Source organism: Oncorhynchus masou, chromosome 15, assembly GCF_036934945.1.
Source record: "Oncorhynchus masou masou isolate Uvic2021 chromosome 15, UVic_Omas_1.1, whole genome shotgun sequence".
NCBI classification, from domain to species: Eukaryota; Metazoa; Chordata; class Actinopteri; order Salmoniformes; family Salmonidae; genus Oncorhynchus; species Oncorhynchus masou.
Genome location: NC_088226.1, coordinates 33741141 through 33885319, shown reverse-complemented (window position 1 = coordinate 33885319; position 144179 = coordinate 33741141). Strand labels below are relative to the sequence as shown.

General features: G+C 43.7%; 7 protein-coding genes across 12 annotated transcripts in view; 4 read left to right on the top strand and 3 right to left on the bottom strand.

The window, feature by feature from the left end:
- Positions 1–25090: 25090 nt before the first annotated feature.
- cfap144 (cilia and flagella associated protein 144) lies at positions 25091–29032 on the top strand. The gene is made up of 4 exons (XM_064989151.1): positions 25091–25368; positions 26115–26174; positions 26246–26349; positions 26485–29032. The coding sequence occupies exons 1-4, from the start codon at positions 25230–25232 to the stop codon at positions 26596–26598; spliced, it is 417 nt and encodes a 138-aa protein (XP_064845223.1). The 5' UTR covers positions 25091–25229; the 3' UTR covers positions 26599–29032.
- Positions 29033–29119: 87 nt separating this feature from the next.
- On the bottom strand, positions 29120–36509 carry LOC135556167 (probable rRNA-processing protein EBP2). Its single transcript, XM_064989150.1, has 9 exons — positions 36320–36509; positions 36087–36170; positions 32041–32216; positions 31559–31682; positions 30613–30702; positions 30418–30493; positions 30150–30279; positions 29809–30013; positions 29120–29663 (listed from the first exon to the last, which is right to left on the bottom strand). Exons 1-9 carry the CDS (start codon positions 36413–36415, stop codon positions 29619–29621), a joined length of 1026 nt encoding a protein of 341 aa, XP_064845222.1. The 5' UTR covers positions 36416–36509; the 3' UTR covers positions 29120–29618.
- Positions 36510–37042: 533 nt separating this feature from the next.
- On the top strand, positions 37043–63425 carry LOC135556843 (cilia- and flagella-associated protein 57-like). The gene is made up of 21 exons (XM_064990276.1): positions 37043–37340; positions 37564–37877; positions 38507–38769; positions 39065–39242; positions 39456–39748; positions 40477–40642; positions 40768–40881; positions 41227–41439; positions 43159–43332; positions 45167–45328; positions 45624–45779; positions 53236–53329; positions 53560–53750; positions 57136–57309; positions 58077–58235; positions 59682–59825; positions 60437–60553; positions 60823–60957; positions 61045–61188; positions 61435–61561; positions 63232–63425. Exons 1-21 carry the CDS (start codon positions 37184–37186, stop codon positions 63423–63425), a joined length of 3669 nt encoding a protein of 1222 aa, XP_064846348.1. The 5' UTR covers positions 37043–37183.
- A 3026-nt stretch (positions 63426–66451) lies between these two features.
- Positions 66452–77754, top strand: LOC135556166 (transmembrane protein 125-like). 3 transcript variants are annotated; one of them, XM_064989149.1, is made up of 3 exons: positions 66452–66910; positions 73201–73356; positions 73648–77754. In XM_064989149.1, exon 3 carries the CDS (start codon positions 73944–73946, stop codon positions 74622–74624), a length of 681 nt encoding a protein of 226 aa, XP_064845221.1. In that variant the 5' UTR covers positions 66452–66910; positions 73201–73356; positions 73648–73943; the 3' UTR covers positions 74625–77754. The 3 variants fall into 3 exon arrangements, with proteins under 3 accessions (XP_064845221.1, XP_064845219.1, XP_064845220.1); XM_064989147.1 differs by lacking the exon at positions 73201–73356 and adding an exon at positions 71193–72457; XM_064989148.1 differs by lacking the exon at positions 73201–73356.
- Positions 77755–79755: 2001 nt separating this feature from the next.
- Positions 79756–113550, bottom strand: LOC135556165 (AP-1 complex subunit mu-1-like). Its single transcript, XM_064989146.1, has 12 exons — positions 113370–113550; positions 104845–105001; positions 103997–104064; positions 103767–103897; positions 93186–93333; positions 88375–88501; positions 85308–85450; positions 85133–85204; positions 84569–84727; positions 82165–82290; positions 81931–82006; positions 79756–81174 (listed from the first exon to the last, which is right to left on the bottom strand). The coding sequence occupies exons 1-12, from the start codon at positions 113409–113411 to the stop codon at positions 81152–81154; spliced, it is 1272 nt and encodes a 423-aa protein (XP_064845218.1). The 5' UTR covers positions 113412–113550; the 3' UTR covers positions 79756–81151.
- A 262-nt stretch (positions 113551–113812) lies between these two features.
- On the bottom strand, positions 113813–124119 carry LOC135556164 (leucine-rich repeat-containing protein 19-like). Of its 3 annotated transcripts, none has more exons than XM_064989144.1 (4): positions 123903–124119; positions 118313–118436; positions 116277–116778; positions 113813–116107 (listed from the first exon to the last, which is right to left on the bottom strand). In XM_064989144.1, the coding sequence occupies exons 2-4, from the start codon at positions 118421–118423 to the stop codon at positions 115695–115697; spliced, it is 1026 nt and encodes a 341-aa protein (XP_064845216.1). In that variant the 5' UTR covers positions 118424–118436; positions 123903–124119; the 3' UTR covers positions 113813–115694. The 3 variants fall into 3 exon arrangements, with proteins under 3 accessions (XP_064845216.1, XP_064845214.1, XP_064845217.1); XM_064989142.1 differs by having other exon boundaries at positions 123879–124118; XM_064989145.1 differs by lacking the exon at positions 123903–124119 and adding an exon at positions 123369–123566.
- Positions 124120–138835: 14716 nt separating this feature from the next.
- The window catches only part of LOC135556162 (tyrosine-protein kinase receptor Tie-1-like), a 26638-nt gene continuing 21294 nt past the window's right edge, over positions 138836–144179 (top strand). For both annotated transcript variants that reach the window (XM_064989140.1, XM_064989139.1), the window contains exons 1-6: positions 138836–139125; positions 139952–140260; positions 140465–140575; positions 140813–140968; positions 141315–141446; positions 141690–141830. In XM_064989140.1, the coding sequence (XP_064845212.1) occupies positions 139083–139125; positions 139952–140260; positions 140465–140575; positions 140813–140968; positions 141315–141446; positions 141690–141830 (892 nt within the window). In that variant the 5' untranslated portion in view covers positions 138836–139082. The remainder of the gene's footprint in view (positions 139126–139951; positions 140261–140464; positions 140576–140812; positions 140969–141314; positions 141447–141689; positions 141831–144179) is intronic.

Below are 144179 nucleotides of genomic sequence, written 5' to 3'. Positions count from 1 at the left end.
GTTACGCCATCCCACCTAGTTTGTCCTTAGTGGGACTATCATTTGTTTTTCAACAGAACAATGACCCAACACACCTCCAGGCTGTATAAGGGCTATTTGACCAAGAAGGAGAGTGATGGAGTGCTGCATTATATGACCTGGCCTCCACAATCACCTGACCTCAACCCAACTCTTTCAAGACTGTCGGAAAAGCATTCCCGTTGAAACTGGTTGAGAGAATGCCAAGAATGTGCAAAGCTGTCATCGAGGCAAAGGGTGGCTACTTTAACACCTTTTGATTCCATATGTTTTATTTCATAGTTTTGATGACTTCACTATTATTCTACATTGTAGAAAATAGTTTAAAAAAATAAAGAAAAACGCTTGAATGAGTAGGTGTGTCCAAACCTTTGACTGGTACTGTATGTAAATGTCATATTTCCATTTTTAATTTGTTATACATTTGCAAAAAAATTCTAAAACTTGGTTTTGCTTTGTCATTATTTGGTATTGTGTGTGGATTGATGAGGAACAAAAACGATTTAACCAATTTTAAAATAAAGTTGTAACGTAACAAGATGTGGGAAATGTAGAAAGATAACAAAAGCTCCCTTTTTAAAGTTGGAATCTGTATTTGCGATATTCCAATAATAAGACGTTACTTCAAACACTGTTTTCTTTTGTTGGACACCATTGCACGAGTGATATAACAGTAGAGTATGTACTACAAAAATGTGTTACCACAACGCTGGAGCTCCTCTCCTCCGTTTAATAAACAAATCAAAAACAAATATATCTGGGGCAGCAAGTGGCGTTATTTCTACTAATACAGATTTCAGCTTTAACAACAACAAAAAACTCTATCACTAGCTATGTTTCCATGAACTTGTCCAGTGATTTTTTTTGTTGACATTTACAAAGTTTGCATGGAAAGTACAATTGCCTGCTTTTCTATTGAACTATCTTGTGTCACTGAAAACAGCTGGACGTAGTGACGTCACACGTTAAAATATTGTATAAAATAAGAATGTGAAATGTCTGAATAATAGTAGAGAGAATGATTTATTTCAGCTTTTATTTCTTTCATCACATTCCCAGTGGGTCAGAGGTTTACATACACTCAATTAGTATTTGGTAGCATTGCATTGCCACGTCGCAGTTGTAAATGAGAACTTGTTTTCAACTAGCCTACCTGGTTAAATAAAGGTGAAATAAAAATAATAATAATAAAGTAGTCCTCCTTGCTCACACACGCTTTTTCAGTTCTGCCCACAATTTTTCTATGGGATTGAGGTCGGGGCTTTGTGATGGCCACTCCAATAAGTTGACATTGTTGTCCTTAAGCCATTTTGCCACAACTTTGGAAGTATGCATGGGGTCATTGTTCATTTGGAAGACCCATTTATGACCAAGCTTTAACTTCCTGACTGATGTCTTTAGATGTTGCTTCAATATATCCACATAATTTTCCTCCCTCATGATGCCATCTATTTTGTGAAGTGCACCAGTCCCTCCTGCAGCAAAGCACCCCCACAACATGATGCTGCCACCCCTGTGCTTCACGGTTGGGATGGTGTTCTTTGGCTTGCAAGCCTCCCCCTTTTTCCTCCAAACATAACGATGGTCATTGTGGCCAAACAGTTCTATTTTTGTTTCATCAGACCAGAGGACATTTCTCCAAAAAGTACGATCTTTGTCCCCATGTGCAGTTGCAAACCGTAGTCTGGCATTTTTATGTGGTTTCTTCCTTTCTTCTTCATTGCTGAGCGGCCTTTCAGGTTATGTAGATATAGGACTTGTTTTACTGTGGATATAGATACTTTTGTACCTGTTTCCTCCAGCATCTTCACAAGGTCCCTTGCTGTTGTTCTGGGATTGATTTGCACTTTTCGCACCAAAGTGCATTCATCTCTCGGAGACAGAACACATCTACTTCCTGTGCGGTATGACGGCTGCGTGGTCCCATGGTGTTTATACTTGCGAACTATTGTTTGTACAGATGAACGTAGTACCTTCAGGCATATGGAAATTGCTCCCAAGGATGAACCAGCCTTGTGGAGGTCTACAAAAACTATTTCTGAGGTCTTGGCTGATTTCTTTTGATTTTCCCATGATGACAAGCAAAGAGGCATTGATTTTGAAGGTAGGCCTTGAAAAGCATCCACAGGTACACCTCCAATTGACTCAAATGATGTCAGTTAGCTTATCAGAAGCTTCATGACATAATTTTCCTGGAATTTTCCAAGCTGTTTAAAGGCACAGTCAACTTAGTGTATGTAAACTTTTGACCCACTGGAATTGTGATACAGTGGATTATAAGTGTAATAATCTGTTTGTAAACAATTGTTGTAAAAAATGACTTGTGTCATGCACAAAGTAGATGTCCTAACCAACTTTCCAAGACCATGTTAACAAGGAATTTGTGGAGTGGTTGAAAAACTAGTTTTATAGACTCCAGCCTAAGGGTATGTAAACTTCCAACTTCAGCTGTATCTGTTTCATGTCTCAGGTAGCCTTCAAGCGCTAGCATGGATGAAATGCAAGAATTGACAAATATTTGTCATAGGCCTATTGTAATTTTCATGTGCCTAAGCCTACTTATCGTCAGAGTCCGTTTCATGGTGAACCTTGCACTCATGGAATAAATCTGAAACCCTTTTTCAAATTGCGGACATTCTTGAAAGTCAAGACAATCCTTGCCCTGCAAAGAAACATTATTTTATTGGTGAGTAAATAGATTTTCCAAGCAGTAGGCATTTTCGTGATGACATCACGGGCCCGCAACTTCAAAATGATTCGACAATCACCATTTATTTGAAAAGCACTGTTTCCATCATACATTTTCTCAATAAAGGAAGTTTGACAAAAAGTACACCCCTGTCTAACGGATAAAATGATAGTCGATATTTCAAAAAATGTCTCCTACATCTGACGTGTCCGTTACATGGCTTATTGAGTCGAATAAACCTGGTTCAATGGAAACCTGCCTTCTCAGGATTGAAAGGCCAATTCACTGACACTGAATATAGTGTTGTGAATATTGACTGAGTAGCAATCAGAGGCAGTGGAAGGTTTTACTCACTGAAGTCTTTAACTCCACTCTCTCCTCACCATGTCCCCATCATTAACACACCGAGTGAAGAGTACCGACTCGAGACTATTATTTATCAATCATTATCGTGTGTGTGGAGGGAGGAAAGCCATTCCCTTCCCTGCTAGTTTCCACTGAGTATAGTACTCAATCACTGCCCTCCTAGTCACGGACACCAGAGAAAGGATCTCAAATCGCATCCTTTTCCCTATGTGGTGCACTACTTTTGACCAGCGCCAATAGGGTTCTGGTCAAAAGTAGTGCACTATGTAGAGAATAGGGTGCCATTTGGGGTGCAAGCCCAAATTATCAGCAGGAATTAAATTGGCTGCTGAACTACCACCACTCTGAACCATGAGAAAATACAGCTCCATCAGCTGACAAATGGGGATAGTTTTTCCCCCAAAATGACCGAGTATTATGAGGTTGTGGATGGATGGCTGACAAAAATAGGTCTGACATTAACAAGTTCTGTTTAACTTAAGGGGTTCATGCACCGATGAGAGGAGCTGCTCTGTCGATTTTGGATATTGTGTTCCACTTAAGCGGCCTGGGCTTTTCCTGAGTGGAGCACGGCACGCAGAACAGACTGAAACACTGAATCTACTTTCAGCTTTCAGGGGATTTCACGTTTTCTCGTGATTTATTAAATGAGAATATTGACTTGCATTGCACAATGATACAGTACATGCATTAAACTTTTTCACCTACTGTGAAGTCACAGGAACTTATGAACATATGGTACAAGCTGAGGAGCCTCGTTAAGACAAACAGAGTGTGGATTCTCTCTGTTTGTTTGTCATCACCTTCTCCTCTCTGTCTAGTAATGTTACACCTAACAGGGTCACAATCTGGGAGAATGTAGGTCAATATGTATGGGTCACACACACACACATGGGACATCTCTCTGTGCTGGGAGAGAGTGGAGAGAATGGAGATACTGGGACTTATTGTAACGCCTGTCGTAGGTGGAAGAAGGAGAGGACCAAGGTGCAGCGTGGTAAGTGTCCATGTTCATATTTATTATGACTCAGAACACTAAGACCAAAATAACAAAAATAGAACAACACGAAACAGTTCTGTCTGGTGCAGACACAGAGACAGAAAACAACTACCCACACCCATAGTGGGAAAACAGGCTGCCTAAGTATGGTTTCAATCAGAGACAACGATTGCCAACTGCCTCTGATTGGGAACCATACCAGGCCAAACACATAGAAATACAAAACCTAGACTACAAAACCTAGAATGCCCACCCCAACTCACGCCCTGACCAAACTAAAACAGAGACATAAAAAAGGAACTAAGGTCAGGACGTGACAGTACCCCCAAAGGTGCGGACTCTGGCCGCAAAACCTAAACCCATAGGGGAGGGTCTGGGTGGGCATCTGTCCGCGGTGGCGGCTCTGGAGCGGGACGTGGACCCCACTCCACCATAGTCTTGGCCCACTTAAGCGGCGCCTTTGGAGCGGCCTCGGACTGGGGACCCTTGCAGCAGGCCCCGAATAGGCGGCAGACTCCAGCAGTACCGGACAGGCGGGCGACTCTGGCAGCGCCGGAGTGAAGGGCGACTCTGGCAGGGCCGGAGTGAAGGGCGACTCTGGCAGGGCCGGAGTGAAGGGCGACTCTGGCAGGGCCGGAGTGAAGGGCGGCTCTGGCAGCGCCGGGGGGAAGGGCGGCTCTGGCAGCGCCGGAGTGAAGGGCGGCTCTGGCAGCGCCGGAGTGAAGGGCGGCTCTGGCAGCGCCGGAGTGACAGGAGGCTCTGGCAGCGCCGGAGTGAAGGGTGGCTCTGGCAGCTCCTGACTGACGGGCGGCTCTGGCAGCTCCTGACTGACGGGCGGCTCTGGCAGCCTCTGACTGTGGGGCGGCTCTGGCAGCTCCTGACTGACGGGCGGCTCTGGCAGCTCCTGACTGACGGGCGGCTCTGGCAGCCTCTGACAGGAGGGAGACTCTGGAAGTGCTGGACAGGAGGGAACCTCTGGAAGTGCTGGATAGGCAGGGGCACCTGGAGGGAGGAGACAGAGAGACAGCCTGGTGCGTGGGGCTGCCACAGGAGACCTGGTGCGTGGAGGAGGCACCGGATGGACCGGACCGTGGAGGCGCACTGGAGGTCTTGAGCACCGAGCCTGCACAACCTGTCCTGGCTGGATACCCCCGGTAGCCCGGCAAGTGCGGCGGGGTGGAACAGACCACACTGGGCTGTGCTGGCGAACCGGGGACACAATGCGTAGTGCTGGTGCCATATAACCCGGGTCGAGGAGACGCACTGGAGACCAGATGCGCTGAGCCGGCTTCATTCCTCCTGGCTTGATGCCCACTCTAGCACGGTCGATACGAGGAGCTGCCATGTAGCGCACCGGGCTATGCCTGCGCACTGGAGACACCGTGCGCCTCACGGCATAACACGGTGCCTGCCCGGTCAACCTCTCTCCACGGTAAGCCCTGGGAGTTGGCTCAGGTTTCCTACCTGACTTAGCCACAACCCCCGTGTGCCCCCCTCAAGGCATTTTTGGGGCTGCCTCTCGTCCCTGTTGCGCTGCCGTGCTAACTCCTCATATCTCCGACGCTCAGCTTTAGCTGCCTCCAGCTCTTCCCTGGGGCGTTGATATTCCCCAGCCTGTGCCCAGGGTCCCTTACCGTCCAAAATCTCCTCCCATGTACAGGAGTCCAGAACCCTTTGCTCCTGGTTACCACGCTGCTTGGTCCGGTTGTGTTGGGTAGTTCTGTAATGCCTGTCGGAGGTGGAAGAAGGAGAGGACCAAGGTGCAGCGTGGTAAGTGTTCATGTTCATATTTATTATAACACAGAACACTAAGACCAAAATAACAAAAATAGACCAACACGAAACAGTTCTGTCTGGTGCAGACACAGACACAGAGACAGAAAACAACTACCCACACCCATAGTGGGAAAACAGGCTGCCTAAGTATGGTTCTCAATCAGAGACAACGATTGCCAGCTGCCTCTGATTGGGAACCATACCAGGCCAAACACATAGAAATACAAAACCTAGACTACAAAACCTAGAATGCCCACCCCAACACACGTCCTGAGCAAACTAAAACAGAGACATAAAAAAGGAACTAAGGTCAGGACGTGACACTTATAGGATTGTCAGACTGGGTGTCAGCCCTGATGCCTCCACTTCTCCTTCTCCTATCCTATTCTCCCATCTCCCATCACTTCATCTCCCTCCAGCCATCTCAATCTATCTCAGCCCTATCACTGACATGGTTCTGCACTGCTCTGATCTACCTGTCTTTGTCTTGTTTGGATGGGGCTGATGCTATCCTAGCTCTGTGGGTAAAACTACACTGCGTCTGTCTGTCTCCAGAATCACAGTATAATAAGTGCCACAGTCTCACCCAGTAATTGTACAGAGAAAACACAGAGAAAATAACTAGTACTGTTTTAAATCATTTTCATTCACCCAAACGAACTAAACATAATAAAACATCCCCATAAAAATGTATACGTTTAAGCAAGAGAGATGTTTGTTTTGCACGGGCTGTGTCACAATCCACCTATGTCCACCTTCCGTATCTGTAGTAGAAAGTGGCAGAGCTACAGCCGCTGTTTGTCAGACCAGGCAACATCCCAGAAATCAGTTCTCGCGAAAACGTCTTTAGTTTTCAGAAGGATTTGGCCTAATAACTATTATAACCCAACTTTTGGAAAGGGGAGACGCTTACGAACGCGATAGTGTTTTCTGTTGTGTCACAGGACTTGTCTGAAAGTAACCCGGTACGGAGGTAGTTTTGTGGCCCCTTAAAAGGGGGTTAAATACAGTGAACGCCGAAAGTATTGGGACAGTGACAATTTTGTTTTTGTTTTGACTGTGTACTCCAGCACTTTGGATTTGAAATGATACAATGAAAGTGTAGACTGTCAGCTTCAATTTGAGGGTATTTTGACCCATATTGGATACCATACCCCCAAGACATGCTAACCTCTCACCAGTACATTAACAGGAGAGCTAAGCTTTTTCTTGTGGGTTTATTATATTTATGCCTCTGTAACTTTCTCACTTACCATTATTCATGATTCATTCAGGATTATCTGTAATCATGGTAGCATCCACATTCATGTAGAAGTGTTAAGAAACATATTTTATTCTTATTTGCAATAAAAGTGACTCCAAAATGACACAAGACATTTTCTACCATTCATTTCTATCGGGCACAAAATGATTTAAAACGCAACCAAACAAACAGCAAATGCATCCAAAAAGTTTGTGGAGTCACAAGCTTGATGTAAGCATTGTGTGTAAAAGGAATATGGGACCAAATGCTACACGTTTTACTACTTTAATACACATCTAAGTGAATTTGTCCCAATACCTTTGTTCCCCTAAAATGGGGTGTGACTATGGACAAAAAGTGCTGTAATTTCTAAACGGTTCACCCGATATGGATGAAAAGTTTACATTTTGCCCCTGAACCCCAGTCATTGGGTGAGTTCAAATCAAACGGGCTGGAGTACAGAACCAACAACAACAACAAAAAGCAAGAGAAAGACAGCAAGAGAACCAGTAATACCACAGAGAGAGAAACATTGAGGAGAGATGACATGAATGATAGTGGGATGATATAATAAGATGGCCTATAAGGTTGATATAGTTGTTATCAATGTGGACCAGCCTTGGTGTTATATTGTACCATCCTCTAGTCATCACAGGTACTTAACCCGGTCGTTACCGAACAACTCTCAGCCCTCCACTAAGAGATGTCATCTACCCAGCTCACCTAATGCCAAGAAACCCAATCAGATATCTGGGTTAACAAAACTCCACAAAGCTTCTACATTATGCTTACAGCGGCCTGGTATAACTCGATTACCCCCCAGTACAACATTTAAACCAGCCTAACCCTATCACCGTCCTGTCAGAGTCTGGCAGAGTAGCGGTGACACCCCACAGACAGAGGTAGTCCTAAGAGGCAGAACAGATGCCTGAACAAAGGAGGCCACTTGAGTTGAGTGTGTCTCTAAGTGGGAGGGGGATATTGCTATAACGCGATCCTCCAAATAGAGTCAGACGTGACAGGTAGTGAGTCACCATCTTCCTTCCCTCCCAGGTAGAATCCAACTCCCAAGGATGGAGGGAGGGGGAGGAATGGGCCTCGATCTCTGTTCTTACCTGTCCGTTCCTGCAGTCGACCACCTCGGTTTGGGATCAGCTTCAACGGTCTCTCATCTCCCCTCTATCTGTCAGGCTCCAGCATACGGTCTATGGGCTCCAGACATCACTACTCAGTTCAGCTCTGAACAAACAAATCGGACTTCGACCGACAGTTAACATGACAACGCATCTCTTGCTGATAGCAAGTCAGTGAAGCTCTGACTGGTTGGCTGAATTGTTTGCATATTTCTACTCTGTGGTCTGGTGACGGTTGAAAATATAAGAAAAAAAAGCATATGCCACCATAATCTCCTTTTTGAGTTCAGTTTTTTTGACCAATGTAGCTGTCTGCAGGGGTAGACCATCAATGATGACATTTGTCATGTTGGCCATGATTGTCAGTCCCATTTATTGTATGATAGAGCACCCAAAAACAACAGGAGAAAAACCAGAGAGAAACTGGACACTTGAAAAGAGATAAAAGTCGGAGTTTCCCTGCAGCTCGCCATCTCTTTGAGAGCACGACAGCCATTGCTGCCAAAGCAGTTGATCCCTGCCCAAACTGGACGGATACACAACACATGTACAGAGCATATGGAGGGAGATGCATGGAGCCATTATGTACTGATAGGCTAGCGATCACATGAAAAAAAAACAAAGATCTTAGATGAAGCCTATTACCGTACTTTATGGACCTTGAATAGGGCTTAGCAGACAACCAGCTGGCAATGTATGGCTTGTGTGTGTGTGTGTGTGTGTGTGTGTGTGTGTGTGTGTGTGTGTGTGTGTGTGTGTGTGTGTGTGTGTGTACCTCGGAGAAACAAAAACTTTTGATGCCTGCATCACAGCTCACTTTATGGACTGAGTTCATTGTCAGCTAGTCATTTTCTGACACTTTAACAGGAGAGTTGTAAGATGATGCACTGCCAAGCCACTGCCAGGTGAAAAGTGTGACGATTGGTTGTTGGCAGTCGCCTCGGCATCACAAAAGCTGGCCGCAGACCAGAGCTCCATGTGAAGCCATTCCTCATGAGGTGTGTGTGTGTGTGTGTGTGTGTGTGTGTGTGTGTGTGTGTGTGTGTGTGTGTGTGTGTGTGTGTGTGTGTGTGTGTGTGTGTGTGTGTGTGTGTGTGTGTGTGTGTGTGTGTGTGTGTGTGTGTGTGTGTGTGTGTGTGTGTGTGTATACGCATGCATGCGTGTCCATGCATGTGTGGGTGTTCATGGATGTTTTCCAATATACTGTTCTGAACTTCCTTCCCGGTAGGAGTGTGATCTGAAAGCTGAACTAACAGTATGGTAGTCCTCCACTCCATCCAACCCATACTAACACATACCCACCTACACACACAGAGCTACAACTGTGTTGCAAACATCGATTAAATCCCAAACATCGACTAAATCCCAAACATTGACTAAATGGAAATTTCAACAAGTTGGTGTTACATAAATAAACCCGTATGTTTGAATTAGATTGAAGATGAGTGTGTGTCTCCACAACATGTTTCTGACATTTGAAGAGGAATGTTGCCTGGTACTACAAAGTGAGGTGTCACCCAGAGATATTGCTTCAGATCACAGAGGACTGACAGAGGGAGAGCAACCTACAATCTGTCCTAGATATTCATCCGCTCAGGTTAACAGGGCTCAGTGTGTTCTTGCTTTGAGATGCACAGGAATCAGCGAAGCAAACAAAACCCTGCCAACATGAAGCACCAGACAAATAGCCTGTTAACCCATTTATCTCTGTAGAAGGCTACATTGGAGAGAGGTTGAGATATCAAAATATTTTGAAATTGGAGTTCTCAGTTATTCTATAGATACACAACACGACCGAAGGTATGTGGAAATCTGCTTGTCGAACATCTCCTTCCAAAATCATGAGCATTGATATGGAGTTGGTCCCCCCTTTGCTGCTATAACAGCCTCCACTCTTCTGGGAAGGCTTTCCGCTAAATGTTGGAACATTGTGAGCGGGCTTGATTCCTTTCAGCCACAAGAGCATTAGTGAAGTTGGGCACTGATGTTGGGCGATTAGGCCTAGCTCGGCATTCCAATTCATCCTAAAGGTGTTCAATGGGGTTGAGGTCAAAGCTCTCAAGCCAGTCAAGTTCTTCCACACTGGTCTCAACAAACCATCTGTATGGACTTTGCTTTGTGCACAGGGGCATTGTCATGCTTAAACAGGAAAGGGCCTGCACCAAACTGTTGCCACAAAGTTGGAAGCACAGAATCATCTAGAATAGCATTGCTTGCTGTAACGTTAAGATTTCCCTTCACTGGAACTAAGGGACCTAGCCCGAATCATGAAAAACAGCCCCAGACCATTATTCGTCCTCCACCAAACTTTACAGTCGGCACTATGCATTCGGACAGGTAGCGTTCTCCTAGCATACGCCAAACCCAGATTCGTCCGTTGGCCTGCCAGATGGTGAAGCGTGATTCATCACTCCAGAGAAAGCTTTTCCACTCAGTCCAATGGGGGCGAGCTTTTCACCACTCCAACCGACGGTTGGCATTGCACATGGTGATCTCGGCCATGGAAACCCATTTCACGAAGCACCCGACAAACAGTTCTGGTGTTGCCGTTAATTCCAGGGGCAGTTTGGAACGCTTAGAGTTGACCGGGGCAGCTCTACCAGGGCAGAAATTTGACAAACTAGCATGTTGGAAAGGTGGCACTCTATGACAGTTGAAAGTCACTTCAGCAATGCCATTCTACTGGCAATGTTTGTCTATGGAGATTGCATGGCCGCGTGCTCAGTTTTACACTCCTGTCAGCAACAGGTGTGGTTGACATAGCTGAATCCACTCATTTGTAGGGCTGTCCACATACTTTTGTATGTCTAGTGTGATTGTATGATGGACACGGTCCATTTTAATGTTCTGCGCTTGGTCTTCTAACACAAACAGAGAGGACTGTGTGTAGTTCTAATGAGCTGTCTGGGAGTCTATTTTCCGTTAACAATTACACCAATCTCCATTTAATCTGCTTAGAGAGCAACCAAATCAAACAATAGGGGTGCTCTACCGAGACCTTTTTATCGATTGAGTTTCAATTGTAAGTTTCAAGTTACATTTGTCACATGCACAAGTACAGTGAAATGCTTAACTTGGAAGCCCTAACCAACAGTTCAGTATTCAATATCGAATAGTATTACTAATATTTGCATTGTTGAAAAAAAATAGGATAAATAAGAAATGAGAGAATACGCTAAACACAGAGTCAGTACCACATGTACAATGTGCAAGGATACTGAGGTAGGTATGTACACGTAGGCAGGGATTAGGAGAAAGTGACTGGTAGCAGGATAAATAATATTACAAATAGAAAACAGTATGGCAGCAGCGTAGGTGGTGGGTGAGTGTGTGTGTGTGTAAGTGTGTCAGTGTAGGCGGATATACAGTGCATTTGGAAAGTACTCCGACCCCTTCAATTTTTCCACATTTTGTTAAGTTACAGCCTTGTTCTAAAATAGATTCAATTGATGAGGAAAACAATGAAATCTACACACAATACCCCATAATGACAATGTGACAATTTTTTGAAAGAAATACCTTATTTACATAAGTATTCAGACCATTTGTTATGAGACTCGAAATTGATCTCAGTTGCATCCTGTTTCCATTGATCATTCTTGAGATGTTTCCACAACTTAACTGGAGCCTACCTGTGGTAAATTCAACTGATTGGACATGATTTGGAAAGGCACACATTTGACGCCCGGCAAAACTGAGCAATCGGGGGAGAAGGGCCTTGTCAGGGAGGTGACCAAGAACCTGATGGTCACTCTGACAGAGTTCTTCTGTGGAGATGGGAGAACCTTCCAGATGGACAACCATCTCTACAGCACTCCGCCAATCAGGCCTTTATGGTAGAGTGGCCAGAAGGAAGCCACTCTTCAGTAAAAGGCACATGAAAGCCCACTTGGAGATTACCAAAAGGCACCTAAAAGACTCTCAGACCATGAGAAACAAGATTCTCTGATATGATGAAACCAAGATTAAACTCTTTGACCTGAATGCCAAACGTCACGTCTGGAGGAAACCAGACATCCCTATTGTGAAGCATGGTGGTGGCAGCAGCATCATGCTGTGAACAGATGAGCAGAGAAAAGTACAGAGAGATCCTTGATGAAGCATGGTGAAGCATCACCTGCTCCATAGCGCTCAGGACCTCAGACTGGGGGCGAAGGTTCACCTTTCAACAGGACAACGATCCCAAGCACACAGCCAAGACAACGCAGGAGTGGCTTCGGGACAAGTCTCCGAATGTCCATGAGTGGCCCAGCCAGAGCCCGGACTTGAACCCAATCAAACATCTTTTTAATTTTTTTATTTTACCTTTAGATTTTCTGGATTTTTGTTTTAGATTCCGTCTCTCACAGTTGAAGTGTACCTATGATAAAAATGACAGACCTCTACATGCTTTGTAAGTAGGAAAACCTGCAAAATCGGCAGTGTATCAAATACTTGTTCTCTCCAATGTAGATACTAATAGTAATGGCAATCAATAGTCAATGAACAGCAGCGTAATGGTAAGCATTTCAGTGTTAGTCTACACCTGTTATTTACAAATCGTGACAAATACAATTTGATTTGGTAATAATGAACCTAATCAATAATCATTTTAGCAGCAGCGTAGGTGTGAGGGGGAGCAGTAGTTGTTAACCATTTACTAGTCTTATAGCCAGGGGATAGAAGCTGTTTAGGGGTCTGTTGGTCTGAGCCTTGATGCACCGGTACCATCTGCCAGACTGGAGCATGGAGAACATGTCTCAGGAGGCTGGATCCTTCGGCAATTTTTCGGTCCTTTTCTCAGACACCGCCAGGCATGTATGGGGCGACAGGTAATAATAACACATTTTAGTACGCCTTCCAGGGTACTCAAGGACATCTTGCATTAAAAGATGGCCTATATAAAAGCAAGTGCAGCACATAAGATCATAAAATCAATTGCATCAATCAAAGTAACATTTCAATCAAAGAACAAGATGAAACAGGACAGATAAAAGGAGGATGGAGGGGTTGGGTAGAGTAGAGTATACAAACCTGGTTTAAGGTAAGGTTGTGGGTTCACATAGGTATACTGAGAATGCACAGAAGGGGGGGGGGTAGGACAGAGTCAATTATAGAACAAGGACTATAGGTTTTCGGCATCCTTGAAGAAGTCTGTTTTTAGGAGGTTTTTGAAAGTGTCTGCATGTTGTATGTGTGGGTGAGTGCATTCCAGAGCCTGGCTGGGCACCCATGGTGGAGAGGCGTAATGGGGGGGGACAAGGAGACCATCGGAGGAGGAGCGGAGGGAGAGGGAAGCTGCTTAGACAGGGAGAAGGTCTGAGAGGTAGGAGGGTGCCAGGTTGTGAACGGCTTTGTAGGTGAGGAGTGTCTTAAAGTGAATAAGGGATTGCACATGGAGCTATTGTAGATTGATGAGGATTAGTGTGATGTGTACCGTGGATTTGGTGTGGGTGAAGATTGTGGCAGTTGAAGTCTGTCGGTGAGTTTGGTGGGGATACCAGTGAGCAGTGTTGCAATAGTCCAAACAGGAAGTGACGAGGGCATGGATGAGGGTTTAGGTGCTGGAGTGTGAAGGTGAGGGGCGGAGCCTGGAGATATTGCAGAGGTGAAAGAACGCTGTCCTGGTGATGGTTTCTATGTGGGGTTCGAATGAGAGGGAACTGCACAGGAAGAAACAGCGGCTTGTGTTGACAGAGAGACTGGAAACTATCTATGGTGATGTTGAGCTGTTTGTAGAGAGGGGTAGCCTAGCGGTTAAGAGTGTAGGGCCGGTAACCAAAAGGTCGCTGGATTGAATCCCAAAGCTGACAAGGTGGGAAATCTGTTGACGTGATCGTAGTCCTTTACACTCGCGCGTGGCAGATTTTGGTAATAATAAGCGCCTAAATTGGAACGTCGTGGCTGTACAGTGACATGCTATACATCAGAGCGCTGCGCTTCACAGCGCTGTATGGGTTTTGACTGACAGCCATTCTGAACTTCAGTACCACGCACCACAAGAAGTTGCCTCTACCCCTCCCGATAATTGGGCAACCTTTCTAAATGTTTTGTTGTCTGAGTGAGGGAAATGCTACAGATTAAGATTACTATGCATTTTTAAAGAGGAGACGTCGAGGAATATAATAACCAAGCCAAACACCCCGCGAGTCCAAATGTGCACTTCACATTTCCAAATCATAAAACTCAAGTCGGCTTTGACAGAGCCAACGTTTATGATCACTATGTTTGATAAACCCTGGATTGTTCTGAACAGAACGAGGCTGTTTGTTTATTGTGAAAAAAATGTGCACCTGACTGCACTCATGACTCCTTTTGGTTCCGAACCCAAAATCTCTCTGAAATGCCTTGTGAAAGCCTAACAATGTAGGATCGTATTTTATAACTTAACTAGTCATGTTGGCAATAGAACAAGCTTTCAAATGATGCCCGCCTGACCCAGTTTGCGATTTATAATAGACCGTTTTTGGATTGAGTAAACAACAACCGTAATTGTTCCAAACGACACAACTACAAGTGGTGTGCTTGCTGTAGTTCCTCAACGGCACAGCTAGGAGAGCTCAAAAAAGTACTGTATTAGTTGAATACTCTTCTTTGAGTCATTAAAGCGCATTGAAATTGCTTAGGAACTGTGCACACTTTGGAGAGGTGTGTGGCACACTTGAGACCAGTTAGTCCCTCTCACTCAAACGCTTGTAATTTTTGTTGTCTTAAGTTGCACCTACCCCACATTTTCCAGGAATAGTCTTATCATGTTGCTGAATGTATGCAGAGTATTTTCAGATTACGTTATCAAAATATGAGGCAAAAAGTACAGTGAATGTAAAATGCACATAAAATCAACAGTTGAAATGTTTTTGGATTCAGTCTTGTGTCCAGGTGAACTGTTGTGTCTTCACCATTGGTCTGATCCTTTCTCCATCATCTCCAAACTGTTCCTTTTCACTTGCTACCTTATAGGCCAATTCCCGAGTGTAAAGGGTTAGGCAAGGTACTTATAACACTAATTGCTGCTGCGAGTCGCTCTGTCGATACCCATACAGGAAAAAGCACATTAATTACACATGTGGTCACGTGATCTTGCGTCAAGGTAACATGTTACAACCTGTAAAAGCAACGTGACAACATGAAACAGCGCATGTGAAAACATGAACTGGTGAAATACATGTGTCAAAAATGGGGGTGCAACATTTTAACGTGATAACATGAAGCTACATGTGACAACATTTCAACGTTTTTCACATATAAAACTGCTAATTCAATTTTCACATGCAAATGTTTTTCAATTGAAAATACAATTCCACATGTGAGAGTTAGATTTTTACTGAAAAGTTTTTCACAAGTGCAAATTAGATTTCAACATGTCACATATGAACGTTTTTTTTTTTTGGGGGGGGTGAGAAGATAGTGTTAACATAACAACTGACCTCACATGTGTCTCTTTTGTTTTCACATTTCAGCTCAAGATGTGAAAACAGCTATTTCACAGGTTCTTAAGGATCTGAGGGGCCATGCCAGATCATTTTAGCCTCCTGAGGGAGAAGAGGCACTGCCGTGCCTTCTTCATGATTGTTCTGGTGTGAGAGGAGCATGTTGCTTCCTCAGGTGATGTGGACATCGAGGAACTTAAAGTTCTTGACCCTCTCCACAGAGGCCCCGACGTTGTGGATGGGAGTGTGCAACCGCCCCTGTTGAAGTCCAAATGGTGTTTGTTGTTACTATTATTTTTTATCTTTCTTGTTTTTTTCTTCTTTTCAGTGTAGTCTGAAAACCCTTAAGGTTTTTCTTCTTTTGGTCTTTTTGTTAGGCTTGATTGGTCCACCTGTCTGAAGAGCAGAGGAGACTCAAGACAGACCATTTTAGAGAGGTGCACATAGAGAGAGAGGAGATGGAGGTATGAGAAGAGATGGAGGGATGGGAAAAGGTGGAGGGTGCAGAGCTTCAATTTGGAATTTTCATTAGAGCTAATCTGATAAATGAATAATCTAGACATCAATGGGAAGCTATGGAGAACATGCCCACTCCTTGTATCGCCGCCTAACCTCGACACAACCTCACCACTTTAACTCACCCTTTGTCTTACCACCCTTCATACCCCTACTCTCTCACCTAACTCCCTCCCCCCCTCTTTACTCCCTGGTCTATCCTCACATCCACCTCCTCAGAGACAGAGAGAGACATGGAGACAGGGTCAGGCCCCTCCCTCTCTAAGGAAATCCCAATCCCTTTTTTTTTGGCCCGCTGTAAGTGGGTAGCTGCCGACTGACAAACATGACGTCTAGCTGGCCTGTCACTGCGAGTGTGTGTGTGTATTTGCGTGTGATTTCTGACATGAATTACACTGTTAATATAAACATGGCTGCTTTCTAGTCGCCAGCGAAAGGAGGGCAAGCTTTTAAGAGATTACACGCCAGGTGCTGAACAGGAGGACAAGACAGAGCCAGTTACAGAGCTCTCCTGTCAGTGTTGAAGTTAGTTAAAGTGGATGTAACTGTTATATGAGATGAAAATATAAGGACATGTCTCATGTCTGGATGAGTCCCATTTCACGAGTCAGTTGTCATACAATGTTAGCCTACCATGTTAGCCTACGGATTAGCTTGGCAAATGAGATATGCTCACTAACAGGGATGTAAACAAGTTTGTGAACATGAACATTTTAGAGCAATAAGCTTTTTATGTGTATGGAAAATGTTTGGGATTTTTTTTTTTTATAGCTCATGACACATGGGATCGACACGTTACATGTTGCGTTTATATTTTTTTTCAGTGTATATAATATAGATTGAATTAATCATATCCCCATGAACATCAATCTCCAGCTTCCTTTCAAAGTCTGCTATCCAGAGCCTGTTTTCAGCCTTTCACTAAGAGCAGTGTATTGAGTCATGAAGTGTCCTCTTCACTCCAGTGATGTGACCTTTGGGTCATTTTATGATCTGCCTTTGCTCTCTCGTTCTCTCTCTCTCTGCCCTGTCCCTCTCCTTTATTCCTGCAGTGACCTGTGACCTCTGGGATGAGTTCTGCTGTCATGACTTCCTGTCACCTGTGAGGTATGCCAGGGGACGTGGTCAGGTTAGGGCATGGCCCCACAGGTGGATCCCCTTCCTGAACAAAGATCACTCTGCTCTTGTCAGGAATGTGACATGGAGGACGACCCGGTCTCTTCTGCCATCCCTCTCTCAACAGCAGTACCATTCAGAAGAGGTGAGGCATGGTGAGCCGTGGACGCTGCGCTGGTGTCATTAGCCCTGAGCTAAACGCAGGTTGGCATTTATTGTCATGAATCATGCCCTGAAGGCATCTCTGCAGAGTGGTCACTAGCTAGCACAGCCACAAAGTCGTAACATTTGATTTTAAACCTTACCACACCGCTAACCCTAATGCCGAACCCTAAATTCTTTTTTTGTTTTCATGAATTTTTACAACATAACCAACTTTTTCTTTGCAGCCTCCAGGGCAAGATTTGTGACAACAAATGTCAACCTGCGCGCTAAGCTGTCCTGCTATGACAACAAAAATATGAAATTGGTTTGCTCCCTCAGGCAGGCTTTATTGGATATCAATTATGTGGTTAATGTTACGTCAAACATATTTAATAAGGTAGGATATGCCTCCAACCCATTTCCACTCGTTGAATTTAAGACTTCAAGGCATCGGCGTAGTTAGGGGTGGGCTAGCGTAGTTAGGGGTGGGCTTCTAGGGCTGCAGCCCTGAGTGTTTTCAGTCCAGCCCCTAACCTTTTGATGGTCAAATAATTGTGAAATTGCGGCCTGTAAAAAATACCATGCAAACGCCTCGGAACAGGCAGGCAGGATGTTTGACTCTGCACACAGCAGTTTCTAAAGCCAGCATGGCATGTTGTATCTGTTTTCTTCCTATAAATTTGGCTCTAGCGTGTGAACGGCTTAGGCTATTAGCTATTATGACCCCAAAAATGAAAGCTAAGACCCCTAGGAACATACAGTATGTGTGCCTTCTGTTTCCCTCCACAACGTTCACAAGCCGTGCATAAGTCGTTAGAAGGGACTAAATTCATTAAATTGTGATAATCTTCCTATAAATTTGGCTCCAGCCTTGGAGCGGATCGGGCTACTAGCAATTATGACTCCATTCCTGAAAGTTAAGACATATCTTGTGTTCTAAGAAAGATGAACTACACAATGATTACCTGATGATCTTCCTTCTGCTTTCCTGAATATTCCAATACTTGTACGATGCATGTGAATCACTGCAAGGCATACTTAATTCAGACTTAAATTTGGCATGACCTGATATGACATATCTTTGTGTTCTTTATAAGGCCAGATTCAAAAGCGTCATAATTTTTCCTTCACAGCTTTGTTCCAGGGTCCTAAAATTGAAAATTGAAAAAATAAAATAAAAAGTTTGATGGTCCATTCTATCACTATTTGAAAAACAAATATGTGTTAACAGGGCAGAAAATATAGTACAGAACATGCACATATTAAGAGGGATGGACTGTACTTTCGGCATTGCAAAGGTCCGCCACATCTCTCCTTTGAAAGAAAACCGAGATTGGATTAATGATGATTTGTCTGACAACAATCGTATGCATGCTATTTTATTTTACTGAACTGTACACTCACCATACAGTTTATTAGGTACACCACTCCATTCACATTAACTGGATCACTTGAGTTGCGTGGCCTGGCTTGCTATATAAAGCAGGCAAGACAGGTATCCAGTTACCCTTTGATTAAACGCGAGACTGGGCAACATGAGTGACCTAAGCAACTGAGTGTGGTAGGATTGTCAGATCCAGTATCTCAGAAACAGCCACCCTCCTGGGGCTTTTCACGAATGGTAGTGTCTCGGGTTTACCGAGAACGGTGAGACAAACAAAGACACATCCAGCCAGTGGCAGTCCTGTGGGAGAAAACAGCTTATTGATGAGAGAGAGGTCGAAGGAGAATGGCAAGAATCATGCAAGCTAACAGGCGGGTCACAGACAGACACATAACGGCGCCGTGGGTGTGCAGAATGGCATCTTGAAACGCACACAAATCATGAATCCTTGACACGGATGGGCTATTGCAGCACACGACCACTCCAGGGTCCACTCCTATCAACTAAAAACAAGAAGAAGGCGGCTCCAGAGGGAACAACATCACCAACAACGGACAATCGAGGAGTGGAAAACAGCCTGGTCCAACGAATCAAGGTTCCGGTTGCATCATGCTGATGGCAGAGTAAGGATTTGGAGTAAATAGCATGAGTCCATGGACCCATCCTGCCTGGTGTCTAAGGTACAGGCTTGTGGTGGTGGCGTACTGCTGTCCAATCTGCAGCAACTGTGTGATGCCATTGCGTCAGCAAGGACCAATATCCCTGTGGAACGTTTCTGACTTGTAGAATCAATGCCCCTGAGAATTCAAGCTGTTCTGGGGGAAAAGGGGGTCCGACCCAGTACAAGTGGGTGGGGTTATATCCTTCCTGTTTTGCCCTGTCCGGGGATGTCCTCGGATGGGGCCACAGTGTCTCCTGACCCCTCCTGTCTCAGCCTCCTGTATTTATGCTGCAGTAGTTTATGTGTCGGGGGGCTGGGGTCAGTTTGTTATATCTGGAGTACTTCTCCTGTCCAATTCGGTGTCATGTGTGAATCTAAGTGTGCGTTCTCTAATTCTCTCCTTCTCTCTCTCTCTCTCGGAGGACCTGAGCCCTAGGACCATGCCCCAGGACTACCTGACATGATGACTCCTTGCTGTCCCCAGTCCACCTGGCCGTGCTGCTGCTCCAGTTTCAACTGACCTGAGCCCTAGGACCATGCCCCAGGACTACCTGACATGATGACTCCTTGCTGTCCCCAGTCCACCTGGCCGTGCTGCTGCTCCAGTTTCAACTGTTCTGCCTTATTATTATTCGACCATGCTGGTCATTTATGAACATTTGAACATCTTGGCCATGTTCTGTTATAATCTCTACCCGGCACAGCCAGAAGAGGACTGGCCACCCCACATAGCCTGGTTCCTCTCTAGGTTTATTCCTAGGTTTTGGCCTTTCTAGGGAGTTTTTCCTAACCACCATGCTTCTACACCTGCATTGCTTGCTGTTTGGGGTTTGAGGCTGGGCTTCTGTACAGCACTTTGAGATATCAGCTGATGTACGAAGGGCTATAAAAAAATAAATTTGATTTGATTTAGATGGGTGTACCTAATAAACTGGCCGGTGATTGTATATGAGAGAGAGAGAAGGCGAGCTTGGGTAAGAGTGTGATTCTTGAAGCAGTTTGTCTCATTGGACATGTCAGAAGCCCCGTTTATACCTGGTTCTAACATGTGTCCGTTGTCCTAATCTTGTCCCATTCTGATTGTGCTCAATTTTTTTGACATGTGTAGATGATTAAAAGACACATTGTGATTTGATTGTGATCAGACCTTCCTGACCACCTCCGGACGTAGTCAGTCACACATTGTTCCTGGATCTGCACAGTGAATCCATTTAAATCACAATTATCCTGTCCTCTACAATCATTGACAGGTTACGCCATTGATTTATGGCATCAATATGTGTCTTAAAATAAATAAATATGATTAAAATAAATAAATATGATGACTATCTGCATTTAGGATGTTGAAATTCCTTTTTTTCTGGGTGAAACCCCCAGACCCCCCTGTTAGGTTCCCCATCTTTGTGCTAAGCCCCCAATTACCTCAAATCCTAGCAATGCCGTTAACCGAATCAATGGGGTGTTCAGCAGACACACACACGCACCCGAGGGTGCCCCGTCTCTCCGCCTCTCTCCTCTAATGCCTCTAGCTAATCAGCTCTGTTAGCAAACAAGGCAGAGAGAGAATCACCAGCCTCTACGCTCCCTGTCTCACTCCAGGCCAGTGATATTAATGAAGATGAGCTAGTGTAGTGAGGAGGGCAAATAGGAGGACAAATTAGATTACAACACGACTACATAGCGGAGGGCAGAGGAGCGCCATAGATGAGTGAGCTCACATCACCCACTACTGCAACCTGGTGGAGAAACTATGCAACTGCCTGAGACAAGAAGAGAGCAGAAAGCATACAACACTTATGAATGTGCCTCTTGCCTTTGTGGCCAAAAAAAAGATACCACAGTCTGCAGGGAAGGGTAGACTATAAAGTAACTTTGGTCAGATATCTATTCTACAACAAGGTGTATTCTAATCGGTTGCGCTCAATCAGTGAGAAAGTCTACTGAGAAAGTCTACTACTGGAGGCACAACAGGGAGATTTGAGAAAGGAGTAATGGTGACATAACAGTGAGATCTGATCTGAGGATGGCTTTCCCGCAACTGGGGTGTCTCCACTGCACCTCACATAAACAAATCACAAGCATCAGCTCTCTGTCCCTCTGTCTCTCTCTCTGTGTGTGTGTGTGTGTGTGTGTGTGTGTGTGTCCAGATAAACGTTCCCCTGCTATCACCTGTCCTGCTGGCTCCATTGTGAGTGTAGTATGTATACATGGCTCGACTGCATGGCACTGAATGTGTGGGCAGTGGTGCCTGCCCTGCTCCACCAAACACAAGCGGAGAGGGGAGAGACTGGAAAAACACCATCTCACTCAGCAGCTACACACACACACACAGTCAGCCAGTCCCTTCCTTGATGTCGTACCACAGTAGTGTACAGTATGTGTAGCTGTGTGTGGGCATGATCTTAATGTGTGCGGAGACAATAGGCCATAAGAGGAGGGCTGTGTTGAGAGTTGTGTTCCAAATTGAGTAGTGGATGCCTGGCAGTCACAGACTGCACTAGGGCTCAGGGGCTCCAGGTACAAACCCCCAGAGAAATAATTTTCTCACGGTCTTAGGTCTTCACAAGTCTATGTAGAACACTGTCTTCTATGGGCTCTCTTCTGTAGTGGCTGATGAGCAGGGTTAGTTGGGATTCATCACTACCTTAACATCATCTCTAAGGTAGTCTTGCTTTCTTCTTCATGTGATACAAATATAGCCATGTATTTTTTCTATCGCTATTTGATTTGATTAGAATAAATTCCAAAGAACATTTTTTTAAATGTCAAATTCCTTTTCTGGAGTCTTTAAAAAATAATGTAATCTCCCCACCGATTCCATTAATCCCTAAGGAGTCTGGTGCACAACACGCTCCCTATTTCATAAAAACATCCGTTTATGAAGAATAAAATAAATGTACAGTTTCAAAGTGCTATTTGATCAGACATTTCCACGGTTCCCTTTGATTCTCATACACAACCACTCATGTTCCAAAGGTCATGTTCAGTAAATGAAAAGCTACACAGGAAGTTCATTAAAATTACAGTTCTAAATTCCAAATTCCACCACCAATGTGTTGTTCTTTCCCCTTAGTAAGTAAATATCAGTGGAGTTCATTAGTGGTCATGACTAAGTGGATTAGAGAGTGTGAAGGAATAAACACAGGCTCTTGTTAGTTCTGTGTTGGATTAATCAGGGAGAAAATGGCTGTATTATACTGCACATTACATAATGTTTAATTAGCAGGCTAGTTGGAGGGCAATTTGTAATTAGAACATGGCCTCGTCAGGAAAGGTCAAAAGCTGTTTGCCATGGCGCAGAGTTGGACTGTCTACTATGGAAAGGGTTGTGAATATTGAGCCGTTATTGGCTTTGATACTGAGCCATGTTCTGGGGCACAAACTCTCGATCTCTCTCTACTTTGCACACACATTAGTTCTAAAAAACACTATATGGAGTATACAGTTGCCATAAAATATAATGTTCTTTTCCATGGCCTTTCTAAATAATAGGTCTATTCAAACAAGGGGAAATAGTTACAAATTCTCCATTATGGCCTGGGGATGTGAACTACATCAAAATGCCAACCTGACAATCTAAAAATTGCCCTCTCTCTGTTCTCTGATCCAGAATGCAAAGGGAGAGAAAGTGACTGACTTGACATTAACATGGATGGACATTGTGACAGGGGACAGAGGGATGTGCTTGACATGACACACCCCGAGTCCCTCACACACACAGAGAAATATCACAAACACGAGACACAAACTCTCTCTCTCTCTCTCTCTCTCACACACACACACACACACACACACACACACACACACACACACACACACACACACACACACACACACACACACACACACACACACACACACACACACACACACACACACACACACACACACACACACACACACACACACACACACACACACACACACTAATTTGCCTCAAGATCTCCCCAATAACAAAGCTGCACTCTAACACAAGCTGATTCTCCAACTCCCTGGGAAGCTAGTCCATTTTTCCTGTTATTACTTACTATATTTTTCATTATTTTCCAGAGACAACAATAACCCTTAAATCAGGTTACGGCAATGGAAGGGAGAACAGCAGAGGATCTCTGACTTTATTAACCTGTCTCTTTCCATGAGGGAAGCAGTGACACAGAACCAACCAGCAGAGACTCACACTGCTCAGAGGGGGGGGGGGGGACAATAATGATTGTCTCAGAACAGGAGGAAGGAATGAGGAAGGGACTAAGGAAGACTGGAGGAAGGGAAATGAAAGGGAAATGAAATAAAAGGCCTTATGTGATGGGACAAGTGCAGGCGCTTCAAAGCCGTGAGATTGTCATCACTGCTTTGCAAATATACCAGTGATCCTGAGGGACCCATCCAACCAAATGCTCCATTTACAAGAGGAAGTGTGTGTGCCTTTGTAAATGTGCATGTGTGTGTGAGAAGCCCTGATCGTGACACTACAGATGGTAGACTAACTCAAGCGTAGTTCTGCACAATCTGAAAACCTCAATTTGGTTTCCAAGCATTGTGCAGTCAGTCACTAGACTGTACTTTCTCCCATTACTGTTAAATATTCATAACGGTTAACCCAGTAGGCTACGTACAGTACATCAGCAACACAGAGACGTTAACAGATGGAGATGGGGAAAGAGCAGCTGAACACTAAAGTGCTCCAAGTATCTTCTGCCAGTGTCTGCATGACAAAGACTATGTCCCAAATTGCACCCTTTTCCCTAAATAGTGGACTACTTTTGTCCAGGGCCCATAGGGCTCTGGTCAAAAGAAGTGTGCCATGTAGCGAATAAGATGCCATTTGGGACAGTGTACATCTAAAACATTCTGATTGGTGAGATTGTGGAAGGGGGGGGGGGGGGGGAGAGAAAAAAATCAAGATATGAAGACAAAAAAAAAGTAAGATTGATAGCCACTCGCAAAACCTAGTAAGCTTACAACATAAACCAAAGACAAGACAAATGGGTCTCTGTGAAAACTCGGAATCAATATCAAACACAACTGTCTTTGAAATTAAATCAACTGCAGTCTGAAAAACAAAAACTCAAAGACTGACCAAGCAATAATCTCAGGCTATATATATATATTATATAATTCGTCGAGCCTATCTGATATAAATATAGCCTTCGAGAAGAGGTCGGCCGAGGACAACCAAGGTCTTGTATTGGAACTGGACACCACCTCTGGCAGGGTTATATAGAGGGAGACCGGGGATCCTCATGTCAATACAGCTATGACCTTGTCATCACATTCTACTCATGCAGTCAGGCCTAAATATATATATTTTTAAAACACGTACTGAACGGAGAAGCTCAAGGAAAGGTTTAAAGCACCTAGCGTTTGATATAGCATCTCTAGATATCAAACAAGCAAACTTGGCATGCATTTTCTTTTATGTTTTTCAATTGCCAACGTTGAAGTAAATTGATTTAATGGTGGCCTACAAGACAGAATGTACTCTCTTCACTAGCAGGGCAAGAGCACAGTAGACTAAAGCCCCTGTAGCTCTGAACAGAAATACATTTTTAATTTCATCCACTGCTGACTGAAATAAAATGTGTACTGTGCGCCCTCGTGTGGCCACTAAAATACCTGCACATTCTGAGATTCTGTTTACTGTTGCGAGGCAACGAGAGAACGAAAGAAGACTTGTAAGCGATTGAATATTAGTTTGTATTTCGAAGGCTGGCTTGCTACGAAGTTGCACACTTACGTGGTGTCTCCCGTGTTCTCTCGAATTTACACGAACCAGGATGGCAGCGGCTAAGCAACCAAAAGAAAAGCACCCTGTGGATATTGTTCATCAGAACGCAATTCACGTCGAGACCATAAAGAAGGAGAATAGGAGCCAACGATTGTACACGCTATTTAGCATAAACCCGTACAAAAGACGTAAGCACATTCGACCGCCGTAGAAAGGTTTGTGTATTAATGTGAACGATGAGGAATTTCATGATGAATAACTACTGTAATTGATTTTGTGCAATATCTCCTACTGTGTCATAAACTGGTCACAAACTAGTATCATAGGAATGAAACCACTTCGAAAGCTTTAGCTATATACAAACTAAAAAAAAAAAAGACACCTAGCTATCACCACACTCCAATTACGAAATACAACCTCCTGAGTTGACAGCCTTTTATGCTTTGCCGACACCTCTCTGCTGTTTAAGATCACTCAGTTAGTAACATACTGCAAGGACAATACCAGGACGACAAGAGCTTCAACCAGAGGAGTCTGATCAACTCAGTTTAGGGCCACCCAACTTGTCCTGAAAACTTTTTCAGTCAGAGCGTCTGGATTATGGAACACCCTGCCAACCAGTGAGAGTATTTTTGCTAGCTTCAAGGTAGACCTGGAAAAGTGTCTAGTGTAAAAACCAGTCATGTGAAGATTAAGGCATTATGTTACTTAAAATGTCAGATACTGTAGGACCAAAGGAATTTAAACTCTGAACTGGTATCGTTATATTGTATATTTTTGCCTGTTTTGATTTGTTTTACATATAGAGATATCTTCAGCGTTATATTGTAATGATGTATTGAAGTATATAGTTTTCTGTCCAGAACTACATATATCAGCTATCTAGCTAAATCTCTGACAAATAAACCAATAGTCATCTTCTTTTATTTCTCAGTTCATGTTTTGACTGACAAGCCTATGGCCAGCCCCACCCACGACAACATAGAGGAGGATCGTAAGTATAATGGCTAGCTTTTCAATATTATCAGATGTTGGCCGGTCTCTTAGATTATATTCCCCCCCCAGCTGCTTTCCTGAAGATCATCCACAGGGCTTGTTTGGAACCAACCAAGAAATACACTCACCCCCAAACTGAGAGCCAAGAGATAGGCTGGACATCCAGACCTCTGGTAAGAACTCCCACTCTGTGAGTGATTATGAGAATAGGTTTCAAAGTTGTGTCCCCTTCTTTAGTGTCCTTAGCCTGCTCTGGCATTCCTACAATCACATTTTTCCTAAAATAGCTTTTTTTTTGCCCTGTCAAGATTGTTTCAGATCGCAGTGATAGGAGACTGAACTGGCCACGGCAGAACTCTGAGATCACCAAGTACATGGATGCAGCATGGCGTCTGAAAGAACAGACACAGAACCTGGGCTAGATCTCCGGCCTACTACAAGCCTCAATTTGGATAAACTACTGGATCATTGGCCTCTTTGCTGGATATCAATTGAGAAATATTAAATGGAGAATATTGCTTTACTGTCCCAAGCAAACAACTGGTTGCAGACAGACCTACTGTATAATGTCAAACACCATAACGTCTTTCAGAAAATAAATATTGAACTAGTACAAATCATTTGTCAAAAAGAAACAGGAGCAGGTATAGCCTGGTCCCAGGTCTGTTTGTGCCCTTGCCATCTCCATTGTGGTCATTATTGTCAAGCCAAAAATGACACCGCATGACAATGAGTTTGTATAATACCACAGAAAGGCACTCAAATCCGATTTTATTTGTCAAATGCATTGAATACAACAGGTGTAGGTAGAACTTCCCATGAAATGCTTACTTACAAGCCCTTTACCAACAATGCAGTTCAAGAAAGCTTTAAGAAAATATTTACTAAATAAACTAAAGTAAAACAATATATATAATCAAGAAACTTACATAATAGCAAGGCTATATACAGGGGGTATGCATCGTTAATAGACAGTGAGTAGCAACAGTGTAAAAACAAATATAAATAGTCTGGGTAGTATTTGATTTTTTTGTTCAGCAATCGTATGGCTTGGGGGTAGAAGCTGTTAAGGAACTTTTTGGTCCTAGACTTGGCACACTGTTACTGCTTGCTATGCAGTAGCAGAGAGAACAGTCTATGACTGGAGTCTGACAATTTTTGGGGATTTCCTCTGACACCGCCTAGTATATAGGTCCTGGATGTCAGGAAGCTTGGGCCCAGTGATGTTCTGGGCCTTACGGTCAGATGCCGAGCAGTTGCCATATCAGGCGGTGATGCAACCGGTCAGGATGCTCTCGCTGTAGCCGTAGAACGTCTTGAGGATCTGGGGACCCATGCCAAATCTTTTCAGTCTCCTGAGGGGAAAAAGTTGTTGCCGTGCCCTCTTCACAACTGTCTTAGTGTGTTTGGACCATGATAGTTTGTTTGTGATATGGACACCAAAAAAACTTGAACTCTCCACCTGCTCCACTTCAGCCCTGTCGATGTTAACGAGGCCCTGTTCGGACCTCCTTTTCCTATTGTCCACGATCATCTCCTTGGTCTTACTGCCAGTGAGGGAGGGTCTGTTGTCCTGGCATCACACTGCCAGATCTCTGACCTGTTGGTGATCAGGCCTACCACTGTTGTGTCGTCAGCAAACTTAATGTCTTGGAGTCGTGCTTGGCCACACAGTCGTGGGTGAACAAGGAGTACAGAAGGGGCCCCTGTGTTCAGGATCAGCGTGGGGGCTATCCGTCAGGAAGTCCAGGATCTAGTTGCAGAGGGAGGTGTTTAGTCCCAGGGTCCTTAATTTAGTGACAAGCTTTGTGGGTACTATGGTATTGAACACTGAGCTGTAGTCAATGAACAGCATTCTCACATAGGTGTTCCTTTTGTCCAGGTGGGAAAGGGCAGTGTGGAGTGCGATTGCATCATCTGTGGATCTGTTGTGGCGGTATGCGAATTGGGTCTAAGGTTTCCGGCATGATGGTGTTGATGTGAGCCATGACCAGCCTTTCAAAGCACTTCATGGCTACCGACGTGAGTGCTACGGGGCGGTAATCATTTAGGCAGGTTATCTTCGCTTTCTGGGGTACAGGGAATATGGTGGTCTGTGTGAAACATGTAGGTATTACAGACAGTCAGGGGAGGCTGAAAATGGCAGAGAAGACACTTGCCTGCCAGTTGGTCAGCGCATTATTTGAGTAATCCGCCTGGCACCGTGACTTTGTGAATGCCGACCTGTTTATAAGGGCCGGACCCTTTTTCCCAATTTTCACCTAAAAAATGACAACACACACCGATCCCATAGAGGTTGAATGTCTTCCTCACATTGGCTACGGAGAGCGTGATCACACAGTCATTCGGGACAGCTGGTGCTCTCATGCATGCTTCAGTGTAGGATTCAATCTTAGTCCTGTATTGACGCTTTGCCTGTTTGAGGGCACAGTGGGATTTATTATAAGCGTCCAGATTAGTGTCCCCCTCCTTGAAAGCGGCAGCTCTAGCCTTTAGCTCGGTGCGGATGTTGCTTCTAATCCATGGCTTCTGGTCAGGATATGTACATACGGTCACGGTGGGGACGACGTCGTCGCTGCACTTATTGATGAAGCCAGTGACTGAGGTTGTATACTCCTCAGGCTAAACCAGGGGTTATTCTTGTGCCAAATAAAAAAAAGTTCAGATTTAACATTTACCCAGATCTATAGAAAGTAACACATTGGCCCATCACATATTAATACTATTGATAGATGTTAAAGGCCAAACATGACAGCTGTTCAATATTACAAAATGTCATGTCATTAGGGGTAGTGAATCAGTGTCAATTCGCAGACTTGAAAAATTGCAGATTTTGCTAAGTAATATAAGTATTAACAAAAACTAAATGACAGCATACATTTATTGAAGTGGCTTGATCATTGTAATCACTATCAGAAAATAGCATCACAAACTTACACGAGATACAACAATGTATAAAGATTTATTTTAAAATAAACTTCTTTTTTTTTACATGCAGTAATAAAATAAACAAAATGTATTTGTCTTTTCATGTCCAAATTCATGTTTGGGGCTTTAAACCACCCCTCTGCAGAGGGAGTGTAGGAGGGCAGCTATTGAATTTGGTGTATATGGTACGGTTCCGCTCAGTCAGGTTGTGCACAAGGTGACATTCCAAAGCTCACATGCAGCCAAGTCCACATCTAGCCTCAGCTATATTCTAGGAAAGATGCAAGTGGACATCTTGGGTCATGGTGACACAAATTCCTTCATATCAGTCCACTGCCCCAAGGGCTCAATAACAGTTGGTGTGTGTAATTAAGTATAGAAAGAGAGCACTTCTCTTTAATATATGCGCTGGGATGCAATGTGTGTAACCCAAGACTGATGACGAGGTGCAAACCTGTCTGATGTCATAGACCGAGGGACCAATCAAACTGCAGGACCTTCAGCACTCAACTCATTAGGAGCGACCCTTCATCTTGCGTGCATTCTTGCCCGGTCGTTTCTGAAGAATCACAAAACATATTAGAAAAGGAGCAAAATTACAAAACAACTACAATTTCAAATAACATAACAGGGAAACATGTAATTAAACAATTATTTATTACTTTATTTCAAAATGTGATCAATGACGTCCGTCAGTCACTTACAGTCCCTCCTTTGGAGGGGCCCCTTCCTCCTTTTCCTCCAGGTCCCGCTTTGCCTCCTTTCCCTCCCTTTCCTCCTTTCCCATGAGCCACCTTGGCACGAAACCCTGACACATCATTATGACTGTCCTTGGTGTTCCACTTGGTTCCACTCTTCTTTCCGCCAAAGCCAAACCTCTGGTCCTTATACTTCCTCTTAGCATTGGGGCTGTCAAGTCAGAGGTTTGAGTCAAGGTACAGTACACACAAATGGGTTGTAAAAAGCACTGAATACAAATGAGTATCGGTAGGTAGTGGAGAATAAGCACTGTGCACAACATTCACATCTGTGTGTGGCGTCTTACCCTTTTTTGTTCATGGCTTTTTTATCAGGTGTTTGGCCTCCTGCTGTTTTCCCTGATCCCCCTTTAGCTGGAGCTCCTCCTTTAGCCGTCTTCTGATCTCCTTCCAGGAAGTCCAGTTTGTCAGTCATGCCTACGAGAGAGGAGGGTGTTTAAACGTCATGAATCACATTGGGCAGTTTTAGCAGATGCTGTCAACCAGAGCCACTTACCAACAACAAGTGTGAACAAGTTGGGTTGTAGGCCACAACACGTAGAACTGAGGACCTACCTTTTTGATACTTCTTCACAGCATACATCATGGCCTTCTTCTCCTTCTGTCTCTTCTGAATAACCTCCACTTGCACCTACAGGACAGATTTCATATGACCACTTGTACCAAGATGACATAATAAAAAGTTACATGCCAGTGAGACCACCACTGCTGTCCTTTAAGGAAAAAGAGATGGGAGGAGAGGATACAGACCTTCTTGCCATACTTCCTCTGTTCTCTTAGTTTCTTGGCTTTTTCTGACTTCTCCATCATTGTCTGCTTCATGATGAGTTTCTTCCTGATCTGTGGGAAAAGACAACGGATCGCATTATTCATGACCACACCAGTGTTTCAGTACCAGTAAAATGCCAGAATTTGCTGGACAAATGTGAGATTCAACAGCCATACCAATAGAAATCCATTTGAATGCCTCCACGTGTAAGATAATGTTTTATTAGGAGTTCCCGCTGGTGATTTATTGACACGACACCACTATGGAAGTGATTGCACTAATAATGCAAGAATGATAGCCCACCATGGGTACGTTAGCACCTTGCATAAAGCACATCTCCCTCTGTCCATCTGGCTAGTCAATATCCGCTGTTTCAGTGTCAATTTATTTTTTCAACTTGTGCCTTTATCCTTGTGAAAGTAGCTAGTTAGCTAGCTTGATTTGCATTTCTTACATTTTTTCTTCTTCTTTTAAACGGCCAACTACTCGACCAGACATTAGATTAGTGGTGGTGGACTTGTATGACACGTCTCACCTGTATGCATAAAGTTATGTCCGTCATAGTCTCACTGGTGCAGGAAACTTTGTGGGCCAGTACCATGATACAATGCTGCTAGTTGGCAAGCGAGAGCTCAAGACAGACTGGCAGATTAGAGATTATGCGATAACAAGACAACCTGAACCAACCTCCATGCATAGCCAATGTGATTTAAAGAGGCTATTGATTTTTGTCAGGATACTTTGTCAAATAATGTTTATAAGCATTAAAACAATTATATATCTGCCATAAACAAGCAATCACGGAAAAGTAAAACAACTCTTTTTATAACAGTTTTGGTGTCAGAGATCTACCCATACCCAATGCAATTAAGTCACATAGACATGGCAAGATATCTCTGGGTCTAAGGCTTCGTCAGGGCATCCTACCTTCTGCATTTGCTGGTCTGACTTGGCCATCTCTGCAAAGTAGTCCTCAGGTCTCTTGGTGGCTATCTTAAGCGTCAGGAGCCGGGGCATCGCCTCCAGAACAGCGGCTTGAGCTTGGCGGTAGCTGGAGGACATCACCGTAAGAGAGGATGTGTTACAATTGCCATAGCTTAAAGAGCATAATATTACAAGAAAGTCTCTCTTCAGTATGATACGAATGGATTTTTTTATTTATTTAACTTGGCAAGTCAGTTAAGAACAAATTCTTAATTACAATGACTGCCTACACTCGCCAAACCCTAACCAGGACGACGCTGGGCCAATTGTGCACCGCCCTATGGGACTCCCGATCACGGCTGGTTGTGATACAGCCCGGGATCGTACCAGGGTCTGTAGTGACGGCTCTAGCACTGTGATGCTGCGTCACTCGGGAGCCCCACACCCATGTATTCAACACCCATGTATCGGGGCAATACACTCACAAGAACATCTCTCTCTGGAAGTCGTCATCCGGGTTGAGGTCTCCGCTAGCCTTGTTGTCAAGTCTGCCCTCGGACTTGGCAACGATGTCATCAGCTGGGAGATTGACCATGTCCAGCCTCTCTACCCAGGGTAGTGTGTTCTTACGGAAGTCGGCGAGGCACTGTTTCAAACCCTCCTGTACACAACCATGAAGAAAATAAATATTAGAAAAGCCACCTGTGATTCACATACTAGACAGGGCAACACCAATTTGGTAACTTCTGGTAGATTAACAAAAATCGCAGCACATTTTTGGACTCATTCAGCAGTTTTAACTGATTAAGTACAATACCATTGGAAACAAATGTTGAAAGTTACTTATATTCCTAAAACTTACAACAATACTAATCACGTTTTTTTTTAAAGACGGTGCTGCAGTTTGATTATAGTGGGTCGCCAACGCAGTAAGTGTAACACTTGTTAATCACTAGGGTTTCTGTTAGCCAGTAATTGCCGGCTTTGGGCAACAACAACAAAAAAGCCCCTAAACAAAATAAGAACTGTCGCAGGTCAATTGTCAGGGAGAAAAAATCCCATTGCAAAATAAAGCTTTTTGGCCTATTCATTGAAGGAAATACCAGTTGATTAGGACTGTAACGGTACATACAGTGGGGCAAAAAAGTATTTAGTCAGCCACCAATTGTGCAAGTTCTCCCACTTAAAAAGATGAAAGAGGCCTGTAATTTTCATCATAGGTACACTTCAACTATGACACTCAAAATGAGAAAAGAAATCCAGAAAATCACACTGTAGAATTTTTTATGAATTTATTTGCAAATTGAGACAGCTGCACCACTTGGGAGCCCCAAAACTAACCATAATCTCTATGGGGGTGCCACAGGGTTCAATTCTCGGGACGACTCTTCTCTCTGTATATATCAATGATGTCGCTCTTGCTGTGGGTTTCTTTGATTTACTTCTACACAGACGACACCATTCTGTATACATCTGGCCCTTCTTTGGACACTTATCAAACCTCCAAATGAGCTTCAATGCCATACAACTCTCCTTCCGTGGCCTCGCAACTGCTCTTAAATGCTAGTAAAACGAATGCATGCTCTTCAACCGATTGCTGCCTGCACCCACCCGTCACTACTCTGGACGGTTCTGACTTAGAATATGTGGACAAATATAAATACCTAACTCTCCTTCCAGACTCACATTAAACCTGTTTGGGATAGGGGGAATTTTCACATTTGGATGAAAAGTGTGCCCAGAGTAAACTGCATGCTACTCAGTCCCAGTTGCTACTATATGCATATTATTAGTAGATTTGGACAGAAAACACTCTGAAGTTTCTAAAACTGTTTGAATGATGTATGTGAGTAAAACAGAACTCATATGTCAGGCGAAAACCGGAGAAATATCCAACCAGGAAGTGGGGAATCTGAGGTTTGTTGTTTTTCAAAGCTTGGCCTATCAAAAACAGTGTCTATGGGGTCAAATTGCACTTCATAAGGCTTGCACTAGATGTCAAACGTCTTTAGAAACTTGTTTGAGGCTTCTACTGTAAAGGAGGGGCTCATAAGGGCTCATTGAGTCAGTGGTCTGGCAGAGTGCCGCATACTCGTGATGCTCGTTCACGTGAGAGGTAGCCCTCGTTCCAATGCTTTTCTACAGACAAAGGAATTCTCCGGTTGGAACATTATTGAAAATGTATGTTAAAAACATCCTAAAGATTGATTCTATACATCGTTTGACATGTTTCTACGGACTCAAACGGAACTTTTGGACTTTGTCTGGACCTAGGGCTCGCGTCTCATGAAAATGGATTACTGGGCTGAACGCGCTAACAACAAGGAGGAATTTGGATATAAATGATGAATTTTATTGAACAAATCAAGCATTTATTGTGGAACTGGGATTCCTGGGAGTGCATCACGATGAATATCAGAGTTAAGTGAATATTTATAATGCTATTTCTGACTAATGTTGACTCCAACATGGCGGATATTTTTTGGGCTGATTTGGTCTCTGAGCGCCGTACTCAGATTATTGAATGGTGTGGTTTTTCCGTAAAGTTTTTTTTGAAATCTGACAGTGGTTGCAATTAAGGAGAAGTATATCTTTAATTCCGCGAATAACACTTGTATCTTTTATTAATGTTTCATGAGTATTTCTGGAAATTGATGTGGCTCGCTGCAAAATCACAGGATGTTTTGGAAGCAAAACATTACTGAACGTAACATGCCAATGTAAACTGAGATTTGTGGATATAAATATGCACTTTATCGAACAAAACATACATGTATTGTGTAACATTATGTCCTACGAGTGTCATCTGATGAAGATCATCAAAGGTCAGTGATTCATTTTATCTATATTTCTGCTTTTTGTGACTCCTATCTTTGGCTGGAAAAATGGCTGTGTGTGTTTGTGACTTGGCTCTGACCTAACATAATCATATGCTGTGCTTTCGCTGTAAAGCCTTTTTGAAATAGGACACGATGGGTAGATTAACAATAAGTTTCTTTCATTTGGTGTATTGCACTTGTTAAGCATCTCCAATCCCAAATTAAATCTAGAATCGTCTTCCTATTTCCCAACAAAGCCTCCTTCACCCATGCTGCCAAACATACCCTCGTAAAACTGCCTATCCTACCGATCCTTGACTTGGGCAATGTCATTTACAAAATAGCCTCCAACACTCTACACAGCAAACTGGGTGAAGTGTATCACAGTGCCATCCGTTTTGTCACCAAAGCCCCATATACTACCCACCACTGCGACCTGTATGCTCTTGTTGGCTGGCCCTCGCTACAAATCCGTCGCCAAACCCACTGGCTCCAGGTCATCTATAAGTCTTTGCTAGGTAAAGCTCCGCCTTATCTCAGCTCACCATGGCAACACACACCCGAAGCACACGCTCCAGCAGGTATATCTCACTGGTCATCTCCAAAGCCAAAACCTAATTTGGCCACATTTCCTTACAGTTCTCTGCTGCCAATGACGAACGAATTGCAAAAAATAAATAAACATACATATATATATATACATACACACATATATGTTTTTTTTTAAATCACTGAAGTTGGGGACTTGTATCTCCATCACTAACTTTAAGCGTCAGCTATCAGAGCAGCCAACCGATCACTGCAGCTGTACACAGCCATCATCCAACCAACTACCTACCTCATCCCCATATTTGTTCTTGTTTTTCTGCTCTTTTGCACACCAGTATTTCTACTTGCACATCCTCATCTGCACATATATCACTCCAGTGTAAATGGCTAAATTGTGATTACTTCACCACTTCACCATTACTTCACCACTATTGGCCTATTTATTGCCTTACCTTCTTACTTAATCTCCTCACACTGTATACATGCTTTTCTATTGTGTTATTGACTGTATGTTTGTGTAACTCCGTTGTTTTTGTCGCACTGTTTTGCTTTATCTTGGCCAAGTCGCAATTGTAAATGAGAATTTGTTCTCAACTGGCCTACCTGGTTAAAATAATAGTGAAATAAAAAAAATAGAATACAAACAGTGACAACGGTTGGCTGTTATCAAAGTGATACATTTGACAGTCAAATTTGTGTATTGGTGTGTGGCAAATTTTATGGAGACCTACCCGAATTATTCGCGCCATATGAAAAAGAAAATTATAGCTGCATTCTAAGTCCTGCAACCCCAAGAGTGTATGACACAAATCAAAGACATTTATCCGTTTAAGCAATTGATAGTGTAATGTTGACAATAAACCTCTATAATAACAGTATGTAATCCCCCCCCCCAATCAGCGTGTGTAATGTAGTAACTGACACACTGTCCACATCATGGGGTAACGTAATATAAATGAGAGTAAAACAGTTCAATAGCTTAATGTAGGATGATAGTAAAAATGAAGCAAACTCAGACATTTCCAATAATCATATATCTCACCCGTTTAACCATTTAGAGAGTTTAAAATGATGCTGAACAGTTTAACCAGGCTTAACGATTATAGCCTACATAGGACGTCAGTCTTTGGAAACAATGGTGGGTTGCGCATGTCAACACTCACCACATTGTTGACAATCTTCTTCGGTTCATGTGTTGTAAAGTTCAGTCCAGGCTTTAACAAACCTTTTGCAAATGCATCTTGAAGCTAATGAAAAAGAAACACAGCAAATGAAAGCTTTTTATAACCTAGCTAAAGTAAAGTTAGCAAAGACATCGCTAACTAACGTTAACTAATATTTAACTTCGCTAATGTTAGCTAGCTACCAAGCACCACGCTATAGAATATCCAGTTACCTCTCCGTCAGATAATTCGCTGTCATCCTCCTCAGACGTCTCACCTAACTGCTCGTCATCTTCGTTAATAGCCATGGTATTGTTAACGAGAATCATTGGATACAGTTATTTGATGTAAAAGCGGTGCTCACATGGAGCGGTTCACGTGGGAAGGAAGTGGCGGCTTTAACAGTCCTCCGGAAATATCTTCCGGGGAAACACTCAGCCCGAATAGATCAAAGGTTCCTACACGCGACGTTTCTTTTTGCAGTATTTACAGTTTTCCTGGATTACAACTCATGGAGAAAAAAAAGACCAGAAGAGTCAGGACAAAACAAACATATTCAATTTATATTGATATGGGTGTATGCTTTAATCATTTATATTCTTTGTTTATTATGTAATTACGCATTGTATGAATGCTTTTCCATAGTGATAGAATGTAACAATAACATTCTATTCATATTATATTATATTCCACGCCTCGGAAAAAACAAAGCATGTTAGTCTCTGAATGTATCAATGATTAAAAAATAAATAATGAATAAGGAGTTGTGAGGAATCAACCATTTTTTCCCCAATAAAGGTAAGTAGCTTAGTTAAATAAGAATAATTACTTTTCAAAGTTGAATGTATGGTTCCAGGTAAGGCTATAAAAATGTGCCTATTGTAGATCAGGAGTTGTAGATGTAAATGTACAGGTCCAATAGCGCAATTTCAGATCAAAGTGAAAAGGATCAATATGGTCTTCAATAATTTAATTAGTGTCCTTAAGAGTTTTGCTTGCCCTATTTTAAAGATCAAAACCCTTCTGAATTAGTTTTTTCTTCTTCTGTCCTTTCACTGACAGATTTTAGTCTGCAGCTTTGATTTGACAACACTCTGATGTCTGCAGTGGTGGCCCAGTGCCACTACAGCTTTGGTTTGCAGAGGGGCGTGGCCAATAACCTGTTCTACTTTGATGAGCAGACTGTCATCTTCCCATCCGGGAACAACTGTGTTCGTTATAACATTGATCAGAAATGGCAGAGGTTCATCCCAGGTATCTGCATGCTCACATTTCAGGAGTACAACAATATGGCTAGGGTCAGGGTGTGTTATAGTTGTTTAGTGTCTCTGACACTATATCACTTTCTCTGAAATCTATTCATAGACTAATTTAAACCTGGCATACTTTTTGTTGTTGTTGCTGTTAACAACCTGTTAAAGATATCCAACTTCCAGTTATGTTGTCTTTGTGATTCATCTTTGATTTTGCTCCTTAGGTTTGGAGAGGAGTCAGGGAATGTATGCCCTGGCCATCAGCTCAAACCGCCGCTACCTGGCGGTGTCGGAGCGTGGAGAGAGGGCCACCATTACGGTGTACGACCTGCAGCACGAGCAGAGCCGGAAGAGGAAGGTGCTGAATGGAGGGGACATCCATGTCCAGGAGTTTGTCTCCATGGCCTTCTCCACCGACTCCAAGTACTTCATTGGCCAATCAGGAGCGCCAGACTACACCCTCTTCTACTGGATGTGGGAGAAGCAGAAGGTCATGGCCATGGTGAAGACCACTGTGGCCACTAATCCAGTCAACCAGGTGATGTCGGACTGCTCTCTTGTTATTGGGGCCAGGGAAGAGTCCTTGGCAAGGAAATGGTGATGTGGAATGGTCCGCGTGTTCATTCAAAATTGCAGTGTTATTTTTCCATAGATAAGGCAGGGTTTCCCAACATGCAACCCCCCCCCCCCTCCCCCCAGTGCATGTTGTAATTTTCCCCCTAGCACTGCACAGCTGATTCAAATAACAAACTCATCGTCAAGCTTTGATTATTTGAATCAGATGTGTAGTGCTAGGGCAAAAAAACAAAACGTGCACCCAGGGAAGGCCCCAGCACCGACATTGGGAAACCCTAAGGTAAGGCTCCAAATCGCATTCCGGATCCTTGCTCCTTACTCTGTTATAGTATTCACTCTGTAGCTGATCTCACACATACTTATTTACTTTCAAAAGCTATATTATGATGGCACTGTCTCACACTCAACACTCTTAGAAATGAGGGTGAAGGTGCTATGGAAACATAATACACTCTTTGGAAAAAGGGTTCCTAAAGGGGTCCTACCTGGAACCAAAACGGGTTCTACCTGGAGCCAAAAAGGGTTCTCCCATGGGGGCAGCCGATGAACCCTTTTGGAACCCTTTTTTCAAAGAGTGTATTGTGTTTCCAGGTCAGCTTGAACCCATACGACAACACCCAGATCTGTGTGAGTGGGAATGGGGTCTTCAAGCTGTTCCGCTATGCAGAGGGGGTTCTGAAGCAGTCCACCTCCCATAAGCAAGAGACCCATAACTTCCTATCCCATGCCTGGATGTCTGAGGAGAGGGTGATTGCAGGGACAGAAGCTGGGAGGCTGATGGTGTTTGAGTCTGGAGACCTCCGATGGGACATGAGTGTGACCACCAAGACCACCATGTCACAGGACCCAGACAGGTGGGCATAAGGAGAGAGGCTTGTGCTGACACAGTAATAACCTACCTATCTACCATGAAATAAAATGTTACCAAATTAGCTGTTTTGGAAAGTTAGACCAATCTAAAGTGCTCTTGGATATCATACCACAGAGGCAGTTAGAGTCCAGGTTGGGCAACTTCTTTCATTGCACAGGGCACAGAACAGATGTCACACAATTTCCATGCCTGCTGTGTTTCTTTTTACCTGCACACCTAAGAAGGTGAAAGCTGAAACGTCTGTGTATGTTACCCTCCTAATGCCGTAATAATAATAGTACAAATAAAATGTTTTACAGTGCAGAGGGAAATGATGAAGAGACCCCTCGGTTGCCACGGGTTACGGTCATCACAGCTTACTCGAAAGGCTTTGCCTGCTCGGCCGGTCCTGGGACTGTGTATCTGTTTGAGAGAACCGATGACAAGGACAACTACAGGAAGACCAGGGAGATCAGGGTGACAGAATTTATTTCACCAAACTATAAAAATCACTCAAGCGAACTGTATACTGCAAATCTACACACCTTCTGTACAAATAGACTATTTGTAAAGAGGTTTCTGATAAGGTCTCTGCCTTTGTATTTATGCTTGTGTGTTTTGTATTAATGTAACTGTGTTGGGTGTGCATGTATATGTGTGTGTGTGTGTTCATGTATGTGTTCCATTCAGATCCCCCCAGACCAGTGCAGTCATGAGCCCAGCCATGCAGAGCAGCAGCAGATCGTCTCTCTGGTCATCAGTCCATCAGAGGAGACAGTAGTGACCAGCACAGATCGTGGTCAGCTCTACAGTATCACCCTGTCCTCTGCTGAGATGAGCAAGGGGGAGCAGGTCCAGTTTGAGTTCCTGTCCCACTCTTTCCACTCTGGGCCTATCACCGGCCTGTCCGTCTGCATCCGCAAGCCCATCATCGCCACCTGCTCCCTGGACCAGTCTGTACGCATTTGGAACGTTGAGACCAAGTAAGAGCTGCGGGATTCACAATCCCTTTTAATACAGATTTCCTGGAGTTAATGTCAAGTCTATACAGTTTCCCAGCCTGTGATGATTAACTCAGCTCCTTTGTTGTTTTAGACACTGAATGGTAGTTACAGTATATCTGAGGGAAAAAAAATATTGGCTGGCTGTTAAGTTGTCTATAGCCTATATTCGGTGTGTTTTTAGAGCCTATATTAGGTATGTTTTTAGAGCCTATATTAGGTCTGTTTTTAAAGCCTATATTAGCTCTGTTTTTAAAGCCTATATTAGATCTGTTTTTAGAGCCTATATGAGCTCTGTTTTTAAAGCCTATATTAGATCTGTTTTCAGAGCCTATATTAGATCTGTTTTTAGAGCCTATATTAGATCTGTTTTTAGAGCCTATATTAGATCTGTTTTTAGAGCCTATATGAGCTCTGTTTTTAAAGCCTATATTAGATCTGTTTTCAGAGCCTATATTAGATCTGTTTTTAGAGCCTATATTAGATCTGTTTTTAGAGCCTATATTAGATCTGTTTTTAGAGCCTATATTGGATCTGTTTTTTAAAGCCTATATTAGGTCTGTTTTTTAAAGCCTATATTAAGTTTTTTTTTTAAAGTCTATATTAGGTCTGTTTTTTTAAAGCCTATATTAAGTATTTTTTTTAAAGCCTATATTAGGTCTGTTTTTTAAAGCCTTTGTTAGGTCTGTCTCCTTTCCGTTCCCCCCCAGCACCCTCGAGCTGTATAAGGAGTTCCAGGAGGAGGCGTTCAGCATCGCCCTCCACCCGTTTGGCCTGTTTGTCATGGTGGGCTTCTCTGACAAGCTGCGACTCATGAACCTGCTCATAGACGACGTCAGGACCTTCAAGGAGTTCACCGTGCGAGCCTGTCGAGAGGTCAGAACGAAGAGTTCTCAGTGCCAACAGTGCCTCATTGTCGATAGCTGAACATCACTGGTACTCAAACATTGATTTCGAGCTATTCCAGCTCTTGCAGTGTACTGTATGCTTTTTCCTTTTAGTGTGCCTTCAGTCACGGAGGACACCTGTTTGCTGCGGTCAATGGAAACATCATCCACATCTACTCCACCACCACGTTCGAGAACGTCCTCAACCTCAAAGGACACAATGGGAAGGTTAGGAATGGTACACTGGGGGAGGGCACTGATGGTTTACCGTGTGATTCATCATCAGAGAGTAAGACCCTAGCTAGCAAGCTCCAACTAGCCCACTAGCAGCCCGCCTCCGGCATATTTTCTCGCCCACATCTGTCAGCCGCTTGACCAACCACAGTTCCAGTAGGCCTCACCTCAGGCCAACAGTTCCTGGTCATGTGACCTGACCATGAAGAACATTTTGGCCCTAGTTATAGTTTTAGGTTTTTCCTGGTCAGGTCACATGGCTCGAAACACTCAGGGTCGCAGAGATAACGTGACAGCAAGTGGGTATTTTGTTTGAGGCTCGCCTGTCTCCATCTACAGGTGCGCTCCATAGCCTGGAGTGGTGATGACAGCAGGCTGGTGTCGTGTGGTATGGAGGGGGCTGTGTACGAGTGGAACACCCTGACCAGCAAGCGGGAGTCGGAGAGCATCCTCAAGTCCTGCAGCTACACCAGCGTCACCATCTCCCCTGACGCCAAGACGATCTTCGCCGTGGGGACTGACTGTACCCTGAAAGAGATCCAGGCCTGTCAAGTGAGACCCCAAAAATGTTACATGCTTCTCCCCTCTAGGGAGTTTTTCCTGTACGTTGCTTCTGCTTTGCTTGCTCTTTGTGGTCTAGGCTGGGTTACTGTAAAGCTTCTCTTGACAACTGCTGATGTAAAACATTAGATTTAAATTGATTTGAAATGTCAGATACTCTGACAACTGCGTATTAGTTTTGAGATATAGTCAGTTATAATGATGCTATAAAATTATATCAGGCTTGTCTTGTAATCAAATCAACAACAAAAAACATCACATGCGCCGAATACGACAGGTGTAGTAGACCTTACAGTGAAATGCTTTACATACAAGCCCTTATCCAACAATGCAGTTCAAGAAATAGAGTTAAGAAAATATTTATTAAATAACCTAAAGTAAAAAAATCCCAAAAAATCAAGAAGTAACACAAGAAAATTACATAACAATAACAAGGCTATATACAGGGGGTACTGGTACAGAGTCAATGTGCAGGGGTACAGGTTAGTCGAGGTCATTTGTAAAGTGACTGTGTAGATAATAAACAGTGAGTAGCAGCAGTGTAAAAACAAAGGTGTGTGTGTGTGGGGGGGGGGGTGTCAATGTAAATAGTCCAGGTGGCCATTTGATAAAATTTTCAGCAGTCTAATGGCTTGGGGGTAGAAGCTGTTAAGGAGCCTTTTGCTCCTAGACTTGGCGCTCCGGAACCGCTTGCCGGGACTAGAGTCTTTGACATTTTTTGGGGCCTTTCTCTGACACCATCTGGTATATAGGTCTGTAGCGCCTTACGGTCAGATGCCAAGCAGTTGCCATACCAGGCGGTCATGCAACCAGTCAGGATTCTCTCGATGGTGCAGCTGTAGAACATTTTGAGGATCTGGCTATAATAATAGCTATAAGATGGTTTTAATAATTGAGGGGTGCAGTTAGAACTTATTAGCCAGTTCTAAAGTATCTTCTTATTCTTAGTATGCAGAAGTTTCCTTCGAGAGCGGTACTATGCTGACTGTTTTGAGTTAATATTTTATTTCCCTTAACTCTTCATTACATTTTTTGATGGTGTCAGTTTCCAGCTGTGTGAAGTGAAGTTCTGAAAGGGAAATAAATAGTGTTTCCCTCTCCGTCATAATGACTGGGGCCAGAGAGTTGACGGCCGTCTTTCTGACAGCCTGTGAAAATAATCAGGAAAGAGGATACAGTCCATCAGATAGAGGCCCTTTGAGTTATTCTGGGCTGCTGGAGCTTGGAGAGAAGAACCCACAACAATCATAAACATCTCAATTTGGAAGAGTTTTATCCAGTCCTGAATAGATCAGTGGTTTTGTTGGATGTTGGATGCCTTCATCCTTCCCCAGCAGGCTATTTGCATTCCAAGTGTTGGTGAAGTAAACAACTTTCACTGACAGAATATCCACTTCAATAAATGAGTCCCTCGGGGTAACTTAGTTCTACTTAAAAATGTACATGTACACTCCTGGGTGAGGCTGGCATAATAACGCTAATGTTATGCGTGAATGTTAACAACACTTTACCTCTGCTGCATTTGTTTCTTGCCATCCCTTGATAGTACCCTTTATATGGTAGTCTTTATATGGTAGCCTTTATATGGTAGCCTTTATATGGGCTTTTCCTGGTTAAATAAAGGTTAAATAAAAAATAAAAATTGGTAGCCTTTATATGCACATCCACTGTGTCCTCATCCCCGGGCTGTCCCTTCTCTCTCTCTGTCAGATCCTACGTGAAGTGCCCGCTGAAGATGTGGCTTACACCACCATCACTATGTCCCGTTCTGGGCGGACGCTCTTCACTGGGACCTCCATCGGAACCATCAGGGCCATCAAGTACCCCCTGTCCACCCAGAAGGACTGGATCGAGTACCAGGCCCACTCTTCACCTGTCACCAAGGTAAGACTTGTAATACCTTGACAAAACAGTAAAATACTGTGCATTGCAATGGAATACTACACAACGCATCACAATTTGAGCGATTACTGTGTAATGAACCACAACAACACAAAAACCGACACAACCTGTTTTACAAGCATTTCGCTACACCCGCAATATCATCTGCTAAATAGGTGTATGTGACCGATAAAATGTGACTTGATTTGATTTTTGATGGCGCGCTGAATTCAAGATTGATGGCAAAGGCCATTGATTTGAGTGCATTCGGGAAAGTATTCAGACGCCTCGACTTTGTCCACATTTTGTGACGTTACAGCCTTATTCTAAAATTGATTTAAATAGTTTTTCCCTCATCAATCTACACACAATACCCCATAATGACAAAGCAAAAACTGTTTTTTTGAATTTTTTGCAAGTGTATAAAAAATTTAACACTGAAATATCACAGTTACGTAAGTATTCAGACCCTTTCCTCAGTACTTTGTTGAAACACCTTTAGCAGCGATTCCAGCCTTGAGTCTTCTTGGGTATGACCCTACAAGCTTGGCACACCTGTATTTGGCGAGTTTCTCCCATTCTTCTCTGTATATCCTCTCAAGCTCTGTCAGGTTGGATGGGGCGCATAGCGACACAGCTATTTTTAGGTCTTTCCAGAAATGTTAGAACGGGTTCAAGTCCGGGCTCTAGCTGGGCCATTCAAGGACATTCCGAGACTTGTCCCGAAGCCACTGTCTTGGCTGTGTGCTTAGGGTCTTTGTCCTGTTGGAAGGTGAACCTTCATTCCAGTCTGAGGTCCTGAGCGCTCTGGAGAAGGTTTTCATCAAAGATCTCTGTGTACTTAGCTCTGTTCATCTTTCCCTCGATCCTGATTAGTCTCCCAGTCCCTGCCACTGAAAAACATCCCCACAGCATGATGCTGCCACCACCATGCTTCACCCTAGGGATGGTGCCAGGTTTCCTCCAGATGTGACGCTTGGCATTCAGTTCAAAGAGTTCAGTCTTGGTTTCATCAGACCAGAGAATCTTGTTTCTCACGGTCTGAAAGTCTTTAGTTGCCTTTTGGCAAACTCTAAGCGGGCCGTCATGTACATTTTCCTGAGGAGTGGCTTCCGTCTGGCTACTCTACCATAAAGACCTGATTGGTGGAGTGCTGCAGAGATGGTTGTCCTTCTGGAAGGTTCTCCCATCTTCACAGAGCAACTCTGGAGCTCTGTCAGAGTGACCATCTGGTTCTTGGTCACCTACCTGACCAAGTCCCTTCTCCTCTTGATTGCTCAGTTTGGCCGGGCGGCCAGCTCTAGGATGAGTCTTGGTGGTTCCAAACTTCTTCCATTTAAGAATGATGGAGGCCACTGTGTTCTTGGGGACCTTCAATGCTGTAAAAATGTTTTGGTACCCTTCCCCAGATCTGTGCCTCGAAACAATCCTGTCTCGGAGCTCTATGGACAATTACTTCAACCTCATGGCTAGGTTTTTGCTCTGACATGCACTGTCAACTGTGGGACCTTATATAGACAGATGTGTGCCTTTTCCAAATATTGTCAAATCAATTGAATTTACTACAGGTGGACTTCAATCAAGTTGTAGAAACATCTTAAGGATGATCAATGGAAACAAGATGCACCTGAGCTCAATTTCAGTTTTTTATTATTTCTAATTGCCTTTTGCTTTGTCATAATGAGGTATTGTGTGTAGATTGATGAGGAAAAGTTTTATTTAGTCCATTTAAGAATAAGGCTGTAACGTAACATAATGTGGAAAAGGTCAAGGTGTCTGAATACTTTCCGAATGGACTTAATGGAGGTGTTGAAGTGTGTGTCCTCTCTGTTTTCAGATGGTGATCACTTTTGATGACCAGTACCTACTGACGGTTTCTGAGGATGGCTGTCTGCTCATCTGGAAGGTCATAGACAAGGAGGGCCGCGGCCTGAAGAGAGACAAGGAGATCACCTACGCTGAGGAGATCCTCATCACCAAGTCAGAGCTGGAGGAGAAGGTAGCCCAACATGGGGATTTTTGGAGCATTACACTGACTTGATAAATGGGTTTGGTGTGTTCCATTATTGTAGGTTTGCAAGGGCCATGGTCACTCCTACTCTAACCTGATTAATCACATTATCCCTGTCCTCCTGTCCTCTCGTCCTCTCCTCTTCCTCCCCCTCTCCTCCCCTGCTCTCATGCCTCCTTTTCTCTCTTCTCCCACTCACTTCACTGCTACTACTCTTCTTCTCTCTCTCTACCTTCTCCCTCACTCATTCTCTCCCTCACTACCTCCTCTCCTCCTATAACAGAACCAGGTGATGTTAGAGCTGAAGACACGTGTGGAGGAGCTGAAGATGGAGAATGAGTACCAGCTCCGTCTGAAGGACATGAACTACAATGAAAAGACCAAGGAGCTGTCAACTACGTTTGTTCGGCAGATGGAGTCGCTCAAGACCAACATACAGGTGAGACAGACAGGGCTTCAAACATAATCAGTTACCTACCTCAAACAACTTAACTAAATAAAGTACTTAATTTTAATAAAAAACCGACATGAACCAAACAAGGACAGCGTCTGGACAGGGGAAACATAACAAAAGTAATGCTGACACATCGATCAAACTGAGAAACATACAGATATAGGAGGTGGCATTCAACAAAGTGATGGCGTACAGATGAGTCCAAAGAAGTGCTGATGCGCATAACGATGGTGACAGGTGTGCGTAATGATGAGCAGCCTGGTGCCCTCGAGCGCCAGGGAGGGAGAGCAGGCATGATAGTACTCAACAATTTGATTCAATTAATTTAGTAAATTAGAGTGATGAAGCTACATTTAGATAGTAAATAGGCTCCGAGATAAACACAAATATGGTATGAACTAGTACGGGAGACCGGGGGCAATTGTAAAAGGGACCTTGAATTTCTCCAAACAGAAACAAGCTAGAGTGATGGAACTCTCTCAGCACATGCCCATTTAGGTTCTCTCCCTCATTATTTGCAGGTGAAAGTAGTTTTTACGACGGCTGCATTTTTCTTATACTGTCTTGAGCATTAATGTTCAATAATTCAAATTATTGTCATTTTCATCACTATATGTTGGCTAAACATTGACATTGAAATGTTTGACATGTCGCTATTGTTGTCCCTTGCTAGGCACATGAGATTTTGTCATTGCTACTTGGTTGGTGGCAATTGTAATGCAGTGCTAAAATAAACCCTAGTCAAGCAGCCAATGATGAAAAAAAGTTATATTAACTTTAGGATTGTACGAATTACACATTAATTATATGTGCCGATCGTCTGAAGAAGTAGACCAAGGTGCAGCGTGGTAAGTGTTCATGATCTTCAATACTCAGAACACCAAACAAAAACATGGCGGCTCCGTGCCATGGATTCTTACTGCAGGCTCCGGGCCATGGATCATCACTGGAGGCTTCGTGCCATGGATCATGACTGGAGGCTTCGTGCCATGGATCATCACTGGAGGCTTTTGTGCCATGGATCATAACTGGAGGCTTCGTGCCATGGATCATCACTGGAGGCGTCGGGCCATGGATCATCACTGGAGGCGTCGGGCCATGGATCATCACTGGAGGCGTCGGGCGATGGATCATCACTGGAGGCTTCGGGCCATGGATCATCATTGGAGGCTTTGTGCCTTAGATCATCACTGGAGGTTGGGTTCGTGGAGCCTGCACAGGATATACTGGGCCGTGGAGCCGCACTGGAGGTCTGGAGCGCAGAGCTGGCACAACCCGTCCTGACTGGATGCTCACCCTAGCCCCGCAACTGTGGGGTGTTGGCACAGGACGCACTGGGCTGTGGAGACGCACCGGAAACACAGTGTGCAGAGCCGGCGCAGGATATCCTGGACCGAAGAGATGCACTGGAGGCCAGATGTGCTGAGCCGGCACATCTGTCCTGGCTGAATGCCCACTCTAGCTCGACAAATGTGAGGAGTTGGCACAGAGCGCACCGGGCTGTGCATGCAAACCTGTGACACACGGCGCAGAGACGCATAACATGGTGCTTGTCTAGTCACTCTCTCCCCACGGCAATCATGATGAGTTGGCTCAGGTCTATAACCTAATTCCGCCAATCTCCCCGTGTGATTCCCCCAAAAGATTGCCTTTGCCTCTCGTGCATGCTTCATCGTGCCAACTTCTCATTTCTTCGGCGTTCCACCTTTGCTGCTTCTAGCTCCTCCTTAGGATGGCGATATTCTCCAGCCTGTGCCCAGGGTCCCTTGCCTTCCAGTATCTCCTCCCATGTCCATTCCTCCAGAAAACACTGCTTGGTCCTTTTGTGGTGGGATCTTCTGTGACGATTGTCTGAAGAAGTAGACCAAGGTGCAGCGTGTTAAGTGTTCATGATCTTTAATACTCAGAACACCAAACAAAAACAACAAACGGAATGACGAACGTCACGTTCTGCCGGCTTCACAGAGCTAACAAAAAACAAGATCCCACAACATAGGTGGGAAAACAGGCTACCTAAGTATTATTCCCAATCAGAGACAACGATAGACAGCTGCCTCTGATTGGGAACCACACTTGGCCAAAACCAAAGAAATACAAAACATAGAATGCCCACCCCACATCACACCCTCACCAAATAGAGAAATAAAACATCTCTCTAAGGTCAGGGCGTGACATTAAATAAAAAAATAACTTTAAATAGCCTTGGAGTACTATAGATTGCCAAAGAGGTGATAGACATATATTTCCATTTAACCAGGCAAGTCAGTTATGAACAAATTCTTATTTTCATTGACAGTCTACAGCAGCCAAACCTGGGCCAATTGTGCACCGCCCTATGGGACTCCCTCTCACAGCCGGATGTGATACAGCCTGGATTTGAACCAGGGCATCTGTAGTGACACCTCTAGCACTGACATGCAGTGCCTTAGACTGCTGTGCCACTTGGGAGCCCAATATGATTTGGGCACCATCAGACTATTCAAATGTTTTGAGAGGAACAGAATGACCATGCGGAAATAAGGATGTTACTGTAAATATTGGTTACACCCACATGAAAAAAATACTATAGTATTCACTGTTTTTATAGTCCCGTGCCTCAACCTCCAGCTGCGTACCCCCTCTAGCACCAGGGTCAGCGCACTCTCAAATTTTGTTTTTTGCCATCACTGTAAGCCTGCCACACACACACACACTATACGATACATGTATTAAATTTTAGAATGAGTGTGAGTTTCTCCTCAAGGAGAAAGCCTCCACTTCTATGTCGAAGATAATATAACAAAAATACTATTGTAAATACTACAGTAATGTCTGCAAAAACGCTACAGTAAATAGTTCAGTAAATTACAGTCCGCAAAAACCCTATAGTAAATACTACAAAATACTACAGGCCGCAAAAACCCTATAGTAAATACTACAAAATACTACAGTCCGCAAAAACCCTATAGTAAATACAAAAGAGCTCTTATAGGACCAAGGCACAAATAATAATAAATAATTTTGCTCTTTATTTAGCCATCTTACATATAAAACCATATTTGTTAATCAAAAATTGTGAATAACTCACCACAGGTTAATGAGAGGGGTGTGCTTGAGAGGATGCACATAACTCTGTAATGTTGGGTTGTATTGGAGAGAGTCTCAGTTGTAAGGGGTGCGTAACTGGTGGCAGGGAAGTCAGATGCAGGAGAGCAGAACTAGGTAATAGCCGGAGCAGTTCAGTTCCAAAACAAACAGCATCAAGAAAATAACAGCTTGGGTACAAAACCCGACGCGCACCAGTCAACATGTGCACAAGTACTTACAAACAAACAATACCACACAAAGACATGGGGGGAACAGAGGGTTAAATACACAACATGTAATGTGGGAAATGAAAACCAGGTGTGTGGGGAAACAAGACAAAACAAATGGAAAAGTGGATCGGCGATGGCTAGAAGACCGGTGACATCTACCGCTGAACACTGCCCAGACAAGGAGAGGAACTGACTTTGGTAGAAGTCGTGACAGTACCCCCCCCCCCCCCTGACGCGCGGCTCCAGCAGCGCGCTGACATCGGCCTCGTGAACGACCCGGAGGGCGAGGCGCAGGGGTGATCCGGACAGAGACGGGGGAACTCCCGCAGCATTGAAGGGTCCAACACGTCCTCCACAGGAACCCAGCATCTCTCCTCCGGACCATACTCCTCCCAGTCCAAAAGGTACTGAAGTCCCCTCGCCCGACGCCGCAAATCCAGTAACGGAACGTACGGAGTACCCCCGGGGCCCCCTCGGAGGAACCTCCCGCACCTCAGACTCCTGGAGCGGGCCTGCCACCACCGGCCTGAGGAGAGACACATGGAACAAGGGGTTAATACGGTAATCGGGGGAAAGCTGTAACCTGTAACTCACCTCGTTCAGTCTCCTCAGGACTTTAAATGGCCACATAAACCGCAGACCCAGTTTCCAGCAGGGCAAGCGGAGGGGCAGGTTTCGGGTCGAGAGCCAGACCCGGTCCCCCGGCCTCACTGCGGTGACGGTCTGGCGCAGCATGGCACGCTGAAGGTGAACATGGGCGGCGGCGTCCACCGCAGGAGCCTCGGTCTGACTCTGATGCCAAGGAGCCAGAACCGGCTGATACCCCAGTATGCACTGAAAGGGGGAGAGGTTAGTGGAGGAGTGGCGGAGTGGCGGAGCGAGTTCTGGGCCATCTCTGCCCAGGGCACGAACGCTGCCCACTCCCCTGGCCGGTCCTGACAATAAGACCTCCGAAACCTACCCACATCCTGGTTTACTCTCTCCACCTGCCCGCTACTCTCGGGGTGAAAACCCAATGTAAGGCTGATCGAGACCCCCAGACGTTCCATGAATGCCCTCCAGACCCTCGAAGTGAACTGGGGTCCCCGATCAGACACTATGTCCTCAGGCACCCCGTAGTCTGTAGGGCCGGAGGGAGACCAGGCAGCGGGAGGAGACAGCAGGACTACACAACAACCAGAATCGTGGTGTTTCCCTGTGATGGGGGAGATTGTCAGGAAATCGATCGAGAGGTGTGACCATGGCTGCTGTGGAACAGGTAAAGGGTGTAGCTTACCTCTGGGCAGGTGCCTAGGAGCCTTACACTGGGCGTGCACTGAGCAGGAGGAAACATAAACCCTCACATCCTTAGCCAAAGTGAGCCACCAGTACTTCCCACTCAGACGAAGGTGAGGGTGGTATCCCTGTAGGCCAACTCCCGACAGACATCCTCGCGCAGACTGCAACGGCAGTGGTCGATAAGGGCCCTGTCGTTCCATCCCGCTCCGGCAGCCAGGGTTCGAAATTCCAGGGCGAACTCCTGTGTGCTCCTCGTCCCCTGCCTCAGGTAGAAAATAAGTTCACGGCGGGTGGTCGAAGACTGCCCGGAAGCGGTGGGTGAACTCTGTGAAGTCGTCCAACACCGCATCTCCTTCTCCCCACACGACGTTAGCCCACTCCAACAGAAAAGAGCTCCAACTTCTCAATCATAGCCTCAATTTTGAAAATAGTTGCGGAGAGTCCCTGTCACATTGAATATAGTTGCGGAGAGTCCCTGTAATCCTAGATTCAGATCATTCAGGTGAGAAAAAACATCACTCAGATAGGTCAGTCGTGTGAGAAACTCGTCATCATGCAAGCAGTCAGACAAGTGAAAATTATAGTAAGTAAAGAAAACTTTAATCTCATCTCTCAATAAAAAAAAACATGTCAATACTTTGCCCCTTGATAACCAGCGCACTTCTGTATGTTGTAAAAGCGTTACATGGTTGCTGCCCATATCATTGCATAATGCAGAAAATGCAGAGTTCAGGTGCCTTGCTTTAACAAAGTTAACCATTTTCAATGTAGTGTCCAAAACATCTTTGAAGCTGTCAGGCATTCCCTTGGCAGCAAGAGCCTCTCAGTGGATGCTGCCGCGTCGTGAGCAACTGCTTGCACGTGCGTTACCACTCCACTATGTCTCCCTGTGATGGCTTTTGCGCCATCAGTACAGATGCCAACACATCTTGACCACCAATGTCCATTTGATGTCACAAAGGTGTCCAGTACTTTAAAAATATCCTATCATGTTGTCCTGATTTCCAGAAGAGGATGTCTTCCTTAATTGAGCCCCCATGAATGCAACGAACATATACCAGGAGCTGTACCAGGCCCGCCACGTCTGTTGACTTATCCAGCTGTAACGCATATAATTCACTGGCTCGTATACGAAGCAGTAATTGTTTCAAAACATCTCCTGCCATATCACTGATGCATTGTGAAACAGTGTTGTTTGATGAAGGCATTGTCTGTATAGTTTTTCGGGGCCTTTTTCCCCCAGCATTGTCCCAGCTATATCCGCGGTAGCAGGAAGAATTAAGTTCTCCACAATAGTATGGGGCTTGCCTGTCCTAGCCACTCGGTAGCTCACCATATAAGACGCTTCTAACCCCTTCTTATTAATGGTATCTGTTGCTTTTATACATGTCTTACTATTCAAAAAACTCCTGTGGCTTATTTTTCAAATTTCGGTTCTAAATTTTTGCGAGAGAGTAACGGTTAATGTGATTGGATTTTAATTATTTGACTTGCCTTCCTCTTATTTGACATTGTGTTGTTATTTTGCTGAACACTTGATGGTTTCATTTTATTTTTGGCAGTGAAACGAGGCTACTCTGGCAAGAAAAAGAACTCACCCAAATGTATAGCCCTGTTGGAAAATATAAATGTACTCCCCAGTTTGGGAATACCTGCTCTACAGTATACTACAACATTCTGTTGTTAGTACTTACATATAATCCACAGGAGGTTGGTGGTAACTTAATTGGGGAGAACGGGCTCGTGGTAACGACTGGAGAGTTATCAGTGGAATGGTATCAAATACTGTACATCAAACACATGGTTTCCAGGTGTTTGATGCCATTCCATTTGCTCAGTTCCGGACATTATTATGAGCTGTTGTCCACTCAACACCCTCCACTGACATGATTGAGGGATATTGCAGGGTGTAGTATAGTAATTCTACAGTTTACTAAAGATTTCTATTGTAAGTATTGTAGTATTCTATAGTAAACTGTAGTATTTTTGTGGGCGTATATATAAATAATAATATTTATTTCAAAAGCATTACTTATGTCTATGATAATTCATAAACATTAGTGCTTTTTTAAGTTAAGTGAATGTATTTGGTTTATTTTTTAGGAGTTACATTTGACCCCAGCTACTGTTACTGAAACAGATGTATTGTACGTTCCTTATATTTAAAAAAAAAAAAAGAAAGTGATTGGCCTAGTTCAAATGGTCTCAATTGCCCCTGGTCTTCCCAACATTTGATTTACCTTGTACCAAATAACTCTGAGTCTATTTACTGTACTCTACTGTCTTCAAAAAAAAGGGTCCCAAAGGGTTCTTTGATGTGGGATAGGGTTCTACCTAGAACCTTTAACATCCTAAGGGACCGTTTTTGGAGGATAATTCTTTGTCAGGCAAGAAGGGTTCTACATAGAACCATATATCATATTTCACAGCATGCGCTAATGAAGGGTGATTTTCAGAATAGTTTGTTTAAGAATCTATGTTTTTCCATGTACAATGATTGGTTGATTATAAAGAACATTCCAGGTAGAACCTTCTGCAAATGGTTCTACCTAGCACCAAAAAGGAACAAAACGAAGAACCCTTTATGGTTCTACTTAGCACCTTTTTTTCTAAGCGTGTAGCACAGTATAATACTTTTAACACGGTTTAACTTTCAAAAGTGTTCAGCTCTCATTATGGTATGCACTGAGTGTATTTTGCCTTGTAAGAGTCAGCCTTGATAAGAGCTACTGCTAGATCGATACATGGAAATGAGAATTGAAAGTGGCTCTGGCTGGGCTGGCATAAGGTGAACACCTCAGTGAGGTGCATGTGCAGAGATATCCCTCTCCACCTTTCTTCATCCCTCTCTCCATCTCTCCCGTCAGATCCTGAAGACGGAGAGAGACAATATGGAGGTAGCTAATCAGGAGACCATGTCCGAGGTCATGGAGAAACACTCCAAAGAGCTGCAGGATATGGGTAAGTTCTGTTCTATTCTGTTCTGTTCTATTCTATGCTATTCTCAGTTCTTGTCCATCTTTCAGAAGAAAACAATAGTGACCTTTAAGTTTGTAGTTAAGAGACTTGAATGAGACTTGAATGACTCCCATTGCAGTGTGTACATTGACAGCAGCACATGATAGCGTTGACTGTGTTTGATCCAGGGTCCTCATTGGATATCCTCTCTGTCTCTCTCTGCGTTCCCCTAGAATCGGCCAACAGTCAGAAGCTGATGCTGGAATATGAGAAGTACCAGGAGCTGCAGTTCAAGTCTCAGCAGATGCAGCAGGACTACGAAAAGCAGCTGCAGCAGATGGACGAGAGCAAGACTGCTGCCCTGGAGGAGCTCACCCTCTACTACGAGGGAAAGATGCAGGAGAAACTACTGGTGCTGGAGCAGGTAGTGGATACTAGGATGTCAAGGGGTTGTATGGGGACGTTTGGAGGTGGGATTTGCGGCTTTATATAGAGTCCTCACAGATAGGGTCCTGTTTTTTCCCCTCACCAGGAATAACCTGGGGTTAGCGCCCAGAGTTCTCCCTGGTCAGATCATGTGGTCCGGAAAAACTCCTGGCTTTACTTCAAGGCGATGTAGTCTAGTCAGGCATTTAGCGGCAACCTTCACCCTCCCTTCTGTCCTCCCTTTCTCCTCTCCTCCCTGCTGTGACACTGATTGGAAGCGAAGAGACAAATGAATATCGGAGCACCAGGTTCTCCAATCGAGGATGTCTGCGGAATCTTTAAGGAAATACGACGTCAACTCCCATCATTGCTAATGGGGGTGTGAGTGGCGGGGTATGTGGGGGGCACAACACTGGGCCTGCATAACCACCTCATTATTTCATTCTGAGAGAGAGAGAGAGAGAGAGAGAGAGAGAGAGAGAGAGAGAGAGAGAGAGAGAGAGAGAGAGAGAGAGAGAGAGAGAGAGAGAGAGAGAGAGAGAGAGAGAGAGAGAGAGAGAGAGAGAGAGAGAGAGAGAGAGAGAGAGAGAGAGAGAGAGAGAGAGAGAGAGAGAGAGAGAGAGAGAGAGAGAGAGAGAGAGAGAGAGAGAGAATTTTAAGATCCCTTTTATTGGGTAAAGACTACAATACATCACATTACCATTTAGCCCTCAGATGTCGTAGTCAAGAAATAACCACAAAAGCACAGCAAGTTGACAAGACACTGGAAGAGAACCCTCCTGGAAGGATTCACAGAATACTTCATTCCCCCCCACCCAATACATTCCCAGAAACGTTTGTAAAAAGTCTGATGGCAAACCATGAATACCAGGGAGGACAGAGGAGATCTGTATAACTGCAGTGGACAGTTCCTGCAGAGTAATGTCTGAGTCCAAAGCAGCTCTCTGCTCAGGGCCCAGTTTAGGAAGTCCTTGAAGGAACTGTGCAGTGCACACAGAATCACAGTCTTCCGCCCTGTAGAGAGCAGAATAGAAATCCCCGGCATGGATTTGCGCTGAGATACCGACCACTCTAGATTAAAAAAGAAAGTGCAAAGAGCAGCCATATCCCCGAGAGAGAGTAGCAAAACGAGACTTCTCATGTAAGAATGACCCCAGTTCATGTATTTCCCCCAGTAAAGTTATGTCGAGAACAGAGCCATTCTGAGTGAGCAGTTTCAGTTCAATAGTTTATATTCTGCTCAAGTACTCTTGGCAGTTTCGTCCATCATCCCTTGTGGCTCAGTTGGTAGAGCACGGTGCTTGCAACGCCAGGGTTGTGGGTTCAATTCCCACGGGGGGCCAGTATAGAAATGTATGGCCTCACTCTTTACTGTAAGTCACTCTGGATAAGAGCATCTGCTGAAATTAACAAAAAAATATTACAAAAAAAGAATCTCAATAGTAGATGGAGAACTATACTGTTGACAAAACACACATATTTGGGCCTTCCCAACCTTCCACCATTGACTCTAAATTCCCCTTTGTAGCTCTCCACAGGGCCTGCATAATCACCTTAATATTTAACTCTGTAGAGAGAGAGAGAGAGAGAGGCACACATGGAATGCAGAGCATCTCAGTAGCCTTGTCCTGACTGGGGTAATTGAGGATGTACTAAAGGTGCATAAACAAACACCCAACAATGGGATTATCCATCTTCACAGATGCCATGCTAGGATGGCCTAACCTCTGTCTGTGTTGTGAGGCAGAGCTCCCGTTCATACCGTCTTTATCGCTCTCTCCTTCTGCCCTTCGATCTCGTGCCCCCTCGGTCTCTTTTTCTTATCCTCACTCTCTATCCTTTCACCTCTCTCTTTCTCTGTGTCTCATTCCTTCTCTTCCACTTAACTCTTCCCATTATACCTTGCCTTGTTATTTGCTACCTCTTTTGCCTTCCCTTTTTCTTTCTCGATCACATTTATTTATTTAAATACAGAGCGACTAACTGTTAGTGCGTTCATCTTAAGATACGCCACATGGACAAAAACAAAAGTATGTGGACACCTGCTCGTCAAAACATCTCTTTCCAAAATCATGGGCATTAATATGGAGTTGGTCCCCCCGTTTGCTGCTATAACAGCCTTCACTCTTCTGGGAAGCATTTCAACTAGATGTTGGAACATTGCAGCTGGGGCTTGCTTCCATTCAGCTACAAGAGCATTAGTGAGATCGGGCACTGATTGTTGGGCGATTAGGCCTGGCTCGCAGTCGGCGTTCCAATTCATCCCAAAGGTGTTCGATGGGGTTGTGTTCAGGGCTCTGTGCAGGCCAGTCTTCCACACCGATCTCTTCAAACCATTTCTGTATGGACCTCGCTTTGTGCATGGGGGCATTGTCATGTTTAAACAGAAAAGGGCCTTTTCCAAACTGTTGCCACATAGTTGGAAGCACAGAACCGTTGAATGTCATTGTATGCTGTAGCGTTAAGATTTCCATTCACTGGAACTAAAGTGCCTAGCCTGAACCATAAAAACAGCCACAGACCATTATTCCTCCTCCACCAAACTTTACATTTGGCACTATGCATTAGGGCAGTTAGCGTTCTCCTGGCATCCGCCAAACCCAGATTCGCCTGTCGGACTGCCAGAAGGTTCATCACTGCAGATTCATCACTGCAGAGTATGTGTCTCCACTGCTCCAGAGTCTAATGGAGGTGAGCTTTACACCACTCCAGCCGACGCTTGAGATTGCGCATGGTGATCTTAGGGTTGTGTACACGCTACACGCTACACGCTTCAGCACTCAGCGGTCCCATCCTGTGAGCTTGTGTTACCACTTCGCTTCGTTTCTCCTAGATGATTCCTCTTCACAATAACAGCACTTACAGTTGACGGGGGCAGCTCTAGCAGGGCAGAAATTTGACAAACTGACTTGTTGGAAAGGTGGCATCCTATGACGGTGCCACGTTGAAATTCACTGAGCTCTTCAGTAAGACCATTCTACTGCCACTGTTTGTCTATGGAGATTGCATGGCTGTGTGCTCAATTTTATACACCTATCAGCAGCGGGTGTGGCTGAAATAGCCAAATTCACTCATTTGAAGGGGTGTCTACATGCGTGTATATATACTGTATAGTGTAGCTAGGTGAGACATCCACGTCTCAGTATTTTTTTAAATAAAGTAGCTATCAACAAAACCAGTACTGGTAGAACAAAGTTAAGTATTAGTACACAAAAGGTGGGGGTGAGGGGTGGTTGCTGTGGGAAGATTTAAGTTACTCTTTGAAGAGGGTAGGGTTTCAGATGTTTTCGAAAGATGGACAGGGACTCTGCTGTCCTCGTGTCAGAGGGAAGCTTGTTCTACCATCTCCCACTTATTTCTCGCTCCCTCCCTACCCTCCGTAGTGCCAGGAGGAGTCTCGTATCCAGGCGAGGGAGTTTGAGGAGAGCAGGAAGCAGATGGAGGAGGATGGAGACAGGGAGATCCAGGACATCAGAGTCCGCTACGAGAGGTGGCTGAGGGACGAGAGGGAGACCAACATGCGCATGAAGAGAGACACCGGCATCATGAAGAAGAAGGTAGAGACATGATCTTCTCGCTCCCACTCCTCCAATCTCTCTCAAAAGTTTCCTTGATTCCTTTTGTACTTTTGTCCTCTTGCCTTCTTCTCAGAACATCAGAGGGATAAGAGGAGAGCAATTGGAGGAGAAGATCAGAGGCTCCTCTCCAATGCTCACCTCGCTTTCCTCTGATAATTTGAGAAGGAAGTGGGGAGAGAACGGGAGGATGCAAGATTCACCCCTACTTTGCTTCCAAGTCCCATCCCATCCTACACACCCCACTCAACCCTCTCCCACCTAGCCCCTGCCTGCCTTTTCATCACACCTCCCAGTCAGCTCTTCTCTCCCAGCCTGCAGTGTGGTAGATCATAATTACAGCCAATCAGACTGCAAGCAGTGCATGTCCGTCTGTCCACAGTTAGGCTCTAATGCGCTCCCTCTGCATGCTCACTCAATATCACAGGGATCACTTTAATGGAAAGGAATGACGTTGAATCAGATCCTCTGCACATTCAGCCGTCCTATACACCCGGTCCCATTCTGTCTATATGTTGTCTTTTCTCGTCTTCTCTCTGTCTTTTTTTGTCTCCTTCCCTTTCTTCCTAGATCAAGTCTGGCCATTTTTACTATCCAATATGGTTTTGGATGTGGAGGCCTTGTTATGGGTTATGGAAGCTAAAAAGAATATGACCGTTGTGTAAGGGACAATGAGTTATGAGGACTGGTGACTGATGACATTTTCCTCTTCTACCCCTCCCTCCCTCACACACACACACACACTGCAGTTCAGCAGCCTCCAGAAGGATATAGACAACAGCAACGTGGAGATGGAGAGGATGAAGTTGGAGCAACAGAAGCTACAGGCCATCGTCAAGTCCTTGGAAAAGGACATCCTGGCTCTGAAGAAAGCGATCCAGGAGAGGGACGAGACCATCCAAGACAAGGTGAGTGAGTGGCTGGGGTGAGGGGTTCAAGAGGTGCAGGGGGTACAGCAAGATGCCGAGGAAAGGAGAGGGTTAGTTTTGTTCCAAAAGCAGCGAGGCAGAAATGATTGGTTTGCCACCAAGGTATGCAGAAACATGGAAGGTATAGGTGACTGGACGTCACTGAAACTGTCAAAACACTTTGTATAATGGAGATCTACTCGTATGATTGTGTTCCAGTTCAATTTGTTCTAATGCCCCTCTCTCAGAATCAAAAACAGTCAACTCATACGCTGCTATAGATTGTCCATCAAAAAGTTTCCTCTCCCCCAGCCAGCCATTCATCCTGACTGAGTCCCAGTGCCATGCATCACACCAGGCGAGGTGACTGTAAGACTCCCCCCCCTCCGGGCGCAAACAGCACTGAGCCTTGAGAAGTGAAGGTCCACTAATGACTAATCCCACTCAGACACCTGCTCTGTGAGCACGAACTCACATACGCACACACGCGTACATGCATAGGTGCACACACGTGCATGCAGGCATGCACGCAGGCATGCACAACATGTGCCAGCGTGTAGAACCTCCTTGACAACACGCATGCTGCTGTTAGCGCTATTGATGTGTGAGACACTGTAGGGTGTTATTTCCCTTAAAGAGCATGTACATATTTTACCATCAGTGTTATGAGGGGTAGACAGGGGAGAAAGGCATTTGCATCTCTCTCTGTTGGCTCTTTGTGCATACAGGGGAACTTAATTAGTGTGTAAATGTCACAGATGCTGTCCTATGAAAAGATCACCCCCCCTACACACACGCACGCACACACACACACACACACACACACACACACACACACACACACACACACACACACACACACACACACACACACACACACACACACACAAGATTAAACGGTTTCAAACAGCTAATTGGACAGGGAGTAAATTCAAACAAAATGGTTCTGCATCAAAAGAGGATCCCCTCAATTCATTTGAAACACCTTCCTCTTCATGAATAAAGATTCACACTCAGCAGCAATAACCTTGGCATCTGTTGTTCCTATGCTCTCTTGTCTGGTTTGCTCGCTTGTCTCTAACGATAATACATTTGAACATTAAGAGGAGCTGCCCAGAAGTTAAGCCGAACATTTAGATCTGGATCACCAAAGGGCTTTTATTGTTGAACTACCTATACAAAATTACATTTCCTATCAATTTCATGGGATCAAAGTTTGGAAGAGGACCATGAACATAATTGAACTTGAAAAAAGTGACTATAAAAATCTCATGGCTGTTAAATGTGTAGTCTGTTAGTGTGAATACAAACTTAACTTTATACAGAGATCTGAAGTCTATGCTTTCTTACCAACTCCTACTGTTGTTGTGTGACAATGAGTTGGCAAGACAGCACAAACAGATCTGGGACCAGGCTAAAGTCTTGTCCTGTTCCTGTGTACTGTAGGAGAAACGCATCTATGATCTGAAGAAGAAGAACCAGGAGCTGGAGAAGTTTAAATTTGTCCTGGACTACAAGATCAAAGAGCTGAAGAAACAAATAGAGCCCAGGGAGAATGATATCAAGGAGATGAAGGAGCAGATCCACGAGGTGAAACAAGATGGCTTCTCTTCTTCCTCCTTTATCAGCTCTTTAACGGGATAACTGCCATTTTTGAAATTGTTGAAAACCATCACTGAAATGTCCCTTGAATACATGCATTCTATCAGCGGTTGTCCACAGTAGGTTAACTGAAATGACTCTTTGATTAGAATGAGAATTCAATATTCACAGGAAAAAAAAATTGGTTCCTACTTTTGTACTTGTCACCATTGATATTTTTTGAAAGCGCCTGCCAACTTTAGGCCCTTTCCATCAACATGGAAATGAGCACTGGGGTTCATATCGATTTAGGGTTGATCAGGGTTTAGATGAGTCCTATAGATCAGTTGTGTGAGATAGAGGGAGGTGGGAGAGAGTGGAGAATATGGAGATCAAAGCTATGCCCCCCCACACACACACACACTCTAACTACACTGACTTCACACATAACTACTTAATGCGAGAGAAAAAAAATACTTTACCATGACTGTGATAATGTGGCTGTCTCACCTAGCTGTCATTAGATGACTGCACTAACTGAGTTGCTCTGGATAAGAGTGTCTGCTAAATGTATTTTTAAAAACGATGTAAAAAGGCTATTGGCTTCCGGTGAGTTGTAGATGGAGGAGGAGCTGGATACCTTCCACAAGAAAAACACTCAGGGGGAGCTGGACATCGCTGAGCTGAAGCTCAAACTCAACACCACTGACAAGGAAATGCACAAGGGCCTGCAGAAGGTGTGTACTGTATACGTAGCAAGAGAGAGAGAGAGCGAGAGGCCCATACGTTTATATTTGTCTGAATATCAGTGTCACCCAATGTGTCTGACAAGTTCACGATCTTCACCCACAGTCTCACCTCCATCCCTCACTTTTCCTCTCTTCTCCACAATCTTCACCCACAGTCTCACAGTCTCACCTCCATCCCTCACTTTTCCTCTCTTCACCACAATCTTCACCCACAGTCTCACCTCCATCCCTCACTTTTCCTTTCTTCTCCTTCTCAGGTGAGAGATGTGGAGGCCCTGGTACGCAGGTTCAAGACGGACCTCCATAACTGTGTGGGGTTCATCCAAGAGCCCAAGAGGCTGAAGGAGAGCATCAGAGACTTGTACGACCGCTATGCACAGCAGAGTGACGTGGTGAGACAGCGTTGGCTACTGTGTGTTCCTGTTAAGAAGTAGTGAATGAATACACATCTTTAAATGGCTGCTCTTCATGTCTCTCAGCTGGATAAAGTTAGTGTGGACCCAAACGTCCAGAGGGAGTACGCTAGGCAAAGGGACCACCTGGAGAGGAACGTGGCGTCCCTGAAGAGGAAGCTGGCCCAAGACAGCGTGGTCCACCATGCTGACAACATCAAAATCATGCAGGTGACAGAGACGAGACTTCTCAGAAAGGACTATAGGGTTAGGTGGATAAGTGTGTCTGTGTGCTCAAAACTATTTTCATATGATTTGTGGATTTGGTTTCATTCCCATTTATAATGATACCCTAAAGCTTGGCTTGTCGTTTTAATGTCTTAGTCCTTGACTGGCTGTCAGACAGACGGACGGACGGACTAATTGACTGACTGGATTACTTGATTGCTTAATTGGATAATTGATTGGTTGCTACAGGAGAACGTGACTCTGATCAGTGAGGTCAACGACCTGCGGCGGCAGCTGCATCTGGTGCGCTCCCAGGTCCATGACGACAAGAGTCTGATGGGAAAGAAGGGCCTGAAGCAGACCAACACACTCAAAGGTGACCTCTTTCTCTCTCATCTCTCTGATTTACAGGAAAGAGAATAGAGTGCAGCTTTCTACTCATTGGAAAGATTGGTTGAGTTAAGTTCCCTGAACTGTTCTTTGAAGTAGAGCGTTCATATTTCTAGCCACTGGGTGTCACTGTGTGTATAGTCTGTATAATAACTTTTATATTCATATACAGTTGAATCCAGAAGTTTACATACACTTATGTTGGAGTCACTCCACAAATTTCTTGTTAACAAACTATAGTTTTGTCAACTTGGTTGGACATCTACTTTGTGCATGATACAAGTCATTTTTCCAACAATTGTTTACAGACAGATTATTTCACTTATAATTCACTGTATCACAATTCCAGTGGGTCAGAAGTTCACATACACTAAGTTGACTGTGCCTTTAAACAGCTTGGAAAATTCCAGATAATTATGTCATGGCTTTAGAAGCTTCTGATAGGCTAATTGACATAATTGAGTCAATTGGAGGTGTACCTGTGGATGTATTCCAAGGCCTACCTTCAAACTCAGTGCCTCTTTGCTTGACATCATGGGAAAATCAAAAGAAATCAGCCAACACCTCAGAAAGACAATTGTAGACCTCCACAAGTCTGGTTCATCCTTGGGAGCAATTTCCAAACACCTGAAAGTACCACATTCATCTGTACAAACAATAGTTTGCAAGTATAAACACCATGGGAACACGCAGCCGTCATACCGCTCAGGAAGGAGACGCGTTCTGTCTCTTAGAGATTAATGTACTTTGGTGCGAAAAGTGCAAATCAATCCCAGAACAACAGCAAAGGACCTTGTGAAGATGCTGGAGGAAAGGGGTACAAAAGTATCTATATCCACAGTAAAACGAGTCCTATACTGACATAACCTGAAAGGCTGCTCAGCAAGGAAGAAGCCACTGCTCCAAAACCGCCATAAACAAAAGCCAGACTATGGTTTGCAACTGCACGTGAGGACAAAGATCGTACTTTTTAGAGAAATGTCCTCTGGTCTGATGAAACAAAAATAGAACTGTTTGGCCATAATGACCATTGTTATGTTTGGAGGAAAAAGGGGGAGGCTTGCAAGCTGAAGAACACCATCACAACCGTGAAGCACGGGGGTGGCAGCATCATGTTGTGGGGGTGCTTTGCTGCAGGAGCGACATGTGCACTTCACAAAATAGAAGGCATCATGAGGTATTATTGTGGGAAGCTTGTGGAAGTCCACCTGAAACTTTTGACCCAAGTTAAACAATTTAAAGACAATGCTACCAAATACTAATTGAGTGTATGTAAACTTCTGACCCACTGGGAATGTGATGAAAGAAATAAAAGCTGAAATAAATCATTCTCTCTACTATTATTCTGACATTTCACATTGTTAAAATAAAGTAGTGATCCTAACTGACCTAAACAGGGATTGTCAGGAATTGTGAAAAACTGAGTTTAAATGTATTTGGCTAAAGTGTATGTAAACTTCCGACTTGGGTGTATGTAAACTTCCAACTGTAAGTGCTTATTAAGAAGTGGGTGTCTGGTCACTGTTTCATTCCAAGAAGGCATACGTTGTTTGGGGTCAATCCTAAGAATTTAGGGTAAGGTCTTATTGGTCTACTTCTACTTCCCAATAAAGCAACTCCTGCATGATCTCACTCTGTATTTGGTCCCTATACCAGCCCTGCTGTCTCCCAGGGCCAACCCCAGTAACATGGTGGTCCGTCTGAATGAGGAGGACGAAGGGGACCGCATCATCCAGCTGCAGCGCCTAGAGATCCAGAGACTGAGAGAGGAGATACAGGTCCTGATGAAGATACACCCCTACAGACCCCCCTCCACCGCCAAGCTACCCTCCCTCCAAACCAACACATAACCACCACCACCACCACCACTCCTACAGACCCCCCTCCACCGCCAAGCTACCCTCCCTCCAAACCAACACATAACCACCACCACCACCCCTACAGACCCCCCTCCACCGCCAAGCTACCCTCCCTTCAAACCAACACATAACCACCACCACCACCACCCCTACAGACCCCCCTCCACCGCCAAGCTACCCTCCCTCCAAACCAACACATAACCACCACCACCACCCCTACAGACCCCCTCCACCGCCAAGCTACCCTCCCTCCAAACCAACACATAACCACCACCTCTGCAGACCCCCCTCCACCGCCAAGCTACCCTCCCTCCAAACCAACACATAACCACCACCAACACCACCACCCCTACAGACCCCACTCCACTGCCAAGCTACCCTCCCTCCAAACCAACACATAACTACCATCACCACCCCTACAGACCCCATCCACCGCCAAGCTACCCTCCCTCCAAACCGATACATAACCACCACCACCACCACCACCCTCTCTCCAAACCAATACATAACCACCACCACCACCCTCTCTCCAAACCAATACATAACCACCACCACCACCCTCTCTCCAAACCAATACATAACCACCACCACCACCCTCTCTCCAAACCAATACATAACCACCACCACCACCCTCTCTCCAAACCAATACATAACTACCACCACCACCCTCTCTCCAAACCAATACATAACCACCACCACCACCACCCTCTCTCCAAACCAATACATAACCTCACCACCACCACTCCCCCAACACACAGACCCATGCAGTATAAGACCTCCACATCATAGTAAAATTAATTTAAAGAAAATGTTTACATATTTAAAGTGCCTTTTAGCAGAAGTGATCATTAATGGCATTTTTTTAAGCAACTGAAAACTGCTGTTCACAAATGCTCTCCATCCAACCTCACTGAGCTCGAGCTGTTTTGCAAGGAGGAATGGGAAAAAATGTCAGTCTCTCGATGTTTAAAACTGATAGAGACATACCCCAAGCGACTTACAGCTGTAATCGCAGCAAAAGGTGGCACTACAAAGTATTAACTTAAGGGGGCGGAATAATTTTGCACGCCCAATTTTTCAGTTTTTGATTTGTTAAAAAAGTTGGAAATATCCAATAAATGTCGTTCCACTTCATGATTGTGTCCCACTTGTTGTTGATTCTTCACAAAAAAATACAGTTTTATATCTTTATGTTTGAAGCCTGAAATGTGGCAAAAGGTCGCAAAGTTCAAGGGGACCGAATACTTTCGCAAGGCACTGTATATATTTTTTTTAATGAGATGGGGCCCATTGGAATTTTCAAAAGTGAATGGAGGCTTTTCTTGTCCGGGTGGATCAAATCAATAAGCCATTGTGTCTGACTGGAAATGATGAACGTTTTATGACAAGCTATTCATTAACAAGAGCATTGACATGGTTGGGTATTGTTCATCAAAAACCGTTTTCACCATATTGATTACATATTTTATAGGCTTGTCAGGAGCCTTTTTGTGTTTTGATTGATGCATGTGGTGTGCATATTTAACGGGGCTGCTCGGTGAAAGGGTATTCCTTTTTACGTTACCGTAAAAACCAACACATAACCACCCCTCCAGATTCCCCTCCACCGCCAACCTACCTTCCCTCCAAACCAACACATACCCACCACCACCCCCACTACAGACCTCCCTCCAGCACCAAGCTATCCTCCCTCCAAACCAACACACACCTATCCCTACAGACACCCCTCCACCACCAAGCTACCCTCTCTCCAAACCAATACATACCCACCATCACCCCCACTACAGACCCCTGTCCCCCGCCAAGCTACCCTCTCTCCAAACCAACACATACCCACCATCACCCCCACTACAGACCCCTGTCCCCCGCCAAGCTACCCTCTCTCCAAACCAACACATACCCACCATCACCCCCACTACAGACCCCTGTCCCCCGCCAAGCTACCCTCTCTCCAAACCAACACATACCCACCATCACCCCCACTACAGACCCCTGTCCCCCGCCAAGCTACCCTCTCCAAACCAACACATACCCACCATCACCCCCACTACAGACCCCTGTCCCCCGCCAAGCTACCCTCTCTCCAAACCAACACATACCCACCATCACCCCCACTACAGACCCCTGTCCCCCGCCAACCTACCTTCCCTCCAAACCAACACATACCCACCATCACCCCCACTACAGACCCCTGTCCCCCGCCAACCTACCTTCCCTCCAAACCAATACATACCCACCATCACCCCCACTACAGACCCCTGTCCCCCCGCCAACCTACCTTCCCTCCAAACCAACACATACCCACCATCACCACCACTACAGACCCCTGTCCCCCGCCAACCTACCTTCCCTCCAAACCAACACATACCCACCATCACCCCCACTACAGACCCCTGTCCCCCGCCAACCTACCTTCCCTCCAAACCAACACATACCCACCATCACCCCCACTACAGACCCCTGTCCCCCGCCAACCTACCTTCCCTCCAAACCAACACATACCCACCATCACTCCCACTACAGACCCCTGTCCCCCGCCAAGCTACCCTCTCTCCAAACCAATACATAACCTCCTCACCACCACTACCACTCACCCAACACACAGACCCATGCAGTATAAGACCTCCACATCATAATAAACAGAATATAAAGAACAATATAACAGAATAAAAAGAACAATATGAACGTTTTTATGAGAAACGATTCATTAACAAGACCAATTGACATGGTTGTTTTATTGTTAATCCAAAACAGTCTACACCATATTGATTCAATATTTTATAGGCTTGTCAGTAGCCTATTTGTGTTTTGATTGATGCATGTGGTGTGCATATTTAACGGGGCTGCCCGGTGAAATGGTATTCCTTCTTATTACAACCATAATAATGGGATATGGCAAAAACGATATGCCTGTCATTCTCTGGCCCTGAAAAAGTATTGGGAAAATCCTATTTTGTCTGTTTGCTCCGTGCTATCTCAACCGTGCACACCCCCCTTCATGAGATGTGGTTATAATTCCAGGCTAGAGCGCGGGCTTTCCTCGTGGGACTTCGGCGAAAGGTCGCGCGCTGCACTAGCCCAAGTAGGATAACTGCATACGTGGAGTGTGTCTGAAAGTGTAGCCCGATCAGCTCTCGCCTCCCAAACGGCGTCGCTGCAGCGTCTTGTGACCAGACCTGCAACAGGGATAGTCCAGTCGACCTGAGCACTGTTCCGGGAGCGAGAGGCACACACTTTCACCACCCTCAGTGGCTCCACACCGCAGAAAGGTAGTCTAGTCAGAGTTGAGCGTTGATTATCGAGACGAGACGGTTTCAAACAGTTTTTGCACGCACCAGATTAGCCGCGGCATATGGTTGGGAATTGGAAATAGCTCCCGGCGCACGAGCGCAGATCTGTGTGTGGAGCGGTTCCGTTTCACGCCACTGAGAAACGGGGATTAAGAGCGACAGGGAACGTGTCAGCAGCACGGACAGGTAAATAACGTACTGAATATAAATGCCAGACAGACTGGTGAATGAATCGCACAGTCGTTTAGATAAAATTACCAGTCAAATTACCAAAAGCACGCTGTAACTTTCTATTATAATATAGATCCATCCACCTCTTTTTAGTTTCTTTCTGGGCTACTTAATTGAAGTAGGTAGTCAGACCACTGCATAGACGAGCCTATTTCCCATTTTTAAAATGTCCAGTTAATAGAGGTGAAGGAGTTCATCATATGACTGTTATTTAGCTTTAATGACAGCCTAAGGAATTGTGTTATTGTATGTTTATTGAAATGTCTACCATGTCACCATTCTCATGAGATAATTATCACAGAGTCGGCTCCATCGGAGAGTTAGCTCACTGCAGTTGCAACACATTGAATTCAAATAACCCGATGTATTTTCTGAAAGACACCAAGCCTATTTTCCTGAAAGTTATCTCCCATGAAAATACATTGTTGCTCATAATTGAGATATTCCTAAAAAAAAAAGTGGGAAAATGGCCACTTGACCCCCCATTAAGATATTTCTAAAATATTTAATCATGGTTATTAGCTGTTTGATATAAGGTTTAATTACTAGTACAAAGTGTGAACAGACCAGTGACCTTATGGTACATTTCTTACAGTCATGAGTTTTAAAAAACAACAACACATCCTGTCCATTCTTCAGTCTACATATGATGCAAATAATTTAGCATATTCTGTTTTCAGACACATTTATGCCATACTGGAATAGCTGAATAAATATGAACCTTTTATTGAACGACCAAGTGGGTGGAACAGGACTGAATTGTCTCCTGTGTTTTGACTTAAGTGAACCAGGAAGTAGCCTATTCTGTAACTTGTTTCTGTCAATATCACATCCCACCCTAACCTTTGGACCACAGTGTTAGTGTTGTCCTCCAACCTCTGAACACTGTTATGATGTAGCTGTGTCATGGACGATGACTCCACTTTTATAAAGCTACCGTACAAAGCAAAGGTCAATGCGTGCTTGTGTATGGCAGGGAGAAACAGAGAGAATGAGAGAGAATAGTAAGTGAACGAACGGGTGATGTTTAAGGGGAGTGCGGGTCCATGTACAGTGGATGTCGGAAGTTTACGTACACCTCGGCCAAACACATTTAAACTCTGTTTTTCACAATTCCTGACATTTTATCCTAGTAAAAATGCCCTGTCTTAGGTCAGTTAGGATCACCACTTTATTTTAAGAATGTGAAATGTCAGAATAGTAGTAGTAGAGTGATTTATTTCTGCTTTTATTTCTTTCATCACATTCCCAGTGGGTCAGAAGTTTACATACACTCAATTAGTATTTGGTAGCATTGCCTTTAAATGGTTTAACTTGGGTCAAAAAGTTTTGGGTAGATTTCCACAAGCTTCCCACAATAAGTTGGGTGAATTTTGGCCCATTCCTCCTGACAGAGCTGGTGTAACTGAGTCAGGTTTGTGGGCCTCCTTGCTCACACACGCTTTTTCAGTTCTGCCCACAAATTTTCTATGGGATTGAGGTCAGGGCTTTGTGATGGCCACTCCAATACTTTGACTTTGTTGTCCTTAAGCCATTTTGACTTTGGAAGTATGCTTGGGGTCATTGCTTGGGGTCATTTTGAAGACCCATTTGTGACCAAGCTTTAACTTCCTGACTAATGTCTTGAGATGTTGCTTCAATATATCCACATTTTCTATCTCATGACGCCATCTATTTTGTGATTGCACCAGGCCCTCCTGCAGCAAAGCACCCCCACAACATGATGCTGCCACCCCCCCGCTTCACGATCGGGATGGTGTTTTTCGGCTTGCAAGCCTCCCCCTTTTATCTCCAAACATAACAATGGTCATTATGGCCAAACAGTTCTATTTTTGTTTCATCAGACCAGAGGACGTTTCTTCAAAAAGTACAATCTTTGTTCCCATGTGCAGTTACAAACTGTAGTCTGTCTTTTTTATAGCGGTTTTGGAGCAGTGGCTTCTTCCTTGCTGAACGGACTTTCAGGTTAAGTCGATATAGGACTCGTTTTACTGTGGCTAAAGATACTTTTGTACCTCTTTTGCATTTTTCGCACCAAAGTACATTCATCTCTAGGACACAGAATGTGTCTCCTTCCTGAGCGGTATGGTGGCTGTGTGGTCCCATGGTGTTTATACTTGCGTACTATTGTTTGTACAGATGAATGTGGTACTTTCAGGTGTTTGGAAATTGCTCCCAAGGATGAACCAGACTTGTGGAGGTCTACAATTGTCTTTCTGAGGTGTTGGCTGATTTTTTTTGATTTTCCCATGATGTCAAGCAAAGAGGCACTGAGTTTGAAGGTAGGCCTTGGAATACATCCACAGGTACACCTCCAATTGACTCAAATTATGTCAATTAGCCTATCAGAAGCTTCTAAAGCCATGACATAATTATCTTGAATTTTCCAAGCTGTTCAAAGGCACAGTCAACTTAGTGTATGTTTACTTCTGACCCACTGGAATTGTGATACAGTGAATTATAAGTGAAATAATCTGTCTGTAAACAAAAAATTACTTGTCTTACTTTGTGCATATGTCCTAACCGACTTGCCGAAACTATAGTTTGTTAACAAGAAATTTGTGGAGTGGTTGAAAAACAAATTTTAATGACTCCAACCTAAGTGTATGTAAACTTCCGACTTCAACTGTATGTGTGCGTGTTACCGATGTACAGTACCAGTCAAACGTTTGGACACACCTACACATTCCAGGGTTTTTCTTTATTTTTACTATTTTCTACGTTTCTGCACTATGAAATAACACACATGGAATCATGTAGTAACCAAAAAGTGTCAAACAAATCAAAATATATTTTATGTTTTAAGTTCTTCAAAGTAGCCACCCTTTGCCTTGATTACAGATTTGCACACTCTTGGCATTCTCCAGGTTCATGAGGCAATCACCTGGAATGTATTTCAATTAACAGGTGTGCCTTGTTAAAAGTTAATTTGTGGAATTTCTTTTCTTCTTAATGTGTTTGAGCCAATCAGTGGTACATTGAAGAATCTCAAATATAAAATACATTTATTTGTTTAACACTTTTTTTAGTTACGACATGATTCAATATGTGTTATTTCATAGTTTTGATGTAGTCACTATTATAATACAATGTAGAAACTAGTTAAAATAACGAAAAACCCTTGAATGATTAGGCGTGTCCAAACCAACTGGTACTATATGTGTATGACACAGATTGTGTTCTGGCTTGTGCTGTGTTAGGTAGGTTGCAGCCTGGAACCCTGTGAGGATCAGGTTGTAGGCTAGTCTCCTGTTTCCCAGAGCAGGGAGATGTAAATATGCTGAAGGCTGCCTCTAAACCCACACAGCGACACCGAGATAAAAAATAAAAATAAAAAAAGGAAAAGTTTAACAAAAAAAACAAATAAGTAAACCAGTTCTTTCCTGCAGAGTGGAGCAGGGCAAGGGAGACAAGACGCGAGTGCATGTTAATTGGTGATTTGATTAGTGGTTTAATATTGCAGCTGTGCTCAGTACAGGCATACTGGGGCCATGGACTCAAACTCCCTGTGTTATCAGGCAGGCCGCTAGGAGAAAGCAACGCAGAAAGAGAGAGGAAACAGTCTGCATCCTAGGATAGAAATGCTGTTCAGAACACTTTTCAGAATCGGGGTAGGATTATGATGGGGCATACGGTTACCATACGGTTGGGGCATACGGTTAGTGTGCTTGTGTTCTGTTGTTTCTCCATCCAGTTTTCAGAAGAGCTAGAGCCAGGTGTCTGAGACCAGCAGGCTGGAAATACCAGTGTTTTATGTTTGTATGAGTCTCTTGACAGTCTCCAATTTAAAATAGCATTAAAGCAAATTTGGGATGGTGAGACTAAACCTAACTGAACCGAACCTGCCCTCCCAAACCTCGCTACATCTCTCTATCGCCCTTCCTCTCTCATTGCCGACTGAAGGCATCCTGGGTCTGATGTCTAAGGAGGACACAGTGATAAGGAGACCGAGACACAGGCAGTGAGTCAGCCCATTGTCCCCTCACTGTGCCTAGCCACAGAGAGGGTCCCCAGGCCCCCGACTGGAAAGTGACAGGAACAGAGACACGGCCTGAATAAAGAACCATTCACAACCTCTGTCTCTTTCTCCCACTCCATCTCTCTCTCTCTCTCCTTTCCTTCTCTCTGTGTACTTACTAACCTCTCCCCTCCCTCTCTCATCTCTCCCTCACTCTCTCCCTCAAACTCTCATTGTCTCTTTTCCCCTCTCTCCACCCACCACGCCACCTCTACCCAGAACATCCCATCCTCATCCCCAGATGCCTGCCTGCCGCCAGCCCCTAGCAGCACCAGCCTCCCGGCCCCCATGGCACTTGGCACTGATTCCCAAGGACAGATGGTGCCAACCCTGACCCCTCTCCTCGCCCATGGGGGACCACACCGCCACAGAGAGACCGCCCATTGACAGGAACAGGAAGAGGGAGCTCCGTCGCCACGGCAACTCCGAGCCCCACATCCTCTCCAAGGGCCTCAGATAAACACATTCACACAGCAGGACCTCGGTGAGGTCCCTGTTTTGTTTGTCTCCGGCTAATTTGTGCCTTTGAGATTTCACCACCATCAGACTTCTTCTTTAGGCGTTTCATTCCATGCCTGTTTAGACGGTATGAGAATGTGCTGATGGACCAGGACCAGTGCAGGAGTACGACATTAGTTTGCTGAAAGCCAGTGAAACTTCATCCTGTCTGGGACTTCTCCTCTTTCCCTCCTGGCTGGCCTGGTCTCTCGGGCCTGGATGAATTATTAAACGGACTCCACAGCCAAGCTCAGGCTCAGTGCTGCTGGGAGCTCTATAGGCCTCTTTAAACCCTTGCTGATTGAAGGGATCGGAGTCACGGGGTCATAGGTCAAACGACACTGCAAAGAGAAAAGAGGTAGAAGCAGTTTCTGCCGTTTAACTGCAGATCAAAGCAAAACCTCTGCAACTCTCTGGCTCCCTTGACTCTCCTCTCCTCCAGACAGAAGTCAAACAACCACAATTCTGTTTATTCTTTACTGGACATTATTATTCTATTGAACCCATTAATACTTGATCTACAGACTGATTACCATATAATGGCAGACTCCTATATTAAAAAAATAAAAAAAGGGAATAGCACTTCAACATAAAATTAGACACTAATGGCTTGGTGGGATGAATTCAGCAGGGCCAAATAACAGAGGAGGGAATACGGTGTCCCTAAAGCATAGCAGGTAATTGGAGAAAAGCACAGCTTCTCTGTCGAGCCGACCGACAGACTGACCTTCAGGCTGAAAACTCGGAACCAAAAAGGCATGAACTGACTGATTTTTCAAGGCTTACGGTTATCTCTGGGATTTCATCATCATTATCACAGAGAACATTTGCATAACTGAAATATGCTGCACTGCACACAACTACCATCAACATTGTTGAGTGCAGACGTTTAGGAGAAGCCATTGTCTGCACCTGTCTGCTAGACAATACGGAGGAGAGACTACAGTAGAGCGCAGGGAGAGAAAACAGAGGAGCAGATGATAAAGGTATTTATATTGAGGTCAGTGTAATCTGGGTGATATGATGGAGAGGTCAGCTGTGATAAGAGAGAAGGCAGAAAGGCTTAGAGAGAGAGGGGGTAGAATGTGTACAGGTGTGTGTGAGTGAGTGCATGCGAGAGAGAGAGGTGTGTGAGGTGTAGGTGTGAGTATTGTTTTTGTCCAGCTCATATGCTACCTTAATTACTGTCTTCTATTCCTGTTCTGTCAGTGGCATCAGATCCAAACCTGCTGGGATTTAATTAGTGACTCAACAACACACACACACACTGTACACCTCTCTCCCACACACTGCACACCATGTTCTCACACAGTACACACACACACACAGTGTACACCCTGTACACACATCCACCTCACAGTTATGAACTGAAACCACGTCGAACATTGGGAGTCCAATAAACACAATGCGCTCTGTGTAATTAAGTATCCCTTCACTTCACACCTCATGTGAATGCCTTGTCTCAGTGTGATAGTCCCTGTGTGTTGGTGATGAGGGCTCATCACACCCTGCTGCTGTTCAGCTCCGGCAGACAGGTCGTGTTTGTGTAAGCAGGCCTGCCGCTCTGCGCTCGCCTCGCGCCTCGGCTCGCGCTGCTGACTTTGATAGTAAACACGCTGACAGGCTTTTAAAGACAAGCTGTCTGCGGCGTAACCTTGAGAGTCGCTGGGACTTATTGATAAAGGGATGAATTCTTCAGCCCCTTTTGTCGTTTGCTCCGCTATCTTAGAAACATCACCCCTGCGGGAATGAACAAGAGGTTGCCTTGCTCACAACACGGAGGACGAGACCTGGGTTACTACACATAGCTACAGGGTGCTGGTCTGCATGCACAGGAGGAGTGAACCGTAAAGATGACAGGCCATGGTATGAGAGGTAGAGAAAGGTGCGGAATAGAAAGTGTGTGTGTGTTGTTTGTTCGATTAGCCTCTGATAGTGGTCTCACCTGATTGCCTCTGTACAAATTTGCGGAGTGAGAATGGGGGGGGGTTTCAGGTTGCCATTTCAGTAGTATGGTTTCAGTCAGTCCAAACACCTCTCTCTGCAGGCTACCTCTGTTTATATGGCAGGAGCTCTACTGTTTACAGCTGCTGTAAAGATGGCATATGCCGCAGTGTGCGTGTGTGCGTGCATGTCAGCAGGTGGCTCTTATCTTCCCTGTCTCTCCTCTCCCCAGGTATCTATCAGGCTCCATCCTGGTCCCATAGCTCTGAGGGTTCAGTGACGGGCTGTCCTCTCAGGCTGCAGTGGATTACATTAGGGAACCTGTGATCCACAAATAATACCTGTAATCCAGTGAGAAGGAGCTGTGATCCGGAGAGAGGCCCAGTGATCGATCCACCAAGGGCTGCTGTGATTCACTGCGGACTGAGAGTTTCAGAAAGAAGGAACTATGACCCGGCACTGAGCGTACCAGTGGTCCAGGTTGCGTTCTGCAGTGCCGAGCGTGGCCGTCAGGCTGGGAGAATCAGGATGCCAGAGCTGGAGGACTTCCCCCCGATGCGGGATGACCAGCCGGCTGGTCCTGACCCGGACCAGATCCAGCGCAGCATACTGGACGAGCAGGTAGAGCTGTGGTGGTTCCGCGACCCGGCCAAGTCTCTGCTGTGCTACGCCGTCGCCGTCCTACTCATCCTGGGCTGCGGCCTGGGAGGCATACTCCTCCTCTCCACCACGACCAGCTTCTCTAGTGACTGGCGCATGGGAGCGGGCATGGCTCTGTGTCTCTTAGCCCTGGCCGTCCTCCTCAAACAGCTCCTGAGCTCCGCCGTGCAGGACATGAACTGCGTCCGCAGTCGGAGGCGGATCGATATCCTGAAGAGCGGAGGGCTGTCGGATCTGTTAGTGGTTCTCATCACAGGGCTGTGTCTGGTGGTCTGTGGGGCCGTACTGCTGAAGCTGGCACTAGGACACCACATGCCCAAGCCCGGCGTAGCCCTTAATGATATGTACATCTCAGGGGTGGTGTTGTTAGCTGGAGGGGGGTCAGCGGTGGTGGGGGTGGGAGTGTACACGGGGGTGGTGTTCCTGTTGGAGAGGACGTGGCCGGGACAGACGTTCAGGGATAGGGCCATGGGGGTGTTCACTATCTCTGGACGACACATGGACCAGGGTAGGAGGGAGACCACCTCTAGCTTGGCTAACCTCATCTGACCTGACCACCAAAGACATGGCATGGGATCGGTAGCCCTAAACAGCAGATGACTGCAACACTCATGTGGCCCAGATCTTATCCATATATGGGCACCGGGGAGGGTTGGAATTTATTGGTCCGCTCTGGCTTGAGATAAGTGGGCTTAGTTGCTGGGCCCCATTTGGTGTGAACGTGGGCCACATCCACCTTGCTGTCTGGGAGGGACCAATGGACATCACATGTGAAGATGGAATTTGAGCAAAGTGGCCGCCTTTGGAGCAACTAAGTATCAATTCAATTTTGCAGGTCCATGAATTGCAATATGGGATAGAGAGCTGTGTCTACACAATATGTTCTATTTTACTGATTCAAGCATTGGCCATCCTTGGATAATTACTTTTGAGATGGAACCCCAGCAGAGCACTACTCTATATAATGTGAAATAAACAGAATGACAGTGACACAGACACTGGTCACGGACACAGAACAAAGATTAAGATTCATAATGTGTCTAATCTTATAGTATTATCCACTACAAAGCAGTTGGTGAAAAAGCTGCTGTATGGAATAATCATATCATAGAACAATGTAAACAGGTTACTGTACGAAGTGATTTCCTGATAAATGTCACATTTTGTCACCTTTTTATGTCACAGGTTTACAGCTGTGTTGGGTAGTCAAAGGCCTTGCAACTCTACGAAGAATCTGAGGAGAATGCCATTGTCGCCTGGTTGAATGGTACAATATGGTTTAATTGAACAAAGCATCTGTGTGTTTGCGTGTGTGTCTGGCCCTCGCAACTCCTTATCAGGCAGTACATGTGAGCTGTCTGTCGCTCAGAGACAATAGGGGTCACTGAGGCAGCCATTGTTGTTGTACCGACGGCCGGCCAGGCCAATGGACAATGGGCAGGCTGTGGATCGTAAGGGGTTGGCGTCGCCCAGTACGGCTTTCCCTTACCACACACACACACACAGCAGCGGCAGCGACTGTGGCTGTAATCCCTCATTGACAAGGGACTGTTCTCTTACCTGAAGTCTCTTTCTGTCTCTGCTGTGCAATGCTGTGTAGGACATGCTCTTTAGGTGGTGGTGTCAAGTAGGTTTGTGCATTCACGACAGAGAGTGTGAGAGACGACCGCCATGAAACAGTGATGGGAGAGGAAGCGAGAAAGAGAAAACAGTACAATATAGCGACACGAGAGAAACCAGACAAGAAAGAGAGACCGAGCTAAACCCTCAGGTGCAGTCCACCTTTTAGGCCATAGGGGGTTCATACTCACAAACTTGTGCTTAATGTGCTTAAACTAGCAGTTTAGACCTTTAGGTTTAAAATGTCTATCTGCTAGCTTTTCTCATAGGCAAACCTGGCACAATTGGCCATCTGGCTACCATGAGTCATTTGCATAGTGAACAAAAATATAAAAACGCAACGCAATGTAAAGTGAAATTAAAATAAAAGATGACCCCAAATTTTCCATACGCACAGAAAGCTTATTTCTCTCAGTTTGTGCACAAATTTGTTTACATCCCTGTTAGTGACCATTTCTCCAGGTGAGGCATATCAAGAAGCTGTTAATTTAGCATGATAATTACACAGGTGCACTTTGTAATGGGGACAACAAAAGGCCACTCTAAAATGTGCAGTTTTGTCACACAACACAATGCCACTGATGTCTCAAGTTGAGGGAGTGTGCAATTGCCATGCTGACTGTAGGAATGTCAACCAGAGAAGTTGCCAGATCATTTAATGTTAATTTCTCTACCATAAGCTGCCTTCAATGTCGTTTTAGAGAATATGGCAGTAAGCCTAACTGGCCTTACAACCGCAGACCACGTGTAACCACAACAGCCCAGAACCTCCACATCCAGCTTCTTCACCTGCGGGATTGTCTGAGAACAGTCACCTGGGACAGCTGATGGGTTTGCACAACCAAAGAATTTCTGCACAAACTGTCAGAAAACGTCTCAGGGAAGCTCATCTGCATGCTCGTTGTCCTCACCAGGGTCTTGCAGTTCAGCGTCGTAACCGACGTCAGTGGGCAAATGTTCACCTTCCAATGGCTACTGGCACGCTGGAGAAGTGTGCTCTTCATGGCTGAATCCCAGTTTCAACTGTACTGGACAGATGTCATACAGTGTGTATATGGCGTCGTGTGGGCGATTGGTTTGCCGATGTCAACATCGGGCACGGTGCCAGGAGTTTTTTCTCTCCCGGTGCTAAGGGGGGGCTTGACCAATACGTGGGGGTGCCAAGAACATTTTCAGGACTATTTACAAGTGCATTTATTCCTGACAATTGTGCATTTGTAGTAATGTTTCGGATGAAATGGCTATCACAAGGTCAGAAATGAAATGATTTTCATTTTCTACCTGCACTCTTCTCTTGATCAGAAAACAGTCCATCGCAACGGGGCGAGATGGGTGACTAGCGAGCTGGCTAGAAGTTAGCACACACCAGACACAAAGTCTGAACAGTGTCCCTTGGTGGGGTTATGGTATGGGCAAACATAAACTACGGACAATGAATACAATTGCATTTTATCGATGGCAATTTGAGTGCACAGAGATACCGCGACGAGATCCCGAGGTTCATTGTCGTGCCATTCATACGCCGCCATCACCTCATGTTTCAGCATTATAATGCACTGCCCCATGTCGCAAGGATCTGTACACAATTCCTGGAAGCTGAAAATGTCCCTGTTTTTCCATGGCCTGCATACTCACCAGACAAGTGAGCATGTTTGGGATGCTCTGGATCGATCTATACGACAGTGTTCTCACCAATATCCAGCAAATTCACACAGCCATTGAAGAGGAGTGGGACGACATTCCACAGGCCACAATCAACATCCTGATCAACTCTATGCGAAGGAGATGTGTTGTGCTGCATGAGGCAAATGGTGGTCACACCAGATACTGACTGATCTTCTGATCCACGCCCCTACTTTTTTTTAAAGGTACAGTATCTGTGACCAACAGATGCATATCTGTATTCCCAGTAATGTGAAATCCATAAATTAGGGTCTAATGAATTTATTTGAATTGACTGATTCCCTTATGAACTGAAACTTTGAAATTGTTGCATGTTGCATTTATATTTTTGTTCAGTGTATGTTCGGTAACAAAATAAAGAATCTTAAAAATGGTAGAGACACGATCCAATTGCATTTCTTATTAAACTAGGTCAACTTGGCCACCAGAGGTCGTTCCCCTTGGTCTGTTTTTTAATTTTATTTCACCTTTATTTAACCAGGTAGGCTAGTTGAGAACAAGTTCTCATTTACAACTGCGACCTGGCCAAGATAAAGCATAGCAGTGTGAACAGACAACACAAGAGTTACACATGGGGTAAACAATTAACAAGTCAATAACACAGTAGAAAAAAAGAGTCTATATACATTGTGTGCAAAAGGCACGAGGAGGTAGGCAAATAATTACAATTTTGCAGATTAACACTGTTGTGATAATTTATCAGATGGTCATGTACAGGTAGAGATACTGGTGTGCAAAAGACCAGAAAAATAAATAAATATAAACAGTATGGGGATGAGGTAGGTAAATTGGGTGGGCTATTTACCGATAGACTATGTACAGCTGCCGCGATCGGTTAGCTGCTCAGATAGCAGATGTTTGAAGTTTGTGAGGGAGATAAAAGTCTCCAACTTCAGCGATTTTTATTTTTATTTATTTTTTATTTTTTATTTTTTTCTTGCAATTCGTTCCAGTCACAGGCAGCAGAGAACTGGAAGGAAAGGCGGCCAACTGAGGTGTTGGCTTTAGGGATGATCAGTGAGATACACCTGCTGGAGCGCGTGCTACGGGTGGGTGTTGCCATCGTGACCGGTGAACTGGGATAAGGCGGAGCTTTACCTAGCATGGACTTGTAGATGACCTGGAGCCAGTGGTAACAAGTAAAGTGTGCCAATATTTGCATGATGCATCTGACTTGGCTATTGACTTTTTTTATGGAAAGAAATATGTAGGAGGATTATACGTTTTATATTCGTAGCTATTTTGTTTAAAAAAAAAGGATGGTGGTTTTGTCAAATACTGTACCTCTATTTTATGCTTTCACTGACTGGTGGTGCAGTCTGCTAAGGTGGTATGCTCAAAGTTTGGAGGATGAGACTGCTGAGAGTTCATATTTCACTGGTGGCAACAACAACAAAACAATGGGGGTGGGGGATAACGCTTCACTACTGGTCATCAAGTCAAATAACGTATATTTCACAAATTAATCATTATAAATTGTATATTAAACATTGTACGCCTAAATGTAGACCTACACGTCCATGTAATGTAATATGATTATTAGGTCATTGCAGTGTGTTTGTCTACTATGCTGAAGAAAGATGTGGCTCTTTATTAAATTAATTCTTAATCTTAATATTCAAGGTGTTGTCTGCACTTCTCGTCTCAACACACTAACACAAATATAATTCTACATTTCAAAAGGGATTTTTTTATGTGGGATTCTATAACCTTTGCTGCAAACTGGGTCAACTATCAGGAGGTAGATTTCCTACACTGAGATATTTGACCAGTCACTCACATACCAAGTTCCGTTGGATTTCTGTTAAAGGGATAGTTTGGGATTTTCCAATGAGGTCCTTCCCCAGAGTCAGATGAACTTCTGGATACCATGTCTGTCTGTGTGTGCAGTTTTAAAGGAAGTTGCGCAGTTGCTTACTAGTTTTGGTGCAACGACAAAGTCTAGCTGTTCCTGTAAACTTCCGGTCATTGTGCTAAGCTAGTTAGCATTTTCTCGCGAAACTACCTCTAACTTTATACTGGACACAGATACATAAAAATGGTATCCACACATTCATCTGACCCTGGGTAAGTAGATAAAGGGCTTCATGACAAATCGTGAACTACCCCTTTTAAGGACGCTTTTATGAAAAAGTGTTGGATCATGTCGAACTGCGTCGACAATTTGAATTGGCTGATACGGAATTTGTTACCGGACAAAATCATGCTGTTCAGCTGGTCATACTTAGCATAGTGGCTAATTGTGCCAGGTTTGCCTATGAGAAAAGCTAATACCGAGACATTTTAAACCAAAGGTCTAAACCTCGGTTTAAGCAAAAGTTTAAGTATGGACCCTTATTTCAATTGATAAAATACAAATCTCACTTATAGACAAAAATAACTAGAAGAAAAAGTACAAAGACATTTATTTATTTATTTATACATAGGTCCTTTTGCCTCCTATTGACTTACATATGGCTAATAAATAAGATATTGAGAGATTGAAAAACACATGTACTAATCATTAAAACCCCACTGGAGAGAATATCTGAAAGAAAATCGTCATATTTGTTCTGTTCCTCAAACAACTATTTTACAAGGAAAGTGTAATATGGGATTTCATACAGTAGGCCTACACACTGCAAACTCATGCACATAACAAATTGACTGTAGCGTCTAGTCTGGGCTGAACCTTTCAACTCTATTCCTCTGGCAGAGACCCAAGGTTGATATGAGGGGTTGGTGCCCAACAGACTACAGTAACTATACCAAACAACACCTGCTTTGGAAAAGTTGGGTGTTTTTTTTATTTTTATGGAGAAAAATAAATAAAATATAAAAACATTAATTTTAACACATTTTGGCATACAATAGCCAGGCAAGGTCTTGTTCATACTGGTCCACCTGTATTTCTGGAGGGTTATTTCTTTCTTTCATGTATTTTCCTCAAGTGATCTGTTCCCGCCAGGTAGATAAACTACTTCCTTGACAGTAAAGCAAAAATAAAAATAATTCCTTCAGTCTTTTCCATATAGTTAGTTGTAAGCTGAGTGCAAATACAAAGATGCCAATGGATGACAATATTGTTTATTTTGTATTACTTAGTAATTGGTGATCTGACCAGCTCGGTGTTCATTTCATGAGACTGAATGCTGTTACAGAACTGACCCCACGATAACATCAACTGACAACCACACCCACCAGATACAAGTTTATCAGTGCTGTGTAAAAGCCACGTTTCAATGTTCACAGACTTTCAACCATGTCTCACACCCTGAATTCTTCCGGTAAATTAAACACACTGTGCCTTGAGAATAAACAAACTATACAATTTTTACAACACGACCAATAGGGAAAAACCCCTACATTCATTACTCTATAAACTGAGAAAACATGTCTCCAGATGCTGTAAAACTTTTGCCATGGGTGACACATCAGTCGAGTTCTGAAGGGAAACTATGGGAAGGTCTCAATTGCCTACTGCTCGCGTCGTCTCTCCTCGTCTCCTTCTCAAAACCCATTGGAGGAGATGGTCAGAGGGGTGGGACCTCTGGCTTCCTCATCCAATGGGGTTTGAGGAAATGACAAAGAGGATGAGAGGAGTATGCAATTGAGATCGTCACAGTCTTTACGGTACTCAATGTCTGCAGATCAGGGGCATGATGGCTGCCTGGTCCTTTTGGAGAGTGGTGAAAATTGTTACCCTTTCCTTGTCCTCTGCTGTCCCTCACTCCCAGGGAGCCAGAGAGAGGGGGAGGGAGTGAAGATCCATTCGTTTGGCAGCAGGCTTGCCCTTAGTTTGTCCGAAGTTGGTAATCTGCCAAAAGAGGGAGATGTAACAGTAATACATTAACACTGTTCTATGTATCATCACTTTGCCCCTGCACTGTGGCTGATCACATTAACGCTGTTAGCATCTAAACCCACAAAACTGGGGCTCGGCGTGCCTGTGGCTTCTGCCGAGTCCCCAACAACCGGATGTTCAGGTTTTCAGGGGGAAATAAAAAGAGAGCCTTTGACATGACTTCCGCTTTTGGATGGGAACAAGGCGACACATCTTAACTCCTCCAAATTTACTGGATTGGTTGAACAGTCAAAAATGAACCTCCCCCTACATTTAAAAAAAAATCTTGTCAAGACCAGTATGTCGGGGATCTCGTTTCATGCATTTGCTACGTTAGGTTAGAGTGACAGTGATCACATTGGGGTCAGTGGAGCAGTTATAATATGGCATTACAATAACCGCTTAGAACTCGCTTATGAATAAGTCAACACTGCCAGTGTAATGTATCGGAGTGTGGTGCGCCTCTCTCTTTATCTCTCTCCTCTCCCTTCCTCTCACTCACTCCATCTCTCTCTGCCTCCATCCCTCTCTCTCTCTACCTCTGCTGATTACAGTGGAAAGGTGATAGTCACCTTGGCATGCAGAGCCAAGTGACACGGAGAACCTAATGGCACCAAGGCATAATTCAGATCCCCCATGCCCCAGCTTTATAAGGAGAGAGGTAATGGATATGAAAGCTGGGTTCACTACTGGGCCGTATAGTGCTGAGATAAGGAGTGTGTGTCTCACCTCCACTCTGTGTTATGTAGCGTACCCACGGTAACGCCTGATAGCCACTCTTCTCAATGATCTTAAGATAGCGTACCTGAGGAGGAGCAAAGAACAGTTACATAAACAACAGACACACACACACCACATACTGGTGAGACTGCTCCTTCCAACCTGTATGCATTATTAAATGAAACTCGTGTGGCTCTACGAGGGTTCACGTTAACAGAGATAAAATGGGTTCGGTTAACTTACCTGGATACCAGATACAGTGAAATAGGGGATCTCAAAGTTGACAGTGATGGGCCTCTTCCCCTCCAACTCATCACTCTCCACACTAGGCAGCCCAAAGTGAGCCCTCATCATGTACTCCTTGCCTCCCTACACACAAAACACACACGATGACACACTTTAATTGGGAAAGTTGTGGCATTTCTCTCTGGTAGGTTTCTTTTGTAACCTACCTGATCTTAACAAAACAAAACTAGCTAGACTATACATTCCTATACTTGTAAAACTCTCCTCACACCTGCACTGGGGCAGGATACATCCGCAGTTCACAGGACTGCCTTGTCCAATCAAGGTAAAGTAAACAACTACAGAGGTGACTTGGATGTCATTGGTCACACAAGGAACCCATTCCCTTACCACACATCACTATAACACCACTACACAGTTATTAAAACTGTCCGTGCGACTCTGTTGTTTTTCAAAGCCAGGAAGGATGTGGGTTTACAGCAGCAGAGAGAGCTGACAGTCATATGCTGAATGTAATGTTAATAGTCATGGGGTTGAGTGCAGTATCCTTATCGGTCTTTATCAATATGAAGTGTTGGGGCGTTTTATATTTCCTCTAAAGCCGTTATCAGTCATTACTTGGCTAACCTCCCCTGGGTTCGTCTGGTGGCAGTGTAAAAACATGCTATCTATAAATGTGCTGCTTCCTGTGAGAATACTGTATGTACTGCCTTCCGAGAATGGTAGGACACGACTCTATTTTTACTATTTAGTTACCATTCAGTTGATAATTACACACGGGGTTGTTCCACTTCAAAAAGCTCATGAAAGAAAATAATGGTAGTGTTCCTGCAACATTATTTTGTTGAAATATAATTTGATCTCTGAGAAATGATGTTTAATTGATTGCATCCAAATTGGCCATTTTAATTTATAGGATTCATATAATATTTCATAAATATAGTACCTAACAGTCGATTTGGACAACTTTTTTTTATTAACAATGAGTTAGACATGAGGAATCCAAAGGAATGGTCAACAGCCCCCCACGGACACCCTACGTCAATCCCACCCCAACAACGAGTAGATAGTATCAGTTCGCCTTGTCTGACGGTAGTACGGAGCAGCGGCTCTGAGTATTGTTTCTTCATCCTATGTAATGTATTCCCAGTGAAATTTGTGACGTTTTTTTTAAATCCTCTTTTCAATGAAGTTGTTAGGTTTATGTCCCATTCTGTTATTACCAGAATGTTAAAAGGGATAGTTCACCCAATTTACAAAATTACATTGGTTTCCTTACCCTTTAAGCAGTCTATTGGCAAGGTATGAAAGTAACCCAGGCTTTGGTTTTGTTGCTAACTTTTTTGCATTTGTGGCACAAATCCAATGCAAGTCAATGGTACCTAATATCAGTAATTTCACGCTTCCTGTTTAAATCATACTGAAGTATCTAAAAAATAAGTAAATGATGTTACTTATAGATTATTTGGAAATTAGGTGTGAAAATGCTAATATAGGTACCATTAACTTGCATTGGATTTGTGTCACGAATACATACTTAGCATTTGAAACAGTGGCCAGGTAAACATAAACCAAAGCATGGGTTATTGTTATACCTTGCCCATAGAGGAAACCAATATGTCATTTTGTAATTTAAGCAAACTATCTCTTTAACATTAATAGTAGGAACAGCACCATCTTGTGGTCAGAACCTGGTATTATCAGGATGTAGGATGGGACATAAACCTAACAACTTCAATGACTTATTTCTATGAACGGGGGAGAAAAAACAAAATAGACCAAATTCACTGAGAATACATTACATAGGATGAAGAAACAATAGTCCAAGCTGCAACTCCATACAACTTCTCAGACATAGTATCAGTTCTCTATCTACTCATTGTTGGGTAGGGATTGGCGTGGGTGGGACTTTTAATCATTTATTTGGATTCCTCATTTTTTTAAAAAGTTTGGTTCAATCGACTGTAAGGCAATATATTTACTGAATATTATATGAATCCAATAAATGAAAATGGCCAATTTGAGTGCAATCAATTCTTAATTTCTCAGAGATCAAATTATATTTCAACAAAATAATGTTGCAGGAATGCAAATCCTAACGAGAGAAACGATTTCAGAACAATTGGAGATGGTGGGTGTGATGGCTTCCTGAAAGGACATGGAATGACCCCATAGTATGGAAATGAAGAGTTACAACTGTTGTATAGCCCTTATGTTACTCTTGGGTGAGCAAGGCTTGAACAAATAGCATCTAAAAACACATGGTGACTGTTACAATATCTATGATAATAGCAGGGGATGCACGAACAGGAATGCATCGACTGCCATCTGCAATAGGTTATTAGCATAGTAATGTTGAGTTTATCTCATGACGCTAGCTGTGTCCATGTAGGCTACTTACAGGGAAGGACTTGATGTTCCACTGCACCACGCTCTTCTCGGGAAGATACTTGCAGCTGCCTGTGCTCGTCTTGAATTTAGGCGAGTCGGCGTCGCTGGGCACGGGTACCATGATGGCTACGTTGTTGGCGGTGGAGCGGCTCTTAAACTGACTCTTGGCCTGCGGGGTGGAGGGGAAAAGGTAAGGGTCACAGGGTTACCGACAAGGACGTGCAGTGATATAAAGAGGGAGAGGGGGGCAATTCATGGGGTAAAACCCACTTTTACACTTCAGCGATGATGACACAGTCATGAGGAAAGAAACACAGTCATGGACATGGAACGGAGGCTATTGTATGAAGAATATCCTGTTCAATTATTAACTTGCTATGATTTTAAGGGTGAGGAAACGGTCCCAACCCAACGGTTTTCGCACATTGAAGCAAAAAATGGAAACAACATGGATCTGTGTCTATGTACTTAAGAGTCTGGGACTATGTACTTAAGAGAGGTCAGTGTTGGAGCTACTGGTGAAACACAGTAGATGTTGACAGATTGACAGTGAATGCTGGTGGACATCCTTTACCTTAACCTTGATCTCAACTCGGCTGTGGGAGAACTTCTCAATCACACTCTCGATCCATATAAGAGGCTTCACCTGTCACGGAAAGGCCAGGAGAGGAGAGCGAGAGAGAGAGAAGGTCATCAGGTTAACATTGGGCAAGGGAGGGTGTGTGTGTGTGCGCATGTGTGTCACTGACCGTGGTGTTGAGGCGGTAGGACATGAGCTCACTCTCTCCGTCCGGGGGGATGAAGGAGATGGTTCGATCGTTCTCGAAGCGAGACAGACGGACACACTGATGGAACTGGACGTCTTCCAGCTCTACCGTCTTACTCTTCTCTCCTGATGCGACACACAGGCAAGGAGGGGGCTATTCATTGCTATGTCCTAATACAGTCAACTCCTGAGAAGTGCAAAATCTCAACAGCAGTCCCTAGCAGTTCACCAGTCCCAGTTAAAATACTGTACATTCCGTACACCTTATTTGCCTCGGATACTAACTTCAAAAAAGGGCTAATCTCATGTATGTTCCACTGTCATCCTTCGGGATCTGAAAACGCACAGTGACACTGGACACACACCACTGTGTCTTCTTCACAAGGACTTTATAAAGAGTTCCATCAAATCAGCTCTTGCAAGAGAAAGCTTCGGGAGACCACTCTCTTCAGTAGTGGGCTAGAAAACAATGTCATGGCAATGTGGATGTGTGCCGTAGTGGGAGCCTAATGTTCTTGTTGTTTTCCCAGAGTAAATGGTCCAGCAGAGCTGCTGTTAAAAGCTCTTTATAATGAATCAGGGCCACTGGGCATTCACTTAAATCCCCCCATGAACCTAGAAAGAATAACCCTGTCCATACAGCAATGGCTGTATAGAAATGGACAGCCATCGACGGATGGACGTGACACCATTCATTCCTATGTGAAGACTCAACAGTGCACTGAATCCAAACTAAGTCGGTTAAGAGGCGTCGTATGGATACAGAGAGCTAGAACACCCGAGTCAAGTCTTTGGAGAGACCTGTTAAGACAGCTCAAATCCCGGCAGGTAAGCCCTTGGGAGCACTGGTCCACGACACAGGTATGATGTCCCATGTTGTATCATCACTGGGTAACTGTGGAAAGGTGAAAAAGGAGGCACAGTCCTTTATGTTTTGTCTCTAGTGTACACTGTCCCCTGTGGTTCACCCGAAAGGCTGTGCCATCTCCCTAACGAGGCAACAGAACACTCATGTATTCATATCAGATAGGAAATCCTGCGTTTGATTTGTTTTCCCAATTTGAACTGTTTCAGCTCTCGTATATCTCTCATGTCTCATCTCTCACAATCTACTTGAAATCTCTCCCTGTACGCATGTCTTGATTTCCCTGCACGTTTCATCTGTATGCTTTCCTCATACCCAGATTTGACTGTCCTCACTCTCCCGTCTCTTCCACAAAACTGTATGTAGTAACGGGCTCTGACCAGAAGAAGGTGATGTTTAACCCATGTCTGTTCACGCGTAGAAAGCCAGTCGCAACAGTAAGCGTGACTTCACCTTGTAAAAAAAACACTTGTTAGTAATCAAACACACGAGCATTTGTGGTTGAAAGTTACCTTCGGTTTTGCAGTGGGGTGTCTCTTGAAAGGCATCCATACGTATGACGCGCACAGACACAGATCAGTAAACATACAAATAAGAAAGATAGTGTGCGCCTCCTCCTCTGGTTATGGTACAATAGGTGAGTGCAGAAGCCCATTTTAAATTCTCATGTTTATCTATTCATTGTTTGTCGGAGTAGTTTTCCTTTTCTGTTCCAGACATCCCACTCCACTTCCAGTCCGTGGGCAGCATGCACATGTGAGGAGCCGTCCAGGGGGCATCTTTCATCTGCCAACAGCAGCAGTAGCCTCGGGGAGGGATTAGCAATAGGGCTAGACCAAGGAAGAGTAATCCACCAGACGCTCCACAACCAGGGCACATGAGGGGTGAGAACAGGGACTGGGGCGGTGAAGGTGGGGGGTGTAGGTAGTGATGGGGAGCAGTGGAGTGGTGGGAGCAGGGATGGGGAGAGGAGGCAGGGGGAAAGGGGGTGAGTTGGGCAGGATTGGGAGCACACTGAGATTTTGAAGGGTGAGGATTTGACCATGGGAGTGGAAGATAATTGTCCATGTTACCTATATTATGACCATCGCTCTCCAAGTCTGAAGAGTCAGATTATTTGGGTTTGGTATAATAGTCTTTACCTCTTGGTGTCCGTTTACATACTTGTAGGATTGTGTTTGTACAGTTTGTGTACTTGTGTGAGTGTGTTGTGTGTGCGCACTGTAACGGAAAACAGTCATTTATATGGTATTTTGGGGTATTATCAACAGTAAAATGTTTTACAGCAGCATACTATAGATTGTGTTGCGTTGTGGGAATATTTGGTGGACGGAGAAAGAATTGCTGTATTTGGAATGATACTGTAATTCCATTCCACAAAATACAGTACCGTACCATATATTTTGAGCTCCAAAAACCTTTTGACCACTAGTGGGTGCATGGTATTGTTGTTTCTGGCTCATTAAAATGCAGTATTTTGATGTGTCCCTTATAAGAGGCTACATTTGTTGCACGTGTTAGTGAGAGTACCAATTTCAACTAGTATGTGGTAGTAGTGCCACATCAATTTAAAAATGTATGGGGGACAGATTGGAGTGTCAGCAAGTCTTAAACCTTAAATGGTGGAGCATTTTGCCACGTCCTTTTGGTCTGGTTTGCCTTGTAGTAGCCGCCAGTTTTGAAGCCTTTGTTAACCTGCCCTGTAGAAGTGCAGGTGATATAAAACCCATTACCCTGCAGCCAACCTGTTTGCACCAATTCAATTCAAGTTAAATACTGTGAAATAAAAACACCATATCCCCTCAATAAATTTCATTCATCCATCCATCCATTCATTACGAATACAGTAGTTGTAACTCTTTTTCTTTAGTATAATAGAGCCAATTCTATAGTATTGTAGAGTGTGTCCTTAATTAAACAGTATTTGATGTATGTGTACTGTAATAAGAAATACAGGAACTAACTTGCCTCTTCGCTGCCTGCAAATTACTAAATAAATTAATGGCAACACCTTACTGTGTGTGTGTGTGTGTGTGTGTGTGTGTGTGTGTGTGTGTGTGTGTGTGTGTGTGTGTGTGTGTGTGTGTGTGTGTGTGTGTGTGTGTGTGTGTGTGTGTGTGTGTGTGTGTGTGTGTGTGTGTGTGTGTGTGTGTGTGTGTATTATACTGCATGTGTTTTTACTCACTTCCTGTGATCTCGAAGAGCACTTTGTCGTTGAGGCCCAGTCTGAGCTCTGGCATTCCAGACAGAACCACTTTGAGCTTGATGCTGCCCATGATCTCACTTCGCAGGACACTGCCGGTCGCACTTACCTTGCACAGGGAGACAGACAGACACGGTTACATTACATGGAAGCTGAAGTAAAAAAAAAAAAAAAAAAACTTCTCTGGTTGAAAAGGGCCTATGTTGCATCGATATTAGTCAGAAACATTGATTCAGGTGTACAAATTTACTACAAAGTGTAATAGCAAAATTTTTCATAAAGTCAGTATTTTCCTAAAACAGAGATTTGTGAGATTTCCTAGATACATTGGATATTTGAGGGTTGGGTTTTGATTTCAATAATGCCCACTAACACAGCATGGTAACGCCTCGGGAGAATTGTCATGCACGGAGAAACATCTGCGCTGATTGTGCTCTATCCAATTGTTTACATAAAAGATAACACATTGCCAGTGTTATGTTGAAAGAACACTTGGCCCCTAAGCCCTTTATGGAGTGACCACTTGGTGATGTGGCCACTTGCTACTAGCTAGCTTAATTGACAAACACAGAGATGGAACTTGGGCAATGATAAACAGTGTGTGGTTTGTGCTTCACTCACGATAGTTTGACAGCTTGCTGATGAGGTAGTGGATGCAGCAGCAGCTGACTCGATACTGTCTACCTAGTTTTCATGCAAATATTTTAACTTGAGAAATACTGCACCGAACACCTTTGCCTGATGTGAAATTGTGCAACTAAGACCTCCTCGGCAAAAAAAAATTCTTCATTTATCTTCGAATAATTCGGACTATTTTGAGGGCGAAATGTTTCTACCGGGACTCAAGAGGGACAAACAACAATAACTCCCCAGGGTACAATATAGCAAACATAACACACCCCCAAGTCGCTCTGGATAAGAGCGTCTGCTAAATGACTTAAATGTAAATGTAAAATGTAAGATGCAAGTCTCGCTTTTTCTTCATGAGAAGCAGAAAAACCCAGGCAGAATCTGGGAGTTCAGCCCCCCCTTTAAATAGGGAGAGACAACAGCAGGACATTTACAGTTTAGATAGTCTTGCGTTACCACACTCGCAATGTGAAGTCTCCTTCATCATGAAGGAACCAAAGAAATCAGGAAACCCTGGAATTCAGTATAGAAATGACAAAAGGAGTTTTAGAAAGGGTGAGAGAGGTATGGAAAATACTGAGAAGGTATGTTGGAGAATGACCTAGATACTGAAGATGAAAAAAATGTATTGTCAAAAAAAGGGAACTCTGAGGAAAGCCAGCTATCTAATTAAATGATCAGGTGGCATGGAGAGGCCCATCAGACTTGCTCTTCCTTACAATCAGTCAGTTATTAGCCAGTTATTAGTCTCTGTCTCTGACCCCTGGGATACATAAAATGGGCTCACGGGGCTGGTTACGTGTCAGACCAAAGGGCCGTGGGTATCCTGGTGTAACACCGTTACAACAATCCTCCGGTTTCTGTGGTAAGGAAATCTGAAATAATTTCCTCCCACTTCTGACAATTCATTTTGGGGCTCCCGAGTAGCGGTCTACGGCACTGCATCTCAGTGCTAGATGCGTCACTACAGACCCTGGTTCGAATCCCGGCTGTATCACAACCGGCCGTGATCGGGAGTCCCATAGGGCTGCGCACAATTGGCCCAGCATCGTCCGGGTTAGGGGAGGGTTTCGCCAGGGGAAGCCTGTCATTGTACAATAAGAATTTGTTCTTAACTGACTGGCCTAGTCAAATAAAGGTTACAAAAATACAAATTCAAGGAAGTTGGAGAATGGTGTCTGGAAGATTCTCTGACACAATGCTGATTTAATAATGTAAATCTGACCTGGTTTCTTAGTCTGCACACTGCAAATGATTATCAAATCGTTAAATATACAGTAGAAGTCAGAAGTTTACATACACCTTAGCCAAATGTTTAAACTCAGTTTTTCACAATTCCAGACATTTAATCGTAGTAAAAATTCCCTGTCTTAGGTCAGTTGGGATCACCACTTTATTTTAAGAATGTGAAATGTCAGAATAATAATAGAGACAATAATTTATTTCATCTTTTATTTCTTTCATCACATTCCCAGTGGGTCAGAAGATTACATACACTCAATTAGTATTTGGTAGCATTAGCTTTAAATGGTTTAACTTGGGTCAAACGTGTCTGGTAGCCTTCCACAAGCTTCCCACAATAAGTTGGGTGAATTTTGGCCCATTCCTCCTGACAGAGCCGATGTAACTGAGTCAGGTTTGTAAGGCCTCCTTGCTCGCGCACATTTTTTCAGTTCTGCCCACAAATTTTCTGTAGGATTGAGGTCAGGGCGTTGTGATGGCCACTTCAATACCTTGGCTTTGTTGTCCTTAAGCCATTTTGTCACAACTTTGGAAGTATGCTTGGGGTCATTGTCCATTTGGAAGACCCATTTGCGACCAAGCTTTAACTTAAACTGATGTCTTGAGATGTTGCTTCAATATATCCACATAATTTTCCTACCTCATGATGCCATCTATTTTGTGAAGTGCACCAGGCCCTCCTGCAGCAAATCACCCCCGTGCTTCACGGTAGGTATGGTATTCTTCGGCTTGCAAGCCTCCCCCTTTCTCCTCCAAACATAACGATGGTCATTATGGAAAACAGATACATTTTTGTTTCATCAGACCAGAGGACATTTCTCCAAAAAGTATGATATTTTTCCCCATGTGCAGTTGCAAACCGTAGTCTGGCTTTTTTATGGCGGTTTTGGAGCAGTGGCTTCTTCCTTGCTGGGCGGCCTTTTGGGTTATATCGATATAGGACTCGTTTTACTGTGGCTATAGATACTTTGTAACCGTTTCCTCCAGCATCTTCACAAGGTCCTTTGTTGCTGTTCTGGGATTGATTTGCACTTTTCGCAATCTCTAGGAGACAGAACGCGTCTCCTTCCTGAGTGTTATGACGGCTGCGTGGTCCCATGGTGTTTATACTTTTGTACTATTGTTTGTACAGATGAATGTGGTACCTTCAGGCATTTGGAAATTGCTCCCAAGGATGAACCAGACTTGTGGAGGTCTACAATTTTTTTTATGAGGTCTTGGCTGATTTCTTTTGATTTTTCCCATGACGCCAAGCAAAGAGGCAGGGAGTTGGAAGGTATGCATTGAAATACATCCACAGGTACACCTCCAATTGACTCAATTATGTCAATTAGCCTATCAGAAGCTTCTAAAGCCATGACATAATTTTCTGGAATTTTCCAAGCAGCTTTAAAGGCATAGTCAACTTAGTGAATGTAAACTTCTGAGCCACTGGAATTGTGATACAGTGATTTAGAAGTGAAATAATCTGTCTGGAAACAAATGTTGGAAAAATTACTTGTGTCATGCACAAAGTAGATGTCCTAACTGACTTGCCAAAACTATAGTTTGTTGACAAGAAATTTGTGGAGTGGTTGAAAAACTTGTTTTAATGACTCCAACCTAAGTGTTTGTAAACTTCCGACTTCAACTGTATATCAGACTTTTAGAAATCTAATTTGAACAAAAATGTAACTACCCTGGAAACAATGTTTGATGAATTTGTTTCCATTCCACCAATTCCGCTCCAGTCATTACCACGAGCCCGTTCTCCACAATTAAGATGCCACCAACCTCCTGTGCCGCACGCCTGGAGTTTTTAAAAAGGCACGTGAAAGACTCAGAGAGCATAAGGAAAAAGATGCTATGATGCAATTTTCTTTTTACTGAATGCAAAGCACAATGTAGGATATAACCAGGCACAGCGTCAGAGTGTCAGAACAAGAATGTGAAACTCCTTGAGTGGCCCAGCCAAAGCCCAGACTTGAATCCCATTGAAAATCTGTGGAAAGACTTGAAGATTGCTGTTCACCGCCTCTTCCCATCTAACTTAAGAGCTTCAGAAAATCTGGAAGGAAAAATGTGAGAAAATCCCCAAATCCAGTTGCGCAAAGCTGATACAGACATACCCAAGATGAGTCAAAGCTGTAATCGCCGACAAAGGTGCTTCTACAAAGTATTGACTCAGGGGTGTGAATACTTTTGTAAATGAGATATTTCTGTATTTCATTTTCAACAAACGTGCAAACATTTCTAAAAACCTGCTTTCACTTTGTCATTATGGGGTCTTGTGTGTCGATGGGTTTCTAAAAATATATATTTAATCCATTTTGAATTCAGGCTAACACAACAAAATGTGTAATGAGTCAAGGGGTATGAATACATTCTGAAGGCACTGTAGTACAGTAGTAGATGTATATACAGTAAAGCATAGTAAAACTATATACAAAAAAGCTCAGGTGTATTCTTGTCTCTGCTCATACAGGAGTAACAAAGGCTTTGTTAATCGGGGTGCTGGCTACTTCCTGCGGGCGGCTATGGGAAAACCTGGGACTATTTTAGACTTAGTCCCTGTTACCCTAGAGCAGTTTTTTCCAACCCTAGTCTTCGAGTACTGCCAAAAGTAAACATTTTTATTGTAACCCTGGACAAGCACACATGATTCAACTTGTCAACTAATTATCAAGTCCTCGAAGAGTTGAATACGTCTTTGTCCAGGGCTACGACAAAAATGTGTACTGTTGGGGGGAAACAGTGCCCTTAGAGAGACCACGTTATTAAACAAACACAATAGTCACAGACTAAAATCATAGTGCAGACCCTCACTAGCATGTTGTGGCTACTGTGTTCGTGGTATACTAGGGACCTTTTTGATAGTACCCATTATTAATTACAATACTTGAGGTGTTTTTTACTGACATCCGAGTGAAAAGCCTCCTCACCAGCAGGTTAACGGACTCGATGACATCCATGAACACCTCGTTCTTCCTGTACTTGATGCCCTCTGACCTCCAGGACACTGCATTGGTGACGGTGGCGGGGGGGCGAGGGGCGCCCACATCCAGTTTGTGACCCTGCTGGGTGATGTACCTGCAGAGAGAGGGGTTGAGGGGAGAGAGGAGAGGACAGATACCATGTAAGCTTCTTTAGAGGAAAAAGAATGCTGTCGTCGCTACATCACTTTCCAACTAAGGTTCGAGAACAGAGGAGAAAGCAGAATATGAAAAATATTGAAGTAGAATCCAAGAATGTGAGGATCAGTACAAAGATGTTTGTTTTCTAGGTGATATCAATCTTTCTATATATATATATATTCATGATTAATGAGCTTATGATAAGATACCCCAGAATAGAAAGTTAATTATATTAAACCTCACTGGATTAGATAGATTAATGAAAGGATTTGTCTTGGGTTGTGAGCAGGTTAGTCATGGGTGTAATTGGAACAAGGGGGTTTACATTGTGATTCTATTGTGATTGTAACCACAAAACTAAAACACTAAGGCTCAAATCATCCTGAAGTGCATTTTGTGTGCTCATTTAAAGGTGCAATCTGCAATAGTTCAAGTTGACCTCAGACTGTCAGGCCTTGTACCCATAGCTCTTTGAGAGTGATTACATGTCTCTAGCCTAGCTCCATCCCATTGTGTCTTAAAACACAGTAGACCTTGTATGTCTATTGTCTACTACTGGCTGTACTATCAATACCGTATGCTGCAGGATGATGTGATGAGACGGGGAGTGGGTAGGAGGGAGATGATATACAGTACCTATGCAAACATATTACCGTTTATTCCGTAGTTGGAACACCTGCCCGCTGCCTCTACCTCTCACTGACAAACAACCAGGGTGACAGACAGCAACGCCATCTACTTCCTTAAATATACACACACACACACACACACACACACACACACACACACACACACACACAGTCCTGCCGCCCGACCTGTAATCCCACCAGATAGATCTCTCCTCTGCCTGCATCTCTCCCAGCTCTCCCTGTGGTAATGACAGACTGATCCAATCTCAACCATAGATCCTTCTGATGCTTGCAGGCTTTCTCTCCTCGACTACCTTTCCCTGGGCTCCTTTGAGAATCCCCTTATTGCTCAGCTTGAAAGAGGCTAGCGTGGTTCAAAATGTGTCTGCACATTGCAAAGGCACCGAAAGCCGCCCCCCAAAATTGCCCCAAAAAATGACATGACACTGGTTTGAATTCACCACTTGACACAGGCCATGGTGACCTCATATAGTGTTTTATGGTAATCCCGTGTGATACAGGGAGATCATCTCGTCTCAATACCTCATCTTGACTCAAGGAGAGTGGAAAGAGATGAAAGTCAAGTTGGAGACAATTAGGCTTGTTAGGTATGTTGGTTTTGGTCCTGATTCTCCCCAGAAATGCTAATGATGTATCCAACAAGAGCATCTGAGTTGGCGGGAAAATCGACAGTCATACTACGAAACAACACACACAAACACACTCCTTCTCTTTCACATACACACAAACAGGGGAAGACAATTGGAATGGTAGCCAGGCCAGGGACCGGTTTTCTCAAAAGCATTTTATGGCTAAATTCACCATTCGATCCTTCGTAAGAGCATCTTTACATTTCTGAGCCGTTTCCCAAATCTGTCTTTATTAATGTTGCACTTGAAAGCGATCGTAATCTAAACGCTTGAAATCTAAAGACCACTCGTAGAACAGCTAAATGCGTTGTTAGATCACTGTTTGCCCTCTGCCCCTCCCGCATCACTTTACACACAGAAAATCTTCACTAAACGTAGAATGAAGATGTTTATTTTGTCTCTGTGACCTCCAAAAACATAGTTTAACAAGTTAACTATAAATAGCCTAAAAGTTTGCAATGATTCAGAGGGGTTGGGTTAAATGCGGAACACACATTTCAGTTGAAGGCATTCAGTTGTACAAATGACTAGGTATCCTTTCCCAATGTAATAAACAAGCGAAGCAAGGATATAAAAATGGAAACCGAGAACCTAATTATATGAGTGCTAGAATAGACTACATATTGACATCTCTTTCATGTAAGTGCAATCGATAGATAACTAGTATTAGGTCATTAGGCTACACCTCGGCTACATTATCTGAAAGCTCAAGCATTTCACTGTAGCCGAACCAATAACTTAAAGGTTATCATCATGTCCTACATATCCTAAAGCTTCCATTTTTCTGCATGTTATTGGAGAGGCTGCATTGGACATTTACAGTTACAACTTGACATTGACTGTGCTAATGGCTAAATTTGAGGAGTACTTTGTACCAAGCCAGAACGTTACGTTTGAGAGATACAAGTTTTTCTCTCATGATCAGAAACAGGGAGTCAGTTTGGACCAGTATTTGGCTGAGCTGAACACACTGAGCAAAACGTGTGAATTTGAAAATCTGAAAGACTCACAAGTGAAAGACAGGATAGTCTGTGGCATACTTGATAATGGACTCGAGGAGAGATTGCTGCGTGAGCAAGATTTAACTGTGGATGAAAGCAGTGAATATGTGTCGAGCAGCTGAAACCACCAGAGCACAAGCTAAAGAGCTGTGCAGGGATGAGACGTCAGTGTATGCAATAAAAAGAGAGGAGCAATACACACAACGCCTTACAAAACAAAAACTAGCAAAAGAGGAATCAAAACACTACATGTGGAAAATGTGGATTTATCCATAAGCCAACAAAAATGCTCTGCATATGGCAAATCATGTAACAACTGTGGGGAAAAATAATCATTTCTCAAAATGCTGCAAAGCTGAGGCTACAAAGAAAAAAGGTTCACACAGTCGAGGGGATGGAAGAATTCTTTGTTGATTCTGTGGAAATATGCAATGCAGTAAATGCTGAATTGATTGTTCCATTGACTGTGAATGAAACTATAATACCAGTCAAGCTTGATACTGGAGCACAGGTAAACCTGTTGTCTCTGGATGACCCACAAAACACTGAAGGTGAAGAGCAAAATACACCCGGTGAAAAGTAAGGTTACTGGTTATACTGGGGAGAACGTACCATTCAAAAAGGTAGCGACATAGTAACAGCACAAAGATAAACAGTTCAGAGCACAGCTGCTGATTGTGGAAAAGAGTGTACAGCCTATTCTAGGAATCAATGCATGTGAAAAGCTCAATTTGTTGAAAAGAGTGTATGTAGTGACATCACAGACTGAAAATGACCAAGAATCACTACTGGCTGAGTATGAGGATGTGTTTGAGGGTCTTGGATGTTTACCAGGAGAACACAAAATGTACTGATGGACAAAATTACTCCAGTTGTGCATGCATGCAGAAAAGTTCCATTTGCACTGAGGAAAAAACTCAAAGAGGAACTCGGACGCATGGAAAAGATGGACGTCATCACAAAATATGGATGAACCTACAGACTGGGTAAGCTCACTGGTTATTGTGGTGAAAAAGAACGGCGATCTCAGGATATGCCTAGACCCGAGAGATCTCAACAAAGCAATCAAGAAAGAGCATTTCAAGTTGCCAACTAGAGAAGAGATAATGTCGCAGTTCGCTGGAGCAAAGTGGTTCAGTAAGCTTGGGAATGGGAATGGTCCCATGAACAGGAAAACTGCTTCAAAAACCTAAAGAAGACCATCACAGAAGAGCCAGTGCTCAGGTTCTATGATCCAGAGAAAAGCACAAGGATTTCTGCAGACGCGTCAGAGTTTGGCCTGGGAGCAGTTCTTCTGCAACAGCATGACGACACATGGCAACCCGTCGCTTATGCGTCCAGAGCCTTGACAGGCGCAGAGACAAGGTATGCACAAATAGAGAAAGAACTACTGGCAAGCACATATGCTTGCAAAAGGTTTCACCAATTCGTCTACGGACGAGACTTCGAAGTAGAAACCGACCACAAACCATTGTGTCAATCATGTCTAAGCCACTGAATGATTGTCCAATGAGAATCCAGAGAATGTTGATCAGACTGCAAAAGTATGATGGGAAGATGATCTATGCCCCGGGAAAGTTCATGTTCGCCGCCGACACTCTTTCTCGAGCAGTCAACAAGAAGGAGAGCTTCGACACACAGAAAAGTACTGAGATTCAGGCCAACGTCGACATAATTGTAGCATCACTTCCTGTGTCTTCTGAGAGAATGGAGCAGATCGAAAGAGAGACCACAGCTGACCGAACAATGACCGAGTTGAAAGAAACAACACTGATAGGATGGCCTTCACAGAAAAACAACTGTCCAAGGATAACTGGATGTGCAGAGCAGAGCTCACCGTTGTAGATGACATTGTGTTCAAAAGCAACAAGATTGGCATTCCCATGACACTACGCAAAGAAATGCTACAGAAAATACACGAGGGCCACTTGGGTGAGGAAAAATGCAAACAACAAGCACGAGAAGTAATGTACTGGCCAAGAATGAACCAGGAAATCAGCCAGACCACTGTTTCATGTGAACTGTGTTTGACCTACAGGCCAAAGCAGTAAGCAGAGACGCTAATGCCTCATCCAGTACCCAACAGACCCTACTACAAAGTTGGAGTTGACCTTTTTGACTGCAATGGCAAAAGTCAGATTGGTTGTTACCAACTATTACTCAAACTACCCTGCAGTAGCAACACTGCCAACTACCTCCAGCAAAGCTGTAATCACCTACCTGAAATCAGTCTTTGCAAGACATGGCGTTGCGTCTGAACTGTACTCGGACAATGGCCAAGGTCCAACAGCTTAGCAGAGAGTTCAGTCAAAATTGTCAAAGGTCTGATGAAAAAGGCACACGATGGAAAGGAGGATTTCCTAAAGAAATCTGATGATCTACCACAGCGCACTGCTGCAGAATGGACTTTCACCTGCACAAATGTTGATGGGATGTCGCATCAGAACCAACCTACCCATCCATGAGGACTTGCCAACACCCAGAGGTGCTCACAAAGTCAAACTCGCAAAGGAAAATTAGAAAGACAAACAAAAACAACGACACGACAAAAGTCCAAGACACTTACCTGAACTGAAACCTGGAGATCATGTACGACTGAGACATCACTACAGGAACCTGGATGCAGCAAGGGTGTGTGCAGAGAGAAGTTGCACCGCGATCCTATGAGATCCAAATGGAGCATGGATACAACTGAGCGGAAACAGAGTGGATCTAAGGCTTCAGCCATTCACTCAAGGGACCGAGGATCATCGGGAGGATACTGCTGAAGCGTCAAATGCCTTTAGAAATGGACAATTCAGTCAGAACACCCTGACTGACAATGAACGCTGTCCAACTGTTTCAGGAAGCACTTCAGCAGAACGACCAAAAAGGACTGTCAGAGCCCCTGAAAGGCTTATTGACAACTGCTAAAAAATTCAAAAAAAGGGGCACCTCGACTGAATGTTTGGTTTATGTGAAAAGAAATAGGGCCACAATAGAGTATTGTTCGACAGACTATATTTAGTTTAAAAATATATATATATATTTTTTAAATTGGGGGAATAAAATGTGTGTTATTGAAAATTGCATGTTATGCAGGTTGAGTAAACAAATGTGATGTGACGTGTAGTTACATAGAAAAGTCATTTTCTTTTAAAGGAAAGAAGATGTGTTGTTATGTGTTAATAACATTTAGACTACATTACCCAGCAGGCTATGCGGGGGCGGATGGTTAAAGAATGCCTTGCATGGCTAACATGGAGTTTTCTAGCTGAAGTATATGTTCATTAAAAGTAGTTAAACCTACGCCCCAGTTTGTCATTATATAAGGAAAAAACATAACATAGGGCACGTTGATATTTTCTAAATAGCGAACAAGGCAATGAGCGACTTTGACTTTGGCCTTATTCATTCTTGCTCAGTTTACACAAACTTAAGAAATGCTGAATTTAGCCTACATAATCAAACATTGCATACAAAATATCCCGGAAAAAAACACTAGCCTTTATTGTCGGGAATCATTTCAGCAAGGGACAGCTCCTGCAACGGCACAGTTAAATTCCACTTTGTAATGAGTGCATCGTTAAAACAGTCATAAGCCTAAATTCCATTCGCTATTGGGAAATTGCGCCCAGGTGGGCAGTATTTTAGGGTAAAGGGGGAGGGGGATGTTGTGAAAGTGCCTGGTTGGGGGGAGATTGAAAAAGAGGAGACGCAGGGGAGGAGTGTCGGGATGTGGTGGAGGGGCTCCTTGGTGAAACAAGGAGTAGGGCTGAGCTCGTCTGTCTGGGTGTCGAGTGGAGCCAGCTGACAGTGGCATTGTGTATGTGTCAATGGGAGACAGGATAGCGATTATCAGCCCTATTCAGGCCCACATTCACAGACAACACAGACAACACACTGATAAAGACCTCATCAAAGCTCAGGGCAGAAACACATCTTCATACGTCCACATCAGACAGTCACCATATTATCAAAGTAAACCATCTGTTTGAGCAATTATAAAAAGACAAATTATATTATATGATGTTACATACAGGCTTTCAATTAAAGTGCAAGACTAATTACAAACAGGTAATTAAGCAGACAAAATAGGCAGATTGCCATGGTAGTCTGGACTTAATTAAGTGAACACTGAACCTTCTGCCAGAACATGGCACCATTCCCAGGGGCAAGTAACAGAACAGGAAAACAAAGTCTCGTTAACGAGCTAAACCCTCTGAACCCTATAGGCTACTGTATACTGTCTGGCACTAGCCTAGATGCTAGTCTTGCATGGCATCAAACGGCAAGCCATCTAGTAGAGAGATTAGTAGACAGAGGTGTTGGCTGACTCGAACTGACTCTACTCCTTAGCAGAGAAGAAAACATGACATATAAAGTCTACTTAACATGCTAAAGCAGGGTTTCCCCAAACCTTTTTGATCCGCGACCCCATTTTGATATCTGAAAAATGATTTTTTTCACATGGGTGGGGTCACAAATAATGTAATTAACAGCCAATGGTAACTTTTTCATTTGGGGCTGTGTCCGTCAATGGAAAAACGTTCTAACAGCATTTCCGATTGTGAGTTGAGAAGACAATTGTATACTTTTAACGTGGGGCAGTCAATTGCAAATGAGTAATGTGTCTCTCATCTCACCACCACCAATGAGATGTGTGTGCTTGATGCGTGTCGCGTCCGAGCTTCTCAACATCAGGGGGCGTGGTCGACAGCGCCCACTTCATCTCTGCTGTCACATCCAATCTGGATCCTATTTTGTTTGAATACAGACGAGAGCACTGAATCCAGTTTGACATCGATACGAGCTGGCGAAGGGTTGCCTACCATGTGATTTCGAACCAACTGGGAACTCTGAAAAATACTAAGTCAAATCATGATGTCAGTGATGAAAGTCAGAGCTCTAGAAAGAGGCCCGAGTTCCCTAGTTGGAATTCCGAGTGGGATGACCGTTCAAAACTATTTTTCCCCAGTCGGAGCACGTTTCTTTCAGAGTTCCCAGTTGTCTTGAATGTACTGAAGTTGGAGATTTCCCAGTTCCCAGTTCTGAATTACCAGTTGTTTTGAACGTGTAATTAATGCTCAGAGGGAGACGGCAGAGTACTTCCTTTGAGACAGGAACCAAGCTTCCTCCGTAGTGAACTGTAAATGCGTTTGTCTGTAGCATTCAGTCACATGACAGCTTGATCAACTGTACGATTTCATTTACCGGCATGTCAACTGAGCCAGGATCACAGTCAAACAGATTGGGAAGTAGGTCAGTCCCAAAGTGCTCTTCCGAGCATGGGAGGTGAGCAGCCATCACTCGTGTGGGACACACTGATGTTGTTTTCTGTTGTTTTCTTTTCATTACACAGGAAGTCAACCAAGTCAGATTTTTTTACATCCATTGTGAATGACAAAAGTTCCTCTCTGTGTGAAAAAAACTTTCCAACACCCCCTCAATAACCACCAAGCCTCGGTGTGAAATAGAACAGTCATGCTCTGATCCCATATCTCTACATAGTTTTTGCGAAAAGGCGCTCGCACAATTGATGTGATTTGATGTAGTTTACAATTGAAGATACCTGCTGCAGTATATCTCTGAGTTCCGTGCTCAGCTCTTTTGCCACCTTTTTCTCTCGGTTTATCATACAATGTGTCCATATGTCAGAGGTAGACGCATTCATAACTAGAGTGCAGAGGCCTGCCCGCCGTACTGTGATAAATGGCGCCCCATCTGTGCAAAAGTCCACCATTCGATCCCATATGGAATCACTTTTTGTCAATATAGCCACGCAGCACACTGAACATCCCCTATGTCGTTTCATGCTCAGAAATCGCGAGACAGAACAATATGTCTTCGTGAATAGCATCCCCTGACACGCATGGGCATCTCGGCCCTCACAGCTAACGTCAGTTTGAAGAGAATACGCTGGGGATTTTGAGTCGTTCAGTCAGAGTTTCCTCTTGATTGCTAGCAATAGCATACATTTTTCAGTTAACAGTGCTATCTGACAAAGGTATTGATGTGAGTTTCTCTGCCTCTGCCTCCCCACACATTCTTTTCACCATATCAATTGCAGCTGGTAATATCAAAGTCTCTGCAGTAGTGCGTGGTTTCATATCCGGCCTAGACATTCACCTTGGGAATGATTCAAGTGCAACAGTCAAGGCCCTTTTCCATGATCTAAGGGCACTCTCTTTAGATTTGAATAATTTTCATTTACATTTTTATGGTTAACCACATTACAATAATTTTGAGATACAAAGACGATATTATAATATATACACTGCTCCAAAAAATAAAGGGAACACTAAAATAACACATCCTAGATCTGAATGAATGAAATATTCTTATTAAATACTTTTTTCTTTACATAGTTGAATGTGCTGACAACAAAATCACACAAATTATCAATGGAAATCAAATTTATCAACCCATGGAGGTCTGGATTTGGAGTCACACTCAAAATTAAAGTGGAAAACAACACTACAGGCTGATCCAATTTTGATGTAAAACAAGTCAAAATTAGGCTCAGTACTGTGTGTGGCCTCCACGTGCCTGTATGACCTCCGTACAACGCCTGGGCATGCTCCTGATGAGGTGGCGGATGGTCTCCTGAGGGATCTCCTCCCAGACCTGGACTAAAGCATCCGCCAACTCCTGGACAGTCTGTGGTGCAACGTGGCGTTGGTGGATGGAGCGAGACATGTCCCAGATGTGCTCAATTGGATTCAGGTCTGGGGAACGGGCGGGCCAGTCCATAGCATCAATGCCTTCCTCTTGCAGGAAATGCTGACACGCTCCAGCCAAATGATGTCTAGCATTGTCTTGAATTAGGAGGAACCCAGGGCCAACCGCACCAGCATATGGTCTCACAAGGGGTCTGAGGATCTCATCTTGGTACCTAATGGCAGTCAGGCTACCTCTGGCGAGCACATGGAGGGCTGTGCGGCCCCCCAAAGAAATGCCACCCCGCACCATGACTGACCCACCGCCAAACCGGTCATGCTGGAGGATGTTGCAGGCAGCAGAACGTTCTCCACGGCGTCTCCAGACTCTGTCACGTCTGTCACATGTGCTCAGTGTGAACCTGCTTTCATCTGTGAAGAGCACAGAGCACCAGTGGCGAATTTGCCAATCTTGGTGTTCTCTGGCAAATGCCAAACGTCCTGCACGGTGTTGGGCTGTAAGCACAACCCCCACCTGTGGATGTCGGGCCCTCATACCACCCTCATGGAGTCTGTTTCTGACCGTTTGAGCAGACACATGCACATTTGTGGCCTGCTGGAGGTAATTTTGCAGGGCTCTGGCAGTGCTCCTCCTGCTCCTTCTTGCACAAAGGCGGAGGTAGCGGTCCTGCTGCTGGGTTGTTGCCCTCCTATGGCCTCTTCCACGTCTCCTGATGTACTGGCCTGTCTCCTGGTAGCGCATCCATGCTCTGGACACTACGCTGACAGACAACAGCAAAGCTTCTTGCCACAGCTCGCATTGATGTCCCATCCTGGATGACCTGCACTACCTGAGCCACTTGTGTGGGTTGTAGACTCTGTCTCATGCTACCACTAGAGTGAAAGCACCGCCAGCATTCAAAAGTGACCAAAACATCAGCCAAGAAGCATAGGAACTGAGAAGTCGTCTGTGGTCACCACCTGCAGAACCACTCCTTTATTGGGGGTGTCTTGCTAATTGCCTATAATTTCCACCTGTTGTCTATTCCATTTGCACAACAGCATGTGAAAATGTATTGTCAATCAGTGTTGCTTCCTAAGTGGACAGTTTGATTTCACAGAAGTGTGATTGACTTGGAGTTACATTGTGTTGTTTAAGTGTTCCCTTTATTTTTTTGAGCAGTGTATATATATATATATATATATATATATATATATAATTTTTTTTCCCAGTATTTTGTCAATTCTCCCACATGCCCCATTTTCATATCAAGTGACCCCACCTGGGTCACGACCCCTAGTTCGGGAACAGCTGAGCTAAGGCCTTTGAACCTTATACTGTAGCCTACTCAGCAATATGGTAGTCTGTTGGATGGTAGTCTGTTTTAGCATTGCCCCTGTGTTGCAGTCTAAAATGCCAAGCCTTCCAGGCCAGACTGTAGTCTTGACTGTAACCGAGTCCTCTACTCACTCTTGCAGGATCTTGCTGTCTGTGGTCTGGGGAAAGCCAAAGTCCATGACCTCGTCCATCAGCTCATACACAATCACAAAGTTGTCACGGATGCTCTCCTCCTCCAGCTCCTTAAAGTACTCCTTAAACACCTACAGATTTACAGACAACTTAAATACAAGATCAATGCAATACCAGAATAGTAAGCACAGTGTATTATAGTAGGTATTGTCAGTGAAGCACACACTCACCTGTACTATTTTGTAGAGGAAGGAGTATACCAGAGCAGCGTTGGCATTCTTCTTGGTCATTGCCACCACTAAAGGACGACTGTTAAGTACGTACTACACTGTTGAACAGAAAAAGGTACTGTGCCACTGCTGTTGATGATACATACCGAATGATACATACCGATTGACTCTTGAAGAATATAACTTAGAAATGCCTCATGAGTTTAGTTCAACTGCCTTATCCCAACATAACCTAAAATATTAGCTTGCTTTACTCCAAAGTTTGTAAACAAAGTAAATGTAAACAAACACTAGATAGCCTCAAAACATGGTTAAAACTATAATTTCATATCATGAGATGGTCAGCCCTTGCATCCATAGCTCTGTCTATGAATTTGAGTGGTTAAATTTCTCCAGCCCCATCCCTCAGCTTTTTACCAAAACAGATCAACTTTTAAAAATGCACAGCTGTTAATTGAAATGCATTCCAGGTGACTACCTCATGAAGCTAGTTGAGAGAATGCCAAGAGTGTGCAAAGCTGTCATCAAGGCAAAGGGTGGAAACTTTGAATAATCTAAAATATATTTGTTTAACACTTTTTTGGTTACTACATGATTCCATATGTGTTATTTCATAGCTTTGATGTCTTCACTATTATTCTACAATGTACAAAATAGTAAAATAAAGAAAAGCCCTTGAATGAAAACTTTTGACTTGTACTGTACACAGCACGACATCATGAATCTGCATGCATGCAGCGAGGGTGTGAACTGTGAATTGTGTGATACGTCTTGTGAGCGAGACAGAGGCTGAGACAGATGGCCTGACCGGCTGAGCAGTAACAGGACTTCCTGTTTGGACAGGATACGGTAGAGGTTGCTGTGTTTGATCCACAGGAAGTGTGAGGAGCCGCTGGTCACCAGGGGCGACGTGTCTGCGTCCTCCTCCATCCTCATCATTATAGGCATGAAATGGTCGATCTCATTCATGTCCATGTTTCCCATGTAGTTACGACTTATCAACACCTACAAGGAAAACACATAACATGAAAATAGAGGGTGAAGATTTGCGACATGTCCATGTTGCTCTTGGAGTTACGACATATCAACACCTGGCCAATTAGATAACGTGACAAAGGGCATTGTAACACATTGATGTACATTCATTTTCTATTCAATTCAGTTCATCTTCATTTAGATAGTATATTTCAATCAGCAGAGATTCTAAATGTTTTCCAAGCAGTCCATAGTGGAAGATATGCAACAGTACAAATTGAAAAAGATCCAAAATGGAGCATATGTCCTTCCCCTCGTTCTGACGGCTCAGCGGTAAGTTGTGTAACATCATAAAACTGTCTGTCGAAATGGGCAGCAGCCTCTGCCAGGAAGACCACTGTTAAGAAACAGTAAATAACTAGTCTTGTGATCACAACACTCAATAACAGCACTGTGCAATATACACTGGAGTGGCCTGAGGGAAGCATCACTTTCTCTCTCTCTCACACCTATGTCTTATTATACTTGTGAGCAGTGGCAGAGCCCCACCTGTTTTGAGCCCCACATTTTAAGCCCAAAAAATCAATAAAAAAGTGCCTGTTTTGCATGTTATTTTGGCATTAACACGTGACACATTTCAGTTGGTAAACAATGTAAAAAAAATAATAAAAAAATAATAATAATAATTGCGTCAATAAAGCCGTTGTTTTGCTTTCTTGAGAAAGGCAGCTTCAAAATGCAGGTGTTTCAGCCTAGCTCAGTGCTTTCTGTGGTGATAGGGAAGCAAGCGGAAAATACAGAGCGAAGGTGTTGGTAATGTTCTCTAGTTGCACCGTGATTGGCTCAGTGTTCCGTCACTTATGGGGACACCGCGTCACTGCCAAGTCTACGGGTAAAGCTAAAAAATTCAAGCCCCTTGGGTGCTGCCATAGAGTTACATTAGAAGTGCCCATCCAAGAAGGCTCAAGGTCATTGGCAACAGATAAAATGACGTCAAATCACGTTACATCTACAGTAGCTTTGATTGGACTGATGATGTCAACATCATACTTAAAATCTTAGCTTGCTGTCATCCCCATGAATCAAGTTGACAATCTACTGGCAAATCCTTGTCATATAAAGAGAAATAATGAAGAGAAATGAAATCAAACGTATCGGTGCTATTTTTTTTTTTTTACCTTTATTCGGCCATAAACATTACACCAAGTTGGAAATCGCAAATTCAACAATGAGTGGTTGGGAAGGAATCAGTGGTCAACTGCAAGCATTGCAAAGCAATCACTAGCCTGCTATTCAGTGGAGAGGCTGTGTGTGTTGCCCTAAGGGGATTAAGGGTCTCTTTTCCAATAAAAAAACTATACAAAAACTATAAACATTCAACATTGGCCATGCTGTCAAGAAGCATGATTTGTGCCGTGCTCAAAACTCAATACTCAGAACTGCGAAATCTGACTTCAGGGAGTTCAAGACAACTGGGAACTCGGGAAAAATTAGCTCAGACTGGGAAAATAATTTTTGAACGGTCATCCAACTCGGAATTGAAGATCCAGAAGTTGCACCTCTTTCTAGCCCTACGACCTGAAGATCACTGACGTCATCATGATTCAACCTTGTTTTTTACAGTTCCCAGTTGTCTTGAAAGCATCAACAATCCAGAGAATGCCAGACTTTGAGAACAAAATTTGCCCACGAAGGAACACCGCGCCATCTTCATGTTCAAGTGTGCACAGCACGACAAGGTGTGTCCAAAAATGTCTTGTATGCTGATGTATAAATTATGTAATATGCCAGAGAGATATGTATGCTGTAGATAAGAAAAGTAATACTAAGTATATGATGTGTGGTAAACTGTTAGTAGCTCATGTGCCTCACCCTAATAATTTGGTCTATTTTGCCCTCTTAATTTCGCCTACTGTTCTGACTTGGTGGTGCACATTAGCCTATAACCTGTTTTAGAGAAAAGTAATCAAAAATATTGTAAGAGCTTTCATTGTCTGCTTACAAGGTACAAATCTGTCATTCTGCCCCTGAACAGGCAGTTAACCCACTGTTCCTAGGCCATCATTGAAAATAAGAATTTGTTCTTAACTGACTTGCCTAGTTAAAAGGTAAAATAAAAATAAAAATTATATGCCCCCTTTATTTATCCTTCGGTTCTGACTTGGTGTACAGGGAAAACACTGTAAGAACGTACCATGTTCTGAATTCTGTCGCTGTACATTTCAAAAGTGCTGAACAAATAGTTATATTGACTACATCCGTCCTAGCTCGCTCATTAATGTCCAAATCGAAATTACGGATTGCCTCTTGTCGTCCCTCTATGCAATAGTTTGTACATCTCAATTGTCTGTAGAAACCACAATTGTTTAAGCAAGTCAACCATATCATGTTTTTTTAAAGGCAGTAAATGAGGCTGAATGAACTGTTTCGCTGCCAAACAAGGCTCCGCTGATAGCCAGGTGGAGCAGTGGTATGGTGATGGGACTGCTGTTGGGACTCTGCTGTTGGGACAGCTTTATGTAGGCCCTCACAGTTTGTGTTTTTGTTTTTTTGCCCCACCAAGATTTACATGATAAAATCGCCATTGCTTGTGAGGACTTTTGGGGACCAACAATTGATTCCCATTCAAAATCCTATTTTCCCTAAACCTAAGCCTAACCATTACCCTAACCTCCAACCCAAACTCTAAACCTAACCATTAACCTAACCTTAACTCTAAACCTAACTGCTAACCCTAAACCTAGACCTAAGCCTTACATAGCCTTTTTACATGTGAGGCCGGCAAAATGTCTTTCAATTTTAGTTGGTTTCCTATTCTTTTGAGGACTTCTGGTACTCACAAGTATAATAAAATGTGTACACACACACACTCATTTCAATACCAATAACAAGATGAGTCAGTATTGAGAGTTGCTGGGCTGGAGCCCTCACACTCTGAAATAAGTGTTGAAAAAGATCAAAGCCTATGCTTGAGGGATCTCACACACTGAAGACATGGCCTACAACCCTCTGTACTAGAGGGGCCTCTGTGCCGAGGAGATCACACAGGGCAGAGACAACAAAAGAGGAGGAAATAACAAATAAGACAAAGGAAATACCAAAATGAAAAACTCATCACACAGTGAAAGGATATGGACAGGCGGAACCCCAGACAGACGGACACACAATTCAAAGGTTGTTGCATATAAAAAGCAGTCTGCCCTTGCAGGAAACACAAACGCTACCTGAATGTTAAGAACGTAGAGGAAAATGATAGATTTCGCTGTTCACAATTATTACCATTTTTAGAATAAATATGGCTTTGGAGGACGTGTTTGGCTTCTGCTTAAAATGTACATTAAACTGCCATTGAGGTTCAAGGAAATAAAAGTTAAAATATTGTTCAAAACCCATTTGTCACCAACCGTTCATCATGGCCATTGCAAGTTCCTAATTCCTGTTTTAATCCTCAGCCTCTGTCTGCAGTTATCCTGAGCTAACAAACCTCACTCCAGCCACCTTTTGTTTTTCATTAAAACACTTTCTCTGTTGAACCATTACATTTGTATTCTGCTAGCCTAGACTCCATGATACAGTGTTGGGGGTCTGGGTACCGTGAGACTAATATTCTTATAACTTTAAAAAGGTGAACCTAAGGACACACACACACACACACACACACACACACACACACACACACACACACACACACACACACACACACACACACACACACAGCAACTCTAATGGAGTTAGCCAGTGCATCTTGCTACAATACTGCAGAGACCAGACACAAACAGATCTGTCAGACTGTTGCAGTGATGTGGGAAGTGTTAGAGATTGAATGAGAGACATGTCTGGGAATATGAAAGCAGGCTTATGGTTCAAGTTCAATGCCACTGTTGGCTGACAAATAGTAAAACACACTGGCCGACTATGAGGGACTGGTTTATTCACTCACAGACACAGACACCATATCCCCTTAAAAAATGATGGGATGACTCAGCCAGGGGACGTTTGTTTGGCAATGGGACACTGGTTATTGTCAATGAGGCATTGTTTACAATGTTTACAATCAATGTGAACTACCGTCTCTGTATGACATCTCAGTTAAGGTAAACAGACCAGAGATCCCTCAGGTTCCATCACAAATGGCACGCTATTCCCTACGTAGTGCACTACTTTTGAACAGGGGTCAAAAGTAGTGCACTGCATCAGGAATAGGGTACCGTTGGGAAACAAGCTCAGTGATTTAGAGCTAAACGTTCCATGAAAAATCTATGACGCTACCAGAGGGTCTAAAATGACTTTCCCCTCCGAGAATGACATGGTTTGACAATCAAACACACACCATGGCCACTATATTTCACCTTGAAAACAAATGTCAGGTTATATTTATGACCATGTCCCATCACGTCAGGCTATCTATACATTGTGGTGCCTAGTTTCTCGTACGGTGCATTCGGAAAGTGTTTAAGACCCCTTCCCTTTTCCCACATTTTCTAACGTTACAGCATTATTCTAGAACGGATTAAATACATGTTTTTCCTCATCAATCTACACACAATACCCCATAATGAAAAAGTGAAAACAGGTTTTAAAAAGGTTAGCTAACGTTTTACAAATGAAAAACAGAAATACCTTATTTACATAAGAATTCAGACCTTTTGTTATGAGACTCGAAATTGAGCTTAAGTGCCTCTTGCTTCCATTGATCATTATTGAAATGTTCCTACAACTTGGAGTCCACCTGTGGTAAATTCAATTGTTGGACATGATTTGGAAAAGGCACACCTGTCTACATAAGGTCCCACAGTTGACAGTGCATGTCAGAGCAAAAACCATGCTATGAGGTCGAAGGAAGAGTACGTAGAGCTCAGAGACAGGATTGTGTTGAGGCACAGATCTGGGGAAGGGTACCAAAACATTTCTGCAGCATTGAAGGTCCCCAAAAACACAGTGACCTCCATCATTCTTTAAATGGAAGAAGTTTGGAACCACCAAGGCTTGTCCTAGAGCTGGCCGCTCGACCAAACTGAGCAATCAGGGTTAGAAGGGCCTTAGTCTGGGAGGTGACCAAGAACCCGAGTTTTAGAGTTTATCTGTGGAGATGGGAGAACCTTCTAGAAGGAAATCATATCTGCAGCACTCCAACAATCAGGCCTTTATGGTAGAGTTGCCAAATGGAAGCCACTCCTTAGTAAAAAAGCACATGACAGCCCGCTCCCCATCCAACCTCACAGATCTTGAGAGGATCTCCCCAAATACACGCGTGCCAAGCTTGTAGCGTCATACCCAAGAAGACTCAAGGCTGTAATTGCTGCCAAAGGTGCTTCAACAAAGTACCGAGTAAAGGGTCTGAATATGTATATAAATGTGATATCAGTTTTTAACTTGTAATAAATTTGCAACAACTTCTAAAAAACTGTTTTTGCTTTGTCATTAAGGGGTATTGTGTGTAGACTGATGAGGGTAAAAAAAGCTTTTTTAAATACATTTTATAATAAGACTGTAAAGTAACAAAATGTGGAAAAGGTCAAGGGGTCTGAATGCTTTCCGAATTCACTGTATATTACTTAAGACAGCAAACGTGAGAGTGTAGTTTAAATGTAGCCTAGTGTACACACATCCAGAATTGCATGTGCAGGGTACACAAAGTAGAGTAACAAAATAAAGAACAGATACCACACACTGATAAATGCTCCAGTTGTTTAGTGCGCTCGTTAAAACCGCTTGGGCTCATTCATCAGTGTGTTGGTGTAAACGTTTTATTTCAAATACATGATTGTAGTCAGTGTGAAAAACAAAGCAGCCATTTATCAGCATAACAATATATTTCAAAGAACGACACATTCAGTTGACCAATACAGCATAAAAAGCGACCTCAAACTTCAAGAACAAGCACACAATGCGTTGATACAGTGACTGTATCCAGACACTCGAGCCTCGATCGACCGATCGACCGATCGACCGATCGACCGATAGATAGATAGATAGATAGATAGATAGATAGATATACTCAGCCTCCAGTACAGCCCGTCTGGGTTGGTTTTAGCAGGGAGAAGGCCTGAGGACAGAAAAGGCTTTAGCACTGATAGGGATCCAGGGACCCATCCCCTTAATAACAACCTCAGGATCTCCTTCTCCACAATATTATTACCACAACCACACAAAGAAGGGAAGTCAGGTTTGGCTTGATTAGCCTATAGTCTGCTGTCTGAGTGAGCAGGTACCCCAGACTTTGTATGCACACCTCTAACCATGAACGAGCCAATTAAACTAGGCTATGAATGCACCTTATCTTGTGTTCATAGAGTTGCCTAATAAGACATTAAACATGACATGCCAGCCCAATGGGGGCAGATGACGCTAGTTTCTACTTGACAGTAAGGCTGTTTGAGGGACATTTATGTTTTTTCTTTCAGAAAGGATTTCTTGAACATGTTAACTTTTATGTGCCTTCATTACAAACTTGTATGGGATCCGTAAATATTCATTTTTATTTTATTTTATTATGTGCCTAGTTTAGCCAATAAGAAAGCACTTAGCTACATGTGACCCACCACCTGGATTAGGTCATATGCAGCAACATTTGAAATAATTTTTTTACATTGAACAAAAGTAGAGACTCCAGGCTAGAAAATTGTATATCATGAACTGCAGTTGAGGAACAATGAGAAGGTAATTTTGAAAAACGTGTAACCCCACTGTTGAGAAAATGGCCTGTGAATGTTTTGGTACACCTACTGGAGACCTTTTCTTTGTCTACACCCATTCAGCATTGTTCACACCCGTCTCTTTGAGGATTCACAGTGTTGTAAACAACCAAAGATTTCAAGACTAAAAGTGGTAGCAAAAAGTAGTAGTAAAAATAAACTTCTAGTCCTTGGCCTATATCCTAATCTGATTTTGGTGCAGGTCATGTTGTTCTTCGCATTACCATCTCTGGTAAACACACACTATATCAAGTTTATTTGTCACATGTCCAGGATACAGAAGGTGTAAACGGCACAGTGAAATGGTCACTTGCAGAGCGGAGTCTTTAGTTTAGACAAGTAGCTAGCTAAACAATTAATCATAATCCCTACTCTTAATTACACGTTCAAAATAACTGGGAACTCATATGGAAAGCTGTGAAAGCCTGTTTGCAGATGAAGAGAGAGGTCCCAATGAATGTCCCAAGACTGAGACTAAAGGGTATAACCTATATCATGGATTATACAGTATGTTAGCAAATGTTTTATACAAAAATGCAGTTAAAACATCACACACAATGTGTATATACCTTCTATAACAGGAGCAGGTCAACCCTGCTGGAGGTCTGCTGGGTGTGCAGGGTTCTGTTTCAGCCCAGCAATAACACCTGATTCAACTTGTCAAACCTACTGTAATGAGTTGATAATCAAGTGTACTATTGCTGGTCTAGAACTGACGTCTGCTCACCCCGTAAAGAGCTAGGGTCAGTGGAGCAAGGTTGGCTACCTCTGGTATATAATTATTTTTGTTGTTCACCTGAAATGATGCTTTAGTAATAATAACATACTTGTATTACTCAATTATCTACTGTTGTTTAGACGGTAAAGAACTTGTGTCAATGTTGATAATCACAAGTCACAATCCTGCAATAAATAGGGGGAGGAGTGATAATATTATCACGTATGTGCTGGCTGTTTAAACTAACTGCACATCTTTATCAGTAGAATCCCATCCTGACTCGAATGGAAGAGTTTAGTTCTTCTCCAACGCCATCCATCCACGGTGAGCCTGTCCTGCACACTGCTACTTTTTTTTTTAAAACAAGTTTTGCAATCTGTGCTGTCCACGCCTGTACTGGGAGTCTCCTATCCTCCTCAATTGTTCAAGTCACCAGCCTCCAATGGCGTTGAACCATCATAACGATATTGAAATAATCTACCTAGCATTGATTAAGGTTAAAAACTGGGTCTGTGCCACCCCATTTAAAATGTTCTGGACACGCCACTGCCTACGCTGTCCTACATCTGCTGAGAATGTGTATAAGTGATTGAGAAATAACTTATCAAGAAATTCTTTTTTTTTTATGTAGGTGTTGGGTTCAGAGAGTGCTGAGGTAGATTGCTATTTCTTCGCTGACAAAAAAAAACTACGGAAAATTGAGCCGATCACGAAGTTAAATAGCTGTGTTGTGAATGTAATGTGACATTGACGTATTCAGAAATAAACAACGACATTTAGTTGTAAGTAATCAAAGATAATAAACAAGTGTGTAATTTCACTATAGCCTGCCCTACCGCTATATTTCATATTTTTATCTGCGTTTATAGTTTTACGCACGGATTACTGCGCTACACTGGCAGGTGCAACCTGTGCTCAGCGCTGTTGATCTCGATGCCTTAACAATAAACTTCTCCGCCACGTAAACTGTCAAATCTCAACTCACCTTGCCTTTAAGATCCAGAATAAATATAGCAGACGCCGACATCCTGATAAACGAATAACGGACAATATACTGATGTTATGACGTTCAATATCCCTTACAACATTTTATCCAGTGAACCTCCTATCTCTCTCGCTCTGTTGTCTAAACCACACCACGGCTCTTTTCCGGGTAGTATTTCGTCGTCAGACCTGTCGAGCAGCTTTCAACCCAACAGAGCATGCAAAACCAACCCACCGTGTGGACAGTCAGTCTGTGCGCGAGTCGCTACATCAAAGAATGGGTTTACATACCACGGTATCGATTATCTTCTGTTCTACTGAGGTTATGCATAAACTACTACCAGGAGTGTTTGTCTATTGTACTATATAAAACATTGTTATACCTTATTATAGATCGATGCATACCTGTGTTTCAAAATAATTTGATGGCTTTTTCTACAGAAGTGTGCTATTGAATTTAAAAACGTTTATTTGATCTACAAATGTATGAAAGTGGAGTGCAAGCACCCCCCCCCCAAAAAAAACAAACAAATTATGCCAGAACTCAAAAAAGCAAACTCAAAACAAATTGATTGATTATTTGATCCACTTTGTATAATCATTTTCAAACATATTTGTATTTCAAGTCCGTACAAAGTCAACCCTACTTGGAAATCCAATGAAAGACACACATCCACAGGTACCCTATTGCAAAGCTACATTGAGTTGGCTCTGCTCTGAGAGAGATTGCTATTGTCAGTTTTGTATTCATCTGTGACAGTTTTTTTCCCTCCCAAAATGATGGAGATAGACATTGTCATGTCTTTGGCTATGCCGGATTAAGTGATATGACATGCTATTCTATAAAATAATTTCTCCATAATTAATATTACCTGATTGAGCTAACAAAAAATATATTTATAGAGCTGTTATCTTCTGAATAAACTTAAAGACCTAGTAATATTTTACATCAGTAGCAGTCAACATTAATCGTCATCTTAATTCAGTCTCATCTGAAAGTTGTTAATTCTTGGTTATCTGCACGAACCTTGGCTAACAAGTTGAACCAGCAATACAAAATTGGGTTTAATTATTTATTTACTCAATACCTAACTAATCACACAGAATTACACATAATTAAATCATAACTTGATTACAAATTACATCATAAAGGAAAATGTCCCTAGCGGGCGGAACAGATATGGCAGCTTGTTACACAAAAGAAAAGGGGCTGGGTTTGAGTGAAAGAGCAGGAAGACTGAGGAACAAAGGGCGAAGCTGTGCTATCTTAAATGCAGTATCTTGTGCATTCTAAATTACCGCCCATTTGGAAAAGGAAAATGCAATAAATATTTACTCTTAGCTGCGCTTTGGTAGGTTGGTGGTAGATGGAAGGCCGTGTTGCCCAACCGAGTCTTTTGTCCTTTGAAGAATGTCTCTGCTGGTAAAGTGGATACGTTGTAGTAACGTCGTTGTGTGGTAAATGGAATACTCTTGTCTGTTCCATCCCAACCTGAATTTGCAGCTGCTGTTGCTAACTCAACGGTTAGGAGGTATCACTTCTGTATTGAATAAGAGTTCAAAGTTCATACCATTCGCAACCAAAAGCTCATGCTGATGTTGGCTTCGTTCTGTAGTTATTATCTGAACCATTCTGACATCAGACCGCCGTCCTCAAATCCTCGGAACAGGAGGTTATATTGTCGTCAAGGATTTATATAGGAAGGAAGAGGAGGGCGTATTTGAAAAGTTTTGTAGCCCATGTCCCTTCACAGGGGCGGGCCACTGATTGAGCAGAGCCCTACCTTATGAAAACTCAAATCTCACATTTTAGAAGCTAAAATCACATTTCATCCCATCACGAATAATTTCATATTCAAACATTTATATTAAACAACAATTCCACGTCAATCCGATAACTCTGATGTGTAGACTTTCCACTGTAGAGTTTATGTCATCGTATCATTGATGAGAATGTCTCAGATGACAAGCGAACAGACATCATATACATTAAGTACCACCGCATATGTTCAATTGGTCGGATTACCAGAATATAGTTCATTTCCCCCCACCTTCTGATGTTCCCAGAATCTCTGTTAACCAAGGGTTTTGCAAATGTAACATCAGTAGGGTAGAGAGAGGAAAAAGGGGGGAAGAGGTAATTATGACTGTCATAAACCTACCCCCAGGCCAAAGTCATGACAAAATGCATATATTTAATATCAGCATTGGCCCTAATCAGTGTCCAACTTGGCTACAGTGACTCTCTCTCTCTCTGTATGTATGTCTGTCTGTCTTTCTCTCTAATTTCTCTCTCCCCTCTTTATCCCCTCCCATTCCACCTCTTCTAGCCAATGGAAAATACCATGTCATCCTCCTCCTCCTCCTGCAGTTCCAGTGCCCTCTTAGCCCTCTCCCTCTCGCTGGCTTGTATGTAGTTATCCTCTATGAAGCCATCATCATCATCCTCCTCATCCTCCATGTACATCTCTCCCTGGGGGACAGCAGCAGGGTGGGGGCTCCGTGCCTGTCCCCCATGGTTGTGCATGGAGAAGCCTACCTCCAGGCTGTTGGGGTCACACTGGCTGGCTGTGTCCCCCTCGATCAGCCGGGTGTGACGGTAACTGGCCAGGTAGCGGCGGACCAGTTGGCATTTGGCCAGTACAGCGATGAGGAGGGAAAGGGAGATGGCCGTCACCAGTACTGCTACCAGGTACTGCCAGCTTTTGGAGAAACGGCTCTGACCACCATCCTCACTGCCTGTTAGGAGAGGGGAATAGCTTTTACTGCTCAAATCATTATTATTATGTTCACTGCCAAAACAGCAAAGACCACGTGAGTAAGCGTCACAACAGATAATTGATACTAAGTACATATAAATGAATTGATATAATGAAGCAGATGTAAGTTATTAAACTGAGATCCATACCATTAGTTGTAGTCATTGAGTTAGCTGGAGTTGGGCTGGGATGTTCAATGACCTCTGTTAACAGTTTCCTATGGAATGGTCTTCTAATTCCTGTCGACGTATCATCAGAGCCCTGGTCAAGCTCTTGGTTCCCATTGAGATCCAGGAAGGATATAGTTTGAGCAGAAACAGACAGGGGGGCTTGCAGTATGTTGTGCCCCAGAAACAGTTTCCCTAACCTGGGTAAACCCTGCAGAGCTCCAGCATCCATGGAGGTCAGTTGGCAACCACTGAGGTCTAGTATCTGCAGGAAGGGCAGGCTGCAGAAGTGGCCTTTCTCCAGCAGAGGGAGGTAGTTTCCTGAGAGATTTAGGTTAACCAGCTGATCCAACCTCTGTAGTTGTCTGAGGTGTTGAGGGTTAGTAAGGTTCAGGTGGTTATGAGAGAGGTCCAGTGCGGTTGCATTGTTCCATATCTCTGTTGGAATATGGGCCAGTTTCCTCCAACTGCAGTTAAATGATGCCTTGTGGAAGAGATGGACAAGATTGGTCAAGCCAACCCTTCCAATTTTGTGGTTGCCATTTTGCAAGAATCAAGAAGAGTTTTGAAAAGAATAAATCAACTTCAAGATTTTCTCCCTAAAACCATTGTATGGGTGAATTGAAAGGCAATTATTAAAATGGTGATGTTAAAATTCATGAGGAAGGTCATTCCACCAATTCAGTACCTTTTGAGAAGTGTAACTTGGTAAGAAAAAAAAGAAGTTTGATTTCGCCTAATTATAACATTCTGTCATAAAGAGCACATGTTCAATGTCATAAAACCAGTTTTCCCATCTCAAGAGGTGACATTTAAAAAAAATGGCTCTAATAAGTGTCTATTAAGTGCCTTTGTAGGACGTCATTGTAAATAATAATTTGTTCTTAACTGAATCACCTAGTTAAATAAAGGTCAAATACATAAAATTTAAAAAAAGAGTCAAATAAACAGGGTTCACCGTAACAGGGTTGACGATTTCTTCTTAAATCATCCATAAATCCCCTTGTTAGAGGGGGAATGGAAGCTTCTTGTTTGCAACAGGGAATTTAAAAAAAGGTGTATCATTTTTATTTTTTTTAAACATATCTAGCCTGTCTACCTATGGGTACCAGGGTTGACGTGTTATGCTTGATCCGCTCTGTTTTCCACCACAAAACACCAGAAAATTGCCAAAAAAGAGTAGAACCAGCTCATTTGCTTTTACTCTATGATTTGACTATTAGATGTTCAATGTTTCTTTAGAAATAAATATTTAGAAAGGAATAGTTTCACCATATTAAAACGAGAGTTCAGTGCACATAACAGGGTTGACCATAAAACGAGGGACAGACGTAAATTAATCACCAATCACATTAAATAAATAATCTTCAGACATGACTTTGTCAAAACAGCAAAATCACTAAGGCTCTACAATGATAGTGAAACGTGGAGAAATGTTAGGATTAAGGGGATTCAAATCTTCCTAGAGGTGACACAGGGTTGATGGAGGGACATGTCAAAATGCAGTATTTTTGCACTTTAGCAAGCCTTTATTCACATAAAATAAATCTGATTTATTGAATTGTCCATGTGGTGTATATTAAAGGGCACTTTATTTAATAAAACAGGCTTTTAAAATTCAATATCAGTGCACAATGTCTACTGAAAAAAATCAAAGGCCCTCATTTTGTGGAATGACCCAGGAGTCTTTGCAACTGTCTAGTGCTAATGACTAAATATTGAATGTAATCACTTTAAAACAGAAAGATAAAGACAACCATCTAATATTTAACGGATCAATTTGTGAAAAACAAATAGATTTGCTGAAAGAAGCACAAGACATATAATTCTAATGTTGATATCCTATAACGAAGTAGACGTGACTCCCAGAGGTAACACTAGTTTACTGTATGATCAACAACGGGAGAAGTGTAGCACAAACAGGAAATTCTCCATCGTGTCATCCTCATGTGACTGCTTAGAACTGAACAAAGGGAAGAACATGGGGAGAAGGACAAAGCTGTGTGTGTCTTTCTTACCGTGCCAGTATTGACAGTACATGGGCCAACAATGTGACCGTGAAGTGTGTTCCAACTAACTGTTCCCCAGAAACACAAAACCACACACAGACCGGGGCCCCAGGACCCCATGGTTCCCTACTTCCTGTAGAAATGACAAATAGAGAAACACAATACATATTAATCAGACTGAAAAGTAAGTCATAACTAGAATTGGACTGCATTTGTGTAGCCATTATAACCTGACTTACGGGGCATATAGGGCCTATGACCTAACTGAAATATACCCGACCAGGAAAAACTACTAGCCCTAAAAAACACCAGAATTGGGTTGAAAAACATAAACAGTTTTTGACATGTTCAATCAAAGCTGCAACCAGTGACCTCTGTGCTCTTCTGTAAGTGAATATGTTAAATGTACATTTGTTTGCATGCGATGTTGATTCATGCTGTCATAAATTACTTATTGCACTGTGAAGATGTCTATTGGCATGTTCTCACAAAGACAACAGTCCATCCATACCAGCTTAGTGTTCCCACCAGTTTAGTGTTGTACATTTTCTATGAAGATGTGTGTACACACTTTCTATGCACTAAAAAGTTGAAGTGTTTAGTTATAGAATGAAGAGCTTTTCACACACAATAGCAATAGCTTTTGTTCTGCAGAGTGCTCATACGTAGTTCTCCTTAGAACCATTTGTATCTTCCTCTCTCTTTATTTTTTCACCCTGCCTCTTCTGTTTTCAGAGTCCTCTTTGCACCATGGTGATTTTTCACAAAGGGGCCAGGCTGGCTGGTCGGTCTGCCATTAGGCCTCTTCCCCTCTCCTTCTCCTGCTATTCAGCTCAGCATTGTTGGCTGTAAACACCCGAGTGGGGCTCTTTTTTATCTCTTCCTGTCCTCACAAGCCAAGGCACAAAAACAACACGCCAGGCCTGGGAGCTATGGAAAGCCTAGGAGTCCACAAGGGGCTGTGCGTGTAATAGTAGGGTGTGTGTGCGTACAACTAGCGTGTGTGCATGCTTGTCTGTGTGTCTGCATCTGCATTAGGGTTTGTGACTGCAAAAGTGTGCACTGTATGTTTAAGAGTAGGCTTTGAGGGCTTCCCGGGTGGCGCAGTGGTCTAAGGCACTGCAGCACAGGGCTAGCTGTGCCACCAGAGACTCTGGGTTTGAGCACAGGCTCTGTCGGAGCCGGCCGCGACCTGAGAGGTCCATGGGGCGACACACAATTGGCCCAGCGTTGTCCGGGTTAGGGAGGGTTTGGCTGGCAGGGATATCCTTGTCTCATCGCGCACTAGCGACTCCTGTGGTGGGCCGGGCGCTGACCAGGTCGCCAGGTGTACGGTGTTTCTTCTGACACATTGGTGAGGCTGGCTTCCGGGTTGGATGTGCATTGTGTCAAGAAGCAGTGCGGCTAGGTTGGATTGTGTTTCAGAGGACACATGGCTCTCGACCTTCGCCTCTCCTGAGTCCGTACGGGAGTTGCAGCGATGAGACAAGTCTGTAACTACTACCAATTGGATACCACAAAAATTGGGGAGAAAAAAGGGTAAAAATAAATCAATATATTTAAAAAGAGTAGGCTTTGAAATGAGTGCCAAGGAGCTCTTTGACCACCACACTACCACACCTCCCTCTCTCTCACACACTCCCATCCCTGCAGCCCAGTGCCACCTCTTGCTGTTCTGTAATGGGTTGCCTAGGTCCTGCATCTGATCTCCTGGTGCCGCTGAGCAAGTCATCCTTCCACCTTCCTCCACCTCCTCAGTCCTTTTTCATGGTGCCAGATATATATTTGTGTTATTTGTTTTGCATTTTGCGTGGGAACTAAAGCGATGCCATTGTTTGTCAAGAATGAAGGACATGGTTTGATCATACAGTGATTGGAAAAACAGCTGGCAAAGAGAGAGGGAGGTTGTTTATGAGGAAGATGTTTTAGGCATGCAATAGGGTGGTATTCTTAACAATAGTTATTCCATACTTTGAAGGAGTTTCACATCTACGACTGCAACTATGTGAATTCTACTGTTTGTCCTAAACAAAGAAAGTGGTAATGGGTACAATCCTTTCTAACATTTGCTTAAAGGCCTACACACTCTGCAATGTCATCAATAGAGCCAAGCTACTACTGCAAACAAAAGCACCATGAAACTGATATATTTAGCTTTAGAGGTTAGTCAGATAGCAGAGTAATACATTTGATGGACTAATACCTCTTACCAGTGTTGTGTTCAAGACCACCGAAAGCGAGACTGATTCAAGACCAAGACTAGAGGGGGACAAGGGGTCTGAGACCGAGCCAAGCCCGAGACCATAAAAATGAAAGTCCAATTCAAGACCATTATTGTAATTTTGTCAAATCACCACCATAAATAAGAGTTCAAAATGTCCAGTTTTTCTGTGCTCATATTTCAGACCAACAAATGGATTTTTTTTGACATTCAGAATAGTGAAAAAATGCATGCTTGGGGAAAATAGAGCCACTCTACAAATGATTGCTCACCCAAACACAGTGGGGAACTGAAGGCTCTTGCTGTTGTTTGTTATCTCTTTGAAAATAACTCGTGTGTGAAACATTGTTCCATTTAAAGTGGAATTGACAGCATTTTAACAACATGACATCTTATTAAAATCTGTTCATACACACACCAAGGAAGATTTTTTTTTTTTAATCTGACAAGTGACTACTTAGATACAGTATGGTCATTTTCATAAATTCTTAGTATGTTTTGAAATTATGTATACCAAGGCATAGTGGCTGTGCATTTGGAGAAGTAATAGAAACTGCAGTAAATAAAACGGAATAAAAACATCTGTCTTGTCCAGGACCGGAGTCTACACAGACCGGTGCGCTATCGACGATCAGAGCTACAGTGGACCTTCATACAAACAAGCCATTTGCCACACGGGCCTGCCATCATTCACTTTCAACTGGACTGTGTGTTCATAGGCATGACTTTTAGATCATTAGAACGCATTCGCCAAAAGCCACAAAATACACCTGAATGGATTTCTGCAAATGTATGTATTGATCAAACAACAATGAACAGGTAGTCTCTCTCTCCCTCAGTTATGAACATCAACAAGATCAACAAATAATGCTAGCCAGAGCAAGATAAGCTAAAATCTAATGAAGAAACATTAGACAAACCCTCATAAGTTTTCAGCTAGTTGGCCGTCAGAATTGCTCTGATAAATGATGGGGGAATAGTAGCATCCTTGTGTATGTATAGCCACTGAAAAACGATATGAGGGGGAAAAAATCAGTCACTCACCCACTCATCCTCCTAGCAGCTAGCTCGCTATCTAGCTAACTTTAGGCTCCGTGTTTTTAGCTAGCTACATAAATAGATACACTAGTCTATTAGCCAAATTATGACTGACTTGTGATCATTGCCCTTGCTATTTTGATTGAATTGACATTCCCAGTGTTAGTTACAGTTTGTCCCCCCTCCCCCCAGAATATTTAGTCATTGAAACTGAAACAGTGCATCCCGAATGGAGGCAGCAAACAATGTCCCGGGCCAGCTGTGATTTACAACCTACAGGCAATATGTTTTTGACTACCAAGAAATGTATTAGTGAATTATAATAATCATGCATTGAAATGCATGCATCTGTTCTGCCAACAATGCCTTAGTGTACGTATTGGAACGTTGAATAAAAAAAAAACTATTTTTAAAACCTCTTATAAAGTTGGTTTTGAAGCATACTGGGAATTTTATATTTTTTACTGATATTATGATTGTCTGTTTCATATCTGTTAAAGCGCTGTCAGTTACACTTTAAACTTTAGGTCACTGATTGCTTTGTGTGCTAAAATTGAAATGTTTTTTTTTGCAATGGGAAGTAATTGTTGTACATTTCGATTGGGAAATGCTTAATGGTTTTTGTTTACTTATGATTGGGACCTACTGGCTTATTAATGTCAGAGTTTATGGACTGCTGATCCTTTACCATCACGCTGTGTGTGACTGCTGTCTGTCCATTGGCCCTATGCAGTGGTGTACTGGTGTCTGGAGAAGTCGGTATACTCTAATTTAACTAAAAAGTTCCCAATGAAAAACCCTGTCTGAAAAATCCTGTTGTCCTGTTTTTTTGTGTGAGTTTTTCTATGGATTTTTTCATTTTTCCCCCCATTTTTTTTTTATATTGAAAAAAAATATACACATTTGATGGTCTAAATCCACAACAATGCTTCAACCACATTAATCTGATTGGGTGGGCCTGTAAGGGCCTGGCTCCCCAGTGGGTGGGCCTCTGTCCACCCAGGCCCATTCATGTCTATGCCCCTGATGCAAACAGCACATAATGACAATTGCACATCACAAATAGCCAACACATCAGACTAAACTTTTTCAATACCTGGTTTGCATACCCATCGTTGCCTTAGTTTGTATTTGCTGGTAGATATCATACGTGGAAACGTCTTTCCTACCATACCGGCTAGCGATTTTGTGTGCTGCTCCATGCTAAAAACCAATTGAGAGCATTTTTTTCTTAACTCATGCTGCCTGCAGATGATATTCCGTTTAAACTAGGCTGTGTGTTTGGCGTGTGAATATATCTCACGTGCCTTGCGATTGTGTAGGGAACTTTGCATGATTTCTCTATCGTACTAAAAGTCGTATACCTCCACTACCCTACTTTGAAATGGATTAAGAACTGAACAAAAGAGAGCATAATGTTTACACCTGCGTATACCCTCCACTACACCACTGGGTCTTTGTGTTTTACGAAAAGTGCACTCTCCTACATGAGTAAACTGGTATTACGGTTGCTGTCTTTCAGACTCACGAACCTGTCACACACTGAAGGCGAATATGTTTGGCACTGCGCAAACATGTCTATGATAGATATAAAGATTGTTAAGATATTCATGTTTCATATTTGGCCCGTCGAAGCGGTTTTATGCGCTGACTGAATGGAAGATGATAATTAGGAGTTTTTTTTTTACTCCGCTGGTCTCGGGAAGAAATGACGAATCCTCACTGACCGAGTACACCGAGACAAGACCGAGACGCTCAATATGTAGTCTCGAGGACGGGATCGAGTACTACAACACTGCTTCTTACCTTTTTAGCGCACTACTTCTCCTTTGTAATGTAACTGGACCTCACCACAACATCCTGCCTGAATGAACAATGGTTTACATTATTATCAACACCCTGGCTGAAAAGTCAGCGGCTGTCAAAGGTTTAGCCTTATTTTGTGTGGGCATGACTGACGGGTAGAGCAGCATTGGCTTGCAATATGATATCTTACTCAGAAATGGACCCATGCGTCTATGTATTTAGTTCTCTCTCAAGAATCTACTTTCATTTTAATATATATTGCCATATTCATCCAAATGTAATTAGTGATATACAGTATACTAGTTGAGATTGTTCAAAAGGTTCTTTCCATTTGGTTATTATACTAGTAAGTTGTCATAGTAGTATATACCAAGATACTGTAATTAGTGTATGCACTAAAATAAGTGGACCAGGGAAGTCATATGACCTCAGTGTTGACAAATGTAAACAAGGTAACACAGCCCAAAAGGGAAAGGTTTTGAGAAAGTCCACTCGTTAGAAGTGTCCTACCTGGTCAGCCTGGTCAATATGTACCTGAAACTCAGGCGCGGATATGACCCTCTTCCTTATAGCTCACATTGAAGCAGCATTGTCACTGAACATTTGTTTTCACCTTTGCTATAAAATGGAGTCTGAAAGGGGTGCGTTCACCTCAATCATGTTGCGAAGGACAAGTCAATGAGTAACTTTTTAACTACATAGGTGCACTCGCCTCCTACTTTCACTAGACCTGGCCTCAGTCAATATTGCCATGCAGTAAAGGAAGGTGGTTGCTTTGAAATGACATGCTTTGTCCTGCATGTCCGACTGTTTACACACAATAGCAGTCTGTTCTACAGATAACACTTTCCAGTCATCTGAGTTCACAGCTGAGAACCCATGTTATTTACACATCAATACAAATTCATATTTACACATTACATAGGCCTACTTATCAAAACACGGTCTATCCATAGTCGGGGTATGATATAGCACAGACAATACTGTACATTTAAAACCAGTTATTAAATGTAACTAAATGTGATCTATGTAACCCCAAAATAAATGATTTATCACGAAAGGCCCATAACAAATAACTAGTAATTGAGCATACTCCAAGAAAGGTTCAAATCTAAACTTTCTGGTAAAAAAAAGTTAGGGATTCCTGAGGTGTAGTCCCTTTTGAGGACACAAGCTTAAGTGCACAGTACAAATATGAAAGATATTTTATATTGTATTTCCTATTCAACAAAACTGTATGCATAAGGCTTGAAATGCTTACATGCATTCTAAATATAGCATAATCAAATTATAAAACCACTAACTATAAGATTTCACCTTTCTTATAACTGTCAAATACATATTTGTATGTTTAGTGTTAGAGAAAATGTGCATATTTTCTAAAGGTCTCTCTTGATCAAAACGTCTGCCTCCATCGCTGTGAACTAATCACATAGCTCTAGCTTGCCTTCCTGAACTCGTTAGGAACTCACCTTTCATCTTATAATAGTCTTGTCCGTCTATGAAAAACAGCAAGTGTTTCTTTTCTTTAAAATCTATTCATTATTTTAGATTAATGGCTGTATATCGATCTCTGAATGTTGCTACCGTGATGAAAACGCTCTCTCCTGCTGCACTACAATGTAATGATTGTAGGTTTCAGCCAGGAGTCTGTGTCCGTGTGAACAAGGGCTATTGCTCAATGCAAGCCATTTCGATCTATGGTATACACAGATCGATTTATAAGCTAAAATATCAGCCGGAATTAGAACCACGCAGGTCTCCTTTACGTCCCCTTTACATTTAATTAATAAATGACCAATTGGATACCCCACAGACACACCTTGCTTTGATCTCATAAAACCACCTCATCTCTGAACGTCTTGAGGTGAGAGAGAGGAACCGAAAATATATGTGTGAAGCGTTTTTGTGTTTAGTAAAGAGGTTTCAGCCTTGAGGGAGAGAGCAGGCCTTCTGCAGCCCTGGAAGGAAAAGAGGAGTGACCCTGGAAACAATAGGGCCACATCCCAGCCTGCTCCAAACCTGCAGCATAAACTCCACGCCTCAGACCCTCTGTGTGCTTCTAGCAAGTTTCTAAGAGGCCTCAGTTGGTTTTAGGGCAGGCAGACGGGCAGGATAGTAGGGTCATATTTATTGGGAGGGATTCAGATTTAGGAAATGTACGGCTTTCCTCCACACCAAATGTATGCCATTCCTACACACACCTGTCCTATAACCTCAGTATTTGCTATTCAGACTTACCTTATTCAGTCCTGTAATGCGCTCTACAGATGTGCCTACCTTCAGGGGAGGACTGGGACACTAATTAGTTCCTGGCATTTTGATCACACCAGCCCACATCAATGCATGCACCCCCATCCGCACCATCCCCTTACCACCCACCCAGCTGGCCACCAACCATACACACCCCATCCCCACACGTACACCCTACAACTGACCCGACACACCCTACTTAGACAAAGGCAGTAGTGCTGACACAACATTGGCAGTACAGTACAGTGTTCTCAACCATTTCTGTACCAGTGACTGACGAGACATGGTCCTCCTCCTCTTTTTTTAACCAGCTCATGTTGAAAGCAAATACAATATTTAAAAACACACTGGAGATAAAACTGACCACTATAACCTTGCCTCTGCTCTAGCCATTTTGTTTTCCTCCATGTTGTGGTGTCTATCTGTCTCAGCATCTTCTCTGCTGTCACTCTGTTCTTTTGTTGTCTGTCTGTCTGTCTGTCTGTCTGTCTGTCTGTCTGTCTGTCTGTCTGTCTGTCGGTTTAAGACTTATACAAGTCGGAAGTTTACATACACCTTAGCCAAATACATTTAAACTCTGTTTTTCACAATTCCTGACATTTAATCCTCGTAAAAATGCCCTGTCTTAGGTCAGTTAGGATCACCACTTTATTTAAGAATGTGAACAGGCAGAATAATAGTAGAGAGAATTATTTATTTCAGCTTTTATTTCTTTCATCACATTCCCAGTGGGTCAGAAGTTTACATACACTCAATTAGTATTTGGTAGCATTGCCTTTAAATTATTTAACTTGGGTCAAACGTTTCGGATAGACTTCCACAAGCTTCCCGCAAAGCAACCCCACAACATGATGCTGCCACCCCCGTGCTTCACAGTTGGGATGATGTTCTTCAGCTTGCAAGCATTCCCCTTTTTCCTCCAAATATAACAATGTTCATTATGGCCAAACAGTTCTATTTTTGTTTCATCAGATCAGAGGACATTTCTCCAAAAAGTACGATCTTTGTCCCCATGTGCAATTGCAAACCGTATTCTGGAGTTTTTATGGTGGTTTTGGAGCAGTGGCTTCTTCCTTGCTTAGCGGGCTTTCAGGTTATGTTGATATAGGACTTGTTTTTACTGTGGATATAGATACTTTTGTACCTGTTTCCTCCAGAAAATTCATAAGGTCCTTTGCTGTTGTTCTGGGTTTGATTTGCACTTTTCGCACCAAAGTACGTTCATCTTTAGGAGACAGAACGCGTCTCCTTCCTGAGCGGTATGGCTACTGCGTGGCCCCATGGTGTTTATTCTTGCGTACTATTGTTTGTACAGATGAATGTGGTATCTTCAGGTATTTGAAAATTGCTCCCAAGAATGAACCAGACTTGTGGAGGTCTACAATGTTGTTTTCTGAGGTCTTGGCTGATTTATTTATATTTTCCCATGATGTTAAGCAAAGTGGCACTGAGTTTGAAGGTATGCCTTGAAATACATCCACAGGTACACCTCCAATTGACTCAAATGATGTCAATTAGCCTATCAGAAGCTTCTAAAGCCATGACATCATTTTCTGGAATTTTCCAAGTTGCTTAAAGGCACAGTCAACTTAGTGTATGTAAACATTTGACCCACTGGAATTGTGGTACAGTGAGTTATAAGTGAAATAATCTGTCTGTAAACAATTTTTGAAAAAATGACTTGTTTCATGCACAAAGTTGATGTCCTAACCGACTTGCCAAAACTATAGTTTGTTGACAAGAAATCTGTGGAGTGATTTAAAAATGAGTTTTAATGACTCCAACCTAAGTGTATGTAAACTTCTAATTTCAATTACATTATTAAAGCCAAACTAAATAGCCTATATTACAAATTAATTATTGTCATGTGTGTTCCCCTAAATCAACACCTAACCATTGTGCTAATTACTATTACAGGGCTCCAGACTAACATTTTCCCATGTTCTCACTGACTTTTACAATTGGTGGCACCAGCAGGTGATTTGGTCGGACCCAAACATAAATGTTCACAATTATACACAAAAATACACAGTCCTTCTTAACACCTTTGAGCCAGTCAGTTGTGTTGTGACAAGGTATACAAGATAGCCCTATTTGGTAAAAGACCAAGTCCATATTATGGCAAGAACAGCTCAAATAAGTTGCGAGAAACGACAGTCCATCATTACTTTAAGATGTGAACGTCAGTCAATCCGGAAAATGTCAATAACTTTGAAAGTTTCTTTAAGTGCAGTCACAGAAACCATCAAGCACTATTATGAAACTGGCTCTCATGAGGACTGCCACAGGAAAGGAAGACCCAGAGTTACCTCTGCTGCAGAGGATGAGTTCATTAGAGTTACCAACCTCAGAAATTGCAGCCCAAATAAATGCTTCACAGGGTTCAAGTAACAGACACATCTCAACATCAACTGTTCAGAAGAGACTGTGAATCAGGCCTTCATGGTCTTGCTGCAAAGAAACCATTACTAAATGACACCAATAAAAATAACAGACTTGCTTGGGGCAGGAAACATGAGCAACGGCCACCGGTGTAAATCTGTCATTTGGTCTGATGAGACCAAATTTGAGATTTTCGGTTCCAACCGCTGTGTCTTTTTGAGATGCGGAGTGGGTGAACGGATGATCTCTGTGTGGTTCCCACCATGAAAGCATGGAGGAGGAGGTATGATGGTGTGGGGGTGCTTTGCTGGTAACACTGTTGGTGATTTATTTAAATTTCAAGGCACACTTAACCAGCATGGCTACCACAGCATTCTGCAGTGATACGCCATCCCCTGGTTTGCGCTTAGTGGGACGATCATTTGTTTTTCAACAGGACAATGACCCAAACACACCTCCAGGCTGTGTAAGGGCTATTTGACTAAGACGATCATTTGTTTTTCAACAGGACAATGACCCAAACACACCTCCAGGCTGTGTAAGGGCTATTTGACTAAGAATGAGAGTGATGGAGTGCTGCATCAGATGACCTGGCCTCCACAATCACCCGACCTCAACCCAATTGAGATGGTTTGGAATGAGTTGGACCTCAGAGGGAAGGAAAAGCAGCCAACAAGTACTGAGCATATGTGGGAACTCCTTCAAGACTGTTGGAAAAGCATTCCACTTGAAGCTGGTTGAGAGAATGCCAAGAGTGTGCAAAGCTGTCATCAAGGCAAAGGGTAGCTACTTTGAAGAATCTAAAATGTGACCTGTTTCAGGAAACCATGTGTATGTTGTGGGTCACTACTTCACAGGAGAGCCGTTTGAACGTAAACTTCATTTTTTAAATTATCAAAATGCTTTTTGTTGTTGTTGCAGAAATGCCTTCTCGAACATGTGAACTTTCATGTGCCTTAATTACAAACTTGTATGCCATCTGTAAATACAAATGAAATTGTTAAATTATGAGCCTAGTTGGTTTATCCACAGAAAAAGCGAGCAACCTTCCCGCTAACCATGATTGGCTGAGATAATGAGTGGGCTGGACATGCCGAGAGATGGATTGGTCTGCCATATAGCATGCTTCTGTCTATTTGAGCTGGTCAGTATGTCTAGGTAATCCTGTATAACGAGGCATTAAAAAAAATGTATCGCATAGTAAAACTGCATAAGCCTAATGTCAAGTTAAAGTCTACTGTTAGCTTGCTAAAGTTACGTACATGCTCTCCACTTTCTGGAGGATTGAGTTTTGAAATCAGTGGAATTCGAGTATGATAGCTAAGGAGATGGAGAAAACACCTGTCTGCGGATTGCATCTTTAAAAACCTCTTGATACTCCCCATCCCGGATCCGGGATCGTGAATAAAGCCTCAGGCTCATTAGCATAACGCAACATTAACGATTTCTGAAAATCGCAAATAAAATGAAAATAATGCGCCTGCTCTCAAGCTTAGCCTTTTCTTAAACCGGTTCGTCTTTGTCTACATTGATGACATCCTTGTCTTCTCCCGCTATTCCCAAGAAAATGTGCTCCATGTCCGGCAGATTCTTCAATGCCTTCTGGAGAATTAGTTGTTTGTGAAGGTGGAGAAGTGCGAGTTCCATCGCTCCACCATCCCCTTTCTGGGTTACTTCATCTCTGCTGGGAGTGTCCAGATGGACCCCTGGAAGGTGAACGCCGTGGTGGATTGGCCTCAGCCTACATCCAGGGTGCAGCTGTTTGTCCATTTTTATCGCCACTTTATCCGGGGTTACAGCACCTTGGCTTCCCCCCTGTCTGCACTCACCTCTACCAAGGTTCCATTCACGTGGTCCTCTGCCGCTGACCGGGACTTCCGGGACCTCAAACACTGCTTCACCACTGCTCCTATCTTGGTTCATCCTGACCCTTCCCTTCAGTTCGTGGTGGAGGCCGATACTTCAGATGTCGGAGTGGGAGTGTCCTGTCCCAACGTTCTGCCCTGGACCTTAAGCTGCATCCCTGTGCCTTCTTCTCCCACTGCCTCAGCGCCACAGAGAGGAACTAAGATGTGGGGAATCGAGAGCTTCTCGCGGTGCATTCTGCACCCTCATTGGGTCGTCGGCCAGCCTGTCCTTTGGGTTCCACCCCCAGTCCAATGGCCAGTCATAGCGAGCCGGCCAGGATGTCGAGACTACTCTGCACTGCCTTGTCTCCACCAACCCCACCACCTGGAGCCAGCAGGAGGTGTGGGTGGAATATGCCCGCAACACCCTTCCCTGCTCTGCCACGAGCCTATCGCCATTTGAGTGTTCCATGGGGTATCAGCCCCCACTCTTCAATGAGCAGGAAGAGAAGGTCAGCATACCTTCTGCACAGATGTTTGTACACTGCTGCCGTCGTACCTGGAGGAGAGCCCGGTCGGCCCTCCTCAAGACCACCTCCAGGTATCGACGACAAGCGGATCGCCATCAGACCCCGGCTCCCCGGTATCGTCTCGTACAGATGGTATGGCTATCCACCCGGGATCTGCCCCTCAGTGTGGAGTCCTGCAAACTCTCACCCAGGTTTATCGGCCCGTTTCCCATCTCTAAAATTATTAGCCCCTCTGCCGTTCGTCTTCTGTTGCCCCGTACCCTTCGTATACATCCCACCTTTCATGTGTCCAGAGTTAAACCCATGTCTCACAGCCCTTTGTCTCCTGTTTCTGGGCCCACCACTCTCCCCAATCTCATCGAAGTCCAACCGGCATACAAAGTGAGGCGTCTCCTGAAGGTTTGACCACAGGTCAGGGGATTCCAGTACCTGATTGACTGGGAGGGTTATGGCCCAGAGGAAAGGTGCTGGGTCTACACCAGGGACATCCTGGACCCAGGCCTCATCGTGGATTTCCAACACTGACACCCCGGTCAACCAGGTATACGCCCAAGTAGGACGTCAAGTGGACGCCACCCTGATCTGTTTCACCTGTCTTTGTGATTGTCTCCACCCCCTCCAGGTGTCGCCCATCTTCCCCATTATCCCTTGTGTATTTATACCTGTGTTCTCTGTTTGTCTGTTGCCAGTTCGTTTTGTTTCAAGCCTACCATCCCCCCCCCCCCTCTGTTCCTGTCTCTCGATTGTTCCTGTTTTCTAGTTTTGACCTTTTCTGCCTGCCTGCCGTCCTGTACCTTTGCCACACCTATCTGGATTACTGACCCCATGACCTGTCTTTTGCCTGCCTCTGTTGGATTAATAAACTGTTGTTAATTCAACATTGTCTGCATCTGGGTCTTACATGAAACGTGATACAGCATCCAGCCCAATATAATTGTGAATAGGTTTAGAAGTTATTTAAAAGAGAGCCCACGGAAATAAAATGATGATTAAATGCATCAGTGATGAGGTAATGAGGTGTCTGAATTAATTTGTTGTGGCAGAAGAGTGGTTATTTAATAATCAGATTTATTCATTCTGATTTGTCTTACACAATTATTCCTCAGTTGCTTAAAAGCTTGCCAGTCCAGGCCTAAGCCTGTGTTCCTGGCCTTGAACCAAGCGTCATCGCTTTTTTGAATCACTTCTGATAATTCCGGAGTGTACCAAGCATTCAGTCTACCTTTAACCTTATTTTATGAAGGGAGCATGATAATCCACAAAAATATTGAAGACATTGGCAAAAAAATGTTCCCTTTGTGATGATGCAAGCCTTTGATTTTTGTATTCTCACATCACTAACACAATCCTTTGGGTATCAATGAAAGAAAGTAATCTAAATATATGCATACTCGTCTCAATTTCAGCACCAATTGATAGATTTAAAAATAATCTGATTTTGTAGATTATTTAAGTTTATAAGGCAGTACAATTAAAAAATCTGCATAATGGCACAGCATTTCATAAGTTGATATGTTGATATGCTTCAGTTTGCTGCCATATGACTGTTTTTTCCATTTGTCTAAAATAGACATATGCTTTTTCCACTTGGAAAAGGTTGGTTGGCTAGTCTTTAATCATTGTTTCCTCAATGAATAAAGGTGGTGGAATTGTTAGGGAATTAAGTTGAGGTCAGAATAAGCTCTATCTGTAGAACACACCTCTGTCACACCTTCATTTATTCCACCTCCATCCCAAACGAATAGCGGGTGAATAGCATGATGATTGTGATGATATCATAATGATTGTTTGTTTTTGTCTTCCTTTGCAAAACAAAACCTGCTCCGATGTGCCCTAATTAATGTGACCTTGCAATCTGGCCACTCAGCAGTCAAGCAATCAGGTTTCTCCAGGGGTCGAGTGCTGTTTGTCCCACTGGTATGGTGGTTGCCTCTTTTCAAGAAGGGCAAATAGCAACACATGTACATGTGTATAGTATATTACAATGGAGGGCTGGGGGGTTCTAGCTGTTTGCATTTCACACTTAAAATGTCATTAAGAGATTAGATTAGACCTGCAGTTTAGATTCAATACCAGAGCTGACCTTCCACTGCCTGTGCATCAACATGCATCACTATCAACACATCACACTGTTCTTAGATACCTCATCTTTAGCTTTTGGGAACTACATAGTCCCTTCTCCCTGGGCGGAGGGCTGAGCAAGCACCCAGAAGACCGAGAGGAGACCCACAGGATTTCCTGTCTCTGCCCCTGCTCCAGGCTGCCCATGCCTGGTTCTGTCTGACTGGGCTGCACACTGGGTGATTCCTGGCCTGCGCTCCAGCCACTTCCTGAACACATATCAGCACCTGCAGCACAACGTCCTGTGCTCAAGAGCCTTCCACTGGCTAGAGCGTGAACTGACTAGCAGAGCTCATGGTTTTGTCTCTCTCACTGACATTCTTTAGCTCTGCCACTCTCACTTGTTCGCTAATTTCTTCTCGCTCTTTTTCTGTCCTGAGTTAAACTTTTCTCTCATTTTTATCTTCTCCTTCCCTTTGTTCTGTGTCCTCGGGAACACATTCTGTTTCTTTTTCTCTTGTTTTATAGCCCTACTGCTATATTTACTACTCCCTTCTCTATTTATTTTTTGATTTCTCTCTCTTTTTCTCTCCCCCTCCCTTTTGTCTTTCAGCCAACGACTCTCCAAAGTGTTATTCAACTTCCTAATCGACTGTAATATTCCAGAGACATTTTGGCTGGATAAAGTATCACACCACTCCCCTTCCTTGTTAATAATAATATTCCGATGGGAAAGCTATTCTATTCCTGTCAGCCTAATTACAATTTCAGCCTATCAGGCTGAGAAAGCTAGAATTTTAGTAGAACTAAAAAGGGCTGATTTGATGGCCACTCATACAACACACACAGTAATACATGTTGTTATGATTAGCACTTCCTTCGTTTTATCTGCTGATTTTCCATAATCACTTCAGTGGAGGTTTTGGGTGGTGTGTGTGTGTGTGTGTGTGTGTGTGTGTGTGTGTGTGTGTGTGTGTGTGTGTGTGTGTGTGTGTGTGTGTGTGTGTGTGTGTGTGTGTGCACGTGCACAAATTTGTGTGTGTTTGGGAAAGTACATGCTTATGAGAGTGTATATGCAGACATTAGGTGTGGCCATTGTAGATTCAGGTTTGTGCAGTAAGAACAATCTCCGTGCCTTGCCCCTATTTGGTGCTCTGTTGCCCCTGAGCTATGGGTTAACCCTGTTCCAGAATGGGACCCATGTTACCCAATCCTCCTCCTTCCCCACCCTCACCCTCTCCTTAACCCCATCCTCCCCCTGCCCCACCCTCACCCCGGGGCAGCAGCTGGGGGGGGGCTCGCTGGGCCTAATGAGTACCATGTTGTCTTTCCAGGACAGGACAAACTAAGGGTGGGAGGGTACGGCTGGAAACATGGTGCCCGGTTTCCAAGTACATGGAGCAATAAAGTGGAGGCTATTTCCACTCAACTGTCACAGTACAGAGGACACACAGAAAGTGTCTAGAAGGGTTTGTAATGAGAGAAGCCAGTATAAAAACCCATTGCACTGTCTCAGTCCTTGTAGAGATCACTGAACTGTAGAGATGCACTTTCTTATTGATTGATAACTGATAAGTTGGTGGCAATGGGTTGTGAAATTACATGAATGTCACGTTCGTCATAATGATCAGACCAAGGCGCAGTGTTGTAAGCGTATATTTCTCTTTATTTAAGAACGAACACTGAACAAACGAACAAAATAACAAAATGAACCGTGAAGCTAATATGAGTAGTGCAGTCGGGCAACTAAACATAGAACAAGAACTCACAAACACAAAAGGGAAATGGCTACCTAAATATGATCCCCAATCAGAGACAACGATAAACAGCTGCCTCTGATTGGGAATCATATCAGGCCACCATAGACATACAAATACCTAGACCTACTAAACCCCTAGACCTACAAAAACCCTAGACAATACAAAACGAGCATACCCACCCTCGTTAACACCCTGATCTAACCAAAATATAAAGAAAACAGAGATGTTAAAGGTCAGAGCATGACAATGAATGCCAATTACTTAATTGGAAAAATGTGTAATTATAAGTTCACAAGAAAGCTGTCTAGCAAATCAAGCTGATGGAAAAACATAAATATGTATTGTCATTCTACACATAAAAACAACAGTTTTACTGCAGCTGGAAAAACCTGGGATTGGGCATCGGATAGGTCATAGGATAGCTGTGTGTTGTGTTGAGCATGCTGTAAGATATACCCTATCTGCATGACCTAACACATTTGTTTGGCGATAAGAAGACTGCTGAGGAACAGAGGAAATGGGAAGGAAGGAGCAAAACCGAGCAGAGCATTCTTTCCATGGGCACTTCACTTGATTCATGAGGAGTGTGTAGTGTTTCAGCTGAATGTAAACTGTTTTATCACTGCACATTGTTTTAGAGTCTTAGAGTGATACTGACATGATATGATCATGGTGTGTGTGTGTGTGTGCAGCTTGCAGGACCCTAGACTGTTACAAGGCCTTACCCCCCAATGCTGAGTGCCAAGCAGAGATGCACCTTACCATGTTTACAGTCTTCGGTATGACTCGGCCAGGGATTGAACTTGCAAACCTTCCAATCTTCCAATATACTACATACTAGCTAGCGAAACATTTAGGATGGTGGTTCACCCTACATTATGCTTAACTTATATCCTCTTTCCACAAGACAGTGAAACACGCAAACCTCACATCCCTCTGCTGACTGTCACTTCACTCGGTGTCACCCCATCTGACTAACCACAACACTGTCTTCATCTCCTCTGATGATGGAGGCGGCTGGGTGGATGCTGTTTATTATTACACAGAGCTGTGGCCGGATAACTTCTCCAGAGCAGGCGTGGGATTTGCTGAGTGGTTTATTCCACTGGCTGCCCGGAGGAGCGGGAAACATGACAAGGCAGGCGAGATGACAAGTGTCATCACCATGCACCATGGTAAACACACACACACACACACACACACACACACACACACACACACACACACACACCAAAACACACACACACACACACACACACACACACACACACACACACACACACACACACACACACACACACACACACACACACACACACACACACACACACACACACACACACACACACACAGAGAGAGAGAGAGAGAGCACTAGAAGTCTCCTTGACTTGTTGTTCAGCCATACTGATGACAGATAGACAGCACTCTGACTATGAAAGTGTACAAAACACAGGAGCCCCACGGCTTGAGATTCCGAGCCCGGCCATAGATTTCACTTCTTTATCTCTGGGTAACTTCCTACACGTTATATACACACTGAGAGAGGTTTAATGTAATCACTGGTTGCCCTGAAGCCCCCAGGGGTCTGGGTTAGGGTCCCAGGAGTCGATTTCCTTCCCAGACTGAGGAGATAGGGCAAGGGAGGTAGGTGGTCTCAAGGGGCCAGAGAGGTGTACACTGCACCCCTACCCCAGTTCACAGGGGCTTGCGCGAGTGAGTCAGTGCATGTGGAATTCTGCCAGCTCTTCACACAATGGGTGGAAATGGGAATTTAATACAAAAGTTCTCACAGTCTCAAGGACCTTACCCCCTCCCTCCTCCTCCCCCTCCTCCTCACTTTCACCCCCACTCCCGACACCACTAAAACCACAACTAAATGTCTAAAAAGTACTAAAACATGGAGGGGAGTGCACAGCTATAAATTCACCTCTACGGTTTGAGATTTATTCACAGACCAGCTTTTGTCCACTAGATTTTGAGGTTTGGTGTTTTCAATTCAGATTACCTTGAAGTAATAAGACTGTAATACAGTTACAGTGCAATATGCAAGATAATGGATGCTGTTGTCCAGCATATCCTACACTCTTGGGGGAAAAAATTATATCTAAGAACATAAAAGGGTTTTTCCGGCTGTCCCAGTGGGAGAACCCTTTGAGTTCAAAAGAGTTCCACCTAGAACCAAAAAGGTTTCTCCTATGGGGACATCCCGAGAACCCTTTTTGGAACCCTTTTTCTAAGAGTGTATTGCTCTTTACAATAACAGTAACAGAATACAATCGTCATGTGATATGAGCCAATGTAAACTCCATAAACTTGATTGTTTGCTCTCCCACTGATGACCTTGTGTGAGGCAAGCGGAGAGACGGGGCGCTTTGCCTTTTGTCTGGCGGTGCCATCTAAAGCAAACCCGAAGTAATCAGCAGAAATCGCTCTTACAACAAACACTACTGATAATTACCTCAGGACAACAAAAGAGCTCGCTGGACAATGGACCATGTCTGAGGAGGGCCTGGGTTCCACCCTTTATATCCCCCTAAAACACATCCACGCAGGAAAGCACACACGTACATGCGCACCACACATACATGTAAATGTATGGGTGCGCACACACACACACACACACGCAAGCGCACACACAAACACCCTGTCTCATGCTTCTTGAAGCCTCACTGCAGCCAGCAGTCAAAAGTAACTATGTTGACACAGCATCCAGTCTTTTCCCCTGTGGGCTTCCTCTCAGAGTCCACTCTCCCTGCAACTAGCAAGATGTCTGTTTGTCTCCCTGCATGTCTGTCTGCTCATGTGTTCTACCCTCGCTCCAGCTACCTCCTGAGAGCACATGTATGAAAATGATTTATTTATTTGCATTTTTATTTTCTTCTGGGAACTAGTGGTGCAACGTTTTTCATTCTTTCTGAGAACAAGCAGTGGTAATTTGGTACTGATGCAAACAAAAGATGTGTGGAATTCACGTGAACCTGAGAGAGTCTAGTAGTGTGGCTGATGAGATGAGTCTCTGTCCTCATTGTCTTCAGAGATAAGTCGGGTCTTGCGAGCGTCATTTTTGTGACCTTGTGTCGAGGAAATAGGAAGGCCCTCTTAAGGTGATGGTCTATTTACATTATCAGGGACATGGAGGTCTCTGTCATAGAACCGAAGAGCCAGCAAACCTGAACCAACACGGTATAGTCCTCTGTTTAGATTGTATCAAAATGTAAACGTTCTGACCTGGAGACATAACAATAGTTTCCTGCTCTGGGCACCTCATCATAGTCTTTGTATATTTTCCTGTGTGTGATCACATACAATGGTACAGTGAAACGTTGTTTCCTCACCTATTTCAAGCTGTTTAGTACAATGCCATAAAACAAGCATAACAAGTGAATTGTAGATTATATCAGAAGAGTATTTATCTGAACCAAACCCTCAGAAATAATTACGCTCCGTATAAAACCAGTTACATGTCACTAAATGCAATCGAAAATGTAACCTACAGTCATCCCCAAAAGTAACTATTTATCATGAGAGGGCCATAAACAATAACTAGTAATGCTGCATACTCCAAGAAAGGTTAAGATCTCACCTTTCTGGAAAGAAAATTGCTGAAGTGTTGTCACTTTTGAGAACTCTCTCATCGAATACAGGACATTTCAAACAATTAGAAGTTGGGTCAACTTCAATTGTCTGGGGCCATCAGGAAACATTAAGAAAACATTCCATTTCAAAGCCTGCCCCTCCAGAAATGAGAGAAGTGTGTGGTACTCATAATGAGTGTTAAAAAGTGAGAGAATGGACATGATCCATCTGATTGCAGCTGTAAGCATAGATACAACAAGCAGAATGTTCATAATCTTTTGGACCCTAACCGAAAGGTTGCTGGATCGAATCCCGAGCTGACAGGGTATATTTCTGTCGTTCTGCAAGGCAGATGACATGGATGTCGATTTGTCGATTTAAATCAGCCCCCCCCCCCCCCTCCCCCGCACCTCTCTGATTCAGAGGGGTTGGGTTAAATGCGTAAAACACATTTCAGTTGAATGCATTCAGTTGTCCAACAGACTAGGTATCCCCCTTTCCCTTCCCTTTCATCGGACTGGTTGGAGCAATGAAGTAGAGGCCAAATGACTACAATCTGCAGGGATCACAACTAACTTACTTGAGGGAAAGAACACAGCTATTACGTTACCCGGCTGTTGTTATTTCATAGATCTGACTTTGAAGTTTCGGGAACATATCTGCAGAACAACAAAATTGTGCATACTATTAGCATGGCAAAATGATGCGTCAGCATTGTGCATGTAGAAGCAAGAGAGTGATAGAATAGGTCTGAGGGAAATTCAAAACGCATGCATTTGTTTTTGTTGGGCATCTTCAAAACAGTGTGCAAATACATAAAGCAATGAAGACATTTGTTCCTAGATACATTTTCTATGATTGACTTGGCTAACAATGCATTTGGTGGACAAATGGAAATTGACTGTGAAAATAACTTAAATTCTATGACATGTATAAAGTCTACTCTATAAAATTGTGCAACATTCTTCTGCAGTTCCTGAAATCAAAACCAATCTTGGCTGGAGAGTAAAAGCGACCTCTTTCCCCTCGTGACGCTCTTCCTTCCTCTCCCACCCAGAGTAACCCCATTTCACGAACAACAGATTCAGAACACTCAGATTGGAGAGGAGAATGTGAAACGGCCTGGAACAGAAACAGGGACAGAGCTATCGTCAAAAACAATTACTGGAATTTATGGAAATGCGCAAAGACGCGCGCGGTTCTTTGGCACACTGGGGACCATCGATGGAATGTAGAAGTGTCTACTTTTAAGTCAATCATTGGATTAGACACAACTGATTTTTTGTCGCTGTGAGGATTACAATTATGATATACGTCTTATTTTTGTTGTGCCTCGTCCATGTGTCAGGTAAATGTCAAACTATCTTATTTGTATCCGAGAAATAAAAGGTCAATCAATTGTTATCTTATAAAAATACATTACATGGTTCAAGGTGCTTGTCCTTATTATATTAATCATGTCGACAGAGAGTGTAACCTACAGCAACCCCAGAAAGTATAACTTTTGCGAGGCAAACCTAACTACGATTTCTGAACATCAAAATGATTTTGACACAACAAATGACGGGCTACAATACAAGTCAAAGTGAAAAGCAGAAGGCAGCAGCCTCTCGAGAGAGCAGGATCTCATAGCAGTTTCCTGCCATTGTTCTGTAGATCAGGGCTAGAATGCCACAGGGCTAGAATGCCACATTGGATTTAATGGAGCAAAATGATCCACCATATGACTGGTTTTGTTATTTAGCTCACAATGATTTAAGTTGGGGGGAACTGGTCCTAGGTCAGAATGTAACTGGAATGTGTCAAAAGGTTGTTGTGATATGCCTCGCCGAAGGCCTTCAAATTAAAATCTGGGCCTCAAGCCAGTTCCACTGCTTATTTTCATTATTTCCTTGAAATCAGGCACTGATTTAGACCTGCGACACCATGTGGGTGCAATTAATCATTAGGTAGAACAGAAAACCAGCAGTATTCTGGACCTGGTAGTCGTAGGGTAAGATTTAACTACCCTTGCCCTAAGGTCTAGTAATGTTCATTTGGATTAGAATAGATAAACTGATCTCACATCAGATTGTAATAAGCAATAGGTCATTACAGTAGCTGCCCTTTTTTGTTTTACCTCATAACAGTTTCGATGACTGTATCAAATGAGTGGTGCCATCTCGTCCCTACAGGTGCGGTGACAGACCTGACCGTCATCTCCAACGCTGAGGCCTCCACCCCTCAGCTCTTCTCCATCTCCTGCCTCACTGGGGAGCGGGATGCAGCAGAGCTAGACCTGGACATCAAGAAGGACAACAGCATCCTCATCCTCTCCTCACGGCCACGTTACAGAGTCAAAAGGCCCAAGACCAAGGAGGTGGTGGCGAACGAGTTCGTGGGTGTGATGGACCTAACAGGCATCTTCTACTGCCATGCGTCCCACGGAACTGATCCTCTTATAAACCTGGGTAAAGTGACTCTCATCAACAACTTTGCCAAAGGTAAGGAAGAGGCTCCAACTGAAAGTGTGTGTGTGTGTGTGTGTGTGTGTGTGTGTGTGTGTGTGTGTGTGTGTGTGTGTGTGTGTGTGTGTGTGTGTGTGTGTGTGTGTGTGTGTGTGTGTGTGTGTGTGTGTGTGTGTGTGAGAGAGAGACAGAGACAGAGACAGAGAGTTAACTTGTCTTCTTCTGTATTGCTCCTATCAGCCCTGTTTGTCCCGGCCCACCTCACGGTGACAGCAAACAGAGGAGACACAGTTCACCTGGCCATGCAGGTCCTGAGCTCCCAGAGAAGAGACGTCACCTGGAAATACAACGGTGAGTCGCACAGGGATGGAGGGAGGCATGGATGGGTGGATGGATGAAGGGCAGGCATTTATGTGTGAGCAGGGAATAGATTCATCTAAATGAGACGATGGCAATATAGGCATTGTTGAATCATTCCCTTTGTATTTTAGAAACAAGTATCAAGTAGCCCCACCATGTGGATTATAATGTGTGTTCACATTATTAAGAGCTTGTCCTATGTGCTGACTCGCTGTGTCGCAAAACCAGGTAACTATCACTACACGACCCACTGGGGTGATGTGTCCAACAGTACGGCTGTACTAACCCTGGAGGATGTGGCTAAAGCCAACGAGGGCATCTACAGTGCCAGCTTCGTGGGAGACAGTCCCATCAATGGAGCCTGGATGAGGCTGATTGTCAGAGGTGCAGTAGGGCTGTTCTCATTACACACACCTCCCACAAGACATACACACTTGATATGTGTGGATGATGGTGTTGATACACTTTACTGATAGTACACTAGTCTGTGCTGTTGTTTATCTATTTTCCATCTGGATAGAAGCTTGACCAATAAGTTTTGTTGTTTTTTTCCTCTGAAACATTGTTGATTGGTTGTGTCTTTGAATGTACATTATTAGTATTCAGTTAGTGTTATTAACGTGTTTATTACTACTGACCACTACAAGAGTATGTATGGTGATTCACATATGGATGAGGTGCTTGTATCTGGGTGGGTTGGCCAGTGACACTCCTCCACTGTCCTGCACAGACTGTGGCAGTAAGAAGTGGGGTGCCGACTGTGACAAGGACTGTCCAGAGTGTCTCAACGGAGGGGTGTGTCACCACCGGGACGGGGACTGCATCTGCCCACCGGGGTTCATGGGAATGCGCTGCGAGACAGGTGGGTGTGTGTGTAAGGGGGGGTGGCAATATGTTTACAGCATAAGATTATAGTCGTTGAAGCTGACACATACGACAAATTAGCAATAGTGTGTGTGTGTGTGTGTGTGTGTGTGCGCGTGCCTGTGTGTGTGTGCGTGCGTGCGTATAAGTGCATGTTTGTAAAGACAAGTATATTATATTTCCAAACTGTCTGAAGTAACTGTACCTGTACTGTATCTATGTGTACTGTATTCCCACCCAGCCTGTAGAGAGGGAATGTTTGGGCTTAACTGCCAGGAGTCATGCAAGCCAGAGATGGACTGTAGAGGGCTGAGGTTCTGCCTGGCTGACCCTTACGGATGCTCCTGTGCCAGTGGCTGGTCTGGGAACCACTGCAACAGATGTGAGTTAATTTGTTATGCAGTGCATTCGGAAAGTATTCAGAGCCTTTGACTTTTTCCACCTTTTGTTACCTTACAGCCTTATTCTAAAATGTATTGTTTTTTCCCCCCTCATCAATCTACACACAATACTCCATAATGACAAAGCAAAACAGGTTTTTAGACATTTTGCGAATGAAGCTCCTTTGGCTGCGATTACAGCTTCCAGTCTTGTTGGGTATTACGCAACAAGCTTGGCACACCTGTATTTGGGGAGTTTCTACCCATTCTTCTCTGCAGATCCTCTCAAGCTCTGTTAGGTTAGATGGGTCGCTGCACAGCTATTTTTAGGTCTCTCCAGAGATGTTAGATCGGGTTCAAGTCTGTGCTCTGGCTGGGCCACTCAATGACATTCAGAGACTTGTCCCAAAGCCATTTCTGCGTTGTCTTCGCTGTGTGCTTAGGGTCATTGTCCTGTTGGAAGGTGAACCTTTGCACTGAACCTTTGCCCTGAACCTTTGCCCTGAGCGCTCTGGAGCAGGTTTTCATCAAGGAGTTTTCTGTACAAAGCTCCGTTCATCTTTCCCTCTATCCTGACTAGTCTCCCAGTCCCTGCCACTGAAAAACATCCCCACAGCATGATGCTGCCACAACCGTGCTTCACTGTAGGGATAGTGCCAGGTTTCCTCCAGACGTGAGCTTGGCATTCAGGCCAAAGAGTTCAATCTTCGTTTCATCGGACCAGTTAGTCTTGTTTCTCATGGTCTGAGAGTCCTTTTAGGTGCCTTTTGGCAAACTCCAAGTGGGCTGTCATGTGCCTTTTACTAAGGAGTGGCTTTCGTCTGGCCACTCCATCATAAAGGCCTGATTTGTGGAGTGCTGCAGAGATGGTTGTCCTTCTGGAAGGTTCTCCCATCTCCACAGAGGAACTCTGGAGCTCATTCAGAGTGACCATCAGGTTCTTGGTCACCTTCCTAACCAAGGCCATTCTCGCTAGAATGCTCAGTTTGGCCGGGCGGCCAGCTCTAGAAGAGTCTTGGTGGTTCCAAAATTGTTCCATTTAAGAATGATGGAGGCCACTGTGTTCTTTGGAACCTTCAATGCTGCAGATATTTTTGTTACCCTTCCCCAGATCTGTGCCTCGACACACTCCTGTTTCGGAGCTCTACGGACAATTACTTTGAACTCATGGCTTGAATTTTGCTCTGACATGCACTGTCATCTGTGGGACCTTTTATAGACAGGTGTGTGCCTTTCCAAATCATGTCCAATCAATTGAATTTACCACAGATGGACTTTTACCACAGATGGACCAATCAAGTTGTAGAAACATCTCAAGGATGATCAATGGAAACAGGATGCACCTGAGCTCAATTTCGAGTCTCATAGCAAAGGGTCTGAATACTTATATAAATAAGTATTCTGTTTTTTATTTTTAATACATATGCAAAAACTTCTATTTTTGCTTTGTCATTGTGGGGTATTGCATGTAGATTGATGAGGAACTGTCACGTTTGTCGTAATAATTATAGGACCAAGCTACAGCGTGATCTGGGTTCCACATCTTTATTTGAAATAAGTGAACCACACAACAAAACAATAAAGACTCAACAAAACGTGACAACAATGGAGTGCTAACATGCAACTACACATAAACAATATCCCACAAACCACAGGTGGAAAAAAGGCTACCTAAATAAGATACCCAATTAGAGACAACGATTACCAGCTGCCTCTAATTGGGAATTATACAAAAACACCAACATAGAAAAACAAAACTAGAACCCCACATAGAAATAATAAACTAGACTAACCCCCAGTCACACCCTGACCTACTCTACCATAGAAAATAAGGGCTCTCTATGGTCAGGGCGTGACAGAAACCCCCCCCCCTCCCCCCAAAGGGCGCAAAACCTGAAACCAAACGGCAGGGTTGGGGTTGTCTTTTGTCGGTGGCGGCTCTGGTGCGGGGCAAAGTACCCGCTCATCCCACGGATCCGGCAGCATTAGGGACGGCTCTGGTGTGGAAGGAAGAACCCGCTCAGCTTGCGAATCCACTATCTTTGGTGGCGGCTCTGGTGCGGGCCGAAGAACCCGCTCATCCCGCGGATCCAGCCATGGGCCTAGGCTGAACACTGTGCCTGGACATAGATGCAGAGGATGGCTCCTGCCATGGAGCGGAACTGGACCCCGGCCCTGGCCTGGACATCGGTGCTGAGGAAGACTCCTGCCATGGAGCGGGACTGGACGCCGTGTTTGGACTGGACATCGGCGCAGAGGAAGGCTCCTGCCTTGGAGCTGGACTGGACGCCGTGCTCAGACTGGGCATCGGCGCAGAGGAAGGCTCCTGCCTTGGAGCTGGACTGGACGCC

Excerpts from the sequence above, each read along its gene's own strand:
- cfap144 (XM_064989151.1), top strand. The coding sequence starts at position 25,230 with ATGGCAGCGGCTAAGCAACCAAAAGAAAAGCACCCTGTGGATATTGTT. Across the intron at positions 25,369-26,114 it reads CATAAACCCGTACAAAAGAC|TTCATGTTTTGACTGACAAG; the intron begins GTAAGCACATTC and ends TTTATTTCTCAG. Across the intron at positions 26,350-26,484 it reads GCTGGACATCCAGACCTCTG|ATTGTTTCAGATCGCAGTGA; the intron begins GTAAGAACTCCC and ends TGCCCTGTCAAG.
- LOC135556164 (XM_064989144.1), bottom strand. The coding sequence starts at position 118,423 with ATGGGGTCCTGGGGCCCCGGTCTGTGTGTGGTTTTGTGTTTCTGGGGA. Across the intron at positions 116,779-118,312 it reads GTACTGTCAATACTGGCACG|GCATCATTTAACTGCAGTTG; the intron begins GTAAGAAAGACA and ends CTCTTCCACAAG. Across the intron at positions 116,108-116,276 it reads CTCAATGACTACAACTAATG|GCAGTGAGGATGGTGGTCAG; the intron begins GTATGGATCTCA and ends CTCTCCTAACAG.
- LOC135556167 (XM_064989150.1), bottom strand. The coding sequence starts at position 36,415 with ATGATTCTCGTTAACAATACCATGGCTATTAACGAAGATGACGAGCAG. Across the intron at positions 30,280-30,417 it reads TGTGAAGAAGTATCAAAAAG|GCATGACTGACAAACTGGAC; the intron begins GTAGGTCCTCAG and ends CCTCTCTCGTAG. Across the intron at positions 29,664-29,808 it reads GCCCCTCCAAAGGAGGGACT|AAACGACCGGGCAAGAATGC; the intron begins GTAAGTGACTGA and ends GTGATTCTTCAG.
- LOC135556843 (XM_064990276.1), top strand. The coding sequence starts at position 37,184 with ATGTCTGCAGTGGTGGCCCAGTGCCACTACAGCTTTGGTTTGCAGAGG. Across the intron at positions 41,440-43,158 it reads AAGAGATCCAGGCCTGTCAA|ATCCTACGTGAAGTGCCCGC; the intron begins GTGAGACCCCAA and ends TCTCTCTGTCAG. Across the intron at positions 61,562-63,231 it reads GCAGACCAACACACTCAAAG|CCCTGCTGTCTCCCAGGGCC; the intron begins GTGACCTCTTTC and ends TCCCTATACCAG.
- LOC135556166 (XM_064989148.1), top strand. The coding sequence starts at position 73,944 with ATGCCAGAGCTGGAGGACTTCCCCCCGATGCGGGATGACCAGCCGGCT.
- LOC135556165 (XM_064989146.1), bottom strand. The coding sequence starts at position 113,411 with ATGTCGGCGTCTGCTATATTTATTCTGGATCTTAAAGGCAAG. Across the intron at positions 84,728-85,132 it reads GAGTTGAGATCAAGGTTAAG|GCCAAGAGTCAGTTTAAGAG; the intron begins GTAAAGGATGTC and ends TCCACCCCGCAG. Across the intron at positions 82,291-84,568 it reads GGAACATCAAGTCCTTCCCT|GGAGGCAAGGAGTACATGAT; the intron begins GTAAGTAGCCTA and ends TTTTGTGTGTAG.